The sequence below is a fragment of the Lynx canadensis genome, chromosome F1 (assembly GCF_007474595.2).
Source record: "Lynx canadensis isolate LIC74 chromosome F1, mLynCan4.pri.v2, whole genome shotgun sequence".
Lineage (NCBI taxonomy): Eukaryota > Metazoa > Chordata > Mammalia > Carnivora > Felidae > Lynx > Lynx canadensis.
The window spans coordinates 639,030-778,488 of record NC_044319.2 but is presented as its reverse complement, the minus strand read 5'-3'; the positions used below and the strand labels follow the sequence as shown (position 1 = coordinate 778,488).

Here is a 139,459-nt window from a genome sequence, read left to right as displayed (position 1 = left end):
CGAAGGGCCAGGCAAGTCCCCAACCCCAGGCAGCCAGAGAACTCAGCACTCACAACACTGTCTAGTGACCCTCCTTCGGGGGCGAATCAGCAATCTGAGAGCGCGTGGGGTGGGCGTAAGCTTGAAAGCCACTTGTCCCTGTGATTATACCTGGTTGGAGAGGGCATCGGACTGCAGAGAGGGGAGTGGGTTCTGCTGACCTAATTGGAGGGAGCTTCCAGAAGGTCGCGCTTCCTCCTACCTGACCGCGTGGGGGAAACACGGTGTGGTGATACGCAGTACTTTGCGATTACAGAGAACGCGGCCGAGGACACCAATGCATTCCTTCCCTTAAAATCCAACCAGAGACAATTTCGTTCTCGGGGGACAGCCAGGAGGCAGCTACGATTACCAATCCCCAGGCGACGCTCTTAGGAACTGATGGGGCAGGATTCCCGGCAGCTTCCCGCGTCCCACCGCTGGCCGTCAGCCTCCTGGCGAGGTCCCGTGGCAGCTCTCGGTGGTCTTTCTCTGTAGGGAAGTCATCGCGCTCGGGCGAGGGTCAGGACGCCGCGGGGAGAGTGATACTCGGGGCACGGCGAGCCTCCACCGCACGTCAGCGTCTGCTCGGGCAGGACGGGCGACCGCAGATGAAATGCTCTGTCGCCCACGGCCAGGCCACGGAGCCACGGGGCCGCCGCTGTTCAAGCAAATCGCTCGGTGACGAAGGACACGGAAGGGAACTGCTGACCGTGCTCCCTAGTAACCTTCTTATTCTCTTCACTCAGACTCGGTGTATTTTTAAGAAGATTCCTCCTTCGATCCAACCAAACAGGAGTCCTTTTCTTACGTTTTCTGGGAAGACTTGAACGTAATAACCTTACCCTGGGAGCCTCTCCTATTGTCTTTGGAGGCAGCAGGGAGCGGGGAAGCCCAAGAGAATTAAAAAACAAAAAACAAAAAAACAAAAAAACCCTAACAAAACACAACTGGAAAAACCTTTCAGAGGTTATTTAACTCCTGAGTAACAGCTTCACTTCGAGCCTATTTCGGGAACGGACTTCTTGTCTTGAAGAGTCCCCGGGGAAGAACGTCTCGTGACCGTGTTAAACCGTGTTAGACACTCAGACAAGGGCTTCGGGACCCCTCAGGGTCCAGGGTGAGGCCCAGTGGTGACCCGTGGAGCCCTTTCAGTCGGAGATGATCCACAGGGATGTTCATTCCTGGGGGGGCAGGGGCGGGCTGTGCCCCTCAAGCTCCACTCAAGTTCTCACTCGGATATGGTCGCAGTATATTCGCGGGACGCTTCCAAAACTGGCTCCAGGACATTCGCACCGCCCGGATGGCGGGTGCAGACGAGGCAGCCAAGGCACAGAGCACTCCGGCTCACCACCAAGGATGGGGGCCTCCCTGGGTGACCATTCGTCTAGGTCGTGGCTTTTGCAGGTGGAAAATGAGTTGAGGGAAGCCCTCAGCCGCCGTCTGTCCACATGGTCAGAAGGTAAGATGTGGGGCTGGTGGGGACTAGGGAGGCTGGGCGTGTGCCGTGGCCTGGAAAACATGTACATTGCAGGGAGTTTTTCAGGAGAAAGGTTTGTCACTGACTTTGAACAAATTAGGTAAAAAAAAAAAAAAAGGTGGGGGGGGGCTCAGTCTGTTAAGTGTCTGACTCTTGATTTCAGCTCAGGTCATGATCTCATGGTTCGTGAGATCAAACCCCACGTTGGGCTCTTTTGCTGACAGAGCAGAGCCTGCTTGGGATTCCCTCTCTCTCTCTCTCTCTCTCTCTCTCTCTCACCCTCTCTCTGCTCCTCCCCTGTTCACACACACTCTCTCTCTCTTAAAATAAATAAACGAATAAACATTTAAAATAAAATAAAATGAGGTACATATTATATTAAAAAATGATCAGGGGCACCTGGGTGGCGCAGTCGGTCAAGCGTCCGACTTCAGCCAGGTCACGATCTCGCGGTCCGGGAGTTCGAGCCCCGCGTCGGGCTCTGGGCTGATGGCTCGGAGCCTGGAGCCTGCTTCCGATTCTGTGTCTCCCTCTCTCTCTGCCCCTCCCCCGTTCATGCTCTGTCTCTCTCTGTCCCAAAAATAAATAAACGTTGGAAAAAAAAAATGATCAAATAGCGGGGCGTCTGGCTGGCTCAGTCAGTAGAGCGGACAGCTCTTGATCTCAGGTACGTGAGTTCGAGCCCACGTTGCGTAGAGAGTTTACTTAATAAACAAAGAAATTAAACAATTAAAAAAAAGGATCGAATAGCAGTGGAATTGTCCCATACCAACTGCCCGAGTTTGGGTGGTTTGGGAACTGCTTTGCCCATAACCTCCCGTTCCTCCGCCTACCTCTTCAATGCCCTCCTGAAAAGACGGCGGCGGGCTCTCTGGGGAGCGAGAACGTACCCGCTGTCTGTGTGGCAGCCTCTCACGGACGGCCCCCAGGTTCCCTTTCAGATCTGAAGTAGTCGCCACACGTTACCTTTTTATATCTTAGCCCGTGGGTCTCTGCTTGACCAGTATAATTTCGTACGAGTCAAAACCTTGAAAAGCAGATGTCCGGAAATGTCTCTCTCCTTCGTGTCTTAGTCCACATTCTGCATAGCACGTTATTGGAGATCAAAAAAAAAAAAATCATGATCAAAAAGTCTTGTCCTTGAAGTAAGAATAACAATACGAGGTTGACTTTCTAGTCGCTGTTCAAAGACACTGCTCAGAGCACATTTCAGACGGAAAGCCCCGGGAGCCGCTCTTGTTGTCTCGGTAGATTGACTATCAGACGCTCTGTGCTGGAATGAGGTTTAAACTCCAGGCCGCCTCACTCTGCGTCTCGTCCTTCCCAAGCCTCCTGCCTCCGAGCTTCCTGGAAAACAGAGCTGGCTTCGAAAGCCTCCAGGACTCTCTTCCCTTGGTACGAGCGTCCAAATGATTCCCTATAATTCTTCTGCAGAAACGAAATTGGATTAAAAAGCAAAACTGCCTTTTTCAAAAACAAAAGATTGAAATCCAGATGGCTCACAGTGGAGAAACCTATATGAGCTGTGGAAAAAATTACGTAACAGACCATGGAAGTTAGCGGACGTAAGCGCACTGACTAGATGCACTAGATTCCCGGGGAACGTCAGCGAATTTGTCTCTTGAGTCACGTACCTACCACCTTGGATTAGAGTGTTTGAAAAAAAGAAGGCCTCTGTCTACACAGCACAGAACGGCCCTCCCTGCTTTCCACCTTGGGCTGTGAGAGCCGGGTTCCCAGGAGGGACCCCCAGACCTGCCCCATGCCCTCCAAGGCAAACCGATGCCTTCTTTCTCAGAAGAGACGGGCCTCACCAGGTCCACGGACACAGATGATGGAACCCAGATGGTCGCACGACCATGGCTCACGCACGAGATGCAGGCGAACGTCCTCCTCTCTCACTCATGTGAAAACATAGAAGGGGGAGACCTGATTCTTTTTGTCTTTAGTGTTTATTTTTTAATGTTTATTTTTGAGAGAGAGAGAGAGAGAGAGAGAGAGAGAGAGAGAGAGTGTGAATGGGAAGAAAGAAGAGGGAGACACAGACTCCGAAGCAGGCTCCAGGCTCCGATCTGTCAGCACAGAGCCCGATGCAGGGCTCGAACTTAACAAACCTTGGGATCATGACCTGAGCCAAAGTTGGACGCTTAACCGGCTGAGCCTCCCTGACTCCCTTGTATTTAAAAATGACTTAGGGGTGCCTGGAGGACTCAGTCGGTTAAGTGTCTGACTCTCGATCTCAGCTCGGGTCATGATCTCGTGGTTTGCGGGTTCAAACCCCACGTCGGACTCTGTGCCGACAGCTCACAATCTGGAGCCTGCTTTGGATTCTGTGTCTCCCTCTCTCTCTGCCCCTCCCCCAGTTGTGCTCTGTTTCTCTCTCTCTCAAAACATTAAAAAATTTTTTTTTAAACTAGCAAAAATTGTCTGAGATTAAATTATGTGAATTGCCCCAACTGTCCCAAAGGATAACCAAGAGTTGACTGAATGATGGAATGAACAAGACATTTATGTGTTTTATTTTTTTAAAAAGCCAATAACTGTATTTATCTTTTTTTTTTTTGAGAGAGAGAGAGAAGAGGGAACCCCAAGCAGGCTCCGTGCTCAGTGAGGTGCCCAAGTTGGGGCTCAATCTCTTTGGGGCTCGATCCCATACCCTGGGATCACGATCTGAGCCAAAATCAAGAGTCAGATGCTCAACTGACTGAGCCCCCCAAGGAGCCCCTGAACAAGACGTTAAAAGAGAGAGACACTGAAACATAATGTGTATTTATCTTTGTAAATCAAGCACCACTTCGATTTTTGTTGTTTTGAGTGAAATACATGGCTGTGTTCCCGGACAAGAAGAGGGGTGTGCTAAGGCACAGCGATGGTCTTCCTCCCGGGAGGGGAGTGGGGACATACCCAGCACGTGGCATTCAGGGGAAAGACGGGGAAGAAGGACGTTCTCTTGACTGGGACCGAGAGAAGGCATGACCGAGAACCTCAGCGAAGACGGAGGGGAAGTCACAGGACGTGCAGGAACTGGTGATGACGAACCGGGAGCCCGTTAAGATGCTTCTGTGTGCGTGACCCATGGTGAGTGGTGGTCAGGGCGTGCACCTGACCCCCGGACTCAGGGCTGTGCTTCTCCAATGTAGCCACCAGGTGGCCTTCAACCCTCCTGCGTGTGGCACAAAGTCCCGGCCCTGGGCCGGCCGGCCGCCTGGGTGCGAAGGTGGGACACCGGTGGTCCTATCCTCTGCGTTCCTTCCTCGGCCAGGGCCGACCTGCTCCCGTGTCGTCAGCTCTGCCTCGTGCTGTCACAGCGCCTGCCGGACGGACAGGCTCGTTTCTGAGGACGGAAGCAGCCGTTCGCCCCAAACCTAGCGCACACCCCGTTAGCAGCCGTTTCCATATATTTTAGAAAAAGCAAAATGAAGTTTCAACCGATTTCTCCTGTTTCCATTTTTATGAATAGCATTGATACGAGCATGGAGGTTTTTGACGCCAAAGTACAAATAAAGGATTAAAGAAGAGTTTTAAATTCTCGTTATATTTTCCCAGGTAGTTTTACAGGGGGAAAAAAAACCCACATTTTTTTTTTTTCCAATTGCCACTTTCCCTAAAGCTCCAACTCCCAACAAGAAATAAATTGCTGGTGCTGGCTCCTGATGAGCTGCAAACGGTCCCTCCTCCCCCCTCTCCCCTCACCAGGTGCCCCTCGCTCCCTCCTTTTTTGGCAGCTGGCAGGCGACCTTCTCCTTCTGAAACGGCAGGTGGGGTGGGACCCTCGGTGCCTTTCAGCAGGTGCACACCGGTGATGTTTGCAGGAAAGGGCTCAGACAGCATCTGAACGCGTAGAACCATTTCATAAACTCCTGTTTTATCTGTTTTCATCTTTGGTGTTGCCTGAACCTGCATTTCTTCCGTTAGCGACGGGTCGGTCTCCCCTACAACCATCACCTGTCTGTGTTATGTGTCTCCGTCCGTCTTCACCAGCAACCGTGACCGCCCGTGGAGGGGGAAATGAGCGCCAACCTTATTCATTTTCAATGTTGTGTTGCTAGGTTATGTTTTTCACACTTACGTTCCCAATTTTTAATCTTCCCTTAAAAATTTTACGTTGCATTGTTCTTGGGAAGAAGCTGTTTTGAAATTAAATACTCTTAAATAGGTTAATAAAATCCAAAAAGCTCAACAGAACATAAGTAAGAAGTCTCCGCCTCCATCAAGTCTCCTAACTTCCTTTCCCAGAAGTAATTAGTTGTTTTTTATTATTCCCCAGATTTGTTCATCGTATAAACAACGTGTGCGTGTTTTTGTATTTATATATTTGCTTTAAAGCACTGAGAATAACTACATATACGCCATTGTAATACCTTGCCTGCTTTTTTTTTAATTAAAATTTTTTTTAATGTTTATTTTTGAGAGAGAGAGAGAGAGAGAGAGCGGGCAGGGGAGGGGCAGAGAGAGAGGGAGACACAGAATCTGAAGCAGGCTCCGGGCTCCGAGCTGTGAGCACAGAGCACGACACGGGACTCGAACCCACGAGCCGCGAGATCATGACCTGAGCGGAAACCAAGAGTTGGTGGCTTAACCGACTGAGCCCCCCAGGTGCCCCAGGAAAGTTTTTTTTTTTTTAAGTGTTCTGGGGCAAAACCATTTTTTACTCTGGTTTAGAGCTTAGGGCCTTCCTTGCTCACTTTTTGTTATTTGGTTTAGGCCACCAGAGGTGCCTCCTGACTGGTTCCGGGCCCGGCTTTACGGAATTCTGGCCTGGGTTTAACATCAGATCTCGTCTCCCCACCACCCACCCATCCCCCCCCCCCGCCGCCCCCACCAGGCCACAGGGATTCGCTTTTTCTGTTTATGGGTCCCGCGAAGGCCCTTAGGCCTAACATGCTACTTATAGCAATTCCAATCAAGCTGTCACATAAACAAAAAACGATGAATGATTTTCAACTAAAAGGATGCCTGTCACAAGCAGCCAGCACGTCGAGCAGAGGGAGGGACAGCCCAGCCATCCCTGGTCACCCCGGCACGGCTGCAAGACAGGCTCAGCCTGGGGCCTCTGGGCGGCCAGGCGGCTGGGAGATGCTGTTTGCCCGTCCATTCCTTGCCCTTTGCACACAAACCTTATTTTAGACATCAGCTGTAGTGGCTCTTTGCGGACCGGGGTGGAAACCCCTGAGACGGGCCCTCGGCCGCTGGCTCCTGAGTGCGTGTCTGTCCCGTGGGGTGTATAAAACGTGTGTATTTATGCGAACAACGCATTTCACGTGGGTCGTGTCTTGCTACTGACGACTGACACCTGTTAAAAGCGAGGGTCTGAATTACCATTCTGGTCGCAAAATCCCAAGCAAGACTGCTAACCGCGTTCTGATGTGCTCACCTCACAGAAATAGCCTTGTGTTTCGGGGGCGAAAATTGGAGCTGAGCAACTGGCCGAAAGCCTGAAAGGCTGGGACGCCGAGCTCTGACCGGCAAGAGTCGGCTCCAGAGCGAGAAGATCATTCCTCGATGGAACAAAAGACTTAGCATTTGTTGTGGCCGGTGTCCTAGGCTTCCGGGCTGGGAGGGAAACACAGATAAATTAAAAATAAAACCCAGGCTTATCAAACTTGGATTCTCCTCCCTAGAAAGGAGTTCAGCCAAGTCCCAGAAACGTGTAGAGTTACGGTGACGAGTGTCTCAGTGGGGGGATGAATGCGGTGTGCAGGGTCCCGATGGGGCGGCTTCTTCCCGCCCGAAGGACTCGGAAAGGACGCATGGAGGAAGTCCGGGCCGGCCCGGGAAGGCTGGGGAGGGCTCACACGCGCAGGATTGAGGGGATGGGGCTCCTGTCACGGCTCCTGGTTCCAGAGGCGGCTGAAAGGGTCTGTCGCCGAAAGGCAGAGGCGCCGAGGGGAAGGAAAACAACAGAGATGGCCCGAGCTGTGAGAATCGAAGCTTTCAGAAAGCGGTGTCGTGAGGGCTCATGGGTAGGAGCCCGGAGACAGTCGGTATGTGTGTCGAAGGGTGATGAGGTCACACTGGCCCCAGATGTGACCGCCTGCTGGACAACGGGGCTGTCGGGGCTTTTGTGACTGCGGTCCTCTGCTGCCCTTTGGTGCAGGCAGATTCTAGAAGGGGTTCAGGTGCAAAGGCTGTCTGACTGTTTGAGGGAGGGAACGTGTGAGCCAAGCAAGGGGTGAGATTCCTTTAAGGGCAGATCTGGGCCGTATAGGCGTGTACGTACGTGCAAACATGTGTCATGTACTCGGCCCCTTGTGGATGGAAGGGAAGCAATCAGATACTTTTGCGGGCAACCAAATACCTAAAAATTATTTCCTAGCAAGATGTTTACAAATGATTCCTCATTTTTTTTAATTAAAAAAAAAAAAAATCTTTTTTTTTTTTTTTTTTTTTTGAGAGAGGGTGTGTGTGTGCGTGCGTGCTAGCGGGGCAGGGCCAGAGGGAGAGAGAGAGAGAGAGAGAGAGAGAGAGAGAGAGAGACAGAGACAGACAGAGGATCTGAAGGCAGCTCCAAGCTGTCAGCACAGAGCCCGATGCGGGGCTCGAACTCATGAACTGCGAGATCATGAAATGAGCCAAAGTCAGACGCTTAACTGACTGGGCCACCCGGGCGCCCCACAAATGGTTCCTTATGACTCCGGTGTGACTTTTAAGCATCCTGACGAGTAAAGGGCGTTTTTTAGGGGAGGGCGAGGATTTCACCGATGGGAATTCAGTGGGGCCCAAGACGCACCTTGGAGGGGTCCCTGAGCTCAGGGCTCAGCTCAGTCCTTGGATTTTTAGGTCCAGCACCTGGATTTTCTTCGTCCACCCAGTGACAGGCTCATGATCATTATGATCCCAGCGAGAAGATTCGCAAGAGGGCTTTCCCCGTCCAGTGACCAGAACGCCTGGGTCTCTGATCCACGCCCGCAGGAGGAGAGCAGCCCTCACCTGTGGTAGAAGGGCTCCCAGTGGCTGCGTCGTGGGTCAGACGGTGGTTTCCGAAGCATGGAACGTAGACGAGAAAACACAGCTGTGGCGAGTGCCTGACCCACTCTCCTGGTGACAAGCCCCTTCTCATCGGAGGGTACTTCTCCACTGACGGGGGGACACGCAGGGTCTTGGACAGAGAGATGCCTCTGGCCTCTTTTGTCCCCCCGGACCCATGTTTTCTCCCGCACTCACCTCCTTTCTGACACTTTGGTCTTTCGAGGGCTTTGGTTTCGCTGACTCAGGCCACGATCAGGGTGTATTTCTGCTGGCAGATGACGTGGGTCGGACGTCCCAGAATTTGAGGAAAGGACTACGATCTCATCTAATAGGAGTTTGGGAAGGAGTTCAGCTTCTCTGAATTTTCCGCACGTTGACTAACGTGTTATTTGTGTCGGGAGATCAACACAAGCAATTGTTGTCGACGATTCCCGTCTGCAGCTCCGGTAAGAGGGGGTTAGCCGGACACATGGAACATTCTAGAAGCCGCACAAACTCCTACCACACACCTTGTACCCCCCGCACTGATGTGCAATCCCTTTGTGCACGGAGGGAGGAGGTAGCTCTGGTAGGAAGAGTGGGCCGGGACGCCGCTCTGGAGGCTGCTTCTGGCGCTCCGCCGTGTTGCGGGCTTGGGTATGTGTGACTGTCGCCCCCCAAGAGGACGTTAGACGATCACGCGGTGGGGATCCCATTTCTGTCCTGCTGGGGATGCCTCCTCGGCAGCGGTGGGTACTGAGGAGCCCCACCTCCAGGGGGAAACCCTGGAGGGTGGAGGGAGGCTCAGCTCAGAGAGAACCAGTGTCTTCAGGGTCGTTGGCCGGTCCACGTGTGGGCGAGGGCCACAGGGTGAGTCATCTCAGGAAACGTAACACCTCGAGCACTCATTTGGGGCTGACTTATCAGTATTGATCCGCAGGGCGTTAGCAAACCATTGGCCTCTATTCTTCTGGAAAATAAACATGGGAAACCCCATGTGATCACAAGGATGAGGTTAAGGGTTGTTGACCCAGAGGAAGTAGGGCCCGGCCTGTCCCATCCTGGGTGGCAGGTCACTCTTCAGCCACCCCCCCACCTCCCTCCCCCTCCCCCTGTGGGGCAGCCCTGCTTGGGATGCTCTCTCTCTCTCTCTCTCTGCCCCTCCTCCACTTGTGCTCTCTCTGCCTCTCTCAAAATAAATAAATGAACTTTTTTTTTTTTCAACGTTTATTTATTTTGGGGACAGAGAGAGACAGAGCATGAACGGGGGAGGGGCAGAGAGAGAGGGAGACACAGAATCGGAAACAGGCTCCAGGCTCCGAGCCATCAGCCCAGAGCCCGACGCGGGGCTCGAGCTCCCGGACCGCGAGATCGTGACCTGAGCTGAAGTCGGACGCTTAACCGACTGCGCCACCCAGGCGCCCCTAAATGAACTTTTTTAAAAAATGGGAGAAACCTACGGTTTTGCCGGAAGCTCAGAAAATACACACTTTTCTGTCGTTGTTTGCGGGTGAAAGGAAGACGAAATCGTGCATCTTTCCACCCAGGGAGGTAAGCTGTTCGTGGGTTCTAGAAGGCTGTGAACGGCCAGGTGCTGGGAACGTCAGTCGGGCAGGGTCCCACGGGGCCGGGGCCTGGGAGGTGACGTGACCGCCACAGGCAAAGCCACCAGCAGGCCCATGCGGGTGTTTGCCATTTTAAGGGCTGGTGGTACCATCGGGGGCTTGCGTCGGCCCCCCACCCCTTTACACAAATAACATTCAGCATTTCTGACTCAGCGGTTTACGCCAAAGGATGCAGAATGTGAAACCGACGAGGGTGCGTGCTGTTGACGTTGGTGTAAATGTCGGTTCCGGGACCTCACACCGCGTGCGTTTCCGCCCCAAGTGGGCCGTTTCCTGCCCGGAGCCACAGGTGTCAGGCCTCGGCCTGGTCTCTGGCTCCCCCGCATCCCAGAGGTGGGTCTCCAGCCCGCCTCGCCACGCGGTGTGCGTGTCTCCTTCTTGAGCAGCCTGGGCTGGACGCTCTTGGCCTGGCTGCCTCAGCGTGGACTGTCCCCCAGCAGAGCCTCATCTGAGGTGCAGGGAGGGGAGAGGGACAGGGAAGGAGGAAAATCATACCTGAGGGTCCACACTGCTTTGAGCAACAGAGATGGAACTCCAGGGGGACCTCCGAGGGAGCGGAAAGATGCCTCCAGAAGGCAGACATTTATCCAGTGCTTCTGTCCCCGTCACTGAGGGGACCCGGCACTTGCTGGGCCTGGCGGACCCAGAAGGACCACGGCCTGTCCCCCGCAATCTCAGGAGGGGGGGCTCGGGGCACAGGACGTGGTGCCATGGTGTCTGGTGAGCGGGGCGGTTGTGACAGGTTCCTAACAGTCCTCCCGCCTCTGCTTCCCGCCCACCGTCCACATAAAGGAACAGCTCTTCTCAGGGACTCCTGTGCCCGAAAGACTCCGGTATGTGGTCATGACATCCCGGAGAAGGGGCTAGCAGCTTGGGCTGATGTCAAACCCCTTGCAAGGAGCCTGCCCCGGCCAGGGCCCCGACGGCTCCCTGAGTGGCCCAGACCTTCCCACGCCCACGGGTGGCCACGCTCTCCCCCCTCTCTTCTCTCCACCCAAAGTCCTGCCCGTCCCTCAGGGCACAGCTCCCAGGGCACCCGTATTAGTCCTCCGTTGCTGCGTGCAAATCCATACACTTGGCCGCTCCCCCCCCACAGCCCTTTCCGACCTCACCGCACCGCAGTGAGCCCGCTGAGCAGGTGGGGGTCAGGGGGGCCTCTCGGGGCCTTTCCCGGCTTTTCCCCTGAGGCTCTGGGGTCCGCTCTGCTCCCCAGCTCGTCCAGGCTGCCGGCCGACCTCAGTTCCTTGCAGTCGTAGGAAGGAGGTCCCTGTTCTCAGTGGGGGAGCTGAGACAGAGAAACAGAAGGGCCCCTCGGCTGAGACGCCCCCACACCTCACGTCTCCTCCTTCTGCCACAGAAGACTCGGGGGTTCGACGGGGCCACACGGACAAGCTCCCTTGTGCAGGAAGGCCAGACCGTCCTGTTCCACCCACGCTCAAAGGACGTGAGGTTACGAAAGGTGGGGGGGCCACTGGGGTCACTCCTAGAAATCGGCCACCGCACCCGTCCTCCAGGAGTTCTTCTACGGCCTCTCTCAGCGAGAGCTGTCTCCTTCCTCTGAGCCTCGACGTCGCGATAGTGAAGCCACTGTGTCCCCCCCTGAGCCACCGTGATGCTGTCCTCGCCACGGAGAATAAGGGCACTGGTCTCACTGACCCACCGCTCCTCTTCCCCAGTGCTGGTTCCTCGTCGTCTCTGAGTACTTTTGTGCCACAATGTATTTTGGTTTTGTACTAGATTTAAATGCAGAAAGGCTCATAAAGGGCACATCTTAAAATGTTAAAGAAAAAGCACAGAGCCAGGACAGGAATGAAGTCCCGTGGGAGAGGAGGTGAGTGCCAACATTCCAGGACAGCGACCGAGGGGCACGCGCTATGCCCTAGGACACCGTCCTTGGGGGACTCGCACACACCCGGGCAGTTTCACGTGTGTTCCTAAAGTGGACATGAAGATTGGAACCTCTAGATCTGCATGATTTTGTGGGGGTTTCTGGGTCCGGGGGAAAGCGATCCATTTTCAGAGATCACTTCAGGCCCGTACAGGAAGGGACCAGTCACTTACTCTTAAGTGACAGTTTGGTTGAGCATATGACCTTTTTTCCGGGAAAGGATTCCCGTAGAAAGACCTTTTTTTAAAAAAAAACAGGGGCGGGGCACCTGGGTGTCTCAGTCGGTTGGGCCTCTGACTTCAGCTCAGGTTGTGATCTCATGGTCCGTGGGTTCGAGCCCTGCATCCGGCTCTGTGATGACAGCTCGGAGCCCGGAGCCTACTTCCGATTCTGTGTCTCCCTCTCTCTCTGCCTCTCCCCTGCTCATGCTCTGTCTCTGTCTCAGAAATTAAAAAAAAACAAAACACCACAAAAACCACACACCAGGGGGCACCTGGGTGGCTCAGTTGGTTGAGCGTCTGACTCTTGGTTTTGGCTCGGGTCATGATCTCACAGTTTGTGGGATCGAGCCCCGTGTCAGACTCTGTGCTGACAGAGTAGAGCCTGCTTGGGATTCTCTCTCTCCCTCCCTCTCTTCCCCCCCTGCTCGCACACTCTCTCTCTCAAAATAAATAAATAAACTTAAAAAAAACTTAAACACTCAGAAGACGGGAATATAGCCATAAGTTGCCCACGGGACACGTCTTGTACATACGGTGACTGTGAACGAGGCTCAGAGGAAGGTGTTTTGGCCCACGGTAGAAACTTTATTCAGACTCGCCCCAACAATAACGTTAAAATTTAAATCCAGCCACTGTACAGAGTTCACAATTACATGAGAATGTGTCATTTTTAATCCAAAGGGAGTTTATTTTTGCAAACGTTTTGAGTTATAACTTGTTAATTCCATTTCTTATAGTCTGAACTATTCGTACGATCAGACCGTTTGCAAAGTGTTTTTACAACTGCAAGTAGTTCCCTGGGCCCTTCAGCCCCTGGAGGCACCCGGACTGGGAGCATAAGTCCGCTAGTCCCTGGGGCCATCGTAGAAACCGCCAAGAGGCGCACCTGAACTGCCTCTTTGCTGCCGGGTCCCGGTGCGGTGCCCCATGGGCCCAGATTAGGTCCGTGTAGCGTCATGACCAGTACGTAACCTGAGAGCTAAGTGTCGTTTGCCATTTTACAGATGAGGACACTGAGGTTTCCAGAGACTGAAATCAAACGGTCCAACGCCACACGGTTATTTAAGTGGCCGATGCGGCTTCCCACCGGGTCCTGTGTGACACCAAGTCTGTGATTTTAGACACCCTGGTTTATAAGTTTTCAGAGACTGAAGTTCTTTTTTTTAATGTTTATTATTTGAGAGAGAGACAGAGAGAGACAGAGAGACAGAGAGCAAGCAGGGGAGGGGCAGAGAGAGAGGGAGACACAGAATCCGAAGCAGGCTCCAGGTTCCGAGCTGTCAGCGCAGAGCCAGACGCGGGGCTCGAACCCACGGACCATGAGATCGTGACCCGAGCTGAAGTCGGCCGCCCAACTGACTGAGGGCCACCCAGGCGCCTCTCAAAGACTGAAGTTCTTAAACACCAAATAGGCTTTATTTTAGAGGCAGGCTTTGGCCGGTGAACTCAGGCTTGTTGAAAATTCCCTCGATTTTTTAGTACCCTGTATCTTTTCAAAAAGACTTATTCTCAGACGGGCTGAAGATTCCTGACTTAGGTTGCTGGTGTTACCCGATCCCGTCCACCAGGATCTGTGCACGCCTCTCGCCGTCCTGAGGCCCGGCCGGTGTTGGGGGCACAGACTGACCGACCGCCCCATCTACTGGTCACATTCGGCCCACGTCCCCAGCATCACGGGCTGCTTCTCCAAAGACACACGTCCTGGAGGTGACGGTGTCACGGTGCATGTGGCTTCTGAGAGCAGCTGTGTGGCTCAGCTCTGGGTCCCCTGCGCCCCGGGGAACAGCCAGGCTGTCATGTGGTTCAGCGAGTCTGTTAGCCTCCCCAGAGAGGCTCCCCCCGGATGCGCATGTGTCCCTGCCGGGACTGTTGAGGCCCTGCCAAGGGACACTGTGGCTTGTAACCCTCTCGTGGGCGCCTGGGACTTCTGGTAGACCTCAACTGGGGTGGAGAATCTGCTCGTTAGTGGACACCCGTGCATTTGTGTCCACACAGAGAGCCAGATAAGTGGATTCCAGTCCTCACATGCTTCTAGGGGATGATGAAACCCTTCTTGAGGGTTTTTAGGGCATCAACCCTCTCCACCAAGGGTGCACTTGAGCAACCAGCAAAAGTGAGTGCGATCCTGTGGGGACCCACGGAGTTATCGCTGTTGCTGTCTCTGCTCAGGCGTTCCCCCCCCCCCCTCCCAGGCCTCCCCTCGCTCCAAGAGACCCACTCACTTCTGGCCAGAAGCATGAATTTCACTTCTTGTACTTCTGGCCGAGTGATTGGGACCCGAGCTGCCTTCCTGCCAGAAACAAGTATTTCTTTTTTTTTTTTTTTTTTCAATGTTTATTTATCTTTGGGACAGAGAGAGACAGAGCATGAACGGGGGAGGGGCAGAGAGAGAGGGAGACGCAGAATCGGAAACAGGCTCCAGGCTCTGAGCCATCAGCCCAGAGCCTGACGCGGGGCTCGAACTCACGGACCGCGAGATCGTGACCTGGCTGAAGTCGGACGCCTAACCAACCGCGCCACCCAGGCGCCCCAAGTATTTCTATTTCAGACACTTTAACAACGCACAGTCCAGGGCTGAGGTCCCCGAGGAAAAAGAAGCTCGTGAGGTCAGCCCCGTTTGCCCTGACTCTGTCTGGGGATTCCTTTTGGACTTGGTGTCATCAGGCTCTGAGCTGGGGAGGCAGAGGTCAGAGTTTTAGGCTGTTGGTGTGGCTTGAGTCCAAGGCTGAGCAGGGGACCGGAGAGGAGGCAGTGGGGGGCCATGGAGGTCAAGGGGACAGCATGGACGGCTCAAAAGTAACCCCACATGTATGTGGTTAATTGATTTTTGACAAAGGGGCAGAGATAATTAAACGGGGAGAGTATGGCCTACTTCACTAGAATAAACCGGAGATCCATACGGGAAAAAAAAAAAAAGCTTATGACCTTATTTCATAATACACACACAAAGTAACCCAAAATAGCCTGCAGGTTTAAATGTAAAAGGTAAAATCATAAAATTTACAGAAAAAATATGGAAGAAAAACTTTTGAAACCTTGCATTAAGCAAAAAGCACAGAAAGCACAAAACAAAGAAAAAAGTGATAAATTGAATTTTGAATTAGGATTTCACTTTTTGAAAGACACCATTAAGGTCCTCTGTCCCCCCCTCTCTGCACCGCCCCCTGCCCCCACTCACGCTCCCTCTTAATCCAATGTAATATGACAAGCAACACAATTAAAATGGGCTGAAGACTTGGTTCGATGCTTCACAAAAGAAAATATACAAATGGCCCAAAAGCACACGAAAAGAAGCTCCTCATTAGTCATGAGACGATGCAGGTGTTCCCAGGTATATGCAGCACCTGGTGCTCCCGTACGTGGCTGGCGGGAACGTGAAACGGTATAACCACTTTGGAGAATGGTTTGGCAATTTTTTAGAAAGGTAAACAGACATGAACCAAATGACCCAGCAGTTCTGTTTCTAGATATTTACCAAAGAGAATGAAAATCCATACTCGGAAAAAGACTCCACCACGTGAATGGTCACAGCGGGCCCGTTGGTAGGAGTGGGGCCAGGGAACAAGCCAGATGTCTGTGAGGGGAACGTTTGGACAATGAGTGGTGGTCGGCAGCAAGAAAGGGTCACCGATAGAAGCAGGAACGTGAATTTCAGCAACGTCACGCTGAGCAAAAGAAGTTTGCAGACATGGAAGACACAGCAGCGTTCATGCTGTTGGGTTTCATGTCTCTGACACTAGAGCCCGTTAGTATAGGAAGTGGATCGGTGGTTGGCAGATGCTGGGCTGACCGGTGTGCGGGGGTAGGATGTGGCTGTGGCGGACCTGCCGGTGTTTATTAGAGTTTATGCATTTGTCAAAACCCAAACAACTTCCTGCTTAAGATGTGCGACGCCCTGAATGGCGCTGATTAAACGGGTAAAGTGTGCATAGCGGGGACAGCTTCTCATCTGCACGAGATACTCACGTCTCTGAGTCCCCGTCTCTCTGTCTGCAAACTGGGACGATCACTGCATCGATTTCACAGGGGTGTTGGCACGGTTTAGTAAGATGCAACGTGCTGTCCTCTCAGGATCTGGCACGGAACTTATCATTAGTGGGGTTTTCCCAACGACATCATGCAGGGATGTGGTTCCTGGCTCATTCACTGACCAAGAGCTGCCTCTGCAGACCTGGGGGTGGACAGGCACGTCCGCCCACCAGCCATGGGTCACACACATCACACCCTGGACAAGCTCCTCCTTTTATGCCAGCTCTCAGCAGGGGAGTGACGTCACCTTCCTGCCCCAGCTGCGCTGTGACATCTGCATACCTCGATCCAGAGAAGGCACCCAGCCCTGTGGGAAGAAGCGAACTTTCTTTGGGATGGTGGCTGCCCCGGTGAGACCCAGGCTGATGTGATTGCAGTGGACTCATCGGACCCAGCGACGTATCGGCACAACACGTGTCTCCGGGATCTGTGTGTGCTGTCCTATGTCACAGAGCGTTGCTGCCCTCCTTGTCTGTGACTCCTGCCCGCCGTCTGCCCTGACACTCGCCTCAGGATTCCTACCCCATGACAACGCCCGTGTCACTGGCCCCCGCCTCCCCTGTGCACTCCCGCTACGTCACTCCTGAGCCATCTGCCCCGCCCCACTCTCCTGGAGTTGCCTCCAGACTCTAGTTCTCTGCCCACACCTGCGAGGAGCTGGACGGGTTTTGTTTTGTCTGTTTGTTTCTTTATTTTTGAGGGGGGAGGGGCAGAGAGAGTGAGACAGAGGATCCGAAGAGAGCTCTGCACTGACAGCGTCCCCCCCACCCCCACGCAGGACTCGAACTCACGAACCCGTGAGATCATGACCTGAGCGGAAGTCAGACGCTTAACTGGCTGAGCTCCCAGGCGGTCCTGGAGGGGCCGTTGACCTCAAGCCAAGCTGAACTCCTGACCTCAGGCATCCGAGCTGCCTCCCCTGCGGCCCACACGGGGTTTCGTCTAAGGTGAGCGTGGAGGGCGCGTCACAGGGTGAGGGTGAGGCCCAGGGCGGGGTGCAGGGGTGAATAACGGGGTGAGGGTGAGGCCCGGGGCGCGAAGCCGGGTCTGGCACTTCGTTTGTCTTTGTGTCTCCTGTCCGAGGGAAGCCCTTCCGCGTGTAGCTTTCCTCTATTTTGACTCTTAATTCCCCTCCTGGGGTTCTGCCCAAGTGAACTTAAAAACACAGCAGGCCATGACAGCAGACGGAATGCCGTGCTCGTTCCTTTGGGCAGTTTGCTGACGGGCAGAGTGTGGCCTCAGGCAGACGTGGATCTGACCTTCAGCTCTGCTGGATATCAGCTACACGACCTGGGGTGACATCTTCCACCAGCCGCCAGCCGCCAGCCGCCCTGGGCTTTCTGCACCCAGGGCACTGGGCTCACTTCTGCCCCAGGGTTTAGCATTTGCTGTTCCCTCTGCCCGGCCCGGCCCCGTTCATCCCAGTCTGCTGAGGGCGGTTCCTTATTCAGATCTCACTTTAAATGCCATGCCTTCAGATGGAACTTTCTGGACCTCCATTTCTAAAACACTTACCTCATCTGATCTCGACGGCGTCGTCTTAATTCCTTCCCAGCACATGTCCTACTTACTGGTTTATCATCTGTCACCCTCGGCGAGAGCGAGAACATCCAGAGGTCAGGGCAGGGTGGCATCCGCCTGTCTCACCGCGATTTCCCCAGGGCCTAGGGTTGTCCTGGCACGTGTGGTTCTTAGTAGTTACTGAGTGGATCAGAGAGTCTGTGCCTCAAAGCTTTAGCTTCTCTGTCTGTACGATGGACGTAATCGTACGTCCCTGTAAAGTTGGTGAAAATTATATGAGAAAACGTTGTGCACCTGAGTGCGGGTGCAGGAGGGGTGAAGGGCAGCAGGGCAGTGAAGGGTCAGCGGCGTAGTGATTAAGAACACAGACTCTAGGGGCGCCTGGGTGGCTCAGTGGGTTGAGTGTCCAACTTCGGCTCAGGTCACGATCTCGTGGTTCGTGGGTCCGAGCCCCGCATCGGGCTCTGTGCTGACAGCTCGGAGCCTCATCTGCCTGCTTCGGATTCTGTGTCCCCCTCTCTCTCCGTCCCACCCCTGCTTGTGCTCTGTCTCTCTCTGTCTTTCAAAAATGAATAAATGTAAAAAAAAATTAAAAAAAACAACACACACAGACTCTAGGCTCAAGTCCCAGCTTCTGCCACTCATCAGCTGGGACACCCCAGGCCAGTCACTTAACCTCTCTGGGCCTCAGCTTCCTCATTCATAAAATGAGGATAATAAAAGCACAGCCTCACGGCTACCGTGGCGATGAAAAGACTCCCAGCACACGGGGTTCTTAAAGTCACGCCTTCGCCTCAGTAAGCGGACCTCATTCCACACAGATGCGCCCCAGGAAGGTCTCGGCTCATATCAGACATTCGGCAGTGTCTACTGAGTTAACCCGAAAAGCTGTATGTAAATTTATTTCTTTTTTTGATAAATAAAAGCATATATTTTTTTAAGTTTTCTTTATTTACTTAAGTAATCTCTGCACCCAATGCGAGTCTCAAACTCACGACCCTGAGATTAAGCGTCGCATGGTTCCCTGATGGAGCTGGCCAGGGGCCCCAGCAGAAGCATATTTTAAAAAAAATTTTATTTATGTTTATTTATTTTTGAGAGAGAGAGAGAGAGAGAGAGAGAGAGAGAGAGAGAGAGACAGAGCATGAGCAGGGGAGGGGCAGAGAGAGAGGGAGACACAGAATCCGAAGCAGGCTCCAGGCTCTGAGCTGTCAGCACAGAGCCCGATGCAGGGCTCGAACTCTCGAACCACGAAATCATGACCTGAGCCGAAGTCGGACATTTAACCGATGGAGCCACCCTGGTGCCCCACCAGTATTCTAATATTTTAAGAGAGACCAGGAAGAAATGCATGTACGCTTCTCACTGTGGAATAAGGGCTCCTTTGCGCCGGGGCCACGGGGCCACGGCAGCCTCTGCAGATGGCCACGGGCTTCGTGGCGCCTTCTCAGTGGAAGCGTCTATTGTCTGCACGTTAGAGCTAGACGTCTCTTGCCCGTCCACAGTGAAGCCTCAACTTAACCTTCTGAAATGTATCTCATCAAGGAGATTTTCTTTATTTTCAAGCACTGTTAGAATTACAGATACGGTTCTTCACAGACGCCGCCCCACGGGCAAGTGGCGTTCCAGCAGCGGGCTCGGTTCCATGGATCTTCTGTCCCCTTCAACCCGAACCTCCTGTAGGCATTTATGAAATGGTACTTTGGGGTGGTAAATATAATCTGTGGCCAAGGGATTGGGAAAATGTACGAAACATTGGCTGCTTAGCGGACTGAGCCACCCAGGTGCCCCAGAACATTGGCTGCTATGGACTAGTTGTGTCCCCTCAAAACTCACGTGTTGAAGCCTTAACCCGCAGCGTGATGGTATTTGGAGGAGGGGCCTTTGGGAGATAATCACGCTCATGTGAGTCACGGGGGGTGGGGCCCTCGTACTGGGAACACCGTTGGCGGGCACCTTGGTCTTACACTTCCTGGCCTCCAGAACTGTGAAAAAATAAGTCCCTGTAGTTTCTGCCACCTGGTCCGTGGTTTTCCGTTACGGAAGCAAGCTGACTACTGCGGTGGCTCTGACCACACGAGCTACAGACAGACCAAATCATTCATCGTCCACTCTTTTGTTCGCACGCTAACCCTGCACTAGCGTGTCCCGGGCCCCGTGTTAGGTAGTGAAGAGTCAGTAGTAAACAGGGATGCGTCCCTGCTCTACCGTTGGCGGTCCTGTGGGAGAGACACATTAACTGAATGACACTGGTGATGCAAACCAGTCTGAAGAGGCAGGGGTGACAGGTGAGGTCCTCGGGGCTATGCTGCAGCCTGTACTGGGGGCACCAGGGGGGCAAAGACGCTGTAGCTGGGTCTCAGAGTGGGAGGGGTCTGGGGAGGGGGACAGACACTCAGGGCCTGGACGAGGCGTTAAGGAGGGGCTGGAAGCGGCCCGTCCCCCAGCCCACGTGGTAGCATGAAGGACGGAGGTGGTGGTGTCCCTGGGGACACGGTGAGTGGACAGAGCTCTCGGCCAGAACGCGTGTCGGAGGTGAGGACAAGAACGTCGAGGATGGTTCGGGCGTGTCTGGCCTGAGAAAACGGATGAACACTCGTGCAGATACCGTAGAAGCCCGGACTGCGGAGAGGGGCCATGGATTGGGTTTTAGACAAGTCGCACTTGCAATGCTTTGAGATGGCCAAGAGGACCGTCCAGCAGGAGCTGGACATGACTGGACAGGGTCCCCAGCCCGTTCAGTGCAACTTTCTGTGACGGTGGACGTGTTCCGTACCTACGCGGTCTACCATTGTAGCCACGACCCACACGGGGCCATGTGCATTAAACTAATTAAAATTAGCAGTTTGCGGGGCGCCTGGGTGGCGCAGTCGGTTAAGCGTCCGACTTCAGCCAGGTCACGATCTCGCGGTCCGGGAGTTCGAGCCCCGCGTCGGGCTCTGGGCTGATGGCTCAGAGCCTGGAGCCTGTTTCCGATTCTGTGTCTCCCTCTCTCTCTGCCCCTGCCCCGTTCATGCTCTGTCTCTCTCTGTCCCCAAAATAAATAAACGTTGAAAAAAAAATTTTTTTAAAAATAAAAAAATAAATAAAAAAAAAAAATAAAATTAGCAGTTTGCACCTAAAACTAACCTAATGCTGTATGTTAAGCACACTGGCATTAGAACGTAAAAAGTTAGGATCTTAGCTTCTTGGCTGCACCGGCACATTCCATGGCTGTACGCGGTTTGGGACGTCGCGCTCGGCAGTGCATTTCTGGAGCCCAGAGAAACCTTCCAGGAAGAACACACAAAACTTCATGCCTCCATGGGGAGGCAAGGTCAAGGCTGGTGACGAAGAACGCCCTTCAGAGACAAAGAGAAGGAGCGGTCAGAGGAGGAGGAAGAAACCACCGGAGCGCTGTCCCAAAGTCAAGTGTAAAGTGTGTATCGCGAGGAGGGGACAGGCAACATCTCCGTGCTTCTGGAAGGCCAAGGAAGACGGAGACTGAACGTGTTTACTGCACCCGTGAGATGAAGGTCCCTGGTGACCTTGGTTGTTTCAGGGGAGGCCTGGGGCCGACAGGCCAGCTGCATAAGGGGAGGCGAGGTGCTGGGGAGAGAACTGAACGGAGCGTAAGACGTCGCGAGCTCCTTGCTCCATAAGTCGTCAGTCAGGCAGGGAATTATTTAAACAAATCAAGGGACGGCCAATGGCACAGACAGAGGTCTTCGAAGCCCCGAGAGTGTCCTACAAAGTTACCAAGCTTGAGTCTTGTCAGGAACACAGGGAGGTACCCACCGCGGCTGGTCCTGCGGACCCTAACTCTCGGAGGCCAGGCACGAGCTAGCCCAGGCAGGGCCTCGGAGGCCGCGTCAACAGCATGCTGTCCCAACAGCACTGGACAGAAACTGAAGGCTTTCATTCTTCTGTTTTGAAAACATCGTATTATCTTGGGGCGCCGGGGTGGCTCAGTCGCTTGAGCGTCTGACTCTTGATTTCGGCTCAGGTCGTGATCTCACTGTTGGTGAGTTCGAGCCCCTCATAGGGCTCCATGCTGGGCCAGGAGCCTGTTTTGGATTCTCTCTCTCCCTCTCTCTCTGCCCCTCCCCCCTGAACGATAATAAAAACATTGTATTATCTAGAAGTTAGAGCAAACACAAGAAGACAGAAAAGTATAATAAACGTCTGAGCACGACCCCAGTGCCCTTCGACCCTCTATCCTGCCCATCACAGGCCCACCTGCCTCACTGAAGACTTTTAATCGTGGCAGTGACACCCTTCCACTTCTGCTAAAAAGGTCATTGTTGCTGCTAGAGCAGGGGTGGGGGGGGGGCTTCCTCTTTAAGGAGCCAGATGGTACATATTTTAGGTTTGCAGCCCACACAACCACCATCACGACTACTCAGTCCTGCCTGCCGCGGTAGATGATATGGAAACAAGAGCGGCTGTATTCCAATAAAACTTTACTTAAGGACCCTGAAGTTTGAACCTGATTTTCGCTTGTCACAAAATCTCCTTTCTTTGCTTCCTCCCCGCGACCCCAACCGTTGAAAAGTGTGGAAGCCATCTTTGCTCACAGGCAATACAAACACGGGCGGAGGGGCCGGATTTGGCCTAGAAGTTGCCAACCTAGGGTGAGACGACACACCCAGGAAGACCCTCCCCAGGCTCCTGCGGGAGCTGGGGACAAAACTGAACCAAATCCGCAGAGAGAAGCGAGAAGGTAAGCTTACGATGGTGCTATTTAGGTACCATCAATTCCACATTTATTGATGACCTACTATGCCCTAAGCGCAATGTTAGGGCTGAAGATAGACAAATAAATGAATAGCAAATGGTTTTTGCCATCGAGTCAATTTGGGGTGACAGGTGGCTTGTTTTCTATATCACGTGGTAAGTCCCATGATAAATAAAAAAGCAAACAGTATACACGTGTACATATTCACATATCCATGCATATATATATATATATAAATGGCCACTCCATAGGATGAGATCTGGATTAATTCTGCTTGAGAAACATCAAACATGACCTCCAGGGAAGGAAGGGCCTTCAGTTTAGGTAGGCACTCAAAGATGAGTCAAGGTACGGCAAGGGGGAAGGTATTTAAGGCAAGGGAAAAACATGGCTAGATGTCAGGAGGCTTCGGACGGAAGCCTGGGCCCCATCTCACTCTTGAATCATGGTCTCCTCGAGGGGACTTCAGGACTAAGTCTGGAGGCACCTGGAAAAACAGAGACTCTGACGCTTCAGGAGGGAGGGCATTTGGTGGAACCTGAAATGGTGTTACGTGGTCCAGGCCGGCTGCTTCCTCCACCTCCGATCTGACACCTTCCTCCCCTCCTTGTTCGCTCGGCTCCAGCCCCGCTGACCTTTTTGATGCTTAGGACGCCGCACACTCCTCCTCAGGCCCTTTGCCCTTGCTGTTCCCACCACCTGGAGTCTGAATCCCCCCTCCTTTGTCCTCAGATGCCCTCTCTGACCACCCTGTCTTAAACAGATAATGTTCTCTTAGGTTTACCGGTCGCTTTCCCCTCCCCTTCTTTTACCGTCTAGCTCCCCACCAGAACACGAGCTTCATGACGTCAGAGTGTGTGTGCCCTTTGCCGTTGTATCTCTAGAGTGCAGACCAGTGCCTCGCAAAATACACACATAAGAATGTCAGTGGGAAGAAAGTCTCGAAGGACACAGGAGGGTGGCCAGGAGTGCCAGGCCCGGGAGCTGGCCTTGCAGGGGCTAAGGAGGACCCTCACCTTCTGAGACAGGGCAGCAGTGCAAGGCTTGGACCCGCTGAGGGTGTTGGGCGCTCAGGCCCAGAAGGTAATTAATCGCACTGGGGGTGAGGTGAGCTTGTGCTACACCACTCAGCCTGGGCTGATCTCTGGAGGCTGCGGACGGAATCCCAGAGCAGGGAGAAGCGGGGAGAGGCCCCGGACTGAGCAGGCAGGCGCGGGCGGGAGTAAACAAAGTGAAACTTGGAAGGGACAAAGCAACCCATCCGAGAGCCAGACACGAACTGCATGGCATTCGAGAGAATGAAACCAAAGCGGAGACAAGATTTGTTTGGTTTCACGCTTCTATGATTAAAAAAAACAAAAAAAGGAAAACAAACAAACAAAACCAAACCCTCAACACAGGCAGCAGGGAGTTCTCATCGCTGGGAGTGAGTTTCGGGACGAGGTGCCAGCTGCTGGCCCCGCCCCTGTGTCCTTCCCTCTGAGCCCTTGGCAAGGGCTTTTGTGACAACAGACAGTAGTAGGACCGTGCCATCTTATTACAGATTTCCCTTCCTTGCTTCTATTTCCATTTTGGTCATTTAATTAATAAGTCAGGACTGTCCCTGCTCGTGCTAAATATAAGGTACTGTAGCATGTGACCTGCTGCCGGGGGATAGAGACAGCTTTTCCATTGTTGAGGACTTAGGGACCAACGCCCAGAATTCTTTTTCTAGAAGACTGTGGATCATGGCATGTTAGGCTGTTTCTGAGATTTCTTTGTGTGCAAGAAAATAACGAAAACCAGTGTAATAGGAGGTCGTTTTTTTTGTGTTTTATTTAGTGCTAAATGGTCCCTTTATGAGCTGCGGGCTGCCAGAAAAGACTCCCTGTGCGCAAACGTGGTGGCCCTCAGGGTGTGATGCCCCACTCATGGGCTTCATCCCCCAAGATGAACACTTTGGACTTCTCCCTGCCTTCTCTCTCTCATAGTCCGTGTCTAACCTGTCAGGAAATTCTATGGGGCTGGCCTTCAAAACACACCCCAAACCTGACCCCCTTCAGCACAGCCAGGGGTCCTGCCCCAGCCACTTCCCAAGAGCTTTGCGCAGGTTGGGAGACAGGAGTCGGGTCATCTGCTCCACACCTCCCCAGGGCTCCCCATTTGGGCAGGAGCGAGGCCAAAGCCCTCAGGCCGGCCCACAGGTGCGAGCGCCCGCGGCCCGTGGGTCACCCTGCTGTCCCCCTGCGGTCTCTGCAGCTGTCGCAGAACAGCCAGGTGGGCTCCCCGCGAGGCTTTCACGCTTGCCGGTCCCTCTTCCCAGAAGCCTTCCCTCCACTGCCAGGCTCAGGTGGCTCAGGTGGGGCTCAGGTGGGGCTCAGGTGGCTCAGGCGGCCTGCCTGGTCACCGTCTGCCGAACGGCAGCTGCTGGCTCCTCCCCTGACCCCCTTAATTCTGTCCTTATGATCGAACTGGTAATTCATGTAATCGTTGGCTATTGATCTACTTCGCTATTGGTTTTCCCGTCCATCCGAGTTCTGTTTGATGCGTCGGTGGCACTCGGGACATCTGCACTCAGAACACGTGGCCAAAGTTTCATAAATTCTTGCCGAAACGAACCACGCGGTGGAGCCCCTTTGCTGAACTCAGGACCATGAACCTCGGGTTTGGAGAAGTCTGCTTTCTAATGGGATTAGCACACTTCGCTACTGCCAGGTGTGGAGACCGGGTGTACGGCGTGGGGGAGGGGGTGTGTGTGTGGTCCTGGAGGCCAGGCGCCGGCAGGTGCTCTCCGCACCCCACTTCTCAGGCTCTTAGAAGAGGCCGGGCTCCGCGGGAGCGCCCCCCACCGGGGTTACGCCATCCCCCACTCCGGGCTGCGCCCCCCCCAGGAGGTGACCCCACCGGGACTGCACCACCCTTCCGGACATCGCGCCTCCCCCCGGGGCTGCCCCCACCTGAGCATCCGTGAGCCCTGCAGCCCCCCACGGCCCGCCATCGGGGGCTGGGGTAGCGAGCCGAGTCCCCGACCCGCGTGAGCGGCAAAGAAGCGGCCCCTCCGAAGTCGCTCCACACATTTAGTTTTGGAGGCTTGTTTATTGCGACTGCGATAAGAATACGCAGGCTCCACCCTGGGAGTCACTTTTAAGTGTATTCGTGTCTGACCTAAAGCCACGCAGACCTGAGTCCTACACCGGACGACGGGCGATGACCAGGGTGAAGGCGGGCAGCCGCGAGCCGCCGCGGCGGGACGCGGCACCCCGCCGCTCTTGCGCAGGCGCGTCCTCCGCGCCGGGTCCCGCCCCGCCCTCGCAAGACGTGCGGAGGTGGGTGGGGCGGGGGAGCGCGGGGGGCGGAGCGTGGAGGGCGCGCGGGGGGCGGGGCGGAGGGCGCGCGGGGTGGGGGGAGCGCGCGCGCTGGGCGCGGGGGGCGGAGCGCGGGCCGTCGTGGGCTCTGAGGAGACAAAGCCGCGTCGGGGCCGCGGGGGGTGGGCCCTGGGCTCGGTGGCGCCCCCGCCCGCGGGGAGGGCTGCGCCGACCGCCGACGCCGCGGCCGCCTCGCCTCGCAACAGGTCGGCCGCCTTCCGGGAGCCTCGCCCTGCGCCGCCGCCCCCCGCTCCCGAGACCCGGGCGCCCCGCTCGGCTCGGGCCGCGGCTCCCATGCGGTTCGGGTCCAACATGATGCCGGTAAGCGCGCGGGCCGGCGGCTAGTCCCCAGGCCGCGGCCCCCTCTCCCATCCCCCACCCGCCCCCTCCCCCCCAGCCCCCCGACCCCTGCGGGCAGGGAGCCGCCGCCGCGCAGCCGCCCAAACTTTCCTGGCGCGTCCGCCTGCGTCCTCACTCCGTGCGGGTCTCGCGCGTCGAGACTTGGGGCCCCGTGCTGTCGGGTGCTTTGTCTTTTTAAAAACTTTTTGTTGGGAGTGAAGCGGAGCCTGTTGAGGTCCGATTGCCTGTCGCTCCTGGTGTGCGAGGGCGCCCGCGCGGGGTTGGGGGGGTCGTCAGGTCGCTGGAGACCCGAGTGCCCGCGGCGCGTTCGGCCCCCCCCCCCCCAGCCCCCGGCTCCTCGAGCTTCTGAACCGCCCGAGCCCCAGGCCCCCCGCCCCCAGCCCCTTGCTCCCCCTCCTCTGAGCCTCGAACCGGCGGGTTCCCTGATCCCGACCCTCCCCCTCCTCCAGACCCTGGAGGCCCCCGGCGGCCGCAGGGCTGACGCAGGAGCGCCGAGGCGCTTCCCTTCGGCGCCCGCGGGTTGGGTGGGGGGGCTGGGCTGCGGGCTCGTGCACGCGCCCCCCGCCCCCACCCTCGCCCCCACCCCCACCCCCAGGAGGTTGTGCTCGCGCCTCTCCCCGGGCGCAGGGGTCTTTTTGCGGCCCGCGGTGTTTTCCTAGGGCTTCCCGTGTTCAGACAAAGGAGCGGGCAACTTTCCACCGTCTGCGGAACGGAGCGACGGCACGTTTCGGTCGTTCGCAGTTACGGGTGCAGAGCAGAAAATTCTGTGCCCCGGCTGCCCACCTGGGTCCTCGCTTTCACTGCCTCGGCCGACTTAGTTCTTTGCGCTTGGTAATTGACTTTCGACGGCTTTGGGATGCTGTTTTGGCCCGCGAGGATTCAAGGAATTAGAGTGTGCGCGGTGTCCTGCACCCAATTTAATTTAGTACCTGCTTACGAAGTCAGGTTTGTGATGTGAATGGACCATGGGGGAGGGTGAAGGAATTTGCAATTAAAATTTGTATCCTGGGATTTACGTTTTTCTTTCTTTGGAAGTGACTTCTGCAGTTGTCTCTGAATTTTCCTACAAATTAAGGAGCAAGACCAGTACTGGTTGTTGCAAGGTGATTTCTTAAGGATGGTTTCACGGTATCCTTTGGGCTTTCTTAAAACTTGGGGGAGTTTTGGGGCGTCTGGGGGGCCCAGTGGGGTACGCCTCCGACTCGATCTCAGCTCAGGTCTTGATCTAGGCTGGTGAGTTGGAGCCCCGTGCTGGGCATGACGCCTGCTTAAAAACAAAACAGGAGACTTTTCCTTGTCGCAGCCGGACACCGGCTGACCAGTTTGTAAAGAGCTGCTGGCCCTGGAGGCTGGTAGGTTCTTCCCATCCATGCACACCAGCCTGGAGCCAGAGCCTCGGTGTTTGCTCAGCCCCCTTTGTGACCAGAACTACCTTCTTGTTTTGAAAAGTGATGCACCTCCCGGTCTCACCATCTGTAAAATGGGGACGATGGTAACAGCAGCTCTCAGGGTGGTTGTGAGGAGCGGGGTCCCTGTTTCTGAAGCCCCAGCTTGGGGTAGGTGCTAGATAAGAGCTCGTGCAGGATTTGCAGGACTGGCCACCCAGACATTTGTAGCCTGTGTGTCACATAACCACGTGAAGCGGATGTTCATTCAGTAACACCACTCTCTGTGTGTCTTTATCCTGTAATAGTTGGGGTGCCTGAAAATGAGCCTATTTTCTTAAATATATTTCTCGTCTCTGGCTTTGAATATACAGCACTTGGATTTTAATTTTAGCATTGAGCGAAGTTTTGCATTTTATTACTTAACCAGTTATTAAAAATCTTAACCCAATTTATTAGGAAAAGCGTTGTGATTAATATGAACAGATGGATCGGCGCAGGATGTAGACCGTTGTCTTGATGTGCTTTTTTTTGTTGTGGTTAAATGTACGTAACAAAAATTGCCCTTTTAACCATCTTTAAGTGTGTAGCTCTGTGGCATTAAGAACACATTCCATGCATTGCCCTTAAAGACGTTCTGAAGATAACAGCTGGCTACTTAGACAGTGTTATATTAAAAGCGTACAGATAAATGTGTTTGTGTATTTTCTCACCAAATGGTAGAGAGTCAAGTGACTTTCATGTGGGACATGAAGTGATAATTGGACCCAAAACCAGAAGGGGACGGTGCATTTTAGTAGGCTAACTAAAAATAAGTAGGCAAACGCTGAGAGTCAGGGTAGAGGTAATGATAGGGTACAGCAGAGCAGGCGAGATCATTAACACTCGTTTCCAGATACCCACCACAGTGTCTCTGATTCTCTGATAATTTCTACAACTTGGTAAGAAGAAACGGATTAATGTTTCATCCTTGACACTTTATTTTCCCTCATTGAAGAACGAATTGTTTGCAGGTTGAGTGTCACTTTAAGTGAGCCATCCTCGTTGTATTTGGTTTTCAGATAAAGATAATTTGATTCAAAGCAAAATTTCTCAGCTATTTAAAATTATATGGGATATCTTGTTTCATACTTTCATTTTGGAAAGCATTATATTCAAAGAAAGCATATATTTAGAAATATTTCTATGAGAGAGGTTAGCTAACTCTGAAAGCGTTCAGATATGACTCGACAAACATTTGTACCTGCTACCAAAATGGTAGATTAAAAAGAGCAAAAACCGGGGTGCCTGGGTGGCTCAGTCGGTTAAGGGGCTGACTTCGGCTCAGGTCATGATCTCGCGGTCCGTGAGTTCGAGCCCCGCGTCGGGCTCTGTGCTGACAGCTCAGAGCCTGGAGCCTGTTTCAGATTCTGTGTCTCCCTCTCTCTGACCCTCCCCCATTCATGCTCTGTCTCTCTCTGTCTGAAAAATACATAGATATTTAAAAAAAAAATTAAAAAAAAAAAGAGCAAAAACCAAAACTACACACAGAACCGCACACAGTATTCTGCAGAACCACATGGAGGGCCAGAGGACTCGAATTTGTCTCTGGTAGATATCCTCTCTCGGGCATGGATGTCCTGTGTCCCTGTGGCCAGCATGGGGGCCACCAGCCACCTGCAGCTTCAGCACTTGGCATGTGACTAATGGGACTGAAATTTTAAAAAGATTATTTAGTTTAAATATATCTAGATAGCTGATGTGCCTGGTGGCCACTGTGTGGGCAGGGCAGTCTGACAAGGTAGCACAGAGAAGAACTTCACCCTTGAGTGATATATTTGCAGCTTCACGTTCCCGTTAATGCTTTAAAACCAAATAGTGATGGCCTGTTTACCACTAATGACTTGGAAAATGTGTTTTCCAACTATTTGGTGTTCTCTTTGAACAAATCTCATCATACAGCCCTGCTGCAGATAATGTTTTCAAGAAAATGATTGCTTATTTTAAAAAGCTCAATTGACCTGATCATGGTTTAAGTCTTTTTTTTTTTTTTTAAAGTTTATTTATTTATTTTGAGAGAGAGAGAGGGCGCACAGGTGTACGCGTGTGAGTCGGGGAGGGGCAGAGAGAGGGAGTGAAAATCCCGAGTAGGCTGCACGCTGTCAGCACAGAGCCCTATGCGGGACTCAAACTCCCGAACCGAGATCGTGACTTGAGCGGACATCAAGAGTCGGAGGCTTCACTGAAAGCTACCCAGGCGCCCTGATCATGATTTAAGTTTTAAATTTGTGACATTTTACCTTCCAGTGCTGCAGAGGTGTCCTAATTATTTCTAGTTATTCCGTGATGCTGCTGTAAGATAATATCTGATGGTCTGAGCTTCTAGTTTGGGGAGTCTAGCAAAAAAAAAAAAAAAAATGGGCATGGGGCACCTGGGCAGCTCAGTCGGTTAAGCGTCCAACTCATGATTTCAGTTCAGGTCATGATCACACGCGGTTCGTGGGATCCAGCTCTGCATGGGGCTCTATGCTGACATTGTGGAACCTGCTTGGGATTTTCTCTTTCTCTCTCTCAAGATAAAAAAAAAAAAAAGTGAGCCAACTTCAGAGTTAAAATGAAAATGGGTTCTTACAGTATCTCCTTTAGGAGTCTGATACCTGCTCAGTAGGATTTCTGTATTTCTATAGGAGACTGCACCTGGGGCACCTCACAGACCAAAGGCATGACTTCTGCTCAAATGCTTGTATTATTTTCATGTAAAAAAAAGTCTTATTTGCACATATTTCCAAACTGAAATTAGGTGTTGAGATTAGAAAGGTTTCAAGTTCTAGCTTTAGAACGTTGTATTTGTATGATTATACCTTGTGGTGAAAGAGTTTCTTGTTGTTGAGTAAGCAAGCTTAGGTTTTATTCCAGAGTAAAGTTTAAGGTAGGTTCTCTGTCTTTATAGGATTGTAATTCTCAAAGGCTCTTAAACACATCCTCTGTTTTAAAAAATGTGGCAAAAACCTCACATTTTATGTGCTATAGTGAGATTTGTTGCCTTATGACTTCTGCTGTATTAATTAAAAGCTGAAAAGCATTAAAATTTTTTTTTTTTTGTATTTTTATGTTTCAGGGGAACATTTTAGACTTTACAAAGAAACTGAGCACAAGCATACACCTGCTTGTATTTTAACAGCTGCATAGAATTTATTTATCTGGAAGGGACATTTATCTGCAGGACCCAAAAACAGAGGGTCATTTAGTCATGCACTGCTTCCAGGAAGAGCTGTTTTCTCTCCCTCTTTGTGTCACCGTCCCCCAAAGGTAGAAAGCAGCAGCAGTAAAACACGATCTCTCTCTTCTGAAGCCTGTAAGGAATGCCGAGACTTTTATCGTCCGGTGACCTGTCAGGGTGTGTGGCAGGCATTCCCTGAGTCTGTCCAAAGCCGACCTCACGCATCCTCGGCCCTGCCGGTGGGGGGTGCCATCCTGGGCTGTGAACCTCTCACCAACTCCCACTACGTTATCAAAGGAGAAGGAGAGTGGGAGAGAGAGTTTAGGAATCCAGAGTGTTCTTTTCAGCTCATGCCACTTAATCAAGTCAAACATTATTTAAATACTTTTTGATGGTGTGCTATGGACTGAAGAGAGCATTTTTCTTTAATGAGTTGTAATTGAGAAAAGAAAACACAGGTGATAGACTCTGAAATATTTACTTACTTTGGAGTGCCGAGCGAGACATTAAAATTTTACATTCTGTTGGGGAGAGCCAAGGAGAGGTTGTGGTCAGGAGGGGATCCCCGCAGAAGTACTGAGCCACATGGAGGCATAACTCCAAAAACTTTCTGTGTAAGGTCTCAGCAAAAGAAAGTTATTTCAGCGGAGAAACGCAAATTGTAAACATAGATCATCTGTAGGAAAAGTAGCTTCCCACAACTTGTGGTCATTTTGATTTTTTTCTACATAAAATATATCCAAAATCAAGTGATTTATTGGGATGCTAATAGGACTAGACATTCATTGAAAATATTTATTGAGCCAGTAAATACTGAACTTTTACTTCTGAAATGCCTACCTCCCTGGTGTCTCTAGAAACCGGTTTTTAACTTAGTACTACTTTTAAGTTTCCAACATTTCAAATAAAAGCGTGTAAGATGCAAGTTGAGAAAAGCAGTAGAAAACCATAATGCATGAACTGTTGCAGGATTCCAGTTTAAAGTGCTCTCCAGTCGGAGCTGGGTGGGACAGCTGGCTCGTCCCCGCAGCGGAGAGGACACTTCCTGAGTGACGTGTGTCCTGGGCTCCCGCTTTTTCCCCCGGGACGGGAAGCAGCCTCTCCTGAGACCGCACCGTGCCCGCTGGTGTAGGCTGGCCATCCTGTCTGGTTTCTGTGCGACCATGGGGGGGTCACTTTCTCTTCAGGGTTCTTTAGACAGGGCTCCAAGGCGATGATGCCGATGATGCGGGGAAGGAAGGAAGGGTCGGGAGCGGCAGGCGGAGGGACGGGGACCTCCCAGCGCCTGCGAGAGAAGGGTCCCGGGTGGCACAGCAGTGGCATGCCCGGCACGGTGTCGGCAGGAGGCCGAGATGGGCGCCGAGTGAGCAAGGAAGAGCGATTCAGCCCGGTGATGTGAGTTTATCGGAAGTAAACAAGGGACTGAATTTAGATGGAATCCCCTTAAATCATGGTGCCTCATTCTTCCCCATTTACCTATTGGTTGTATTTGGATGGCCACTCTGGGCTAGCTTCTGGTGAGAAAATACTTAGTAACCGTCTGCTGTGTGTGGGGGGCACTGGTGGGTGCAGGAAAGGGTACCCCACTTGTTGGGAGCTCCCCTTCCCTGAGCTAGTTTCGGGGTGGAAAATACGGAAGAGAAGGTGAGGCTGGGATTTCAGCAGGATAAGGTGGCCGGGATGGTCACTCTAGACTGGATGCGGGTTGGGCCGGGCCTGCTGAGACGGAGTGGAACCTGTCACCTAGTCAGAACTGTGGGCCGCGTGCATAGGCCGAGTGGCCTGCAGGGAATGCAGTGCCCCTGAGGGGGGACAGCAGGGAGGGGCCGGCATCTCCTCGATGAGCACAGACCCCTGCGCTGCTGTGTGGAGAGTAGGTTGTGGAGGTGCGGGGAGGGGGGAAGGGGAGGAGTGGGGGTGGAAGGTCCATGGACAGCTACCTGGAATGGGGAAGAGCCACACCTTGTCACCCCAAGGGCCCAGCACATAGTGTGAACTGGGCGTGAACTTGTCAACCTTAGGTAAAACTGGCAGGAATGTGTTTATTTGGAAATAACAACAGAGAATTGCAGGTTGGGGACAGGCTGGCTTTGGGACAACCATAGGCAAGTCCAACAAAGAGGAGAGGAACGTTATTTTATGGACAAAAAGGAAGTTGGGAGGGGTTGTTTTGAACCAAAGTCCACTGGAGAAGCAGTGGGGTTGAGGTGGTTTCTCAGTGGCTGAGCTGTGGGGGGGGCGGGCGGGGTGTCTCTTCTCGGAGGAGATGCCCACACATCTTCCCCATGGGGCCTGGAATTCAGGATGCTTTCCTGTTGGGTCTGTAATTGACAGTTCTTCCTGTGATTGACCTTGAGCGGTACAGCTCCCCCTTCCAGCCTCCCCTTCTGCATCCAGGATCCGCTTTAGGGATGTTTCTCTGTATTAATCTTCACAACACTCAATTGACACATCTTGTCACCTGCTTGAATAACTTGCTCGGGTGGTACAGATGCGGAGAAGTGTCAGGGTGAGATTGGAGACAGGACGGCCTGCCTGGGGTTGGGAACAGGGCCGGATGTAGTAAGGGGAGACCTCTCCGAACCCACAGGCTCCTCCCTGCGGGACTGAGGGGAAACCAGACTTCGTAGAAGAAGAAAGTTCTAAAGAGCTCAAGACGAGCCTACGTCTCTGTGGTTCTGTGAAACCGAGCGGGGCCAATCTGGTTTCCTGAGGAAGCCCTAACCTTGAAAACGTTTGACCACGGGACCACACCACCTGGACGGCTTCTGATGGTTTCACCTAAAAGTTCCTTTACCAGTTGTTTTTAATTCCAAGATGCTTCGTTTTATTGCCAGAGATACGTGTAGCCTGACATCTGGGAGATTACAGTCCGAGTTGCCGTAGTTCTACAGGGTGTCCTGCCATTGCTTCTCTGAACCACAGCAAGATGTGGAGGGTTTGTGATACGTGGGTAATTGTTAGTAACTTGCTGATTTCCAGAAAAGGGGCACTATTTTGGGTCACTTTCATTTTAAAGGCAGAAAAGTCTTTTCCCGGTACCTGTGGCTTGCTGCTCTCAGCAGCTGGAGACCTGGGTGTTGTGGCCATTTCTTTCTGCTTTTCCTGTTTTTTAATGTTTATTTTTGAGAGAGAGGGAGAGGCAGCGTGAGCAGGGGAGGGGCAGAGAGAGGGAGAGACAGAATCCGAAGCAGGCTCCAGGGTCAGAGCTGTCAGCACAGAGTGCAATGCGGGGCTCGAACTCCTCAACTCGCTGAAGTTGGATGCCTAACTGACTGAGCCACCCAGGCGCCCCTTCTGCTTTTCCATCCCCCGCGCCACCTGTGTCATGGGCCCTCTCCTGCGCTGTCACTCCACTGCCTAGGCCCTCTCTTTGCCATCTTCGTCCCTGCCCTGCTCTCTGCCCCTTTAGTCTGTTCCACGCACTTCCTCCGTGTGGTTTTTCCCGAACCGAAGTCTGTGTCTTCCTTCTCCAGCATGCTCCAAGACCAATTTCTGTTATGGCATATGGGAGAAGCTCCCTCCGCAGAGACAGTGTCCGTCCTCCAGCCCAGTGGGTTTCGGCCCTTTGGTGTCATGCGGACACTTCGTTCCAGGGTGTCAGGCCTCGCAGAGGAAGTGGTAGAGTCAGAACACTGAACAAGGCCGTGTCGGTCGTGCCGCCACTCGCTGGCCTGCCTTCGGAATTGTGTTGTCCTCCTGAGATCCGCTCACACCTGGGGTGTGCTCCCTGGGGGGGTCTGCGTGAGGACCGTGGGCAGGGCTGAGGCCAGCGTTCCTCTTGTCACAGCAGGCATATGCCGTCGTACGTTTCTGCCCACGACGCTCTGCTCCCCGTGACCGTGACCGTGCTGTAGCTGTGTGCGTGTGTGAGATGAGGCCCGTGCGCTGGGGCGTCCAAAGCATGCCTGTGCCTCACGGGCCGAGCGGTGACCTGTCCCTGCCTGTCCGTCCAGTCTCACTGCGCCTGCATGGCCCAGCAGCCCCGGAGTGCAGTCGTCACCGCACGCCGCTGTGCTTGTGTGCTGTGTCTCGGCCCGGATGTTCCTCTTACTGCTCGGCTCACTCCTGTCGGTTCCAGTTCAGCGGCACGGTGACAGGGTGGCCCGTCTCCGTCCCAGGACGCTGTGCGCACCCCGTGGGCGGTTCTCCCGTGCGTCCGCCTGTCGGCCCTGCGTACACCTGTGCGTTTTGGCACCTGGAGCGTGCTGGACTCTCGTGGGGACTTGATGCACATCGTTCCGGCGATTGTCCTTGGGGACGCTAGTTCTCGCCCGCTTCGTTTATGTCCGTCGTTGGCTTTGAGCTTCCTCAGAGTTCCCAGAGCTGACGTCTCGGAGGACGCAGTCGGAGGCGCTGGGGGGAGAACCGGAAGCGGTGGCTTGCTCGTGCTCCCGGCGTCCTGGTGGATCAGGAAGATCGTGTGCTCGGTGAGGAAGAGCAGAGAACAGGACGAGGAAGTGCCTTTACGTGAAGTGGCTGCGGTGCCCAGTTTAGAGGAGAGCATTGGCAGCGGTAGGGAAGGAGGGGTTGCAGGTGCGGAATGACGCAGTTCAGATTTTAGTCCTCTTTATTTGTCGTTTATGACGGATGGTGAGTACAGAGCGGCCTGGAGCGAGTGCACTTGGGGTTTGAAGTCTAAGTCTGGCGTCGGGCACGGTTGAAAAGGAGGGAACGGATTTACCTTCTTTATCATTTTTGTTTTTAACTTTAGAGACCACAAATGGGGGAGGGGTAGAGGGGGAGGGAGAGAGAGACTCTTAGGCAGGCTCCATGCTCAATGTGGAGCCCGACGCGGGCCTTGAACTCGTGAACGGTGAGATCATGACCTGAGCCGAAGTCAAGAATTTCAACACTCAACAGACTGAGCCACCTAGGCGCCCCTGGAACAGATTTCTCAAGTTACCCTCAAATAAGCAGAGTGCTCTGTTTTCTTCTTTAGAGACGGCGTCTGGCTTTGAGAAAGCTCACAGAAGTTGCACCGTGTGTTCATGTAGTAGCTCACTTTTTTTTTTTTTTTTTTAAATGTTTCTTTCTTTATTTTGACAGAGAACCCCAAGCAGGCTCTGCTCTCTCAGTGCACAGCCCAAAGCGGGTCTGCATCTCATGACCATGAGGTCATGACCTGAGCTGAAATCGAGAGTCGGATACTTGACCGGCTGAGCCCCCCCAGGCGCCCCGGAGCTCACTCTGGGTCGTGTTTTGCTCTCCTGCTGACTCCCGTGTGCCGTGGAGCTTCGCATCTCTGACCCACAGTGTCCGTGCAGCTCAGCGAGCATGTTTGTGGTTTATGATACTAAGATAGCAAGGTAGTTCGGGGGTGGAGGAAACCTTAGGGCCAAAGCCTCCGGTCCTAAAGGAATGTGTAGACCAGTGAGGCAGATAAGACAGGATACAAACAACTGCAGTGTGAGTAGATGTTGGGCAAAGAAAGTTTTCTTCTGGCTGGAGGGTGTGTGTGTGCGTGCGTGCGTGTGTGTGTGTGTGCGCGTGGAGGAGGAGGAGGAGCTGGAGGCACTTTTAAGGTCTCTGAATTATCCTAGAAGGATGGGGTGGCTTAGACGGTAGGGAACAGGGTGTAGGGAACAGCTGAGCTAATCTAGGGAGGTGAGTGAGGAAAATTGTGGGTGTTTAGATTTCTCATTTGGTGATTTGAGGCTGTCACTTAAACTACGTTCCGTGAAATTTGGACTGTGCAGAGGTAAATGCCAGGGCACATGGAGGTGGTGTTTCCATAGTGTTATCAGGTTAGCTCCTGGCGCCGTGATCGTTCCCGACTCAGCCCTCGTGTGCGGCGTCTTCCCCTGGAGCGTCCTCGCCCCTGCTGGCTGTGACAGAGGTCATTCAGCAGTTGGGACTGGGAGGGCTCAGAACCAGGAGCTTCTCCAGAGGGACTCACGTTGGGAGGAGGACCAAGTCCCGGAGGTGACTGCTCTGTCGCTGCGGGTACGAAGTGGGGGTGTGATCTAACATCCGAGACCAGCGTGCAGCGTTCTGAGACCCTCTTTCTGTATGTAGAGAACATTTCTCCACAATAAAGTAGCCACTTCTACTTGTTTTACCCTTTTTTTCTGGCAGGGTGATCATCTCAGACAGTGACGGCGCTCTGGATGACACTCAGTGGGTCCTGAGTGTTCAGTGATTGGTATCGAGACTTCATGTGTTGTTGATTTCTAGATTCTATTCACTGGCTGTAGTGACCAAAAGAGTAAAAAAAAGACACCCAGTGATGATTTTATGATTTTGCTTTAAATAAGTCAGATTTGGCCTTAGAAACTGATGGACTGATTTTGAAACGCCATAAGAAAAAGCAGTGCGCCTAGCGTAGGTCTCAGTGTCGCCGGCCCTTGGTGGAGCCTGGGACATGTAGCTCCTGGAAATTGGGGGGGTTTTAAAAAGCAGCTTTAGGGCCTTGAGAGTAAACTGCAGGCGGGAGTCCTCGCGGCTTTCACGGCAGCGGTGCTGACTCTGAACACGCAGGATGGCGGCCGGTCCGGGGTGGCCAGCCTGGGAGGGGGCGGGGCGGAAAACCCCAGGAGCCGGGGAGGCCCTGAGTCTCATTTCTGCCTGGGCCCGGTGTCTGGGTGCGTTTGAGAGGTTGAAGTAGCTTTGGCTGATGTTCCTTGTCTTAATCGAGTCCCCTCTCTAAGTGATCCTGTGGAGGGAGGTGTTTGTCTTGAGCAGGTTACGGGAGGCCTGGTGGCAGTCTCTTCTGGAAGGTACTCGGGGGCCCTCCTCCAGGAGGGGTAGCGCACAGTGTAGAAGTGAGGTGACAGTTTCCGTTTCTCTCTGCACAGCCGAATATTAAAGCCCAAGCCATGCAGACCCTTCCCTGATCTTCCAGCCGGGAAGTCCTTAGCTGGCTGTCCTTCTGGCGAGTTTCCTGTGCGTTGTAAGGTCTGGGGAGGATTCACATCACCCCTTTCATAGGTCGTTCATTTTTCTCGAAAGGACATTTTTTTCCCGCTCGTATTCTTTTTTCTCTTTGGTAGACCTGAGGGATTTCAGTTTTGAGAAGTCAACACTCGAAGGTGTTGTTGCAAAGCTTTGTTGCCTTTCGGTGACCAGGAGCATCTTCCGCTGCTGGTTCCTTTTTCTTTCTGTGGAACTTGACGTGGCTCTTTAAATCCCAGGAATAAAGTTTAGCCTCTGGCACAAAGTTAATTTCTTGTAAATGCCGTAGCCAGTTTTTTTTGTATTTCCTCTTGGAAAAGTCTTCCAAATTTTAATCGGAGATAATGCCTCCTTGAAGATGAATCATTCTTATGTAAATAGCAGAACATTATAGTCACAGCGAATACAAGTCCTCTAAAAGGGAGCTCTTAAAAATAAGTCTGTGACCCATTCTTTTTAAATGAAAATTGTCTGGGACTTTGAATTTTTGGAAGGGCAAGTCTCCTTCAGACGTGACTTGGGCACGAATGGCTGTGCAGAGTGTGGAGGGCTGGGCGCCACTTAGTGTGAGGAGCGCGTGTCTTCTCCGGAACCTTCTTTCCTTTCAGATGGAGCACCTGACGAAGTAGATGCAAATAATGATCACAGTTGCATTTTTAATGAAGTGTTTTCACATTCTTTCATCACAGTGTATGTTAAGGGTACTTTTCAACTGAAATTACCGTGAAAATATATTAACGTTGAGATTGTAAAAATATTAAAGTGACATCTATCCCTTTTCTCCTAATCAGTGATTTTGTTTATTCCATACAAGCCAGTTTGTGTGTATGTATAATTTAAGTGCTTATAATCCACAACTTGACGTGATTCTATTTGGTAACTTTATTTTCACCGCTGACCCCGTATTCGTAGTAGTTGGTCGCTGGATCATAATCCTTCCAGCAAAGGTATTTAAACTTACTTTCTATGTCGCTGGATATTTAGTTTTCCAAATTACTGTTCATGGATCTAACACTGTAGGGAAAATCTTCAGGCATTTAGAACTTTTCTTCGTTTCAGTTATTTCTTTGGGATGCATTACCGGATGTAAGGTCGTGAGGTATACGTAATTCTATGGCTTTTGACACATGAGCATTTTACTTTCCAAAAGGGTTTTGACAGTTTATGTACAGTGCCATCATCATGTCAGGGGTGAACCACTGTCCTACAGTCTCATCTCTGTTGGGTCTTTTAATCAAATTATGAATTTAATAGTTGTAAGTGGTACTTCATTGTTGTAATTTATTTAAAACCATTATGTTCTCCCAGGGATTGCCATTCGTGTTACCTCATGTCCTCGTCTGTTCTGTCCTCTGCTCTGATAGAGTTTATTGTTCATTGAATAATCTCTTTGTGGCTCATCTGATGAAAAGTGAAGTTCCTGATTGACAGGTTGGGCAGGTTGGGCAGGTTAGAAAGAAGTCAGCATGTCTCTGCCCCTGAGAGGGGCTGGTCTGGGGTTGGCTTCTCCCGTCTCCCATGTTGTCCACCGCAGCGGTTCACGGTCCTGGTGCTGTCAGGTGCATCTGCGAGGGCTCACGGGCCTCCTTGACCTGGTTGGTGCCGCACACTTCGTGATGAACGTGGGTCACCTCCGAGGCTCCAGGAGGTGCGGCTCCGCCTGTAGCTGGGGTTGGCCAGAGCGGTCAGGATGGGGGAGCGGCTTCTGACGGCCCCATTTCTCTTGCTTCCCTGTGGGGAAGGATGTGAAGTCATTTCCGTGTTCTTGAAAATACAGTGTTTTACCAACGTGTCGGGAAAAGATGGCATATTTGGAAGTAAGCTTACTATAGATTACTTTTTATTCTTATAATCTCCATTAATTTGTGCATCTGCTGAAACGTCAGTGGGTCTCCAGTCATGTTCGGTTTTTTCATTTCTGAATTTACATGTTACCTTCAGTTTCCTGCATCTAGCTTAGTAGTAAATTGTTGTCTCCTGTTTCCATGGGCAAATTTCGTCTCCCTTAGATTTTATATCTTACATAGTGTGAGAAATGAGCCCACCGACCCATTCAAGGGGGGGAAGCGGAGCCTCGGAGCACAGTGAAACGAGGCTTTAACGAAAGCTCTTGCAAGAGCAGGTGTCTGCCCGACAGGCACACCCAGGGCCGTTACAGCAGACAGTTTATCCCCGAGCGGGACGCTGCACCTCTGGCTCCTCATTGGCCGATACTGCAGAGGTTACAGCCTTCCCCGGAAGTCGCCTGTGCCCACGGAAGGCGAAAAGTAGTCTGATTGGGACAAGCGTACATTCCTTGAGGTGACACAGAGACTTCAGTTCTTTGGCGCATGCTCATTGCAAAGCCCGTGAAAATAAGCCCAGGAAACGGAGGGGAAGAGCCAGGAAGTGAAGTTTCCAGGGGTTTGGGACTCCATTGTGGGGAGGGGGAGGGTGTCACACACATTTCCCATGGGTTGTAAACCTATTGTTTACTGGACAGCATAGCTTTTATTCAGTATTTCCGAAAATGAATCATCTCATTTCTCACAATCCTCTTTGCTAAGTTGATTCCCTTTTCATTTATAGGTTATTTTGGGCACAAGACACAGACATTTGTTTCTTTTTTTTTTTTTTTTTCAACGTTTATTTATTTATTTATTTATTTTAATTTTTTTTTAATTTTTTTTTTCAACGTTTATTTATTTTTGTGACAGAGAGAGACAGAGCACGAACGGGGGAGGGGCAGAGAGAGAGGGAGACACAGAATCAGAAACAGGCTCCAGGCTCCGAGCCATCAGCCCAGAGCCCGACGCGGGGCTCGAACTCACGGACCGCGAGATCGTGACCTGGCTGAAGTCGGACGCTTAACCGACTGCGCCACCCAGGCGCCCTGTCGTTTATTTATTTTTGGGACAGAGAGAGACAGAGCATGAACGGGGGAGGGGCAGAGAGAGAGGGAGACACAGAATCGGAAACAGGCTCCAGGCTCCGAGCCATCAGCCCAGAGCCTGACGCGGGGCTCGAACTCACGGAGCGCGAGATCGTGACCTGGCTGAAGTCGGACGCTTAACCGACTGCGCCACCCAGGCGCCCCCAGACATTTATTTCTTAAGAGGAATCTTACGCCCGAGGGGTTTGCTGTGGTCAGAAGCTCCCACCCAGCGTTGTTCTAGAATATGTGTGCTTTGTTTTTTTTTTTCCCCCACTCAGGGACTTCAGGGCCTAACCTTTTCCCTCTCTGCCTACTGAACTCCATCTTTTCTGTCATATTCCCCCCTTGGAACACGTGACTCCTAACTGCCATTAGGAATTGGGACAACCCACCTTAACTGCTTTCTGCTAGAAGGGGGGCGGTGACAGGGGTACGGCAGTCAGGGCAGGTTCAGAGGTCGATCCAGAAGTTCAAAATAACGGGAGGGCATCAGGAATGTCTGGGCTAGTAGAACTTTCTTATTTTTCTGGCATATGCAGTGGCTTCTACAAATGACATGAAAAAAGAATATTAGACCAGCAAGCGTTAATGTTCCAAATGCAATGCCTCCTAGGGAGGAGGTCACACCACGGGAAGTAGCCATCCAGAGAGTCCTTGACGTGTGTGGTCAGGTTTTTTTTTTTTTTTTTTTTAATTTAACTAGCTTTTCCTCCCTCTTCCACATTTATTTGGATCTTTTGATATTATTGCTTAGAATAATTAAGCATTTGAACTAGTTTTTGGTTCTCGATCCTCAATCTTCCTTTGGCCATCCGGTTTCCATAGGAATAACTCCACAAGGAGTATTTAACTTTACCTCGAGGAAAGATTGATCTTCGATATCCAGATTACTCTAAGTTCAGGCAGTTGTTTATCCGTCCTGGAGCTAGCAGCACTGTCGTCCCTAATTCAGTCAAGTGTCCCTTTCTAGCAAGGGAGTGGGGCTCTCTGACATTATCAAAAAAGAACGTGGAAAAAAAAAAACTCTCCACATGCACCCTGGGGGCTGAGAGAAAAATTTAGTCATACGTTTTCCAGAAACGCCTCTGTTAACGCTGTGTTTGGATGGTTGGCCTGGAGTGGAAAGGAGGACAGAAAAGGCGGCTCCAGAGTCAAGAAGCAACTCAATTCCTTCTATTTCCAGAGTTACCTGAGGCTCTGGGTTTCCAGTGGACAGTTGGTTCGGGGGAGCCATCATGATGAGCCCCCCAGGACCCATCCATTCCCTTCAGGGACACGGGTTATCTGAGCCCTGGCAGATTGAGATCCCCGAGGGCATGCAGATCTCCAGTGACTGTCTCCACACAAGGGGCACAGCTTACGGGGTTTCCACTTCTGTTGTCCCCTCTGAGAACATTCTCGTTTCCAGTGCCCTGAATGGCCACGTAAATGGCACTTGGTGCCAGGACCTCGGTCGGGAAGTCCGATCTGATATAGTACGCAAGGTCGCGATGAAGGCCTTAGATTTTTCTTTTTAGGCCTCCTTTCCTGTTCCTGATTCTCCTCTTGATCTCGGTTGTAATATATCCACTTGTTAGCTCATAAGAGCTCCTCCAGGGTCCCTTCCGGGCCAACAGCCAATTTTTGCAGCTTCCTTCGAATATCTGGGGCTGGTTGAGTGACAGATCTGTCCATTAAAATCATCTCAGCTTCAGGGGGTCTCCGCTAAATATAGCCGTATTTTAACCTTGAACCTTTCCAGGAAGGCTCTCGTCCTGTGTCTGTAAAATAGTGACCGACTTAGCATAATTTAAGGGTTTTACCTCAGACCTCCTTTAGTTTCTCCAACATACAAGCTTGGAAATGGTAGTGATACAGTTCCCCAGTGGGATTATCATAGTTCCAAATTAGGATGTTGGGGCAGAACTGCCTGAACCCCAGTAGGGAACTGGGAGTTCTTGAAGGACCTCCAGCCCCATGGTAATTAAGGAGCTCCTCGTCCCCATATCTCTCGGCGGCTGCCAGAACACCACACTTCCCTGTCTCATTAAGAGTCTGATTCAACAAGGGGCGCCTGGGTGGCGCAGTCGGTTAAGCGTCCGACTTCAGCCAGGTCACGATCTCGCGGTCCGTGAGTTCGAGCCCCGCGTCAGGCTCTGGGCTGATGGCTCAGAGCCTGGAGCCTGTTTCCGATTCTGTGTCTCCCTCTCTCTCTGCCCCTCCCCCGTTCATGCTCTGTCTCTCTCTGTCCCAAAAATAAATAAACGTTGAAAAAAAAAAAAAAAGAGTCTGATTCAACAAAAGCATTGTATCTTTCCGGGTCAACTCAGGAACGTAACTCATATTCTGAAAAGTCTCTGTATACCCATGAGGGTCATCAGAAAACGAACCTATTCTTTTATCTGTCTTAAATCCTGCAATGAAGAAGGTACTTGTAATCTTATGGTGGTCCCTCCCTGTGTCCCCCACCTCCTGCACCCTAGCTTCTTGTAGGGGAAACACACCTGTTACACTACGGGGAGGGCCTGGGTAAGGTGGACAGCAGGGAGCAAAAGTGCACGGTTTTTAAGTCTGGATATGTAGATTGAGGACCTGAGCAGGAGGAGGTGGAGGTGGAAGTCTTCCCCTCCCCTGTCTCTGGTCTGCTGTGGGTGCAGCAAGGCGCCCTTAGTTCCCTCCTTTCATTGTTGTGGGCCCTTGGAAAGGGTTGCCAGCAGGCCGGGATCGACCTTGTACGTCCCTCGATTTTCTCTAAAGAGCACTGAACCTAGGGACCTTCTCCCTGTTTCCCTTCACATTTGCAAAACAGGTCAAACTGTAGGATAGCATTATAAGTGATAACTTCCCCCTGGCGGCCAGGTTTCTTCCTCCAGTTTGTATCAGGGCCAGGCCTCGGTGCAAAAGAAAAGGAGTCCCTTTTTCTGTAGGGTTTGTGGATCAAAACCATGCCAGGTTTTCAGAATGCATCCTAAAGGGGTATTGGCCTTGGTTGGGGAATTGCCCATCTATAGGAAGGAGGAGGAAAAGGTGGCCTTCATCTCAGTTTCCTATAGCTGGCCAGGAGAGGCCTCATCTTTTGACCCTGTTGGCCAGGAGAAGCCTCATCTCCTGGCCCCGTGTTTTGGCTGTTTGACTGGTAACAGAAAGCCCTACTTTCTGTCAGTCTTGTGAGGTGCAGAGAGCAGTGGCTCCTACCCAGGCTTGACTCTGCCTCCGAGAGCTGATCTGTCTTCCCCAGTTTCTCCTCCATGCTGTATCCCGCCTACAGGACGTTGGGGGGTGGGGGGTATGGACTGTGACCAAGCAAGACTCCCCTTGGTTGTAGGATGCACTGATTTTCTTTTGGCCCAACAGTAATTTACATATCGATAGTTGGCTGTTGAGGAGGGGTTAAAAGGGCCAAGGTCTTTAAAAGGGCCAAGGTCTGTTCCCCTGCCTTTTTCAGCAGTGCCCTCGTAAACGTGTTCCAGCCATGTGGATATGCATTTTCGGCATACACTGGGCTAAGTGTAGCAAAATGGCCCCATGAATCCCAGTAAAAGCCCTTTGTCTGTCCCCCATGTCGTTCTAGTATGCTGGAGGAAAGGGATTATGCTCTCTGAGACTGAGGACATGTGGGATCTTCTTTAGTCCCCAAGGACTCTCCCTTGGGACTGGAGTCCATTCAGATTGCAAGATCTAAAAACAAAACAAGATGAAACTGATCTTTTTTTGTAATACTGGCCTCAGTACTCCTTAGGAGATGAGGAAAAATGGCCCATTAACGGGACACTGCATTTTAATACAGATCTCTTCTGTAAGAAGTAGGGCAAGTGGACTGAGGTACCTCGTGTCCAGGCTTTCTGGCCTTCAGTCAGGACCCAGAACTGAGGGCCTTTTGCAGACTTTGTTTGCCTAAATGTGCTGGCCGGTAAACTCCTTCCTGATACTGGATGATTGTCTGAAAAGGCCTCCGAATAAACCCAGGTTGTCTCTGGAGGCCTCGCGGTGCTGTGTCTGCGTCCTCCGCTCGGGGTCTGTGGTCCGGTCCCTCTCTGCTTGTCCTCCCAGAGGCTCCATAGTGCCACATGGGGGGGCTGCGGGGTCAGTTCTCAGCTCTGAGTTCGTTGGGCTTCGTTTGAAACACTCTCTTGACTTGGTTGCTGGGCCTCACACTCCTTGGGGTAGTTTCTGTTTCCTTGGTGGTGCCTCAGTCCTTGGCGGAGTGCTTGCTCTCTGGGGGGGGGGGGGGGTCTGCAGGTCACAGGGCCAGCTCCAGGCACAGCCCTCGGTGCTCCTCAGTGTCTGGCCCCTCAGGCCTTGTGTCCTCTCGCCCCAGGCAGATGGTCGTGTGTGTGTGTGTGTGTGTGTGTGTGTGTGTGTGTGTGTGTGTTGCAGCCTCCTTGGCCAGTCCCTGTGTCTGGTAGGCAGCTCCCCTTTGACCCCGATGGTCCGGTCCGTGGGCGCTCCCCTGCCGGTCCCCTCCTCCCCTCCTTGAGGCTCTCCAGGTGCTGAGACCTCACATCCAGGCTCCCGCCCCTGCCCCGCGTTCACATCCTGCCCCTGCCCCGTGCCTCCTGTTGAGCACATCTCCTGGCCCAGCCTTCAGATCTGTCCACGTCTAGCCGTTTTCACCACCCTTGCTGTTCCCTGCCGCTCGGGTCACCGTCCATTGCAGGTGCTGCGTGTCCCCTGTGTCTGTTCACGTAGTAGCCAGAATGATTTAAGTGACGTCACTTCACCTCCCTGTTTGGAATCCTCCAATGACCTCTTGTTAAAAAAGAGAAATGGAGATACAATTCACATACCACCACTCTGAGTGTGCCCTGCAGGGGTTTCTTTCCACCTGTTGTGCAACCGGCACACCAATTCCAGAGCATTTTCATCACGCCTAGAGAGGCCCTGTAGCTGTCAGTGGTCCCTCACCGCGACCCTGGCCACCACTGGCGCCTCTGCCTCCAGTGGGCTCTCCACTGGAGTCCACATTCCTTGCTCTGGCCTTTGAATGGTGGTTTCCAGTCACGCTCAGACCCTCGGCCCCCTTCCCGGTTCCACGCAGGCGCTGGGGGTGCAGCCCTGCAGCCCGTGGCGGACAGCCCTCTGTCCACACCCTGGCATGAGGACCAGCGGCCTCATTGGTTCCTCTGTCCCTTGTTCTCTCTACGCTGACCCTGCTCTGCCCCGGGTGTGACCCAGCCCTTCCTCCAGGCCCTTGGGCTCCCTTTCCCCTTAGATGGCTGCAGACTGGGACCCCGCACATGCGTGTGGACTGGAGGACTGTGGTCCTGAGCCCCTCCAGGTTCACTCTGCATCCTCCTTCCTGCCCTGTGCTCCTAGACGTGGGGGTCCCTCTCCGCACGGCCCCCTCTGTTTTGAATTTTGTGCTATGTGCTGTGTTCGCTGTTTATTATTTTTTTTAATTTTTTATTTTTTAAAATTTACATCCAAATTAGCATATAGTGAAACAGTGATTTCAGGAGTAGATTCCTTAGTGCCCCTTACTCATTTAGCTCATCCCCCCTCCCAAAACCCCTCCAGCAACCCTCAGTTTGTTCTCCATATTTAAGAGTCTCTTCTGTTTTGTTCCCCTTCCTGTTTTTATATTATTTTTGTTTCCCTTCCCTTATGTTCATCTGTTTTCTCTCTTAAAGTCCTCCTGTGAGTGAAGTCATATGATTTTTGTCTTTCTCTGACTAATTTCACTTAGCATAATACCCTCCAATTCCATCCCCGTAGTTGCAAGTGGCAAGGTTCCATTCTTTTTGATTGTCGAGTAATACTCCATTGTGTGTGTGTATATACACACATATACACACATATGTGTATACGTATATGCATGTGTATACACACATGTGTATACATATATACATATATGTGTATACACATATATATATATATGTGTATACGTGTGTGTGTATATATATATGTATATACCACATCTTCTTTATCCATTCATCCATCAATGGACATTTGGGCTCTTTCCATACTTTGGCTATTGTTGATAGTGCTGCTATAAAATGGGGGTGCCTTCAAAACGTGTCCCTTCGAAACAGCACACCTGTATCCCGTGGATAAATGCCTAGTAGTGCAATTGCTGGGTCGTAGGGTAGTTCTCTTTTTAGTTTTTTGAGGAACCTCCATACTGTTTTCCAGAGTGGCTGCACCAGCTTGCATTCCCACCAACAATGCAAAAGAGACCCTCTTTCTCCACATCCTCGCCAACATCTGTTGTTGCCTGAGTTGTTCATGTGAGCCATTCTGACAGGTGTCAGGTGGTATCTCATTGTGGTTTTGATCTGTATTTCCCTGATGGTGAGTAATGTTGAGCATTTTTTCATGTGTCGGTTGGCCATCAGGATGTGTTTGGAGAAGTGTCTATTCATGGCTTTTGCCCATTTCTTCACTGGGTTATTTGTTTTTGGGGTGTTGAGTTTGATAAGTTCTTTATAAATTTTGGATACTAACCCTTTATCTGATATGTCATTTGTAAATATCTTCTCCCATTCTGTCGGTTGCCTTTTAGTTTTGCTGATTGTTTCCTTCACTGTGCAGAAGCTTTTTATTTTGATGAGGTCCCAGTAGTTCCTTTTTGTTTTTGTTTCCCTTGCCTCCGAGTGTTCGCTGTTTATTAAAGGTGGTTTCCACCTGAGGACTTAGTTTGTTCACTTGACGGTCTGTAAGTACTGAACGAACGGGAAGGATGTTGAAGACGTAAGCTGGCTGGCGTGGTGTATGCTGTGGAGGTGATGGCGGATGGACACTCCCTCGTCTCCGTCCGGCATCGTGTCCAGCTGTGCTGTCCGAGGCGGCTCTGCGACATGCAGGACCAGCTCCAGGGTTCATCCGTTCATACGCCGCCGCTGTGTGCTTGGTGCGCACCAGGCCCCGTGCAGGGTGCTGAGGGTGCAGCATTGACCGTCAGAATGCCGGCCCGTGTGGAGCTGACCCTCTGGAAGGGAAGATGGAGAGAGCAAAGTTAAGTAAATATAATGTGCGCTACGTTAGTGACTATGCCAAGGAGAGCACAAAGCAGGGAGTATGTGCGCGGGTGTGGGTGGTATTGGGATTTTCTGGAAGGGTGGCCAGGGAAGGCCTCACTGGGAAAAGCAACATTTGAGTGCAGACCTGAGGGGGGCGGAGGGGGGGCAGCTTGGTGGGCTGCAGACGGAAGGGCAGGTGCACAGGCCCCCAGGACCCGGCATGCGTGCTGCGTGGGAGGGTCACGGACACGGGGCACTGGGGGGTGCTGGAAAGGTAACGGGGGCAGCTGCTGGTGTGCGCAGGTCACAAGTCAGCTCATCCACACAAACTTCCCACCTGATGCAGCCACAGCCGCAAAGCCCTGCTTCCTCCTCCCGAATTTACTCTGCATCCACAGAGTTGGGGGGTTCACACGCAGCACTACACCCCCCCCCCCACCCCTCCATTTTGTCACCAGATCTGGTCCTGTCTACGGAATATCTCCTTATGCACTGCCCTCATTCAGGCCCTCACTTGGTGCCTGAACTGCTACCTGCGGCTTGCAGGCTGCTGTAGAGAGCTGTCCTGAGCCGTTTGGGTGCCGAAGACTCTTACTTTGAAGGGGAGGACCGGGATTCAGTGATGTGATTTCCCTAAGGCGGTCTAACTAATTATTAACAGAGCTGGGGGTAGAGCCCAGATCTCCTGCCCAGGAGTCTGGAGCAGTGCCACCCGGCTCTCGGCCGAGGACTTCGGGACCCCTGCTGCAGTCCGTACCCCAGAGGACCTCTTTGCACGCGGTAGGTAGACGTGGGGTTGGCCTCTGCACTCGCCCCTCACGCCAGGGCTGTGGCTCTTCGGGGTTGGTAACCTGCAACAGCCTCTCGTCATTCTTACTTGTGATCCTGCTTAAAGTAAACAAAGCTGTTTCCCAGATAGTAAAGTTTGGGTGACTGGCGCATAGAGCATTTCCCAGTTTTCCTGGTATTTTCCTGCCGTAGGCCGCAGCCTTAAGGGTAAGGCTGGATCGGAAGAGCAGAGTTGACTGTCATTTTAGTGGCCAGGCGGGTCCTTTCCGTGAGTCCTCTTTGTTTATGAAGAGAAAACAGTGCCTGCTCCAGCTCTCAGGGTTGACGTGAGTCTCTGAGGTCCCACAGGGGGACGCGGGCCGGGCCAGGCGCTGGGACCTGTCGCAGCCCCCGGTGTGCTTAGGGCACAGACTGCGCACAGAATGTTCCTGCAGCTTAACGGACACCTTAAGCCCGTTGTTTACGGTAAAAGCGTTCCTGTTTTTGAGGCGCTCAGGTTCAGGGAGAGCACTGGTGTGGGGAACGCTGCCGAGTTCCAGCTCCGTTACTGTCATCTGCCCTGGTGATTCTGTCTAGGCTGCGTGGGTGTGCGTTCACGGGCTGCCTTTCTGGCCGGGTGAGGCCTGGAACCATGTGTCTTTATTAATAGAGCTCGTCGGGGTGTGAAAACCGGATAGAGTTAGCTTGGAAGCTTCTCAGCTCATCCTGGGAGAGGGTGCAGGATTTTTCACGTCCTACGTATTGTTGCAACGGTGCCCACTGTTGTAACGTTTCTGGGTTACCTGCTCGTGCGCTCCGGTCTTCCGGGTTACTTTGCACGTGCACGTGCTCCTGTGCGTTGAGAGCTTGGACTGTCCGAAGGGGGGGACTGTGCCCTGCAGAGGACACGGGCGGGGCGAAGGAGGGGCTGCAGGGTGCCCGGGGAGTGCGTCCTGCCGTGCGTGTGCCCTGTTCCGACCCAGCCCTTGTGGCGTCCTGAGCTGCCTTCTTGCAGGGAAACGTGTGCTGCGGCTGTCGCATCCAGCCTGGGGGGCGAGGGTGTCCAGGCAGGGGCAGCCGGGTGCTGTGGGTGCCGGGACTGCCCCGTGATCTCGCGTGTCCTCGTGCACGCAGTGCGCGTCCTGCTGCTGCTGGGTGGCCTTACAACTCGAACTTCTCGCGGTGCTTAGTGGTGGTTAATTATGTTTACAGAAGGCGTGCTGGTCCACAGGTTGACGTGCCAACGACTCTGCCTTTCTCTTTGGGGAAGTATTTCCACAGGATGGATGCCCGCAGTTGGGCCCCTTTGAGGTGGTTCTTTATCCTGATGCCTGTCGACTGGCATGGAGGAGGCACCCCCGGAGTTGAGGGTGCCAGGGTCGCTTGCCTGCGTGGCTGGGCTGGGAACGGACGACATTTTGGGGGGTAATTGAATGGGTGTGAGAGTTTGCACTCTTTGCTCTATCAGTGTTAAGATACAGCATCTGCTCTTAGAAGGAGAGGCTTTGCTAACGGGGTTAGATTCCAGCCTCTGCTGCCCGAGTGTTTACGAGGTCAGCCAAGTGTTACCCTAAGAGTCGTTCTGCTCGTACCTCGTCGATGGAGACATAGGCATTTGATTTAAAACGTTTTCGCCCCAAAAACACAATGGTTTGAGTAGGTGATACACGCGTGTGGCGTAAATACTAGATTTCCCTCCGTGTTCTGCCTCCTGCTTCCCTTCCCCACCTCTAGAGCGATACGTGTCACGTTCTAGGTCTCCCTCCAAAGAGCCTGCGCACGTGTGGTGGCCCGGCTGCCCTCGGGATTGGTGGGCAGCTCTGTTTCCAGGACGGGTGGGGCACACACCACGAACCGTATGAGTCTATGATAAACAGATGACAGACAGCGTCACGGAAAGACTCGGTTTGGCCTTTTGTGTGAGCTGGTTTGACCGAACGCCAGGGACCCCAGGGGCTCTGCAGGCTGTGTGCCGCGGGGGGCGTGGGGGGGCGATGGCTGCCAGCACACACGCACTTGGACGGGGGCTCTGGGGACAGGAATGGACGCTGACAGCTGCTGTCTCTCTCTTGGCAGATGTTCCTCACCGTGTTCCTCAGCGACAACGAGCAGCACTTCACCGAGGTCCCCGTGACCCCCGAAACCACGTGCCGAGATGTGGTGGATCTGTGCAAAGAACCTGGAGAGAGCGAGTGCCACCTGGCTGAAGTGCGCTGCGGCTCCGGTACGAGGCGGGCACCCCGCGCGCCCCTTAGGCCGCGTTGTGTGGTTGCTGGATTGTAGACGTGGCGGCACACGTGCGTCGGGAGCGCGTCCGTCCAGCTGTGGTGTGACACATAAAGCCTTTCTGCTCTTTCTTTCCCTGCGATACACTGAAGCCGCCATGGTGTGCGCGGTCAGAGGACAGGCAGTGATGCACCGGTGGAAGCTTCCGGTAAACCGTATGGTGCTCACGAGGTGCTTTCTGGGTGCTTGGACTTGACTGAGTTAGAGACGTGAGGCGTCCTGAGTGCATCGCCCTCTGCACGTGTTTGCAGGTTTTTAAGGAAGGCGGTCGGTGTGGCGTCACCGTGGTGGGGGGGGGGGCGGATTGAGGTCTTGGGTATTGTTTTAAGCTTTGAGATCAATCCCTCACTCTAGTTCTTTGTATCTTTGTAGCTCTGAAGCGGGACAGCCTGCTCTTGCCCCTGAGGAGTTTGTAGATGGAGTAATTTTCCGTCATTTGTGCCTCAGTCCTGTGCAGCCTGCATGAGCGCCCCCTGCCCCCCGGTGTCCCGGCGCCGGCCGCACACCGTGGGGATGGGTCCACGCCGTTCCCGATGCTCCGGTGGCCCAGGCGAGACCTCCTGGTCACCTTTGGTCGACTCGCTTACCGGTGGGCGTCCTAGAGGTCTCGTGCCCTCTCCCTGGGTCACTTCCTCCCTTCCCCCCGGCAGGGGAGCTAGAGTAGACCATTTGCTAGAGGGGCCCGAACGGTAGTCTGACTTTCCTCTTCTCAGTGACTTGCTTTCTGCTTAGAATCAAATCCACACTCTGATCTTGGACTGTGGCTGCCGGATACTGGCTCCTCCCCGTCCTCCTGCAGCTCTCTGGTGTTCCTGAATGATCCCCGCTCCTTCCCTCCTTAGGGCCACAGGCGCCGGCTCCTTGACTGCCTGTGTCGCTCTCCCTCCAGGTTTTGCCGCCTGGACTTCAGCTGAAACGTTACCTCCTGCTGAAGTAGCCGTGATGTCACCCTGATCTGCCCCTCTGCTAAGACACGTCACGCTGGTTCTTGAGCGTTCACGTCTCTTGCCGCTTTAATCCCCGTGGCCCCACACACGTGCACTTGAACGTCGCTCCCTAAGAGGAGAGGCCTCGTGTGTCCCTGTCATTGGTGTGCCCGGCTCAGGGGAGGGCCTGGGGTCTGGCGGTGCTCAGGGAGCACTTCCTGAGTGAATCCGCGCGCTGCTGGATGCTTCTGGCAGCCTCCTTGCACCAGAAGTGACCTTGTGTATGGTTTACTGAGGTGATCGGAAGCACCCATGGTGCGCCCCTCACCTTCTCTCCAGACCCGCCTGCCCTTCCTCCCTTTTCCTAGAGGAAGAGGCGTCCCTCTCCTTGCCGAGGCTCAGTGTCTCCCGGAAACTCTGATTCTACCTGTTCTTTCTTCTCTCGTGTCTTGCTCGCTTGAGTTCCCTTTACTATGTGATGATGATGTTTAGAAGATTTTCTGTCTTCTAACTTATGTTTTAGTTTTTTAAAGTTATTTGGAGAAAGATAGAGCAGGTGGGGGAGGGGCAGAAAGGAGGAGACGAGTCCCAAGCGGGCTCCACACTGTCAGCGCAGAGCCTGACGTGGGGCTCGAATTCACAAACCTCGAGATCGTGACCTGAGCCAAGATCAGTCAGCGGCTGAACCACCCGGGCGCCCCTCCTCTTCTAGTTTTTAAAATAAATGACAGCACCTGAACGTATTCTCTTTTGTAAAAGAGGAAATAATATAGACAGAATAGAAGCGCGTCCCTACTCCCATCCCTCGGTACTCCATGTAATTGCTCCTTTTTTAAAATTATTACTATTTTTAATGTTTTGTTTTACTTTTTGAGAGAGCGTGAGCTAGTGGGGGTGGTGCAGAGAGAGAGAGGGAGACACAGAATCCGAAGCAGCTCCAGGCTCCGCTCTGTCAGTGTAGAGCCCGAGGTGGGGCTCGAGCCCATGAGCTGAGAGGTCGTGAGCTGAGATCCAGGGTAAATGCTGGGCCACCCGGCACCCCCCTGGGTTTCCATTTTCAGAGAATTGTTTCCCTGTAGCCATTGCTCAGGTTTCCCTTGGCTTTTTTGCCTCTTGATCTGTAGGCGTTAAAACCAAAACCAACTACTCTGCAGCCTGGGTCTCTCTGTGTGATTTACAAGGCTTCTTCTTTACTTCGAGGCTGTGAACCCGCTCTCCTGGTCCGTAAAGCTGGTTTTAGTGGTTTCTGTCCCTCCCCCATCAGTCTGTGACTCGTGAGAGTTAGGGGGCCGGTTCTTGTCTCCAGACAGAGAGTGAGTTGTTCTGAGTGCCCCTCCGATCGGTGCTCTCTTCCTTCCCGATGTGAGCCGTCTCTGTGTACGTGGTAGATCTCGTGCCAGGTTCACTCCTGCCAGCTTCCGTCAGTCACTTGTGTCTTTTGTTCACAACAGAACCAAACTGTTCTAAGTACTGTGTGGTTTTAGTGCGTGTTAGGGATCGGTGAGCCAGGTGTGCATTTCATTGTTCTGCTTTTTTTTGTGTTTTCGAATATTTGTTTATTTCTGAGAGAGCGAATATGTGTAGGCGTGAGAGAGGGGCAGAGAGAGAGACAGAATCCCAAGCAGGCTCTGCACTGTCATGGGGCTCAAACTCACGAACCGTGAGATCAGGGCCTGTGCCGAAATCAAGAGTCAGAGGCTTGACCGACTGAGCCTACCCCCCACCCCACCCCCAGGCACCCCTGTTTTTTCAAAGAATACCTGAGCTGTTCTTCTATATATTTTCTTTTTTTCAGATACAATGTAGAAGGACCTTAAAAGGTTCCAGGAAAAATCCTATTGGGATTTGGATGGGTTGTAGTGAATTCATAATTCATTTGAGGGTTGCTGGTGTGGTGCTGTGGTTAGGAGCAAGATCTTGGGTATCAAGTCCTGTCTCTGCCCTTTACTAGCCTTCTAACCTCACCGTCCTCCCCGGAATCCCTCCCTGGAATCCATGGCAGACCCCGCTCACCTGGGGCAGGGGGTGTGGGCAGGGGGTCTGCAGAAGCCGAAGTGTGCTCCTGCACTTGCGGTCAGTCCTCCCGGCCAGCGGGACCCCGGCTCCCAGACCTGCTGAGCAGTCCCCCCATGGGGACTGGGGTTTCTTCACTTCCTTGACTTGTCTCTTGGCTCCTGGAGCCTGGGGGTTTCACCTCATTTTTCTGAAAGCGCGCGCGCGTGTGTGTGTGCGCGTGCGTGTGTGCCTGTGTTGGGTGAGGAGGTAGAAGGTCTGCTCAGAAGTGCTTTTGGGGGTGTCTTTCTTGTCAGGGGTGTTCCTTTTGGGGGGGTCTTAGAATTTCTGTGGCTTGTGGAAGAGACGGGACCTCTGAACTCCGCGTGTTGTTTTACCGTGACTGGAAGCACGACTGTACTTTGTTGGAGCTGACGGGACTGAGTTCAGGGTCAGTCCACAAAACGGGCTGCCTGTTCTCCGCCCTGTGGTCGCTGCAGGTGCTGGCGTCGTGGTCTCAGTTACTGGCAGGCGCGTCGAGTTCTCGCCGGCCGCTTCAACGTCCTCACGTTGAGTAAGTAGCACACTGACGTCACTGGAGCTGCTCCGATTGGGAGCAGTTGTGTCCGCGAGCAGTAGGTTTGGTGTTTATATCCAGATCCTGGAGATGACAAGGTATTTTGAGGGGAGCTTACAACCATGGTTTCTCCTGAATTTCACATTTATTAGAGTGTTTAGCTGTGTCCTTTTGTCTCTAGAAAAGTTTGACAGCTGTCGGTCTCACCGGAAGAGGGGCCGAATAGACATGCAGCGAACGACGTGGGGGGTTGGGGTACCGGCCCCCTGGGGCACAGTCGAAAACCCACATGTGACTTTCAGCTACCCCCAGACTGCTTACGGCCTGCTGTCGCCCGGGAAGTCCGGTAGCCCATGTTGTGTATGTTGTATTACACACTGTTCTTCAGTCAAGGAAGCTAGAGAGAAGATGCTAGTAAGGAAATCATAAGGAACGTGGAGTGCCTTGGGGGCTCAGTAAGTTAAGTGTTGTCTTCGGCTCAGGTCATGATCTCCCGGTTCCTGAGTTCGAGCCCCCGCATCAGGCTCTGCACTGACCGTGCAGACCCTGCTTGGGATTCTGTTTCTCCCTCTCTCTGCCCTCCCTGGCTCACATTCTCTATCTCTCTCTCAAAGTAAAGAAACAGTAAAAAAACAAAAAACCATAAGGAATATTTACAGGACTGCCCTGTATTTATCAAAAAAAATTCCCGCGTAAGTGGACGTGGGCAGGTCATAGCTGTTACTCAAGGGTCTATTGTGTTTTCAGTGCAGTAAGCAGCCTTTTGTTAGGAAACGGGTATGTCTGATTTTTTTTTTAACATAGTTTATAGAATTATAACTTAAAAATAGCCTAATAGGAAGACTAGGCTGTTTGGAAAGTTGTTTTTAATTTCTTGTTTGTATGCTTAGCCCTAGAACATCCGAGTTAGAAAGGACCTCAGAGACCATCCTGTGTCACAGTTGACAGACTTCAGAGACCCCTCGAGGTCACCGGCGGCTAGTCCATCAGGCACTGAGCTAGAGTCCCGTGCTCCTGGCAGCCGGCCCTGACCGGTTCCTCGTTCCTGTGCCCCCTGGTTGGACACGGACTGTGTGGAGCATCTGTGACACTGTATTTCTAAGGGCTCTTTTATTTTACTTTTTAAAAATTTTTCTGACGTTTATTCATTTTGGGGGGGGGGGGTGAGGGACAGAGAGAGAGGGAGACACAGGATCCGAAGCAACTCCAGGCTCCGAGCCATCAGCACAGAGCCCGACGCGGGGCTCGAATTCACAAACCACGAGATCGTGACCTGAACCCAAGTCTGACACTTAACCGACCGAGCCACCCAGGTGCCCCATCTAAGGGCTCTTTTAATGGGAAAAAAGTTATCTAAGACGCTAAGTATTCCCATCAGCAGAATCTGCACGAAGGATGGGAGCAAATGCCCTTCGTTGGACCTGCAGGTCACATGATGTGTTTGTTTCCATAGAGCGTCCGGTTGCTGATAACGAGCGCATGTTTGAGGCTCTGCAGCGGTCTGGAAGTCAGAGGAACGAAGTTCGTTTCTTCCTTCGTCACGAACGGCCCCCCGGCAGGGACACAGGTGGGTAGCGTCGTGTGAATCCGAACAGGGCTGTGGACATTGCTTGCTTTGGAAGGGGTGGGGGGTGTCGGGAGCCTGGTGACTTGAGTGAGGGTGCAGGAGAGGGAGGGAGTGGAGGCCTGAGGACGGCCCAGCTGCCAAGACCTGACCGCCAGGGAGCCAAGGGTGTGGTTTGCTTTGATTTGTGGTGTTTGAAGAGGGGAGAATCGGGCGGAAAGGAGCCCCTAGAGCAGGAGGTGGAAATTTGGGGGCGGCGATGTGTGCTGGCGGGTCCCTGAGGAGCGGCGCCCTCAGCCCGCGAGACCTTCTCCTGGGTGCAGAGGGAGAGAGGACAGATGCGGTTGGCGGTGGTGTGGGGTCTGGAGGAAGGGCTTCTGGTCGTCTTCTCTGAGGTTGGGGGGGGCACAGAGGCCCACGTGAGCCGTCACAGGGAACAGAAGAGCGTCAGCCACGGACTCGGGACACCGCGGATCCCAGACCCTGGGCTTTCCTTCTAGCCGGGCTCTGCAGTCTGGATGTTGGAAGAAGACGGTTAGATTGCCCCAGAGTTGGGGTTTTGCCGGCCCAATCGGGAGGAGGACACGGACGGCGTCTCAGCTGGTGGGAAGGGGTGGAGGGGAGCTGCAGGGAGAGGCTAGGCAGGGGAGGAGACTGCGGTCCCGGGTTCCTGAACAGGTGCAGGGTTCGAACCCAGACCGTCTAAATTCAGGATCCCAGAGGGAGAGCACTTGTAGGGGATTGGGCCAGGAGATGAGCCAGGGTTAGGGGCTGAGAGGCGGGCTTTGGACGGAGGCTGTGGGGGTCAGGTGGTCGCAGCTGTGGGGATGAGGGTTCTCACCGGGGCGTGCAGATGAGGTAAGGAGGGAGAAGACGCCAGTGGAGGGACGCCGGGCTGACCATGGCTGACCCTGAGGGTGGAGCCGTCCTGGGGACCCTGAGGGGCTCTGTTCCTGGGGGAAGCCCCCCGATAAGTGGGAGTACTAGGTATTTCTAAAAGTGTGAGAACCTTTAAAATGGGAACTTGAGGGTTTGTGATCTCAGGACATTACTCTCGTGAGTAGGAATGTAGGAAACAGGTGTTCGCTATCATGTAACAACATCTCGAGTTTACTGCCTTAATCCAAGCGCCCGCGTGGTGCCCAGCCATTAGAAATGCTTCCGTGTGGCGTGTGACGTAGTGTGGCCTCGTCCCCACTGCAGGAGAGTGCGGGCACGCAGGTGACCTGCCCTGCCCGAGGTCACACGTCTGGGGCGGAACCTGGAGCACAGCCGAGACCCCTCAGTCAGGCTGGCCACACGCTCTCCATCCTCACTGCTGTCTGTAGGTGTCCTTTAAACCCTCACTTATTTTGTTCCCGAGCCGCCTTTCTTGTAGTTGTAAATTGGCGTCTGCAATCGCATTTTTGTTTTGTCCTTTACTTACATTATCGCACACATCCTCTGGTAATAAGTTGAATTTTACCTTTTCACCCAACAGTTCCCATGTCTTCCGGGTAGGTCGTGGGTAAATTATTAAATAGGAGTGCAGTACACAGCCTCAGTGTGTCTGTAAGGTGAGAAGCCCAGTCCAAAGATCGAGGAGCCGTTTACATTGTCGCACACACCAGGGCCCCGCAGCGTTCGAACTGGGCCGCAGCGGCATCCGCCAGTGAGGTGCGAGTCTGGGTTAGGGGACGCCCGCCCTCTTCCCTGTGCCCTTGGCCCAGGACCTGGGCCTCTGACTCTGATTGAGTCCTGAACATGCTAACGAGACACTGGTTGCATGCCCTCTCTTTGAAGTGGTGAAGAAAACAATTACTCTTAAGTGGCAGGTTTTTTTTCTTGTGGAAATATTGTGACAGGTGACTTGAGCCGCGTTGTCAGAACTGAACAGTGTTTTAAAAATAAAGCTAGTGCGTTCGCGTTAGGTGTCCGCGTGATACCTGGCTCTGAGGACAGACGTTTACTTATGGGCGCAGGAATCTGTGCTGAGCTTCAAGTAGGTATAATAGACATTTAATTGAAAAGAAATTTTAAATTAAAATTTCTTGGGAGATCTGTGTTTTCTAATATACAGGAAGTACAGATATAAGCTTAATTTTCTATATTTAAAAAGCTGTTGATATTTCAAATTACAAATTTCTTACACTGTATCGGTTTAAATTTTTTTTTAATTTTTATTTTGCAAGAGAGACTGAGCACCAGCGGGGGAGGGTCAGAGAGAGAGGGAGACACAGAATCCAAAGCAGGCTTCAGGCCCCAGAAAAATTCTTTTTAGCCAGTAAAGCAGAATATACAGTGTTCTCTAGTTAGTATTTTCCCAAGTTAAGAAAATGGAAATTTTTTTACTGAAATAAATGGGGAAGTACTTCATAGTACTTATGAACTACCATAAAATGTCCCCAGTAAACCAAAAATATTCAAGACGGCTCTTAACTCTGTTTTCAGTTGCTTCTTTTCAGTGGAAGTTACAAACACACCTGATGAGCACGGGGAAGGATGGATTTAATTTTCACTTATTTCTTTCGGTGAAAGTTGTTGATCTCACAACCGACTAGCTAAGTGGAGAGCCAGGAGCAGCAGTGTGAACAAATGATGGGAGGTGTTTTGTTTACGGCGTCCTTTCTGCTTCCGGTATCCAGGAGCGATAGTGACGACCCCAAGGTGTCCTGCTCCTTATGGCACCTGTCCGTTCTAGTATTAATGCCTGGTTTTTGAATTTTGTGCTTAGTGAGTGGACCAAGGTCTCAGGATCCAAGTTTAAGAAGAAACGGTGTAAAAGTTCCTGGTGAACATCGAAGGAAGGAGAATGGCGTAAGTGATCGTTTTTTTGTTTCTATCCGCGCCGCACGTGTGCCAGTGATCTGCCGTTTTGACCTTCAGCTCGCATTCATTATTACTTTGTTCTCCAATGGGTCGTGAAGGATGGCCCTCTTCTGTAAAGGTTATTGTAAATTTATTTCATACAAAGGATTGATTTTAACGATCTCGGCACGGGTGACTGTCGAGAGCAGTTTTAGATGCTGGAAGTGCCTCGCATTCAGAACAAAACAAATGTTGAGCAAGTAATGAGTTTTAGTAAGTATCTTTGGGGGCACCTGGTAGACATTTTCTTTTCAGAGCTCAGAATTTGTGATACGGTTAGGGATTCGCCTCGTTCTCTCTCCCCAGTCTATGGTGAATGTACGTGAGAACCCAGACCATCCGCTCCTCTTTCCCCGAGTTCTCCTTGCTTCTCTTAGATCTCACGCTTCTCTTACGGGGCCGGAAGGCTCACATAAAGATGATGAAAAACGGTCTCAGCCATTACCAGGATTTGAGTGCATCTTGACGCAGCGTGTCTTCCCCCCTCACTGGGTTCTTCTTGAACAGCTTTGTCGAACCATAGTTGACCCACATACAGTAAATGGCACGTATTTCGAGTGCACAGTTTGGTAAGTTTTGACACGCGTACACACCTGTGAAACCGTCACCACGGTCAAGATAGCGGCAGTGTCCGTCGCGCTGGGTTGCCGCATGTCCTTCTATAACCTTCCCTTCCTGCCTCCCTCCCCATCCTCAAGGACCCCCTGTCTGCTCTCTGTCGCTACAAATTACTTGTGTTTCCCAGAACTTTACATGGGTGGAATCCTCCAGTATCTAGTCTTTTTGTCTGAACGTGCTCAGCATAGCTGTTTTCGTCCCTTCCGTCCTGGAGGTCCGTGGTTGGTTCCTTCTCATTGCTGGGACGCACTCCATCCGCACAACATGCTGATTCACCTGGAGACGGATGTTGGGCTTATTGCCGGTTCTGGTTAGTCTGTATCCAGCTGTCACATTTGGGTCCTAGTCTGTGTACGGGCACGTCCTTTTAGTTCCCTTCAGCTACTAGGAGTGGGGTGCTGGGTCACGCGGCAGGGGCGTGTTCACTTTTTCAGAAGCTGCCAGACTGGTTGCCAAGGTGATTGTTTTATTTTCCGTTCCCATCCAAGAGTTCCAGTTGTTCTGTGTCCTCGCCCGCATCTGGTGTGGTCAGTCCCGGTAATTGTGGCCGACCGGGGCCCTGCGGTCCCCCGAGGCTTCACCTTGTGTTTCTCTGACGGCCTGTGGTGCACACGCTTATTTGCCACCCGTGTGTCTTACTTGGTGACATATCTGTTCGCCTAACTTTTGTTTATACTTTTCCTTGTTGGTTTGTTTGCTTTCTTTTTTTTTTTTTTTTTTTTTTTTTTTTTTTATTTATTTTTTTTTCAACGTTTATTTATTTTTGGGACAGAGAGAGACAGAGCATGAACGGGGGAGGGGCAGAGAGAGAGGGAGACACAGAATCGGAAACAGGCTCCAGGCTCCGAGCCATCAGCCCAGAGCCCGACGCGGGGCTCGAACTCACGGACCGCGAGATCGTGACCTGGCTGAAGTCGGACGCTTAGCCGACTGCGCCACCCAGGCGCCCCTTGTTTGCTTTCTTAGTACTGAGTTCGAGCGCTCTATTCTGGATCCGAGTCTTTTATGAGGTATATGCTTTGCAGATACTCTCCCTGGTCTGTGACGTGTTCCTAATTTTAATAAAAGATAGTCGCTCGATTGAGAAGTTTTGTCGTGTTCTTTTACACTTAATTTTATGACCCACTTTGAACACTTGGCTGTGGTATGAGGACTCGAGCTCGTGCTGTTGTGTACGCGGACGTCCAGGTGACCAAGCTGGATGCCTGTTGGAAGGGCCGTGCTTTCTCGCTCCAGGGCCTTGCACCTTCGTCTCAAGGCCGTTGCCCCGTACACGTGGGGGTCTGTCCGTGCTCTCCGTTCCTCTGTCTTGGCCGTGCTGTGTCGGTCACCAGAGCATGGGGAAGTCTTCTGGTCAGGCCGTGTGACTTTTCTAAATTTATTCCTTTTCAGGTTGTTGTGGCTGTTCTAGATCCTGTGCCCTCCCTTATGGGAGTTTGGAATCTGCTTGTTCATTCACACACACACACAAGCCTACCGGAAGATGCCTGCGTGGCTTAGTTGACTGGGTGTCTGACTCCCGATTTGGCTCAGGTCATGATCCCAGGCTAGTGGGATTGAGCCCCGCGTCGGGCTCTGCACTGAGCATGAAGCCCGCTTAGTATTCTCTCTCACTCTTGCTCTCTCACCCCCCCCCCCCCCTCTTCCCCACTCGTGCGCTCTCTCTTTCTCTAAAATAAAAAACAACCTTTAATCCCTTTTTAAGAATTAAAAAAAGCCTGCTGGGAGTTCACTTTGCCGAGTGTACAGGTCAGTTCGGGAAGCGTGGTCATCTTGCGGGCGTGAGCTTCTGATTCACGAGCGTGTCACTTACCCCAGCTTCATTCAGGCCTTTCTCTCAGCAGTTTGTGAGTTTTCAGGGTGCAGGTCTTGTGCATCGTGTTAAATTTATTTCTAAGTACTAAATGGTTTCTGTGCTACTGGAAACGGCTTTAAAGATGCTTTTCTAGGGGACCTGGGTGGCGTCTGTTAAGCATCCGACTCTTTGTTTGGGTTCAGGTCGTGATCTCACGGTTTGCGAGATTGAGGCCCGAGTTTGGATTCTCTCTCCCTCTCTGCCCCTCCCCATGCATGCGCTTGTGCACATGTGCCTTCTTTCTCAAAATAAGTAAACGTGAAATTTTTCCTCAATTTCTGGTTGTCGATATATAGAAATACAGTTGGTTTTTGCCTCCTGATCGTTTATCCTGCAATGTTGCAAACACCTCACTAGTTCTGGCGGCTCTTTTGTAGGCTCCGTAGCATTTTCCTCACGGATCACGTTTTCTGTGAGTCAAGACAGTTTACTTTCTTCCTTTCCAAACCGGATACAACTTCCGGCCTTTTCTTTTCTGTTACCGTGGCTTGGAACTTCTAGGAGCGTGTTGAGCAGATGCTTTGAGAGTAGACCTCTTGTTTGTCCCTCATAACTCAGTGTATCTTGAATATTTCTGATGCTAGTGTCATATTAAAAAAAACCTTTTTTTAAGTTTATTTATTTTGAGAGAGAGAGGGAGGGAGCATGGAAGGCAGAGAGAGAGGGAAAGAGGGAATCCCAAGCAGACTCACACTCTGACAGCGTGGAGTCCGATGTGGGGCTCAAACTCCCGAACCATGAGATCTTGACCTGAGCAGAAATCACGTCACGTCACTGACTGACTGAGCCACCCAGGCGCGCCTCGCTAGTGTCATGTTTTTAAAGGTCGTTGTGATGACTGTGTTCTAGGTTAGCCGCTGGTGCCCCAGCGTCATGTTTAGTGTGATCAAATGTTATTTTTCTAGTATAAGTTAACTACAGAACAAGGTAATTCTAAGTAGTTCCATTTCGGCCACCGACTACTGAAACTGTTTACTTTTACATTTGTAACTTGAAGAGCGCTGGTCTATTGGTACATTTTACGTCTAAACGTAGTAAGTCACTGTGGGGATGTTAACATGAAACTTAATGGTCTCGTTAATATTACGGGAGAAAAACGGCCGATTTTGGCGTGATGGGTTCAGGTGCGGCTTAAGCAGACCTTCGCGGAGGGTCTCTGTGGTCATTTCGTGGTAGCCGGAGCGCTTGTGGTTTCGTTTGCAGGCTGGCAGCCCCGGGATGGATCTGACTCTGGCCGAGCTTCAGGAGATGGCGTCCCGCCAGCAGCAGCAGATTGAGGCCCAGCAGCAGATGCTGGCCACTAAGGTAACGTCTCGTTGGAGGACGGGCGGGCCCGCCGTTGATGCGTGAGTGAGGCCGCTCACGCTGTGCGCCGTCGCCTCCCAGACACACGAGGAGACTGCAGCCCACGAGGTTCCTGCTTCCCGGAGCCTGCTTCTCTTTGCTGCAGCGTTTTCTGGAAAGCCTTAGATCATCCCCCGCGTTCAGGATCGCTGGACCCCCGATCCTGAGCAAAATTATTCCGGTCGTGTATCGGTAACAGAGGAAGAGCGTAAGGAACGCTTCCACTTGGCTGGTGGGAACCGCTCCGGACTGGCCTTGTCCTGACTGGGGCCTTGTCCTGACTGGGTTGCTAAAGCGAGAGGGGCTTTATAGTCGAGTCCTGCTGACTCTGTCCCCTTCTGCGTCGTGACACTGATAACCGGCTGTTTGCCCTCTTCTGAGACATCCTGCCCCCACAGACTAATGCTCATCCTGGCCTCGAACAGGTGAAAAAACAAAAGAAGCCTCCATTACCTTCCAGACCAGTCTCCCTGTTCCCTCTCCTGCCGGCCACAGGTTTCTGGTCTAAGTCATCAGACTTCCTCCAGAGAGGCTGGGAATCGGTATCTTGGGGTTTGCAGGCTAACGGTCTCAGCTCTATGGTCGTAGCACTAAAATGGCCGTGGACGCAAACGAATGGATGGCTGTGTCCCCCAAAAACTGGACTTCTAAAAACAGCAGGCTGGATTTCACCTGCCGTCCCTGGTCTGAACACTCAGTGTCTGCACCTGACCGGTCTTTTAGTGACTGTAAGTTCACTGGAGCTAGGGTACCAGTGGTGGTCTGGCGTGTGAGGTCCCCAGCGACACGCCCTGTGGCCCTCCTTGTCATAGTGCCAGGGCTCCCGTGTATCCGTTTCTGTCTCTGATGCCAGGCACCAGCACCTTCAAAATCCGGTGTAGCATTGCTTCTCAAACTTCAGTGTGCATATGAATCACCTAGGGGTCTTGCTAAAAATGCATGTTCTGGGGGCGCCTGGGTGGCTCTGTCGGTTAAGTGTCTGACTCTTGATTTTGTCTCAGGTCATGATCTCACGGTTCGTGGGATCGAGCCCCATGTCGGGCTGTGCTCTGACAGAGTGGAACCTGCTTGGGATCTTCTCCCTCTCTCCTTGCCCCCTTCTGCTCATGCGCTCTCTCGCTCTCAAAATAAACATTTAAAAAAATGCATGTTCTGGGGCACCTGGTTGGCTCAGTTGATTAAGCATCCGACTCCTGATTTCAGCTCAGGTCATGATCTCACAGTTCGTGAGATCAAGCTTTGAGTCAGGTCCTGTGCTGATAGATAAAAATAAGGTTGAGTAATAGAACAAATCTTCAATTTTGGGGACTTATTTCGAAACTATTTTGTGTTACTTCTGTTTCAGGCATATTAACTTGAGGTTACTCTTGATGATAAGTTGTGTGACTCTGTTACTCGATTTTAGTTAAAAATTTTAGTATGATAGAATGTTACGCTCTGGTTTTTTAGAGCGTTAAGTGGTTCTTCACCTCTTTCCTAAGTGTGTGTTGAGTGTGCACTAGCTGTGCAAGGTGCTGTGTGAAGAGAGTCACATTTCACGGTTCGCTCCTTGCCGGTCGCCCCGCTTTAGTGCTGAGGAAGGCGGTGACGTTATGCGGTTTGCCCAGTCTTAGAGCCAGTAAGTGGCAGCACGCGGGTTGGGAGTCCAAATCTGGCTCCAAAGCCGCCTTTGTAGCGAGCGTGTCTCTGTGTGAGCTTCTCCTACACTCGTAGCCACGGCCCATGAGAACCGCTTCCGGATCGCTGTTCGCTCGCGGCATGAGAACCGCGGGGAATAAATGTGCTCGTTCCTGGGTCTTGTCCCCGTGACAGTGGAGGGCTGGGCCAGGAGCGGGTGCCTCGCGGGCTGGCCCGGGTTCGTTCCGGGAAGGCGCGCTGACCGTGGCCTGTGTCTTCAGGAACAGCGCTTGAAGTTTTTGAAGCAGCAGGACGAGCGCCAGCAGCAGCAGGCTGCGGAGCAGGAGAAGCTGAAGAGGCTGAAGGAGATCGCGGAGAGCCAGGAGGCGAAGCTGAAGAAAGTGAGGGCGCTCAGGGGCCACGTGGAGCAGAAGAGGCTGAGAACGGCCGGTCGGTGAGCGGAGCCCGGGGGCGGCCGGTGCGGGGGCGGGGGCGGGGCGGGGGGCGGGGGCGGGGGCGGGGCGGGGCGGGCGGGGGCGGGGGGCGGGCGGGGCGGGGGGGGGGCGGGGCGGGGCGGGGGCTGGCGACCGGCGTTGCCAGGGGTGAGAGCGGGACGGGACCGTGCGCGCAGGGCCTCAGAGTTGTTTGCAAAGCAGAATCCCTGCAGCTGTGGACACACGCGAATAGGAGTTAGCTGCTGGGCGCTGTCGACAAGGTTCCTGACTCACCTTTGGAAGACGTCCTAGTGGTTTATTTGGGCTTTTTCCCCTCTAAATACTTTTGACTGGAAGTCTGACGAAGATTTTTATTCTAGAGTAGGTCTATTACAATACCCACTTAATTAAATTTTAGTGACTTAACGACGCCCTCTACCGCTTTTATAAAGCGCAGATTCAGAGTCCTAAATAAATTTTGTTGTGTGCCCAGTTTGCAGTTTAATACTCGAGAGCCAGGTCCTGCAGAGTCCCCTCCAGAGGGAGGCTCATTCAGAACGCGTCTGCCGATTCCAGCCGCCTGTGGAAAGAGAAGGCTTCGGGGCCTTTCTGAAATGTCTGCGCTGTGTTCCGAGGCTCGTCGGAAGGCCGGGTTGCCTGGGAGCGCTCGTTCGTAGTTTTCTTTTCAGCCCTGGTTTGCCTTTCTTCTTGTCCCTCCAGTGGAGGAGATCGAGCAGATGAACAGCCTGTTCCAGCAGAAGCAGAGGGAGCTGGTTTCTGGCCGTGTCCAAGGTGGAGGAGCTGGGGCCGGCAGCTGGAGGTGCTCAAGAACGGCCGGCTGGACGGGCGGCACGACGGCAGGTGCGCCGCGGCCGAGCTCGACCGCCTTCTACAAGGAGCTGCAGGTGAGCCGGGGGCGCTTCACCCCGAGGTCCGGGACGCACGTCCGAGTGCCCCACGTGGGGAAGTCGGGGGCCTCCCTACAGCCGCAAGCCGTGGCCGAAGTTCACTTTACACCAGAGGTGGAGGGTGGGGGGTGGCGGGGGCTTGCGGTTGGGAAAGTATGGAAGAGGGAAGCATGCGACTGTCTGGGAAATTTTCTTCCTGCTCCCTGCCGCGCCCCCCCCCCCCCCCCCCATGCAGTTACGAAACAAACTGAATCAGGAGCAGAATTGCCACGCTTGCAGCAGCAGCGGGAGTGTCTGAACAAGCGCAATCCGAGGTGGCAGTCATGGAAAGCGCGTGAACGAGCTGCGAGGACCGGCTGGTGGAAGAGAAGGCGGCGCTGCAGCACAAGGAGGGCCCCCCGGTAGGTGGGGTAGGTTGGGGTAGGCGGGGCGCCGGCCGCCTGCAGGGTTCCGGGGCCGGGGGGGGGGGGGGGGGGGGGGGGGGGTTGGAGCGGGGCCACAGCTCCCCTGCCGGGCGGACGGAAGCACGGGCCTGCAGACGTAGGGAGGTTGTCCCGGCCTGCTCTGCGTTCAGTGCCGTCTGGGGTCGTCACGCTGAAGGACCTGTGCCTCTTCCCAAGGTTGACGGAACCCCGCCCCCGCAGGGGGCTGCCGGCACCCAGCCGCGTGGCCGCGGTGGGCCCCTACATCCAGTCGTCCACGATGCCCCGCGTCCCCTCGAGGCCGAACTGGTGGTGAAGCCCGCTCTGCCTGACGGCCCCGGGGCCCCGCAGGCTTCGGAGGGGGCGCTCAGAGTACACACGCTGCCCAGCACGCGGTCTGCGGCTGCCGCCAGGCCAGAGGTGACTCGGTCCCCCGGCCCTCCGCGGCTCGCCCTCCTGGCCTCATTGTCCTTCCCCTGGGTGGGGGTTTTACAAAAGGTCTTCCTGTCCCTCGTTCGGGTGCAAATTTTAAGAACCTCCCTGTGGTTTTTGCTAGTGCAGTGATAAGTTTCTTAACCCTAAATGATACGGTTCTGTCTGGGAAATAAAATGCAGTATTATTTTGGAGTGAAAATTGTTCTCGATTCCTTCTTGTTAATAGGAGATTCTGATCTGATCTCTGTAACTGACAGCTTTTCTTTTTGTGTAAAACCCCGTATGTGGGCAGTGGTGCCGTGTTTTCAGAGGGCAGGGTGGTGAGTGCGTTCTGCTGAGAGGTGTGTGCGCTGTTCACACGTGCTTGTGCGTGAGAATCTGCTTGCTAGCAGTTTGTGCGATAAAAGTAAACATACTGGAAGCTTACGGGTGAACCGACAGAGGCTCCTTGTGTCCGTGACCTTGGCGTTCGGTGCAGTCCTCGGGTGCGTGTGGAGGTGCAGGCCGGAGTCTCGTGGCAGGAGGAGCAGACGGGGGGAGGGCTGTAGGAACAGCAGGGTAAAGACGACCTTTACAGGCCTCGTTCAGACCCCTGCAGGCAGGGAGCAGCGGGCCCCGTGTGACCGCTGTCACGTGCGGGACACAGCCAGCTTCACGGTCACTATTGTTTGCCCGCGTGAAACATTAGAGCTGCCCTAGAGCTGCCCGGTCCGGGTGTTACTGTGGAAAGAACTGCTTTAGTTTTGCCTCTGAGGACAGAGCTGTGGCCTTGATGCTTCCTTGTCTGTGGGGAGAGAACCTGAGGGCGCCGATCTGTGAAAGGACTGATCGATGTCCCCAGTTTTTGCCTGTTTTGTTGTGTGTGCGTCATTGGTGCGTGAGCTACACCCGGAGTCCTGGGGCCGCCAAGTTGGAAAGTGTTTTCTCAGTGCCATGGTGAGCGAGGAGTAGTGTGTCCTCGCTGTTTCCAGCAGATTTCTGTTTACTGTGATTAATTTAAAGAGTTCGAGTACATTTAATTTAGAAATATAAAGTCCAGTATTTTTCTAAGGAAGTTTAGTGGGATTGTTGTAAGTCTGAAATATGAAGTTGGTTTTGTATTTTATTGTTCCATCTTAAGTTTTTTGTAATGTTTGTTTATTTGAGAGAGAGAGAGGAGAGAGAGAGAGCGACAGCCTGAGCAGGGGAGGGGCAGAGAGAGAGGGAGACACAGTATCTGAAGCAGGCTCCAGGCTCCGAGCTGGCAGCACAGAGCCCGATGTGGAGCTCGAACTTACGGACCTGTGAGATCCTGACCTGAGCCAAAGTCAGACGCCCAACTGACTGAGCCACCCAGGTGCCCCTTGAAGCTGTTTTTAGAGATTAAACCCTGTGGCAAAAGGAGCCTTGCAAGTGCCTTCCAGCGCCGGCTTACCCGTCTTGCTTTTCTGCATCCTAGGCTCTAAAATCCATCCACTCAGCCCTGACTGGAGCCCCCCAAGTGCAGACGTCACCGTGAGCCAGCCCTCCGGGCCTGCACCCACCGGCTCTGGGCGGGCCCTGGACCAAGGTGGGGACCGAGTGGGGTTCGCATGTGCTGTCCGCAGCGCTCTAGTCTCTAGCTTGTTTTCTCGTGTGTTGGCACTGGGGACGGTGGTTTATTTCCAGACCACCTTCTTTTGTTTGGGGATTAAAGTACCAGCACGGCAGCATCTAGGTTATTCTGTAGTCGACTTAATTTAAAATAAGAGAGCATTTAGGGCTACAGAGTTTCAAAGACTTTGAGAGAGAGAAACTTCTGTGTGAGAAAGAAAATTGTACTACAAACAGCTTGAAATATCCATGTGATTTTTTTTTCTGTCTCCAGTTGACGATGGAGAGGTTCCCCTGAGAGAGAAGGAGAAGAAAGTTCGCCCCTTTTCAATGTTGGACTCGGTGGACCAGTCGGCTGGCCCTGCCCCCTGTGGGGGTCTGAGGAAAAACCAGAGCAGTGAGGAATCTTGCGGGACGCTCAGGTGCGTTGGGATAGCTCAGTGTTAACACCCGCCCCGTAGTTGCCCTCAGAAGAGAGAATGTTGTATGAGGGAGAGCAGGAAACAAACCAAAACATATCTGCAAGATGAGAAAACAGAAAACAGAATTGGTGATTTTAAATTCTGCGGCTTAAAGTGTCTTTGTGGGTCTCACCCCGTGTTGGAGAGCGGCTGCTTTGGCCTGCTGCTGGTTCATGTTCGCGTGATTCTCTAAAAAACTGAGGGTGCGTTGAAGAACAATCGTATTCGTGTCCTTCAGTTACCTTGGTTCTTCAGAACTGGGAGCTGAGTTTATGTCTGTGACGGTTTTGTGTGTGAGAACCAGCGGCCTTGGACGGCCTGTTGCCCGAGGCGGCGGCCTGGTTGTGTCCATCCTGATGAGTGCAGAGGATGTTCGGTTTTGGGGGCCGCTGAGCACGTAAGGTGGCAGTTAAGGTTTCCGAGCGGGCACCCAAGGGTTCCTACGTAGGAAGTGGCAGCGAGGAGTCATTCGGGGCAGGGATGGTGTTGCATTACTGAGCTTCCTTATTTAATGTGGTTAAGTTCAGAGATTTAAAACTTTTTAGTGATTTAAAAACGTAGAGCTAGTGTTTTTAGCGTGACTTATATTGGCGAAATGAGGTTGTCTAGACATCCCGTGGACCCATTGAGGCAGTGTTTGACTGGCTTTGTACGTGTGTGTGTTTACAGGCTGCAAATAAAAATGTGTCTAAAGTACCAGGCCTCCCGTTCCGTCAAAACCAAAACAGATTAATTTGCCTTATTTTGGGCAAACGAGTCCGTCACCCTCAGACGTTAAGCTGGACGGAAACCCTCAGCAGTTATCAAACAGCGGCCTGCATCTGTGGGAAATAAACCCAAACAGCAGGGCAGGCAGCGGGTCTGCTGTCCCCCGGGCACACCTTCCGTCGGCCAGGGCCGGCCCTCGCTCCAGCTTGTAAGCAAGAAGTCCCCTGCGGCCGCCGTCCGGCCCTTCACTCCGCAGCCTTCCAAAGACGCCCCTCCTCCGCCCTTCAGAAAGCCCCAGACGTGGCCACGAGCTCCATATACTCCTGTACACGCAGCACCAGGCGCCCGGGAAGAACTTCCAGCAGGCCGTGCAGAGCGCGTTGACCAAGACGCATTCCAGAGGCCCGCACTTCTCAAGCGGTGAGCTTCTGGGCCCGGTTTTCCCCGGCGCGGGTGGCCGCGGGTGACGTCCTGTCCTCCCAGAGCTGTCCTCTCTCGGTACACAGCGAGATGGCTTTGTTCTCGGGGTTTTGTTTAATTTGCCTTCTGTTCTCAGGAACCTTAAACAGGTGAAACGTCCGTTAAACGCCAGCCCACTGCAGTAGGCGCTGGGGAGCGTAGGTGATAGATGACTGGAACCCATGGCAGACATGGCCGTTTGCACGGTGGTGACCCCGTGCACTTGTTCCCTGCTCCCTGTGGGCGAGGCGCACACAGGCGGTCCCCGCGCACCGGGCCACGTCTTCGCTGCGGGTCAGACCGCACACATGCCCTTGGTGCGAGGAGGCCTGGACAGCTGCCCCTGCGTGCTTTTCAGAAGAGCGCTCTTCCTCTGTTTCGAGCCGTTCTGATGAGCGCAGAGCTGCTAGTTAAACATAAAAGCATAAAAAGATACACAGTCTGTTAATTTGTTGGGTTCTGAGAGTCATTAGTTTATAAAACTAGAATAGAGTTCACTCTCTTTTACTGAATGAAATTGGCTTTCTAGTCATGAAATCAGCGTGCAGTTGTGGCCTGAAGTGTCCCGAAAGTGATCAGACGACAGACACGTCCCGCACGTGCCACAGCGGACTCGTCCTTAGTGAGGCCTGCTGACACAGTGATTTGGGAATTGGATAGCTCTGACCTAATCAGAACGATAAGGGGAAGGGTTTGGGCAAATAGAAGTGGTTCTTGAGAACTCAGGAAGCCAAATATGATTTTCCACGTGGGTTTGCTTTTGAAAAGTGGGAAAGAGAGGGTGGTGCGTGATTCCTTTTAATCTGGACGCAGGAGAGGATTACCAGCCCCCGTTGCTTTTATGCTGTTTTCGTGGTTTGGCATTTTAAGTTTGTGTGCAACAGCCAGTGATTGCTTAACAGTTACAAGGGCAGCATTTTCTTATTGGCGCATAAAATAATGGCGTGTTACAGTCAACGAGAGTTTTCATTCTGTCAGAATTTCACTGTGCCGTGATGGAAGCCTTGCTTTGTCCTTCGTTGGGTGTAAAAATTGGTTGTGGTGCAGGGTGCTGGGTAATGACTGGAAAATTAAAAGACGTTTTAATTATCGTCAGCTGGGTCTGTGACCTGCCGGCTTTATTGAATACTGATCGGGGCTTTGTTTCCATTTTCCAATCAGTCTACGGCAAGCCTGTGCTCGCTGCTTCCCAGACCCAGCAGCAGCATCCGGAGAACGTCTATTCCAGCGGCCAGGGCGAGCCCGGCAGTCCCGAACCTGACCCGGAGCCCGTGGCGCCCGCTCAGGAGAACCACGAGAACGAAAGAATTCCTCGACCGCTCAGCCCGACCAAATTGCTGCCTTTCTTGTCCAATCCCTACCGGAACCAGTGATGCGGACTTAGAAGCCCTGCGGAAGAAACTGTCCAATGCCCCACGGCCGCTGAAAAACGGAGCTCCATTACAGAGCCAGAGGGGCCCAATGGGCCAAATATCCAGAAACTCTTGTACCAGAGGACCACCATCGCTGCCATGGAGACCATCTCTGTCCCCTCGTATCCATCCAAGCCGACTCCAGGCACGGCCGACTCAGAAGGCCCAGGAGAAATCCAGAATCCGTACTCACATGTGGAGCCAGAGAAGGAGACGGTCTCTCTGGTTCCCGAATCGGTGTCCCCGGAGGAAGTGGGGAGCACCGGTGTGGAGAACGGCGACATTCCAGCTCCTTCACCAGGCCTCGACTGTGTGCCCGAAGGAGTCCCAGACGGCAGCCCACGTTTCCAGAATAGTGTGGAGGAACCGAGAGCAGAGACTCCGCACCTGCTCGAGGTGTACCTGGAGGAGTACCCCCCGTACCCGCCCCCGCCGTACCCGACCGGGGAGCCAGAAGGGCCAGGAGAGGACTCTGGGAGCCTGCGTCCCCCCGAGATCACGGGCAGGTCTCTCTGCCTCCTGTAAGTAATGTGGCGTGTCACCTGGTCCCTTCAGGAGCCCTCCCCCCCCCCCCCCCCCCCCCGCCTTGTCACGGTGTCCCAGGTGGTCGACTGGCAGAGCTCCGGGAACCACCTGAGTTCGCAGGGTCGTTTGCCCAGGGCGACAAACGTGTCTGCAGCCCCCTTTTGTTTCACAGCCCCCTCAGCGTGCAGTGCGTCTCATAAGTGTCCTAAAAATCCATTACATTCAGAATACCTTTACTTTTTCATTACTTCTTTTAATATTTTTTTTTGAGAGAGCGTGAGTGGGAGAGAGGCAGAGAGAGAGAGACACACACACACACACACACACACAGAATGTGAAGGAGGCTCCAGGCTGTCAGCACAGAGCCTGACACGGGACTCGAACCCGTGAACCGTGAGATCATGCCCCGAGTCGAAGTCGGACGCTCAACCGACTGAGCCCCCCAGGCGCCCCAAGAACAACCTTAGTTTTTAGGGAAGAGCCCTTTTCTCTGTGAAGAATCAGAGTTCGGTTCTCTGCGATACAAACCATGCTTGTTCTTCGACTGCGGTCGGAGGTTAACCTTGAGCCCACACTGTACCCAGCCTGGTGTGCGGTTCCCTGCAGCTGGTGTTAAACAGCGGAAAGGAAAGACGTCTCACACCTGGTTTGGCCGTTCCCCCCCCACCCCGCCGCCGCCATCCAGTCAAAATGATGTGCCTCTCAGGGACGGAGAGACCGCAGTTAGTGACCGCGTCATGCTTTCTGCCTCAGGAGTCTGTGGACCGTTATCCCGGGAGAGCCATCCCCTTCTTGCTTGGGTTCGAGTGACCCAGGGCAGCTTGTGTCTGCTTGTTCGCGAGCGGGCGCGGGGCCCCTGCCCCACACGGCCCCTGCGCTGCGCGTCACGGTCACGTAACGTTCACACTTCCCTTTTCCCAAGAGACGACATTTTAGTCCTCAGCGCGTCAGTGGAGCGATGGCCGCACGTTTTCCGCAAGCGCCGTGGTTGTCCACCCCGAAACCGTGCCGCGGTGTGTGCAGCACGGCGCACCTCCGCGAAGTTGCCGGTTTTGCGGGCCTGTGTGAGAGGCGCTTACCGTATGCGGTGTTAGGGCTGGTCTTTGCGAACGTCAGCCGTATGTTTTTTAAGTCTGGCTTATTAACGGTCGAAGTGCTTGAGTAGCTTACTCGTGTATCTCGGAGCGTAGTTTAGACTTTGAGTAGACGGCAGTGATGGCGTTTTAAGACCGAAGGTTTCTTCACAGTGTATCTAAGGCAGAGGATCATATTTCTATTTCCTTAATTCTGTCCACTCTCCCCCGAGCAGGCGTTTGTTGTTACGAATGGTTGAAGGGGAGGAGTTGAAGAAGGCCACATCACTTGGATTTAAAATTCCAGCCCTGATGTTACTGGCCGTGTGCCTTGTTTCCTGATCTGTAAAAGGGGGTAATGGGGTTTTCTCGTGAGGAGTTCACGAATGATGTTCGTAAATGTCCGTCCAGAGAACTTGTGTGCCCGTCTGTGTGGGTCTGTCGCACTAAATAGAGGGGAACACAAAGACAAGTTCTCGCCCCCACGGCAAAAGCAGCCTTCTCGCCCATCGACACGTCACCACCCTTACTCCTCCCGCCGTGGTGTCTTGGTCACCCGAACGGGACACGGTTCAGTTCTTCCCTCTCGTTCATTAAGCTGTATGTTACGATACACGTCCGCGTCTGGATGATGTTACATGTCTACAAAATGTGCCAGTGTGTGTTTGTGAAGCCCCTTTCGCTCCCCCCTTCCCTCGTCTCTGCGCTGAGACCAGGCCCTGACTTCACCAACCTTTCTTCTGCAGGCAAAAGGACAAACATTACGTAAAACTGGCTCTGACAGGATCGCCCATAGGCATGAGGGTGAATTCAACCCCCTGGCCCTGCTCCTGGACTCCTCTCTGGAGGGGGATTTGACCTCGTGCGAGAATTAATCTATGAGGGTACTGTCTGATGAGACTACCTTCTGTCCCATTCGGACCTCTGATCTGAAGAGAGGAAATTGCATCTTTAAATCGTGGGGTCGGGGCGAGGTGTCGAAGGGGGGCGCGAGCACGCCCCGGGACGGCTGTGCCGTGGGAAGGTGTGACATAAAGTTGGGGGCCCTCTGGGGTCTGGTCTTTCTCCGGAGATCGTCCACCCTCTTTTCCAGTTGTGCCCGCATGGTTCGGACCGCACAGGGTTCATGGCGTGCCTGTGTGGGTCAGGACCTTGCAGTGTTAAACTGCAGGTGTGGGCCTTATTTCAGAAGCCTGCTATTTGAAATATTTTTAGTTGGCCTGTTTGTCCTTTCCATGGCAAGTGCATCACTTGTCCTTAGACACTAATTTGTGGTGGGAGTCGGAGGGTAAGGGAAACATCAGTGACTCTGAGGGGAGAGTTTTCCGGCCCCTCTTCGCGGGCAAGAGCCTTTTTATAGTGAGCGCCTACTTACTCTGGCTTCCCCGCCGCCCTCGTTTCTAGACTTGCTCTTGGTAGAATTTTCCTGGCTCCTGAGGTTTAATTATGGACGGAAAAATAACCCCAAGAGCCTGCGTCTGTTCTCATTGATCCTGGACAGCTGTGGATTGTGATCTGAACGGTGACAGAAGTGTGAGTGACAGGTCACCCTTCTCTCGATGTCCACAGGTTGATGACCCAAGCCTGCCGAATTGATGAGGGCATCAACCGCCCTTCACAATGCCGTGTGCGCGGGCCATACAGAAATCGGAAGTTCCTGGTGCAGTTGTGTGACGTTATGCGCAGACAGTGACGGATGGTAAGGTCCTCGCGGACCCCTGCCCGGCTTCAGGATGTCACCGTGAGGGCCTGCCGGGCGGTGAGAGCATCCGCGTGCACTGCCACGGCTCGTGTCCAGCTCCCTCTCGCTCCCGTTCTTGGGGCACGTGGAGTGTTGGAGTTTAGTAATTAAGTAATAAAAACAGGAAAGCCACAGCCGCACACAGTTAGTAGACTCGAGCGAGTTTGAGAAATGCTGATTTAAGCAAGGTCCCGTCAACCCATGAAACCTCTGGTTTTTTTTTGTTTTTTTTTTTGTTTTTTTTATTTATTTTATTTTATTTTTATTTTATTTATTTTATTTTTTTAACAGTTAACCATTAGTTCTTTTTTTTTTTTTTTCAACGTTTATTTATTTGGGGGACAGAGAGAGACAGAGCATGAACGGGGGAGGGGCAGTAGAGAGAGGAGACACAGAATCGAAACAGGCTCCAGGCTCCGAGCCATCAGCCCAGAGCCTGACTCGGGGCTCGAACTCACGGACCGCGAGATCATGACCTGGCTGAAGTCGGACGCTTAACCGACTGCGCACCCAGGCGCCCAGAAACCTCTGTTGTTTAATATACTGCTGTCCATTGCACGTCTGCACGAGGGAGTCAGGTCTGTAGACTTTCCCATACACGTGACTGTGGAAATCCATTTTTGTGGGAGCATTTTGTGAAATGGTTTTATGTGCATAAAGCATAGGAGGGACTGTTATAAGTGATGAGTGTTCCGCATGCGAGTATGGATTTGTTACATAACGAGTTAAAGTCTTGATAAGAGATTGTCAGCCCGGTAACAGTAATAGAATGGAGAGTAAATTTTGTAATTTTTCTTTCTTTCTTTTTGGAAAAAAGAAATTTTAAAATTATGATAGGCTCTTTTTGGAAGAAGGCTTGTTTTTTTTTCCGTATAGGATTTTAAAACCTGGAAATCACGTGAAGATATTTATGCAGGTATTTTTATAAGCTTATTTTTCTGATAACGTGGTAAGCGGCTGTACGATGACGTCGGCTTTACCTCGCGCACAGGTGTATGTCACGTGCGTGCACACAGGTGCAGAATAGCCCTACATTGCGAGGAGTGACCTCCTCTCCCTCGTATCGACACTTAGATCATCCCCCAGGTGTTTGTTCCAAAACATTTTGGTTACAGTTTTTATAAAATTACATTTATAAAAGTAACGTGTATGCGCTGTGGAAAATGTGTGTAAAAAAGGGAAATGAGATGGAGATCAGCCATTCGTACCCCACAACGTAGAGAGATCAGCATCAGTGTTCTTAGTTATATTCTTTAAAGCTTACGTAACGCGTATGTATTTTAGCCTAATTTTTGGTTTAACTTTACACCGTAAGCAAAACAAATTTTTTAAGTGATCTCTGTGCTCACCGTGGGGCTTGAACCTCACGACCTGAGAACAGAGTCTCACATTCCTCTGAGCCAGCTGGCCCCCGCCCCAAACAAGTTATTAATGTGTCATAACGTCTTCGGTTTCCCTTTTATTAGGAATTTATGTATAGTTTTTCATTCTCTAAAACCAAGCCCTTAACAAATCTGCAGTAATACCAAAGTGAGCGGTGGGGGGAATACGTGATCTAGAGACTGTGCCCTCGAGAGGAATAAAAAGAGGGGAGAGAGGAAACAGGTTGAAAGCATGAAACCTGGTAATTCGGGGCCTGGTCCACATCCTCCAGTTCACGCTTGAGCTGGGCCGCGGCGCCAGGTCCTCTTCCTCTTCCGTGGGTCTGGATCACTTAGCGCTCGCTGCAGACATCTGAGGTGCTGGAGGGGACTCTCCGTATGGTGTCCGCGAGTTCCCTGCCGGCCAGCTGCCGAACAGACTGAAACGTGTGCGGTTGAACAGTCCCTGTTCTCGTCTGCATTGAACTAACCAGGTTTTTTTTTTTTTTTTTTTTTTAAACCAATTAAAATTCAACTCGGATTTTAACAGCCGTTAAGGAAAGGTAGTAGTTTCTGTGTGCACTTAATTTCTTCAGAAGCGGTAACGACAAGGGACACGTAAAGGCCCATGTTTCAAGTGCAGGCCTATACCGCAAAGACGGTCGTGCCCTCCAGTCTGGCACGGCCGGAGCGCTAAGGCTGGCACTACTAGGCAGGTGCTCCAGAACACATCCGACCCTTTCTGAGGACGATTGCACGGATTTCCTGTCCTTCAACTCATTTCCTTGATTCCCCTGGCCCTCCGCGCTGCCCTGCTGGGCGCCCGGTGTGGCCTGTATTCAACATGTCCCTTTGTGGCTGTCGGTCATTCGGCGGGTTCATGTGTCCATGTGTAACTGATACTGTTTTTAGTTATTTGAGAGAGAGAGAGAGAGTGCACAAGAGGAGAGGGGCAGAGGGAGACAGGATCCCAAGCAGGCTCCACGCTGACAGCACAGAGCCCAACACAGGGCCCAAAGCCTCGAACTGTGAGATCGTGACCTGAGCCGAAATCAAGAGTCGGACGCTTGACCAAATGACTCCCCCCCACCCCCCCCCGCCACACACACGCGCACGCGTGCACACACACACACCACACACACACACACACACACTGAGGCGTCCCCGTGTGTAACTGATTTCTAAAACCGTGTGTAAGAGGTTTAGGAGAAAGGCCCAGACCGTGGAGTCCGGAACGCTGTGGGCAGACAGCCCAGCCCGTGGGCGTGGTGCGCACGGGAAGGTCCTCCAGCCCTGTTTGCCTCGTGTCCCCCCAGGACCCCGCTGCACTGCGCGGCCTCTTGCAACAACGTGCAGGTGTGTAAGTTCCTGGTGGAGTCCGGAGCCGCCGTGTTCGCCACCACCTACAGCGACACGCAGACCGCCGCCGCCAAGTGCGAGGAGGTGGAGGAGGGCTACGCCCAGTGCTCACAGTTCCTTTACGGTTCGTGACAGCTGGCTCGAGTGTGGGGTTACTGCCTCCCTTTGCCCGGAGTTTCTAGGGTGCAGTTTTCAAGTAGCTTTAGCATCCGGGGAAACGTTTGTGTGTCGTGCGCGGTCCTGGCCATTGAGCACAGGGCGGCCTCGGAGGCAGGGACGGATGCGGCTTCTGTGCTTGCTCCGGTGGGGACGGCGTGAGCCGACCCCACGATGGGGCGGTTTGACCCCGCGGGGGCCTCTCCCGAGACTCCGGGTGTGGGCCCGGTGGCCCACGCTGTCTGCACAGTCAGACGCGGGGGCTCCGTGCCTGGGGCACCGGGGACGGGAGGTGTCGGGGGGGTGGGGGGCGCGTCGGGCCCTGATTCGCTGGCTCCCCCGTGGTTTCAGGAGTGCAGGAGAAGATGGGCATCATGAACAAAGGGGTCCTGTACGCGCTGTGGGACTACGAGCCTCAGCACGGCGACGAGCTGCCCCTGCGAGAGGGGGACTGCCTGGCCGTGCTGCGGCGGGAGGACGAGGAGGAGACCGAGTGGTGGTGGGCGCGCCTGCAGGACCAGGAGGGCTACGTGCCCCGCAACTTGCTGGGGGTAAGTGTGTCTTCTGTCCGCGCGACGGTGAATCCTCACGTTTGGACGGTGGCGGGTTCACGCGTCCAGCCACATTTTCCGTGTTGGCGAGCCACCGGGCACGGTCAGGGTCCCGTGCTCTCGGAGGTCCTGCGCTCCTCACGGGACCCGGGGCTGGACCGGGGAGGGCACTGCGGGCAGGAGTCACCTTCTGTCCTGGATTTAGGTGGAGGGGGCTCTTGGGAGCGTTTGCAGGGAGGAGGCCGGGAGAGCGGGCAAGAGGAGGGAGGGAGCGTAGCTCTTTTCAGACGCTGCATTGCCGACCTGAGTGCCGTGGGCGCCAGGGCGGGACAGATAACGGAGAGCGAGGAGAGGACCTACGTGGGAAGGTGGAAGAGCCCGGCCGGGGTGACGACGGTCAGCGGCGCGGCTCCGCGCAGTCCCCTGCACCTGGGCGTGGCGGGAGGGACCAGAGGGCACCACCTCCTGAGATTGTTGAGGCGTCTGATGGACAGCGAGGGGGAGAGGTTTTTAGTTTTCATCAGGTCGGACCCACGCGGGCTGAGCGGCACGGAGCCGCTCCGGTGTCTGGGTCTCTAGCCAGGGCTCTGGGTGCGAGCGCTCCGCTGCCCCGTGTTACTCCGCCGAGTGACCGTGGTGTCGGAACCTGGCTGCCTGGATTCCGACCCGCGCCCCCTCCTGACCCTTCTTGTCGGCTCCCGTGTCTCGTGTGCCTGTGGGTGACCTCGGTGTCCCGACTGCTGCCCCTGCTCACAACGTTTATCATTAAGTAAACCTTTGAGCCTGGATCATATTCACACATGTGATTCTGACGTAAATTACAAAGAGTTGATGAAAGTTAAATTTGGTCATGGAGCCCTTTATTTTAATTTTTTTTTGAGACAGAGACTGAGCGTGAGTGGGGGAGGGGCAGAGAGAGGGGGACCCAGAATCCGAAGCCGGCTCCAGGCTCCGAGCTGTTAGCACCGAGCCTTATGCGGGGCTCAAACTCCCAGACCGTGAGATCATGACCTGAGTCTAAGTCAGATGCTCACCTGAGGTGCCCGGGCCATGGAGCCCTTTAAACGAGCTTTCCGGTGACCCGACCAGTTCTGTCCAGCCCGACGGAGTCTCTGCAGCCGCCTCCCTGCCGAACATGAGCAGCAAATACTAGTTCTACCTTTGACGTTTCCTGCCTCTGAAAACCTCTCGGAACTAGTTGCTTATTGGAACCTTTTTTGTGATTTTCCAAGCGGTCCTGTGACTCCTGAACAGAGGAGGCCGCGTGGCCCAGGTGCTCGGCCCTCGGGAGGCCCGCGTCAGGCTGGGTCGGAGACGTTCGTGTTCACCCCAGCCTTTTGGAGGTCTCCCGGGGTAGAAGTTGCCTCTAAGTAACGTTTTTTTGGTTTCCTTTGAGTTTAAAAGAAAAAAGGAACTCACGTAAATGTTGAGTTTTTAATCAGCGGTTCAAATTTGAGTCTAGAAAATTGTATTGACCAGTTGTTTTCTCGGAAAAATCATCCTTTGTGTGGTGTTGATCACCCGTTTTTCAGTTTGGGCTGGAGTCAACTCCACTTTCTTTCAGCAAACCCTTTTTCCCGTTGTGTAGGCGGAGGAGGGGGTTGTTACTGCGCCAGCTGGATGACTCGTTGGACTCACCCGTGGCTTCAGGACCTTCCATTCTTCTCTCCGGCTCTTGTTCTAGAAAACACAAAACCCCAAAAATCCCACACAAAAACCTCCACTTATCCTCCCGGAAATCGGCAGACTTTTAGTCTGTGGCATCCTGTCGCTCAGTCTCCTGTCACGGAGTCGGGTCTGTTGTCAGGTTACAGGAGACCCTGATCTGTCCCGTCCGCTCGGGAAGCTGCAGGCCGCGCGGTGGGGCCGGCGCTCAGCGCCACCTGCATTTTTACGTGGGACCCCCTGTGACTTCGCAGGGGAGGTGCCGAGTGTGAATCTTGTGTCCTGGGGCGGCGCTGGGTGCCTCACGTGCAGAAAGAGTCCTTTTCTTCGTTTCTTTCCGGTGACACCAGACCCCCATACTCGAGGTTTTGTCTCTGCAGCATGTAAATCATTTCTACGTTCTCTTGCAGCTGTACCCCAGAATTAAACCCAGACAAAGGAGCTTGGCCTGAACTACGGAGTTTTAGTTTCTGAAGAACTCATCTGTTATCAGTAAGGAGAAGTGACGTGATTGTTTGTGGCACATTTCACAAGACTGCTGACGACGTCACTGGAAGGCATCTGGAATGGGCTCTGGAGGGAGGTGAAGGATTTGGGGAGTTGGCTCTCCGAGGGGGACCTCGGCGTGATAAACTGGCCGTGCTGTGCTGGGGAAGCATGTTTCGCGGAGCAGAGGACAGACAGTGACGTCCTGTTTGAGAGAGAAGTGGGGCCGCTCCGTGGGCTCCGTGTCCCACCTGCTTGCTGTTGGTCGGCGCGTCCCCTGCAGCCGCCCCACCGGGAAGGACCAGAGCCGTGGAGGCGGCCCCGGGACCTTGGGACACAGGCCACACGCTCAGAACCACGTGTTGGCGGTGTGGGAGGCCCTTCGTGTAGGAGTTTGTAGCGTCTTCGGAGTCGCTTGTGGAAGGAATCCTGGGACCGAGCCACAGCACAGCTACCTGAATGTGGAATCTGGTTTTTAGGGGGATTTGAATCTATATTTATTGTCTTTTGTATCCTGGAAATTGGAGACATCGCTATATAGACTTAACCGTGAAATTTTATCAAGATCGTTGCTGACTTTAAAAACAATTGTAATAAAATTAAAACTTTTGGACTCTAAGCTTTTTACTGGCTTCTGTTCTTTGGGTCATGAAAAGCCTTGTTGAAGCTCCCCACGCTGTCGGGGAGAGTAGCGGTTTCTTCCCCGGCCGTGTGGATGCAGTGAGGAGTGAGTTCTTACAGACGGCTGGGTTTTTGAAATTGGTGAGCTCGGGGCGCCTGGGTGGCGCAGTCGGTTAAGCGTCCGGCTTCAGCCAGGTCACGATCTCGCGGTCCGTGAGTTCGAGCCCCGCGTCGGGCTCTGGGCTGATGGCTCGGAGCCTGGAGCCTGTTTCCGATTCTGTGTCTCCCTTTCTCTCCGCCCCTCCCCCGTTCATGCTCTGTCTCTCTCTGTCCCAAAAATAAATAAACGTTGAAAAAAAAAAAAATTAAAAAAAAAAAAGAAATTGGTGAGCTCTGCGGTGGCCCTGATCGGGAGCCACGGGGACAGCCGGTGGCCCCGTCCCCATGCCTCTGCGAAGGGAAAGGGTCTGGTGTTTCGTGGTGCTGTCTGCAGGGATTCATTGGACAAGAACTCAGACTGAGTCTGCATTGTTTGTGATCCGTTACCCGGTTTGTGAGTCGTTTCGGAGCCCATGGCTCCGTGTGGCGGGGTCACCGAGTAGGAGCCACGCGGGAAGGGACCGGCCGTGCGAAATCCCGGCATGTTTGCGGGCAGCTCAATTCCAGCAAGAAGGCGGGGGAAGAGCCAACAGGCCACGCTCTGCGGGTAGCAGAGAAGGCGGTGACCCCGAGGCTGGACACCAGAGGACCACCCTGCTGCTGCCCCCCGCCTGGCAGGGTTTGGGAGGTGGGGCTCACGTGAGGTCACCAGGTAAGTTCCCCCTCCCTGAGGCATTTGCGTCTTGGAGGAGGAAGGAAGGGACCACCTCCCCTCCCCACGTGAGGTCACCACGAGGGGGCGGCCACATGCATGCCACGAAGGGTCCTGCACCCCGGCCTCGGGCTCCCCAGAACAGTGAGGGGGTGTGGGGGTGGTACCCGGTGGGCGCTGTGGTAACGGGAACGACATGGATCGCTGACCTTGGACAGAGTGGCTTCCCCAGGGGCTGCCGCTGGGTCTGGCTGCAAGGAGGGGGGGGGGGTTGCTGGTCCTGGAGCCGCGGGGGGGATCCCGCTAGGAGGACAGTTTTAAGTGATCTCCACGACCCCAAGATCAACCTGCTGCGCCGGGCCCCCAGGGGGATGGGTGATTTTAAGCGCATAAGCGACATGAAGTGAGCGCGACACCTGGGTTGGTGGTTCCTGGCCACCAAGCAACCGTGACCCGGCCGTGCCCTCCACAGCGGCCTCTGCGTGCACCTGCTGTGAACCGTGATCATCCATTGTCCCCTCAGCCCTATACCCACGACGTGTTTTTGGTTTTTACTTGTTTACACGTCTTACCCAGGTCTGCATGGGAAGGTTTGCAGGTACAGAGAAGGGTCTGGGGTCGGGGGGGGGACAGACGCTCTTCTGTCTGGCTGTGGTGTCTGTCGTGCTGTGGGCGCGGGACCGCCACGGGAAGGACCCTGGGGTCGGACGCGGTGGCCCCGTGAGGCATCTTCAAGGCCGCAGTTTTAGGTTTTTGTAGAAGGAACAGGGCAGCTGGCGGCGGGCCCCGCGGAAGTGGGCTTTTAAAGGGGGCGGGGGCACGTCTACCTTCTCCCCGTGAGGGAGGCGATGACCAGCGCTCCCCTGTTTGGGGGACCCAGGTGCTTGGTCATGTCTCCAGTCCTTTTCTAAATGGGATGAGCTAAGCGGAGCGTAGCCCTTGGCTGTTTCGTGTCTCTGTTTCCTCTGCTGTGACAACGAACCAGGGAGCAGGGCAGGTGGTGGCGAGCCGGGGGCCTTGCGGGCGGCCCCCGGCACAGAAGCGGTTTGTGGGCCTCTGCGACCTGGGAAGGCGCCTCCCTCCCCTTCCTGTGTGCCCGGCCCCCACTGGACGAGGCTGGAGATGCGCTTGCTGGCCCGGCCCGGCCCGGCCCGTCGCACACCTCTCCTGGGTCGTAGGGCTCCCCGCAGGGGCACCACCGGCAGGCCCGTGACTGACGCGCCTGTCCTGCCTCTCTCGTCCCCACACCCGAGGGACCTGCCTGGGCCTCCTCGGGGGAGGCCAGGGGCAGCAGAGGAGAGCCGCACCTACTTGTGGACACTTGAGAGCCTCTGAATTGGATTAGAAACTGCGTAGTTCCAAGCTGCCTTTAACTCTCAAGAGGGGAAACGAGAGGTGACCTTGTCGGAGCGGGAACAGGCCGAGACCCGGGGCGCACCGCCCGCCGCGGGGCCCCCCCGAAGGACAGCACGGCACGCCGGAACCGCTTGGGTCACTCTTTATTAACAGCACGTTCAGCAGGAAGTAAGGCAACAAGGCGGTAGGTGTGTAAGGCGGCTCGCGTCTTCCAGGGTGAAGCAGGGCTCAAGCTCTCCCACCCGTGTCCCTCCCGGCTCCACGCACAAGCGCGGGGGTGCCGACGTCCCGGCCACGAACGGCTCGTCTGTCCTTTCCCGTAATCGGCTTCGGACACCAGGCACCTGCTTTCGCGCACAGCTCGGTTAGCGGCCGAGGGCCGCGTGGCTTCGGCATCTTCTGCGACACACGGGTCACCGGGCCGTTCTACATAAAACCTGGCTCTCTCTGCAACCACGTGACGGAGGTGTGCGTGCTGGCCCGGCCTGTCACTCTTCGATGCTTCCTGTTTTCCGTTCACTCCAGGGACGCGCACTGCTGTTTGGCAAATGCCGCAGCTGCATTGTTAATCGGGAATTTACTTCAATGTTCCCAGCAAGGACCTCGTGTCCTTGGAGACTGACTTCGTGTTTGGTCAGCGGTTAAAAATACCTCCCTGTGTTTTTCTGCAATTGGATATTGCCATAAACGGGCAAGTGGGTAAAAGTAAACCGTGGACCTGTTTATAGATGGAAGGTTTTCTCTGAGCTAACCCAGGATGGAGTGAGTCACCTGCACGTGATACCAGGATACGCAGATCTTTTTTACTGTGAAACGTGAGACCTGTCTCAAAAAGTATCTTTATTTTCAGCTCTAGCCATTCATCGGTTAGGTAAATGTTCCCGTCATTTTGGGGTCCAGATAAAAAGTTTCTCTGTGGGGGCTTCGTCCTCGGCTGGCTGTCTTCAGGCAGATCAGTTAGGACTTCAGAGGACCGAAAAGCAGAGCCACTGTGAGGAGGAAGACAGCCGGTCAGCTCAGACACCTTGTGCAGAACTAACGTCATTCTGGAAGAACGACTTGGAGCAGACAGGATCGGGGCACAGACTCGCGGTTCTCCTCCCCACTTCTACAGCCTGGCCCGGCCCAGGTCAGGGGCACGACCCGGCTCACGGGCCGACGGCCACGAGACAGACCGGACCACGCGGCATTTCCTGCCGCCCCCTCCAGGTCGGGTGAACATTATTAGTTCGGCTGTCCCCGAAACCAGTGCTTTCGACCTCGGTCAAGTGGGGTCGAGTGGGGGCTCTGGGTCACACTCTGCTCCAGTCGGTCCGGGACCCGGGCCCGGGGCCCCGGCTTCTGCAAAGCTGCCCTTGGTGCGTCGTGCAGCCGGGACCGAGACTGAGACTGCAGCCTCGTTCTAGAAGTTACCTAGTGTCATTGTAGCCAGCTAAAATGTATTCTCAGTTGGCTGAAGGTCCTTTATAATGCATCATAGCAGGTGCAAAGCTAAAGCTACTTCATTCTGGCTTCCCCCAGGTCAAAGTTCAAGGACAGGAGTCCCTAGTCCCTTACACCTGTCCCCTTGTCACTTTGCTCCTGGCTGGAGCATGGGACCGTGTCATTCCCCTGGGCACCGGCCCCTGACCGGCCCTCGCCAGCCTGTGCTGCTCCGAGCTCAGCTCCCCTGACAGCAAACGTGAGGCCACGACCGGGAGGGCGTGCCCTTCCTCCTGGAGGGGAGAACGTTCTGGCACCAGGGTGACAGGACATTTTGCACTTTGCTTTTCACGGGACCTGTCAGCCCGCTGCATTGGGACTGACGGTCCCCTGGGCCTTGCTGGGGCTCCGGACCAGGAGCTCGGTAACTCTCTACGGCAAGTTTATGTATTTTCGATGGAATTTTTAACCGGGGCGGGGGGTGGGGGAATAAGGTAATCTGCCCAGGAAGTATTTTAAGTAGATCTGGTCTAAGAAGGACACATCTTCCCCAAACCCACTTGAATTTCATGCAGGAGAATTTTCTTACGTGACCACCATCTCTCGTTCATGTGAACAAGCACTTCGTTTTCCCCTCGTCCTTTTCCCGCGTGTGCACTTGGCAAATTGTGTGGGAGGAGGAACCGGGAGTGTCTCCCGGGCCCGAGGGTCGGAGGGGGGGTGCGGGGAAGGGTGTGCACGTTTGTGGTGGGACCTCACACCCGTTCACAGGCCCGCCTCCCACGGCCACAACACTTGCAGGGTGGAGCTTTTTAAGCCAACGGCCACGGGTCCCTGTCCCGCCCCCCACCCCCCACCCGTGACAGCTCCCGGTGCCTTGTGAGCGGCTGACTTACAGAGATGAGGTCGAGCTCGATGGTCCCAGTGTTCTCGGGATCCAGCTGCTTAAATATCCCTGAGGGAGGGGGGTGGGGGGTGGGAGGAGGGCCGCCCGTGAGCACTCCTCCTCCTCCTCACTTCTCCTCCCCCTCCTCCCTCCCTCCTCCCCCCTCCTCCTTCCTCCTCCTCCTCCCTCCTCCTCCCTCCTCCTCCTCCTCTCCTCCCTCCTCCTCCTCACTCCTCATCCTCCTCCTCCTCACTCCACCTCCTCCTCCTCCTTGCTCAGCCACCAGCTCCTCCCTCCGCCCACAAGGGTCTGCACGGCCAACCGTGCACGCACGCCCCTTTCCAGGCGGCCTCCCCTGCACCAAGCACAGAACTGGGACGGGCCCTTTCCCCAAGCGGCCACTCACTGAACAGCGTCTCCAGCCGGACCAGACACCGAACGAAGTTATCGAAGTCAATGATGAGGTCATCGTCCGCAAAGCGCGCAACGACGACCTGGTGGAGCTGACACGGCAGCTTGAAGCCTGAAGTCGGAGGAAGAGGGCGCGGCCTCAGGGTGTGCGTCACACGGCGCCCGTGCCACCGACGCGGCCCTCACGTCGCCGCCGCCCCATCCCCTGGTGCTCACTTGGGGACCCGCCGCTCCCACCCTTGCTCCCGACTCTGACCGCTCACCTGGCTCTGCCTGTCCCCGCAGGCTGCCATGAGGCTTCCTGTCCCCGACCCTGTCCCTGTGGCCCACCCCCACCCCCGTGGCCCGTCCCCGTGGCCACCTCCCCCTGTGCTTCCTCTCCCGGCTGTTTAGCTCTGAATCCCCTGGAGACTAACTTCCCGGATGCACATGGCAGAGACTGTCTGTCCTAGATTAGCGATAATTTCTGTTCCCGTGGCAGGATTTCCACTGGGCCACGGCTGCCTGAAATCAGGACCATGTTTCCTGCCTCCCCTGCAGCACACTGAGGGCTCGTGACTCAGTCCTGCCAGGGGGTCGTGTGCCTGACGGCGGGGGGAGCCCGTCTCTCCCTCCTTTTGTCCACCCGTTGCCGGAACACGGCCGTGGTGCCTTGCCGTCCTAGTCCTAGTCCGGAAGGCCCGGCGGCGGGGGGCACCTCCCCTCGCACTGGGACCGCGTGGCGGGAGGTGGATCTCGCTGAATCCAGGTATCTGGGGTCTCAGTGTCGGGATTTTATGTTGCCCGTGGGGGACTCACCCCAGAGGGGAACAGAGACCCTCGTGTCAGCCCTGCACCTGGCAAGGGCCGGGGGCCCGCTCGCCCCGCCAGCCTCTCGGAGGAGATGTAGATTCAGGAAGGTATGGCGGGCAGAGCGTTTTACCAGGGAGCTTTTAAAAGGGGAACGGAAAGGACGTGTTTGTACCAAACCAGCACCCGCTTTGTCTCACGGTCGCCGACCTCCCCAGGGTGCGGAGCACAGTCTCCCGTACCCCACAGCCGGGACGGAGCCAGCGCTCGCGTACCCCGCAGCCGGACGGAAGGGAGAAAACAGCCACGAGGCGTTACCTGCTTCCTCCAGTGCTTTCCGCATCTCGTAGGAGTTCATGGTGCCAGACCTGTCCACGTCGATTTCCCGGTAAATTTTCTGGAACGAGAAATAATTCCAAGAACCATGACCCAAAGCGAGGCAGGCGGCGAGTTGGCCCGCGCCGAGTGCCGCGCACGGACGCAGATTTCCCAGCTTTGCCTCCGGTGGCCTTGGAAGAGTCGCCCACCTTTCTGCCTTAATTAGCTAATAGCGTTGGCCTCTCTCGTGAGCCGGTTTGTCAATACGCCCGTCAGCCAACCAGCCAGCCACCACGGCTCACGTTATCTTATCCGACCGTCGTGCTTGAGCTGCTAAAAACCCATGTTACAAAAGGCGACGTGGCTTCTCCAGGACGCTTTCGGGAACAGCTGTTAGGGGACCCCATTTCCGGTCGGCGCCACTCTGCGTGTGGCCAGCCTGTCTCTGTGGCTCCAGTCGCCGCCCTGGGGATGTCCCTCCCACCTGGCAAAGGGTTGTACGGGCACCGCACGACCCCGACACAGCCCCCCGCCCCCCGGCGGCCCCCGGGCGCTCACCTGGTACTTCTGAATCTTTGTCCAAAGAACGTAGAACTCCTTCAGCCCCAGCTTGCCACTGCCATCTGACTGCCCGCGGTTAAGGAGAGCCCGGCCGTGGGTGCGTCCCCTCCACCGGATGGCGCTGACGCCCACAGCATATCCGCAGGCGGCTCCTGCTGTAGGACCCGGCCTGCCTCTGAGGCTGGCGGAGGGCCCAGAAGGAGGCCTCTGGCGACCCTGACCTTTGCTGCTTGGTCTGGGGATGCGGGGGGCCCCGGCCCCGGTGAGAACGAGCTGTCACATGACCTGCAGAGGCCCCCCCCCCCCCCCCCCCCGCTAAGTTCTGCAGTGCTTCTAAGGCCTCTTGTGAGGCAACCACTGTGAGCCCACGAGAGGAAACTTCGAGCAGCACAGAGCATCCGTGCCCAGGACTTGTCCCTGAGCCACGAGTCGAGGCTGCGGGCGGCCGGGGAAGGAGCTGCCCACGGCGGGCGGGCCCCGCGCCCGCAGATCGGGAAAACCCACAACCAGAGGAGACTGGTCTGCGGGGTATTTTCCACGGCCGCTCGGGCACAGCTGAGCGGCCGCCTCCCGTGCGGGGACCTGGGACACGGCCCTCGGCTTCCCCTCATCTGCAGCTCCTCAAGTCCCCTTCAGGGGCCCCTGGACGGGCGGGGCGCGGTGTCAGAGCCCCCAGGGCGGGGGTCTCAAACGCCGTGTCTGGGCTCTGCCGCCTGGAAGGATACGTCCAGCATGTCCACCATGATCTTACAGGTCTCGATGCTGAAGCCATCCGACTTGATGTCCTGGCCTGTAAGACAAAGTACCGGTGATGGTTACGTCCCACAGAGACGCGCCGTCCCCGGGAGCCCCCTCGAGGAAGTGCTCATCCGTCCCTCCAGGGCCACGGCAGGCCGGTGGCTGTCGGAGGGGCCGGGGGAGGGGGGCGTCCGCCTGTGATTCGCCCCGAGGACCAGAACCCGGCCGGAGTGGCCGCGGCGGGTGGCTGGCGGCCTGCAGGAGACCCTCATCACAAGTAGGAGCCTGGTCCCTCCCGGACTCCACGAGGGGTCCCCCTCTTGTCCTGTCCTTGTAAAGGCTGCCACTTAACTCGCAGCTGCCCTCGTGGGCACAGACCCCTCCCCGGCCGGGGCAGAGGCAGGGGTCAGCGGGCAGCCGGGGGCAGGGAGGCTGAGCCCCGGCGCGGCCTGGCTCCTTCCGCCTCCGTCTGCGCGGGAACAAGGAGGCTTCGACGGCCACACGCCTCAGCAGCCCTGTGACCTCACTCGTGCCTGGCGGCCTCCGGGACGCGCACCATCTTCTTGTCCGCGCCTGGCCTGCCCGGGGAGGAACCGGTTACGAGCGGATGCCTCCCCACAACCTCCGCGGTGGATGGGCGGCCGGCCAGGCTCTTCTCTGGCCGTGAGGGAGCTTGCCATGGGTTAGGCCGGCTGCTGGTGGCGCCCAGGGCTGCTGCTCAGGACACGCAACGTCCAGGCTCGCGGGGTCTGACCTCACACAGACCCGCGCGGGGACGGCGGTCTCTTTGAGGGCCGTGCGGCTCTTGTGATAATTTGGGGGGGAGGAAATGTGTCCCCGGGGACGGCCGGTCCCGTTTCTGACTCGGACGCAGTTCCAGGTGTCCCGGGCCCTCCTCAGGTCCCTCCGGGCCTCACCCCTTCTTCCAGGAGCCTGCCAGCCGCCTCTGGGCCCTCAGGTCCCTGGCCTGGCTCATCAGTTCAAGGGAAACCATGTCTCTCCGAGTAAAGAGCCAGTCAGACGAGGCTCCTGACACGCACGCTGGGGAGATGCTTTGCACACCGTTCCGTGGTTCCAGACGGCCCGTCTACCCTTCCACCCTGGCTACTGAGTGAGGTGGTATCACTCCATCCACGGCTCCGCCCCCCTGCCAGCTGACCGTCCGAGGGGCCGCCACACGGAGCTCCGGCTCTGCGTCAGGCAGCTTCGCAGGGCACCCGTTGGAGGCTCCCCAATCTCTGGGGTCAGGTAGTGACGCTCCTGCTTTCCAGGTGCAGCAAGAGAGCCCGACGCTCTCCGCGCACGGGCTTCCAGCAAGAGCCAGCCAGTGGTGGTCTCGACCCGGGGCCCTCTGATCCCGAGTGGCCAGGGCACACAGAGCCTCCTCTGCCCGGTTCCTCAGGGGGCCGGGGGCTGGCGGGTGTTTACGTGCGGGCGGGAGGGGACCGGCGGCCGGGAGGGGACCGGGGCCCCACCAGGAGGGCACTTACGCTTGGCCAGCACCCTCCTCAGGATGGTCTGCAGCTCGAAGGCCGAGATCTCCGCGTCCTGTGGACACGAAGCAGAGCGTGGTCACCGCCCGGCGGCCGCGCGACGCGGGAGGCTCCGCCCACGTCAGGTGCACTGGGCGGGGCTGGGCGGGGCCTGTGATGGGCGGGTCCAGCGCCCCCTGCAGGCCGCACGTCTGGGCGGACTGCAGGCCCCGTGGACACAGTTGAGAACCCTCCGCTCCACTCACACGTGCGGTCCCACTCGACGCCCTTCCGATCCCAGTCCTCCGCCCGTCGCCCCTTCCTCCCCTTTGAAACCCGGGTCTGGCTCCTTGCAAAGCTGGTGAGGGCCCAGCTGTCTCCCCGCCGCTCTGCCTCTGAGGCCCCAGCTCCCGGGGCGGGTCTGGTGCCCTACACACGCCCTCGTGTTGGGGGACAGGGGAGGAGGGACCGGGGGACGAGCCCAAGTCGCAAGACCACCATGGGCCACAGCCCCTTCTCCTAGGGGTGGGGGCGGGGCCCACGTGCCGCGGACCAGCGGGAACAGGTGTCTGTGACATGAGGCCAGAGACCTGGTGGCCCCAGAGCTCTGTTTGGACTGGCTGGGCAGACAGGGCCGGACGGTGGGCGGGGGGTGCCGGGGGGAAGCGCCTGAATGAACTGTGCCCTGAGCCGTGCTCTTGAGATGTGCTACCCTTCTGTCCCTTGAGCGTCTCTGTGGACATCAGGGACATCCCAGCTGGACGCAGAGGACAGGAAGCAGCCGGAACCCTAAGGCCAGAGGGAGTCGGAGCCAGAGCAGACGCCAAGCGGCAGCCCCACCGTGTGGGCAGGAGCCCCAGTCCCCCCGCGACGCCTCTTGCTTCTACTCTTGCCTCTGCCCCTTTGGAGTCGCGTCGGGGACGAGACTGTCCCTTCGAGTGGACCACAGCGCAGGGCAGAGGCCGCGTGTGCAGACACCCACCTCGCCTGCCAGCTGTGCAAACAGCCTTCTGAAGCCGTCGTCAATGTCGTCCTCGCCGGCATCGTTCTGGAAGGGGGGATACGGGAGCAGGTCAGAGCCGAGGAGGCGCCTCCCGCGGGCTTGAGACCAAGGGCGGTGTGAGGAATTAAGGGCGGATGAGAGAGGGATGGAAAGCCTGAGGGGGGGGTTAACAAGTCCTCACGGAGGCGTCTCCTCTAGCCCTCAACCAGGACGCCCTTCCTGATCTACACTAGTGGGGATCCAGAAGCAGAGCCCAGCCGGAATGTTCTAGAAGGTCTTCGACAGTGGCCCCCTGGACTATTCACTCTCTCCCTGGGGACAGGGGACAGAGCAAGGGCCTTCCGTCATGTTGGCTGTGGTCTCCTTCCTGGACTTGGGATTTGTGGTGGTCAGGCCTCCCCTGGGACCCCCAAACCCTCGGGATTCACCACTATTTGAACAGCGACCCTTGGTGTTACCCTCGGGAGCCTCAGAAATCTCGTCACCCAGCGTTTTCATTTTACAGATGAGGAAACTGAGGCCCAGGAAAGGTGGTGACGAGAAGCCCGTGGTCCCGTGCGTGGGGGTGGGGTGGTCAAGGGCCACGCACTGGACGGTGCAGGTGCAGGGGGCGACCCTAGTTTCAAGCTGTGGGCACGAGGTCCTGGGGCCCCCTAGCGATTAGGGGGGCCCCTCTGGGTCCTGGGCAGTGGGGGGCAGAGCGGGCGAGTCCGGAGGTCACACACACCTCATCAAGGTCAGCCTCAATCTCGTCGTCAACCACCCTGGAAACAGAGGGAGACTGTGTTACCGGAAGGGAGGTGGGGGTGGGACGCACGTGGTGCCAAAATCAAGGCCGACGGCACGTGTGACTGTTAGGGCAGCGCAGGGCGGGGTGGGCAGGGTCACTGGACCACAGCCCTTCACGGAGGAGGCGGAGGCGGGCAGGGACTTTCTTGCTCCTCGAGAAGCATGTGTGGGGACAGCAGACCCCGGCACCCGCTCTCCGATTCTGCGGGAATCTCTGTCACATAAACCTTCCACACCCGGGATCCTGCGAAGTCCCTGCTGCCTACGTGTCCTGCTCGGAGGCCGGGGTGTGGTCTCAGCTGAATCTCGGGCAGCTCGGGCGGTGCCCTGTGCTGTGTGCGGCGCTGGGCCCTTCTTGGGCCCCGGGACCCTCCACTGGTCCACCGAGGGCCCCGGCCGCTGTGCCCGCGGCTGGCCCGAGCCGGCCCATCGGACACACTGTCCTGGGTCTGATGGGAGCCCGTGGCACGAGGTAGAGGCAACACAGCACGTGCCGTGTGCCCTGCTTCCCATCTGTTCAAAGCCCCCGTGTTTCCCCGTAAATCTCCTTTTGCTTAAGCCGCCGAGGAGGATTACGTCTCCTGCAATCAGGTGCCCAACCGAATAGATGCGGCTGAGGCGGCGGCCAACGGGGCAAGAGCCATCGGGAACCGAGCCATCCTGACAAGGGGCCCTGGACCGCTGGGCCCAGTGACCACCGAGGCCGTCACTCGAGGGCCGCTGGACGGAAAGGATTATACGGTGCGGCCTGGCTTCTCCCTGCGAGGTGCCTGGGTTCAGCCGTCCAACCCGTGTCGTTACGGCGAATGTGACAGCTCGATCTTTCGGAGACGCAGCTGCCACAGCAGATTCTGCGCTCGGCTCCACAGCCGCCCTTTCTAACCGCGAATACCCCGCGTGGCTCGTTTCTTTGCTCGCTGGAATGTAATGCTGGGGTCCTTCCAGCTGCTCCCTGGAAGTGGGCGGGTGTCGCAGAGCAGAAACTCGGAGGGAGGGCGCCGCGCTCCAGGGGACGGGGATGGGGACGGGGGGCGGGGAGGAGGGCAGGAGCACCTACTGGTAGTCGGCCTTCTTCTCGGAAAAGACCCGGACGCAGAAGTCCCCGTCCTTGTTGGGCTCGAAGGTGGACGGCACCAGGATGTACTCCCCAGGCGGCAGCTTGAACCGGTTCAGCACCTCCCGCAGGTTGATGAAGGTGTCGGACCGCTCCCTCGCCCGGTGCGTCAGGAAGAAGTTTCTGCTGAGGTGGATGTTAGTCTGTCCAGTCATCTGAGGGACAAACAGAAACAGAAGGGAGTAGATGGCAGAGAGAGCCCCAAATCCGCATTGTTTTCGCTCACGGAGAAGGCGACGGTGCCCGTCGTTCCAGATCAACGCAAACTTCCCGCCCACGAGAACAAATGTCCACGGAGGGGCTCAGGGCACGTGCGGCGGGGGTCCCGCGTGCACCCAGCTCTGCAGAGACCCCATCTGCACACGGAGGGGCTCGGCCGTGAGGCCCCCCGCAGGAGTCGGATCAGTGCTGTGTGGTGTGTGACACGTGAACAAAAGTCGGGACGGGGCCGGGCCAGGAAGGCAGGTGTGGTCGGGCTGGCCGCCGCGAGGCCGGAACTCACCCGAGGGATCCGGAGAAGCCCGGCTTGCCCCCGACGGCACTGCCCGGCCCGACAGTGTGTACCACCGGGGTGGAGGGGGGCACCCCGCGTGGCCACTGGATCAGCCAAGGCCTTTATGGACCCACACGGCTGCCGTACTTCCCACCAGTCCTGCTAATGCCAGCTGTGAGCCTACTACGCGCTCTCACGCCATTCACCTCATCGCTATGGTCCCTCCAGGTGGGTGGTGGACCCAGTTTTATTGAAAAAGAAACGGAGAGGGACGCCTGGGGGGCTCAGTCGGTTAAGCGTCCGACTTCGGCTCAGGTCGTGATCTCGCTGTGCATGAATTCGAGCCCCGCGTCGGGCTCTGTGCCGACAGCTCAGAGCCTGGAGCCTGCTTGGGACTCTGTGCCTCCCTCTCTCTCTGCTTCCCCTGCTCATGCTCTCTTTTTCGGAAATAAATAATAAACATTTAAAACATTAAAAAAAAAAAGAAAAAGAAACTGAGGTTCAGAGAGGACCCATAACTTGTCTGAGGTCACACGGCCTGCAAATGGCAGGGCTGGGGCGTGGATCCAGGCCCCTGGGCTCCCACATCATCTTAGGCACAGTCCTGGGGCTCACCTTTCCCTTCAGGCTTGTTTTAGGGGGAACTGCAGGACTCCGCGGAGAGCCTCCTGCGTCCCAGACCACACGTCGTCCACCCAGAGCTGACCGTGCCCCGCAGGGACTCCCCAGAGACCCGGCCCTGAGCTCGGCCCAGCAGGCCCTGGGACCTGAGCAACCTCCCCAGGGTGCCCCCAGCCACCAGCCCTGCCCAGGCCTCCCGGGACCCCCCGAGCCAGCAGTCGGGGCCTTGTGCCTGGTGGTGAACACGAGCCAGCGTCTCCCAGACGTACCTCCTCCGGCACCTGCAGGCACAAAGGAGAGCACGCTTCAGATTCCCGGAAGCTGTACGAGGTCACCCCCGTGATGGGCTGCGGCCCCCCGTCCCCTGCAGCTCTAGCAACGTGAAGTGACTCAGCACGGTAATTATTTTCCAAGGGGCCCCAACCGTTCCCACACGGAGGACAAACCTCGTGACCCGGCAACAATGTGACTGAGCCCTTAGCGCCATTGCTAATTTATGGAGCATAAAACCGGGGCACGGAGCCGTGAAACGCCCGGCTGAGGTCTCGGAGCCGTGAAACGCCCGGCTGAGGTCTCCCCGCCCCCGACTCGAGGGTGCCCGCCGGGCCGGGAGCCAGCAGGCGTCACACCCAGCCCGTGTGTCCTTGGGCAAGTCAGCTCCCTCTGTTGCCAAAGTTTCCTTGTCTCTGAAGGGGACCAAGTGACCCCCCGTGCTCCCCAGCTCCAGAGCCCAGGACCGGCTTTGCACCCCCTGAGGCGGGGGGTGGGCTCCGCGTCACGTCCCGTTGGCATTTTCCCTGGGGTCGCTTTGTCCCAGAGCGGAAGTCCTCAGCTCCCGTTTCAGAGGCCGAGGGGCTCAGAGTTCACGTGCACGCCTGCTGCAACGATGGCAGGTGACCCCCTCTACAGGCAGGGTCCCGTGACGGGCGCCACGTTGCCAGTGATGAGTGAGCGTCTGACCTCTGACCTCTACCAGCGGCATGCTGCCCTCCCCACCACGGCGGTTTCCCTGAATGTGGGGACCGCCCCTCCTCATCCGAGCGGCTCTGGGCCGTGCTGCAGGGAGGAGTGGGGCGGGCATGGTGGGGGGCAGAGCCCGGCCTTGCTTTGACTTGGTTGGAAATGAAGCCCCTGCGGGCGGCACAGAGCTCGCGTTCCCGGCCCCGAGCCGGTCCCGGCGGGACGCTGGAGCGGTACCTGCCCGAAGCGTCCCCTGTGGGGGCTCTGTTCTAGGCCTGGAGGTCGGCGGGCCAAGCAGAGCACCAGGCCTGGTTGGGGGGGGGGTGTCTCAGAAGAGGTGGGAGGCCTCTAAAAAGAGTAGACTGTCCCCAAAGCGGCTGTGGGGCCTAGGCAAGCCCTAGGCACCTCCGGGGACACGGACCAGCTGCAGGGCCCTCGGGGTGTCTCCTCGCGCCGACCCGGCCCGGCCGCCACATCTCGCACACAGAGTTTTGCCGTAAAAGCCCTGCTTTCCCTGGCCTGGCCTCCCGACAGGGCCCTGGGGCCCACCGTGCCCGTGGGGAGGGCAGTCCCCCGGGGCTGAGAGCAGGGAAGGAGGCGGCCCATGCTGCCCCCACCTCATAGATGCCGAAGCCGATGGTGTGCATGTCCTCCCCCATCTTCCTCTGTCGCCGCCGGTGCTTCTGGATGAGGCCCACCAGGAAGGTGCACCCGCTCTCTCCGTCCTCCTGGTCCTCGTCCTCCTCCTCCAGCTTGATCAGGTACTGAGGGTTCATCCAGAACGTGTCTGCGGCCAGAGAGGGGCCGGGTCACTGAGGACTCGGGGCCGCCCCTGCCCCTGCAGGTGCGCACGGGGAGGGGGAGGGAGCCCCATAAAGACGGGGGGGGGGGGGACAGGTGGGCGGGCGCTGGGGGGCCGTGGACAGAGCCGGCCGGCACTTGCCTGGGGACCACGGGGACCCATGTCAGAAACTCCCTCGCACGGTTCTCTCGCCCGCCCTCAGGCTGGCTCATCTTTGTCAGTCGGGAACGGGGTGTTAGGGCTGAGCCCCTGCGGCCCCTGTCCCACCCCAGGCCCAGCTGGCCGGGCTGGGGCACTGTGGGGGCACACGCTCCCGCACGCCCTCTGTGAACCCCGAGGCAGGAACATCCTGTGCAAATTCCCGCCTCTTCTTCTGTGTCCCGTTGTCCACCCCAGGGTGTGTCTGCCCCCCTCCCCCCAGTTCCAAAGCCCATTTATGGAAGGACCAGAGACTCGTTCACGTCTGAGAACAACTCCCCTCGCCCACCTAACGGGATAAACTCTTTGTTGGGGAAATAAAGGCATCATCTGGTGCAGGGGTCAGCAAACTACAGCTCGGAGGGCCCCTGGCCGCCTGTTTTCGTAAATAAAGCTTTATGACAACACGGCCATGTTGTTGAAGGCCTGGCGGCCTTCGGGTGACGGCGGCGGAGCTGACAGAAAAGCGGTAGAAACTGACGCTCACCAAGCCCCAGATGTTTCCCATCTGGCCCCTGAGAGATTTGCCGGCCCCGCATCCAGCGAGCGGCTTGTCGGGGGCAGACGGCCTCCCCAGCACCTCTGGAACCGCCACTTGGTGGCTGGAGGGGAAGGACTGAAAGCACCAGAACTCGAGGTCCCACCACCTGTCCGCGGCCCGGGATGCCACGGGAGCCCCAGTCTCCCCATCAGTGGAGGATCGGCACACGACCATCACGTGGCCTCCACGGTTCAGACTGCCTGCGTCACGTCCCTGTGAGGGGTACCGTGAGGTCACTTAACCTCTCCAAGCGGTGGTCCCCTCGCCTTGAAGATGAAGAGGACAGCAGTGTGCCCGCCGTGGAGGCTCGTGAGGACGGACGGGGACAAACGCACATAAACCACTTGGGACGGTCCCCAGGCCCGATGTGTCATATCACACCGACTCAATTTCTGCAGCTCGGGGGGAGGGGAGCCCTGGGCCACAAGGCAGAAGGTCGGGGGTCAACGAGGGAGGGACCGGGGACCCCGTCTGAGCCGGGCCCGAGTGCGCAAGAGCGCTGCGGGCGACGGTTGGGGCCCGGGTGTGCAGCGGCCCCGTGGGCGAGGTCCCTGCAGGGCGGGGCTGCCTGGGCTTCACGTGGACGGAGTGGCCCGTGGGCCTGAGCTGGGACCACGCTCGGCCTCACGGGGTGTGGCGGGAGCCACGGCACAGGGGAACCTAGGGCTGGGGAGGCCGCGTGTGGGGTGTGGCCGGGCAGGGGACAGGCAAGCGCGGACGAGGGCCCGGCGGGCGGCCTTACTCGGGTAGTTCCTGCAGCCTCCCGCGGTGGAGCCCCGCCTCCAGGTCCCGTCCACCTTGGTGAGCTTCCACTTCTTGTAGGACTCACTGGTGAGGGTGTCGGGGGTCAGGTTGCAAATCTCCAGGCGGGAATAGTGCCTCAGAAAGTCACCGAACGACATCCTGGCGGAGGCAGGGCGAGGGCGCCCCGGTCACGGGAGGGCACGCTGCCGAACCCTGACCTTCCGCCCAAGGCCAGCCCAGGAGCCGGTGAGGGCCGGCAGAGCGGCCAGCAGGTGCGGATTCCAGCTCTTTCCCGCTGGGCCGCGTTGGGCACTGCCCACCGGTGAACCTGCGGGCCCAGCCCTGCTCTCAAAAGGCCTGGTTCTCGAGTGTGGGGACGACTCGGAACTGGTTGGGAGAACGGCCCCGTCCTTCCGGGTTTCTGTCGGGATCTGGACACGCCTGCACGACTCCCTCCTGCTTTTTGAGGGGTTGTGCCACCCCCTTGTTGAGAGGGACGAATGGTTCCATTCACGGTCTTACGGTGAATTTGAAACGATGGGGGCAGATCCCACGGCCCCGTCTCCCTAATGTCCCGCTACAGCCCACCGGCAGACCCCTCCAGCAAGCTTACCAGAACTCTCCGTCTTCGTGCCGTCTGGTCAGCCTCTCCCTCACCTCTGGGTCGACGCTGTTCCAGTTGGGGCAGCTGGAAAACCCCATGACGGGAGGGCGTTAGCACCAGTGCCGGCGAGGATGTGTCCCCAGGACCCCAGCGGAGGCCCTGGGGACACACTCGAGGGCCGGGAGCCGCAGGAACAGAGGGGGTGAGGCCAGATGTCGCCCTGGACGGTGGCGGGAAGAAGACAGCCAATCCGGGGGGAGACGGGGCGGCATTGGCGGCCAGGACCAGACAGCCCCGTTTTAATGGGAACAGAAAATCCAAGGTGTCGCTGACCTGCAGGCACCTGGCCTGACCTGGCCGCAGCCCCGCTGTGGCGCCTGCCCGGGAGCCTGTGTTCTCCCCCGGGGCCCGCCAGCGGGGACGCTGAGCCAGGCAGGCGTGGACCTCGAGCTCACGGCAGGAGCGCCGGCTTGGACGAGGGCGCCAGACCGCTGGGATGTGCTGGTGGCCCCTAGAGGGGCACCTGCCTGAGGGCGCCCGGCCCTGTGACCCCGGGGCCCTGCTCCTGCACAGCCGCCTGCCTCCGGCCTCCCCCGCCCGCAGCCTCCTCTCCTCACTTGTCATTCCACCGGCCCGTCCACTCCACCTCTCCCCAGGGGTTTCGGATGCGGATCAGCTTCTGCAGGCTCCCCCCACTCTCCACCTGCAGACGGGGCACAGGGAGGGGCAGGGGGGACGCTGAGCTCCAGCCGGGCCTGGACGCGCTCGGGCCCAAGGCCCCTTCTCCACGAGCCAGGAGGGGTGGGGTCCATGTTACAAGGGGGTCAGAAAAGGGAGAAGGGCTGGACCCCAGACCCCTCCAGGGGCCGGCTGTGGGAGGACCCGGGTCTTTGACCCCGAACCTCAGCTTCACTGTGCTGTGGTCTCGGGAGCCCCCGGCGCCTCCCGACCTGTCGCAGAAACAAGGTGCTGAGAAGCAGGTGCGCCGCCTGGATCTCCAGTGAATCCCGGGGTGGGGGGTGGGGGGTGTTTCTACAAAGGGTGTTTTGTAGCAGCTGGGAACACGTAACATGAACCCTGTGTCAGATGCCGCTGCCGGGTGGATGTTTATTTTCGTTGGCGTGGGAACGGAGATGGCATTACGTGACAGAGTGTCCTCACTCGTGGGAGGTGGCTGTGGAAGTATTCGGGGGCAAAGCGTGATGGCGTCCGACACTTCCTTCCATGCGGCTCGGAAAGCAGCACAGGGAGGGAGGACGTGTGCAGAACCCTAGGTGTCGAGTCTGGGGAAACCGCACTGGGGCGGGCATCACACTGTTCTTGCAACTTTTCCACAGACTTGAACTTTTTCAAAATAAAACAACGGATGCGTGGGGGGTGGTGGATGGAGAACAGAATAAAAGTCCCGGGTTTAAAAGAAACGGAGCCCCGGACAAGTCAGACGACATGGGGTTTGTACGTGGCAGTGGGGCTGTCCTGTTTCTAGTGACGCTGCGTGGGCAGATGGGGACTGCGGGCAGACGGGGACCCGGGCAGTGGGGGCCCGTGGGCAGACGGGGGGCCACGGGCAGCGGGCGTCGGTGGGCAGACGGGGACCGCAGGCAGGGGAACAGCCCTATGGTATGTGTCATCACGGCCTCCAGCTTGGGGGTACGGAGGGGTGGGGGTTTAGGAGAAGTTGCCCAGGCAGCTGGCCAGAGGCCGTCCGATCTGAACAGGAATTTGGGCGCTAACATTGTTGTGAGGTCAGACGCAAAAGCACTCTGAAGGGTCGGTCTACACCACTCTGTGCACGCAGTAGCCGGTCCCGGGGGCAAAGTGAGTCTAAACAAGCACAGTGGGAGGGTGGGACCCGGCCGAGAGGGGACACCAGCCGGCTGCCCCACCCAGGCTCCCTCGGCTTCAGGGATCTGAGGCCTGGCGGCCGGGCCGCGGGAATGAGGCCGCCCCCCTCCTCCTGGTGACCACCCGCCCAGCCAAGCCGACCGCCGCGTCAGGGACACGACGCCGCCCCCCACGAAAACCCCGGCCGCCTCACCTCCTCCGCCCCGGTGACTGAGTATGCGTGCCCCTTCACCAGCTTCTGGAAGGTGATGGCCTCCGAGTCCGCCATGCTGGTGATCTGGAGACAGGGGAGGAATCAGGTGGACGCAGCGGCCTCGCCCTCACCCCTGCTCCCTCCAGTCCCTCCACCAAACCCCCGGACCCCGGGCCTGGGGGAGGACAACCTCCCGGCTGCCCGTGGACGGAGCGGGCCTGGGGAGCCCAGCGGACGGGCGCTCACGGCCCTCTGCAGGGGGCACGGGAGAGGGCACGCCCTCAGGGTGCTGGAGGCCCTGGTGGCCCAGCCCGCTGCTCCCAGGAGGACAGCTGTTTGCCGTGGCTGCTGACGTGCCCCTGTTGCGTTAGAACCTCTTCAGCCCCCCCCACCCCAACCACTGGGCGGAAGGGGGGCCGCTGTGTTGGTGACCAGGCAGAGGGGCCGAGAGGAGGGTCTTCTGCCCCAACACGGTGTGCGGGCGAAGTCAGGGTCCCTTCCACTTGGTGCAGCTCCGCGGACGCCTCCCCTCCCCCCACCCCCCGGCCGATTGGGGAGACGCCTGACTCACGAACCGCTTAGTGAGGCCACTTAGGTCTTCAAATTTGCTGGGTAGGAGTTTGTTTTCTAGCAAGTTGCCCAGCGACTTGGGCCCCGAGAGTGGGGGCTTCTCACGTCTGTCCCCGCGGGGAACAAGCCCGCAGCAGCACCGGGCTCCAGAGGGGGCTCGGCCTGGAAGAGGCCTGGGGACGGGACGCAGGGCGACCCTGCCTTCCTCTGGGGGGCCGTGCGGCAAGGCCGCCGTGAGATGTCCCTCCCGATGCCTCCTGCAGCCCCCCCCGCCCCCAGGCCCCTGGGCCCCGAGGCAGCGCAGGGGAGGCTGCGGGGGGGCAGGAGTCTGGACACGGTCCGGCCCCCGGGACCTGCCGAGGGGTGGGGGCCTCGGGGAACCTGTGGTCCAGGCTGGCCGCGCCCTCGCCCACCAGCGGCCCGCAGACAGCCTGGCGGTGGCCCCCCATCCAGGTGATGCGCACGCCGTGCTGAAGGGGCTGGGCTCCCAACGGCCAGAGCAGGCAGGGAGGGGCCCCGACTCACGTCGATAGAGCAGCCCAGGAGGGAGCCTTTCTGCAGAGCCTTCTGGATGATCTTGAACAGGTTGGGAGGGGCCTTCCTCAGCTCGTACCACTCGGCGATGCCCCCGGTGAAGTCCTCGAAGCCCTCCGTGGTGGCGCCGCCCGAGAGCGCCTCATAGCAGCCGTTGACCCTGCGGGGAGACGGAAGCCGCTGCCCCTGCGTCCCCCCCGCTGCCCCCGGCCTCCCTCGCGGGCGGCTCCGGGGACCCTCCGCTCGGATTCCCCCCCACGTGGCCGCCCGAAAATCTCCTAGAACCTCGGGGGTGGAAGGTCCGACCTCCCACACGGACTGTCTGTCTGTCCTGACGGCGAGGACAGCCTGCTCAGGGGCTGTTGGGCATCTGCAGCTCGACACAGGCCACAGGGCAGTGACGAGAGCACCTCTACGCGCAGTGCGCCCCACGCTGCACCCGACCGCCCTGTGGTGGCCCGCGGCTTCCGGCTGCGCCGTCTGGACCCACGACTGAGAAGCGGTTCTCCCAGCCGGCCGTGGGGACCCCGGCCCTCCTCCCCACAGGGGCCGCAGGGGACGGGTCCCTCGTCTGTGGACTCCGCACCCTTGTGTCCTGCCTGCGGCGGGTACACACCGGCAGAAACCGTGCTGCCCCACGCTGATGAAAATGTGACATGACCCGGCAGTGACCTGCGAGGGAAGCGGGTCCTTCCCGAGCCAGCCCTGGGCGCCACAGCCCGTCCCAGCGCACAGCGTCGGGAAGGGCCATCGCCGTCGGGTATCGGGGCGCGGTGCGGCCGGCAGCCCACGAGCCCAGTTCTGGCCAAAGCGGTCCTTGTGTAGAACGGGACTCCTGCTCGAGGTGGTCCTTGAACACCACCTGCTCTCCCCAGAAGCCGGGGCGGTCGGGGGGCAGGGTCGCTCACTTGGCGTAGGCCTTCTCCAGCAGGGCGCTCCAGAACTCGCTGCCTTCTGCCGAGTGCACGAACAGCAGCTCCCCGTCCTTGGTGGGCAGCCTGTCGTCCACGACCACGTCCACCCACTCGCCGTACTGCCAGAACTGTGGGCGCACAGACACGGGGGTGCTGGAGGGGGTGCTGGGGGGGCCAGCACGGGGACCCCGGGCCTCGGCGGCCCCTCGGCACAGGCTCCGCCAGCCCATCCCGGGAGGCGGGTCCTCGCTGAGGGACAGAGGGCACGGCCCACGTCCTTCCCTCTGAGCCCACCCCCCCCATTCTTCCCCACCTCGTGCTCTCCTTCACCAGCATCGAAGGAGCACGGCAAGCAGCACCTCGCCATTGTGTCCCTTTTCTAGAACTTGGGGATTCCTTCCTGAGCACCCTGCTCTACCTCCCTCCGCAGAAGTCCCTAGAGGTTCCCCGCTGCTATCCTCCCTGGGTCCCCGTCAGGGGCAGGCCAGGGAGTTCCTGCAGTCTCTCAAAGTCCTTTGTAGAACAGCGTGTCCTAGGAGTCGCCAAACACTGGGGTCTGATAAACTTGACCAAGCCAGGGGATCTGTTCCAGCGTCCAGGACCTGTTCCTAGCCCCCAGCACTTGTCCTTAGACACCAGGACCCATTCCTGGCCCCCAGCACCTGCCCTTAGCCCCCAGGACCTGTCCTTAGTCCCTAGGATCCACTCCTGTCCCCCAGCACCTGTCCTTAGCCCCCAGGACCTGTCCTTAGCCCCCAGCATCTGCCCTTAGCCCCCAGGACCTGCCATTAGTCCTTAGGACCCATTCCTGGCCCCCAGGACCTGTCCTTAGCCCCCAGGACCCATTCCTGGCCCCCAGCACTGTCCTTAGCCCCCAGCACCTGCTGAGAGGACCTTGAGCCACCTGCTACGTCACCTGGAAGTGGAAGATCCCAGCATAGTTTTCCTGGAAACTCTGGTTTAGGGGGACAACTCGGGCCAGGATCTCTTCGTTCAAGGTGAGGGAAGCGATGGCCGCCAGCAGCCAGCAGTCACCTGTGAACACAGCACAGAGCTCCAAGCAGGGGTCTCAGTACCAGGAGGACATCAGACACCACGTGCCCCCTCTGGGATCTTGAAGCCAAGGACGGGCCGGTGTGGACAGTCCCCACTGAGGGGCAGTTTGGAGGGGGGAGGCCCTCCCAGCCCGGCCCCCGCCCCGGCCCCCTCTGGTGTGAGGACGCAGACGCTTGTGGGAGCGCGGGACTCACCGCTGGGCTTGGGCAGCAGAGGACAGGGCAGCGGGGGGAGACAGAGGGATGGGGTCGGGTGGGGAGGCGGGGCTGGCAGGTCGTGAGTGGGGCAGGTGTGGGTGCCTGGCTGGAGCGGGCGCGGGGGCCGAGGGCACATGGCAGTCACTTCTGGGGCGCGGGAGGGCACCGTGCGGGACACAAGAGTGGGGACGGTGGGACGGGCCCCTCCTGCGGCCCACGGGTGACCGAGGCGTCACGGGAGCACGTGCGCGAGCCGCCACACACCCGGCACCCGTGGCAGGTGCTCGGCACACAAGCACTGCGACCGTCCTACGTGGTCGGCTGTGACAGTGCGTGGTGGGGGCTCACATTCTCCCCCCAAAGGCCGCGGCCGGCCGACCCTCCTCCTACAGGCGTGGGCGCGCTCCTGCCCCCTCCCAGGACAGTGACAGGAGCAGCTCGTGGAGAATGCGCCCTGACGGTTCTTCGACGAGACTCTCCCGCTGGCGCGCGGAAGTGACGGCGTGCCAGCGGCTCTGCAGGGAGTGTCCGCCACCAACGGGAGGCAAATGCATCCTCTTGCTCCTTCGGGTGGCGGTGTGGGGGTGCTGGGGACCTCGTGGCCACCGCTCTCCTCCTGGGAGCCCGCGTCCCTCTGAGACCCCGGCTGCCCTGCACGCTCAGTCTGCGAGGTGTTGGCAGTGCGGACCCTGCCCCGATTCCAGGAGGCGGCCCGGCTGAGGGGGTCGGCTCGGGAAACGTGCCTTGACCTTCACTGGTGCGTCGGCGAGAGTGGACAGGTGCCTTGTGAGTCTGCTCAGTGACCTACAGTCCGCTGCTGCTGTGGGACGGGCAGTCTGAGAACCAGGCCAACTCGGAGGAAGAGGGGCCGGGGATGGAAAGTCCTGCCAGCAGCCCTGCAGACCCTGGATCAAGCCGTACCTGCAGCCCAACCTGCCTTGGACTTTCCTGGCACATGAGTTGATCACCCCCGTTTCCCTGAGCACCAGGGCAGCTGAGACCCTCCTATGTGCCGGCCACTCCCCAGGAGCCGCAGGGCCATTGCCACATCTGTGGAAGCCTGGACGTGCCTGTGACTCTCACTCTTCTTGAGCGAGCGTGAGATTTTCTGGGACTCTCCGCGGTGCTTGAATTGGGTCTGTCGACACGTGGAGGCCAGACGGGCTCGTGGACAGCAGGGGCCCACGTGTGGGGAGTCCAGGGACTGAAGCCAGAGCTCCCACATTTCCTGCACAGCCCCCTCGAGTCCCTGAGCCCCCTTAGATGAGCCGCCGGGTCTGTGGGACTGGGGACTCAGGGTGGCCACCGGTCCCCGAGGGGCAGGGCCACTCAGAGGTCCCGGCTGACGGCGCTCTGTTCTGGGACGTGACTGGGTGCAGGGAGGACTGGCTCCAGGTGACCGTGCTGCCTTTTGGTGTCTGTAGTCTGACATCTAGGTCAGTGCCGACCACATACCCAGCTCAGATTACCGCTCGCCACCAGATCCGGAGGCTCTTGCCACATCCCGGGAATCAGTGGCCGTGTTCCGTGGCTTCTGGTTTTCTTCCTCCAGGTCTCCCCTGGCCACCCTGCGGGGGGAGCAAGGCCCCAGTGCCCCCTGCCCTCTGGAGACAGCGCTCTTATGCCGGGCTATTCCGATCTAGCTGGTCTCCTCCGGAAGGGCGTGTCAACCCAGAGTGTTTTCTGGACGGCAGACCTGCGGCTTTAAGAGGCCGACTTCCTTGCTTCAGGTCATACGTCTGGAAGGTCCCAGAAGATCCCGCAGGGGGCAGAGAGGCTCCCCTTCCAGCTCAGGCTCTTAACAGCAGTGAGCAGCGAGCGCAGTCAGCATTCTGGATCAGTGCAGTTTACGGAGAACTCGCTGCACCGTTTCTGTGTAAGTCTTACGGGGCGATTACCCATGTTAGCGTCACCTTTTGGGGATGAAGAAACCGAAGCTCGGGGGCCTGTATACCAGACGGCCAGCCAGTCTCGAAAGCAAATCCTCTAAATCAAATCCCAGGTTTTGTTTAAAACCCGAGCCTTGCCAGAGATTTCTTTTGGTTAAGAGGGTCTGATTCCTTTAACGCAGGAGAGACCACAATAGAAATACCCAACCGCAGCCTAAACTTAAAACTATGGGGTAACAAGCCAGCAGCTCCCTGAAATCCTACATCGTATCTTAACACCTGACACCATGCGCCTGTGAGATCCTGAAATGCGTCGCCTGCCCGCTGCAGCGTAAGTCACGAAGGCCACGGGACGGTGGCCTGTCATGGCACCTTCCAGACAACAGCACCAGGAGCACAGCAAACAGGAGGAAACAGGTCAGAGCATTTCACAGCTGAAGACCCGAAACGCCTCTCATCAGGGGACCCACTACCGGGACAGCGGAGTGGCCATCCAAAACATAAAAATCAAGTTCTAGCTCATCTTGTCACAGGAATACATTCTAAATGGAATAATGTTCACATTGTAAGTATGTATTTTAATACGTTATTGACGTAGTTGATGTGTCAATAAGGTAAATCGAGCCATTTGTTTTAAGGTTTATTTATTTTTGAGAGAGAGACAGAGAGAGACAGAGCGTGAGAGGCGGAGGGGGAGAGAGAGGAGTCACAGAATCCGAAGCAGGCTCCAGGCTCCGCGCTGTCAGCACAGAGCCCGACGCGGGGCTCGAACTCACGAACTGTGAATCATGACCTGAGGTGAAGTCGATGCTCAACCGACTGAGCCACCCAGGCACCCCAACGAGCCATTGGTTTTATTTACATATTTATTGCCTATGTATTTATACCATATATTTAAAAAAAAAATTTAACGTTTGTTCGTTTTTGAGTGAGACAGAGCGTAAGCGGGGAGGGGCAGAGAGAGAGGGGGACACAGAATCTGAAGCAGGCTCCGGGCTCTGACTGCCAGCACAGAGCCCGACATGGGGCTCGAACTCACGAACCTCGAGATCATGACCTGAGCTGAAGTAAGACGCTCAACCGACTGAACCACCCAGGCGCCCCTACAAACACAATATTTTTATAAATCCATCGACATTCTGGAAAAAACAGGAGAATTCCAGTGAAGACATGTTATCGACTTGTAACCTGGAAGCCATAAGCTTTTTTCTTTAAAGAGTTTTTTATTGTTTTAAGTAATCTCCACCTCCAACGTGGGGCTTGGACTCATGAACAAGAGCCATGCGCTCCAACAGAGCCAGCAGGCGCCCCTGAAGCCATAAACTTTTTATATGACACATTTAACGACGCTAAAGTAAAAAGAAAAAAGTCTACATGGTAAAAATATCATGACCAAGTGAAACTAAGAAAGTAACAAGGAAAAATATCTATTATTCAGATCCCAGACGAGACGTCATATAGAAAGATTTCTAGTAAATGACGACATGAGAGCTCCATAGAAAAATGGACAAAGATATAAGCAGTTGACGGAGCAAGGAAAAACCAGTGTCTCTGCCATATTCAGGGCGCCTGGCCGGCTCAGTTGGTGGAGCAGTGGCTGTTGATTTTGGGGTCGTGAGTTCGAGCCCCACACTGGGCACAGAGATCATTTAAAAAAATTTAAAAACCCCGAATGTTGAAGGGTGCTCCCGTCACTCGTCATGAAAGAAATATAAAGGGAAGTTCCCCTGAACCATTTCCACCTCTCAGATCGCACAGTAAGGTTGTGTGGTCCCGGAGGGGCCGGGGGAGACCCACTCGCGCCTGTCCATGAGCAGTCATACCACGTGGAGTGCGTGCCCCCAAAATCCCAGGCGCAGGAGTCGTCCACGGACACGCTCACGTGAACCAAGGACGGTGATAAGTCATTTCCTAGAGCCCTGGTCATCCGTCCACAGAGCGGAGCAACGATGTTCTCTGGGGACACAGACCAGCCTCCGAGAAGTCGCATAAACCAGAGCAGGGCACAGAACATGCGTAGGACACGCCAGGAAAGGGAAAAAGGCAGGTGGGAGAGAAGGTGGGGAGCGCCGTGGGTCCCTCTGTAAGTCCTGTCTTCACAAACTGAAGGTATTTCTGGATGACTGTTGTATGTGTCCTTTGACATAAACGCTAGGGACGTTTTGACGCCCTCAACGGATTAGCTGGTCATGTCATTCCTTAGAGTAAGGAGAAAAATAGCTTACTATCATTCTTCTAAATGAAAATTATTTCCGGTCGAGGCCTCCCGTGAGAACTGGTCAACCGTCGGCAAGAACAGCTAATCAGTTCGCCTCCTCCTGGGCCCCCAACGTGTATTCTGTTGAGAAGTTACCAGGTATTCCTTGAGAAAGGGTTCCTGCGGTCAAGTGCATTTCCACAGGACGGGCAAAGCTAACCAGGTCAAGAGTGGAGGCTGCTTAGAGCTTTCCGGGAATTCTACGGGGTCAGGGGAGAGGGGTGCAATGCACTTCCCACGTCTCCGACCCCGGAACCTTCTGGCTTGCTTGGGGAGGGCGCGTCGGCTGCCGGCCCACCCGGGCAGGGTCCCTGGACCGGGCCCCTCAGAACCAGCTCCTCCTGGGGGTCCGGCGAGGCTCCCTCGTGGCAGTCTGGCATCGGCCCGAAAGGCAGGGGCCTCCTCCGGCAGCTAAGGTCCTTCTGACACCACCTGCGTCTTCTCTCTGGATGGTGACACCAACTTCCTTCTGGATCGTCTTTTCTTCACTGTTTTTCTCTACGGGGTTTACCGCGTGCACTACGGGGAGGGGTTGGGCCCCACTGAGGCGAGGCTTGTGCAAATGCTGGCACATTCCGTCCACTTGGTCTAAAGCTGTGACTCACCCTCTCATCCTGGGAGTCCGATGCCTGCCCCGGTCTGTGCGGCGCCCCGGCCGTGGGCAGGGACAAGTGTCAGAGCCGGGTCACTACGGGTCCTTGAACACGCTGGCTGCCGGCCACATCCATCATTAATGGAGCAGACAAGGCCGTGCCCGGAGGGCTAGACAGACTAGCCCTTCCCACATCCAGGTTCCCGCCCCCCGACACCCAGCTGAGCCCCTGCCCGGCCTGTTCTGTCCTGGGAGACACTCGACTGGTACAGGCCTGAGAGGCCTCTCTGGCCCGCTTCCTGCCCTAGAAGCCCGCCCAGGTGCCCCAACAGCCCGGGCTCAGTCAGGCGGGAGCTGCCCACAGGCGCCGGCACCCTCTTCCCGAACACAGCATAAGAGAGTCCTCGCCCTGCTCGGAGACCGGACCTGAGTAGCGCCCTGGAGAGCTTCCGGGGGTCCGAGGCCGGGCCGGGGGCAGCTGGAAGGCCAGCATTCTAGAAATCACCGGGGCAGGGTGCGGGGCCTCAAGGCTGACTTGTCCTTCACTTAGGTGGACAGAGACCCTCCCCTCCCCAGCAGGGACCTCTGGGTCCCCGCACAGGTGTGTGTGCTCCAGGCTGTGTGCGCACCTGTTCCCTCAAGCATCTGACCTCACCGGAACCTTCTGTCACCTTCCGTCGCCTGCCTTCACCGGAACCTTCCGTCACCTTCCATCACCTTCCGTCACTGGGACTTCCCTCACCTGCCCTCTCCGGAACCTTCCCTCACCTCTGTCACCCCTGGAGGCACCTGTGCAGACTCCACCCTCCCTGGTTCCCATCTGGTTCTGGTTCTGGCTCTCGGCTGCCCTGTCTGCCCACTCTGCCTGGGTGTGTCCTTCCAGCGAGGCCCCCACACACCCTGTTCCACGCTGGGCCTTCAGGAACCCCCGACGGCCGGGGGGGGGGGGGCGGGGCCCCAGGTGGGACGAGCGCAGGATGCGGGCTAAGAAGACCTGGGTCTGAAGCCCGCCCCGCTCATGGTGTATGAACCCGGGGACATGTCTCCCTTTCTCTGACCCCAGGTTTTCTCGGCCGTGCAGGTGGATAGGGAAGCTGGGGTCCGCGGGGGGGCTTCAGAGATGAACCCCAAATGCTCTGCGTGAAGGTGAAATGTGAGCACGCGCTTTCTTCTGGCGGAAGGACTGCAAATGGGAGATGTCTCTGAGGCCGGGGTCTGTGGCCCCGGAAGGGGTGACAGCTGACAATGGGGGTGGGGTTGGGGGGGCCCCTTACAGAACACAACCGCCCCTGCCCCTGCGGGTGGATGAGCACGTTCTCCCCGTGTGACTTGCCGTGGGTTTTCAGAGGGATTTTTACCCACGAATTTTGTGCCTAAGGCAGAGAGACTTCCTGTACTCATTTATTCACGTGTCCGAGGACTATTTGGTGACCGTCTCTCGGGCCCACCCTCAGGCACCTGCTCCTGGGCCCCAGGGAACCCCCTCCCTCCTAACTTGCTTGGGAAAAGTGGGACTGGTTGTGTCTCTGGGTCCTTGGGCACAGCCGCCTCGCCCTCTGGACCCCGACAAAGGCTTGACTGTGTCCAGGGGGGCTCACCCGCCTCCAGGCACCCCCCATTCCCCACACAGGCCGCGCCCAGGACACGGCCTCCCCGGCCGCCTTATGAATGGCTCCTTCAAGGCCCTTCTGAAAAGGTGAATTCAGACACAGCCGTGTCAGTACATTTCCAGGGCTGTGCTCCCTGGGCCTTTGCCCTTGCCCTGAAGGGCAGCTTGGTGCACGACCCAGGTCACCTGGGGCCCCCTGCGGGGCGCGGACAGAGGTTACTAACACCTGCGGCTGCCGGGAGTTTCTCCCAGAGGGGAGCACGGTGATACTTCTGGGTGCTCCCTCTCTGCCCCTACCATCAGCCCTTCCCTCCGCAAGCAGGAAACTGAGGCACAGAGTCCAGGAGACGCTGGGCTTTTGTCCCCCGTCCCAGCTGTGGGTCCTCACGTCCCAGCACGGCTGCTGTGGCCTGTCCCCAGAGAACGGGAGATTCGTGAGGGCAGGCCCCGTGTCACTGTGAGCACATATGTGTCCGTGTCTGTGATGCACACATGCGGCACGCACACACACACACACACACGCACACACACACGCACACACCAAAAACGAAGACCGAGGAAGCTCTTCATCTCCGACAGAGCAGACAGCCCAAGGCCAGCCCGCTGCCTCCAGGAAGCCCTCCCGGCCTCAGCACGCCCCACGCTTGCTTCTCTCAGGGCCTGTGGGACCTGCCTATGTGGTTCACCCCCAGGGGCGTGGTCACCAACTCCCCTCCCCCACCCCAGGGAATCCGTCTGGATGCATTTCTGACTGTCAGCTTTGGGTGGGGGGCTGGCGCATCTAGTGGGCGGTGGCACAGCCCCCACGAGCACCCGGCCCCCACCGTCCACGGCCCTGAGGCCGGGGAGCCCTGCCCTGCCTCCCGTCCTGCTTGACCCGGGGCTCACTGCCTCGGTGTTTTTCCTTTGCTTTCCGTGGTGACGGCGACGTAAACACCAAACAGACCAAGATGCCGAGGCTGCTTCCGCCCACACTTGACCCTGCAGACACACCTGTGGTTAACAGTGTCCAGCAGCTGGGAGGCCCCGCCCCCAGGTCACCCCGGAGCTTCTCCACAGGACGTGCACACCCTGCCAGGGGCCCAGGCCTTGAGATGGTGGCTGATGAGTCACTGGGGGCGTCCCTTCCGTGACGGTTTCATGCCGAGAGCGGCCCAGAAGAGGGTAGCCGCAAACCGGAATTCCCCCCACCCCAGACGGCGCTCAATCACTTCTCATTTACGTCCACGGCTGTGGGGAGGGGACACCCCTCGGGTCCCCTCTTACTCCCACCTGTCAGCCCTGGTTAACCAGCTGGCAGCCAGCGGCCAGTGACCACTCCCTTCCCCTGCTGGAGGAGGGCCCTAAAAGGAGGGGGTGGGGAGCTGAAGACACAGCCCTGAAGTTCCCAGCCTCACTCTGCACTTGCCTGGATCGGGGACGCTCGCAAGGGAGGCCCTGCCGCCCAGACCAGGAGGAGGAAGCCACCAGGTGCCGGTTTCCTCTGCGGTCCCAGCTCGGGGACCCACGCCCCTCCTCCCCCGTCCCTGCTGCCCCCACGGCCCACAGCGGGGAGCACCTCACCTCCGGAGCCCCTGCGGGCCCTCGCAGCACAGAACGGGGACAGAGCCTCCGGTGGGGGGGCGGCCAGGTCACATGACAAAGCGGCCCACGAAGCACGGGTCCTTCCCTCTGATGCGGCCCCCCGGCCAGATGGAGAAACCGAGTCGCACGGCTACACGCGCCGCCCCCAGCCTCACCTGAGCTGCTCGTCCCCGAAGACAACCTCCAACCTGCAGCTTCTAAGGCCCATGCGCCCGTCGGCATTGCCTAGAGTCACCTCAGCCCCGTGGCGTTCGCGGATGAGGGCAACGGAGGCCTGAAGACCCCGGGATTCGCCCAAAGCGAGAGCCGAGCGGCCGAGCCGAGGCCACGCTCTGCCTGACGCACACGCACGTGCTCACTCCTGACCCCGCTAGTCACACCTGTTGCGTGGCTCTGGGGGGGACGCACAGGCCTGTGGGGACCGTCCTGCCCGAGGGCAAGGGACGGGAGGCTGGACCCCGACACGGCCCGCTGCGCCACCCCCTGGGTAGCCGTGACGCACACGAGGCTCCTGGCAGTTACACTTGGAAAATTAAACCCAGCTCCTCGCCTGCATTAGTCCCTCCTCAGGGGCTCCCATGTGGCTCACGGCACAGAGTGCAGACACGGACCCCGTCCTTCAGCGTTGGCGTGCACCCGCTGGCCAGGCGCCGGACGCCGTGTGGACCACCCTCAGCCCGGGGCTCCCTCGCCCGCACTGCCGCTGCGTGGACACTGGTGGGGTGATCCGAGCCAGGCTCCTGGGACCGTGGAGCAGGGACGTTACTGTCACGGACACGGGCTGAGCCCCGTGGCGGGTGTGGGAGGGACTGGGGTCCGCCAGCAGAGGGTAGCATCCTCTCAGTGTCACAAGTAGCGGGACCTCAGGAAAACGGATCCCAGGGAGCACCCCACAAAGGCCCAGGGACTGTGCCGGCAGGGGGCAGGGGAACCCCGTAAAGTCCTCTTGGGCACTCTGGGGCCTCCGCTGCAAGCGTGTGCAGCGAGGGGGAGGGAGGCCAGGAGCCCTGCTGCGTGGTGGGCCCGGCTGGGCAGCCAGGGCAGGACAGGGACCCCCCCCCCACCGGTCCTGCCAAACAGCAGGCCTAGTGCTCCAGACTTCCCGGCAGCAGGAAGGGATCTGGGAGCACACGGGGAGCAAGGCCCGGACGGAGCGTTTACAGCTGGCAGGGGGGCGGTGGGAGGAAATGACTCACGGGCGCCTCACATCTGCTCCGAGAGCGAGAGCGGAGGGGCCCCGTGGGGCGGGGGACGCACCAGCCGAGAAGCACAAGGGAAGGCACTTACTTTCTCCATCAAAGCAGCTGACGCTTGGTTCTCAGTCCTTTTTTGTTTTTTTTGAGAGAGAGAGAGAGCTCGAGCGTGGGGGAGAGGCAGAGAGAGAGGGAGAGAGAGAGAGAGGAAGGGAGGGAGACAGACAGAGGGAATCCCAAGCAGGTTCCATGCTGTCAGCATGGAGCCCGACTTGGGGCTCGAACCCATGAACCCTGAGATCACGACCTGAGCCAAAATCAAGACTCGGACACTCAACCGACTGAGCCCCCCCAGGAGCCCCAGTCCCAGTCCTTTTTGTTTTTAAACTACATGCATTAGTTTTTAAAAAGGCACCTGCAAATTCAATACAGGGCGTCCTGCGACACCCTACAGCACCCTACAACGTCCTACAACATCCCTGCAAAGCAAGGAGAATCTGAACCTGCCACCTGGGAGAGCCAAGCTGACATGAGTCGACACGTCACGTGGTCGCTGAATGGGATCCCGGCACAGAGTCAGGACGTGAATCTAAAGAAAGTATAGACTTTGCTTAACGATGACGGATATTAACGTAACAAGCGCAGGGACCGTGAGGTGGGGGTGGGGGGAATGGAATTCTCTACTATCTTCCCAATTCTTCTGTGAATCTAAAACTGCACTGAAAAATAAAGCCTGTTACGTTTCTTAAAAGGCACCTATCATACGAATGACTTTTGAAAACTATCATTTAAATCATCTAGGGGCGCCTGGGTGGCTCAGTCGGTTAAGCGTCCGACTTCGGCTCAGGTCATGATCTCGCGGTTCGTGGGTTCGAGCCACGCGTCGGGCTCTGTGCTGACAGCTCGGGGCCTGGAGCCTGCTTCCGATTCTGTGTCCCCTTCTCTCTCTGTTCTTCCCCTGCTTGTGCTCTGTCCCTCTCTCTCTCTCTCTCAAAAATAAACATTAACAAAATTTATCTAAAACTGCTTTCCGATACTTACTAGTAGTCAGGTTTTGGGGGGGGTTGCATGTGTGTCTTCATCTCAGGGCATCTCTGAGGCCACACCATTTGCCCCGTTTCCCCCCATTTTTAGAAGAGACGGAGGTTCCGAGTGACGACGCGCCTACGATCTAAGAGGGGAGCCCTGGCTGCCACCTCTGTTCGTGTGACCAGATGCCGCTGCCGCGGCGGCCCCTTCCAGATGCTTCCGAGCCTGCTGGCACTTGGCGACCGTGACCACCCCGTGCCCAGAGTCAGGGCGAGAGCTCCGTCAACCACATGTCACAGATGGTCATCGAACCAGGAGCCTCCGAGAGGAAGGCTAAGACAGCCAGACGGCGACACGGCGTGAGACAGCTTAGGAAGGACGCACCAGCAGGGGCGTTCTAAGCGGGCTTATCACACGCAGTTTTGTTTCCGTTCGATCCACTCCAGGGGCTTCACCCCAGGAACGTGAGCTCCGCCGGCTCCTTTCCAGAAGCCCGGTGCTGTTTAAACAAGGCTTAAATCCTGCAACTGTTAGGTGCAATTTGGCCCTTAAGGTGTCCTAACACTCCGCGGGCCAGTGTGGGGTGCGGGCCGGCGTGGGGTGGGGGCCGGTGTGGAGCGAGGGCCAGCTGCGTGTGACAGGCCAGGTGTGACAGCTGCCGTGTGTGTGTCCTGATCTCCCAAACCGCAGGGTTGGCCAAGGCTTCTGCCAACTTGCAGGCCTGTTACGACGTCCCATCGCTCGAGGAGAGGCTTCTATCTTCTGGCGGGGGGGGGGGGGGGTTGGAAAGGAACGAGGGGGGAGGATGGGGGAGGATTCCCGCAGGTAAGAATGTGCTCCGGCATCTCAGGCATCTGCACACACGCACAGGCCAGGCTCGGACCAGCTGGCCGGGTTCTCGAAGAGGCATTTCCCGTGGGGCTCCTGGGGCGCCCAGCCTAACGATTCACACAGCTGCCCTGACCCCCGGCAGGGCCCGGAACTTTCCAGGCCCTCTTGTACAAGTCTAGCCCAGGGTCTAACGCGACGGCCCCGGGGTCAGACCGTCTGCGCCTGTGGGCCAGACCCCCAGCTCCCCGGGCCTCAACGCCCTCGCCTATACACCGGGAATAATCACAGGGCCGTGGGGACTTTGCTGTCACAGCTCAGCGTCTGGCACACGGTACTCACTCGGGACACATGGCTGCTCCTGCTTTGGGCACCAGGGCCTGTGCCAAGCGGGCCAGGAGAGGAGGTGCAGTTCAGGTCAGTTTTGCTCCCGACGGAGCCGCGTAGGGGGCAGGCTGAAGCTGGAAGGGGCACAGGTCTACGGGAGCGGACACCCGCCATTTACCACGAGCGGATTCCGTGAGCATCTTAGACAACTGTCCAGACCCCTCCACAGACTCGGGAGTCTCCCACCGACGCGGGACGCGGCGAGCCCTCCGCCTCAGACCCGCGCCCACCTGCCTGCTGTACGTGCACGTCACACCCACCGAGGCCGCCTCCCGCTGTCGTGATGCCACAGCGAGCGGAGGACGCCCTGGGGCCTGAACTTCCTCCAGCAGACAGCGTCCTCTTCCCTCGCACTGAGTCCCCGTCCAGGTCCCTGAGCCCCGGAGACCAGAGTCGTCCCCTGGCCCTCAGCCCGCAGCCCGCCATGTCACAGGCCGCGAGCAAGGCTGTCCCCAGCGGGTGGAGGCAGCAGCCCAGAGCAGGGGGCACAGGGGGCCTCGGGGCACACTGGCGCATCTGTGAGCCTCGGCGTGGACCCCTGGGCGGGGGGAGGGGGAGACATTCCAGGAAGCTTCGGAAATGGAAATCACCGGGCTTCCTGAGAGGGGAGGGAAGGTGGGGCCTCGCAGACAGGACCCCGCAGCCCCTTCAGATGCCTCACTTACCCAGGGCTCCTTGGCAGATGTCTGTGCGGGTGGCTCCTCCAACAATAAACTCGGGGTCGTCGCAGATCTCCTGGGAACGAGACCCACAAGGTGCCATCAAGCCACCAGCACACGCTTTCGCGGTCAGGACACCTCGGTTCCCGGTGGGCGCGGCAGGCGCCTTCCCCCCTTCCGCTCCCCCCTCGGAGAAGTTCTGCGGTTATAGACAGACCGCCCTGGGTCCTTATCATTCCCCTGCTCCGGGGAACCCCAGCGCTCGTGTCGCCACGCCCGGGGCCACGATGCCACCTCTCTGCCACGTGTGGAGTCCCTTCAGCCTCCGGAGCTGCCCCGCCAGCCACGCCAGCCCCCCTCCTCTGTCCCTGCACCTCTCCCCGCCCAACTCTCTCCTGTTTCGCCTCAGACCACGTTTCATGACTCACTGCCGCCTCCTCCAGGAAGCCCTCCTTCACTGCCCAGCCCTCGCTCATCTCCGGGATTCTGGGCCCCAGCGCACTTGTACTCTGCGGTTTGGTGTTTAGTTGTGCCCTGTCTGGTGGTGCTGCTGGGTATGCGCAGGGGAACTTTCTAGCCTTCTGAATTCGTTCACGGGGCCAGGACACTTGCAGGATCCGCGTCCCGTGAACCTGCCGTAGAGCAGGGCCGCGTGTGGCGCTTTATCTCACGGAGCCCCTCCAGGAGCACAGACGGGCGCGTCCCCACTCTGCGGGTGAGGACGCAGGCGAAGGCGATAAAGCCACGGAGCGCAATGTGTGGGGAGTTACAGCGAGCGCTCTGTGACAGAGGGCACCGGGATTTGAACTCACGGGCACACAGCCAGCTCTTTCTGCTCCGGAGCTCCTCTAACTGATTAGCAGCAAGTCTCTGAGGGCGTTCAGGCCTCGGGATTGTCCCGCAAGTGGCCCGGTGGGAGCCACTGTTGAACCGTTCTGGCCCCTCCCGCCGCCCTCCCTCGGTGTTTCCGGACTCCGAAGCGCTCACCCCACCCCAGAGCCACAGAGGAAGCCGGGGCATAAATCAGGGTTCTCGTCAGCTCCGGCAAACCCGGTTTGCAAGGGCTCCACCCCACGGCCCCCCCCCCCCGAGCGCCCCTCTGGTCAAGCAGGAGCCTTTCCCGGGTGTGCCCCGGTCCGGCCCCTGCCCCGCAGCCGAAATCCGCAACAAAGCACATTCCTTTCGTGCCCAGGTCGGTCTGTTTCGGGGGACGGACAGTGAGAACGAGCTCCTGCCAAGGCGAGCTCCCCGCCAGCCGAGCACCCCTGCAGCAGACTAACCTGCACACGGGGCTCCCCGCCGCTGTTCCTCCGTGTGCCGGGTGCCTAACCCCGATGGATTTTTCCAGGGGGCTGCGGGGGCAGCCCTGTCAAAGAAGGCTCCAGGGGTGCTTAGAAGACCGACCCTTGTGCCCAGCATGGGGGCACTGGATTCAACACGGCTGTGACAGTCCCAGGGGGGCGGCCGAGGGTGTGGGCTCTGGATTTACACCACCGGGGTCGGAACCCAGGCCCTGCCACTTTCGCGGGTTCTAGGACCCTGGCAAGTTCCTTCCCCTCCTTCGGCCTCAGCTTCCTCATCTGTAAAATGGGGACGGTGTGACAAGTATGCTGAGACGCCTCTGTAAGCGCTCCACAGACATCACCTGTTATTATGATCCGGGGAGGACAAGTTGCTGACCCTCCCGGAGCCCAGAGGCAGGAGAAGCAGGTTTGAGGCGGTGTAAGCGAGTCCTGAACCTCTCGGGGAGGTTTGTGCTCAGGGAACAATGGGACTCACGCCTGTCCTAGCTGTGGTTTCCTGCCTGTGTAACTGCGGCCCCCTCCCCAGCCCGTGAGCTCCAGGCCTGGGAAGGAGCACGCCCTCTGCCCTCCTGCGCCGACCCCTCCCTGCGCTCCCTTCCTGGGGACCCCGTCCCCCCACCTCCTCCTCTCTGCCTGTCTCCCACCCCTTCCTCCTCGGTGACTCAGCACGCAGGTCGGTCTCACCTGCCACAGCCTCTCAACCCCCAAATCCGGCCCTGCCCACCACTAACCTGTCCCCTTCCACAGACACCCCCAGAATGTAGCTGGGACACTCCCCCCTTGGAGGCCACAGCAGCCAGGCGCTGCACCCCTTCCCACGGCACTTGCCCTGTTAAAGTCACCAATGACCTTGCTCGTGTCCAAATCCGGCGGGCGGAGGCAGAGGGCAGCTGCAAGCCTAGGGCTCCGCACACCCACAGCCTGGACAGCCTCCTGGTTCCACCCCGGACACCCGTGAGAGCACATGTTAACTTTTGCAGGCCCCCATTTCTTCAACCGCCGAAGGGGACCGTAACAGCCTCCCCTAAGCAGGGGTCCTGAAATGGCTCCAGGCCTCTTTCCTGCCTGGAAGCCCTACAGGCATTTCCACCTGCCCCTAAGGTCGAAAGAGGCAGAAACTATATGCACTGTGTCTGGTACATAGTAGGTACTCAGTTAATGCTTACGGAATGAACGCAGGAGTTAAGTGAAGGAGTGTGTAAACGCACTTTGTAAACTGTGAGTGAAGTGCTATGCTAATGCCAGGGGAATGCGCTCTCTTCTCGACCACTTCCACAGCTATAATTTCAGAGGAAGCTCGTTACACTCCTGCATTCATTCACTCACTCATTCCGCGAAGAATCGCCATCTCTCTGTTCGCGGACATATTCCAAGCACTGGAGACAGAGCCCGGCATCGAATATGTGCTCCGTAAATATTGCTGGATGGGTGAATGGATGTTGCAAAGAGCATTAGCCCTGCTGGGCTCTGGGGTGAATGATACACATGCTGGCCCCTGGTCCCCCCAGTTCAGTAGGAAGGACCATAATATGCAACTGTTTCTCTACATTGTGAAAATACCTGAGGGAAGTCCACAGGGCTCAGTGATGAATAACAAAAGATAAAGAGAGATAAATAAAGAGAAAAACATTTAGGCAACATGTTTCCTTTTAGATGAAGAAATGGAGGCGGAGAGGTTAAACGGTTCAGGCAGGGTCACCCCTCAGGTGACAGAGAATGAACTCAGGGTCCGGGGCATTCCTACAGCACTTGCGGCCTATGGGGGGCGGGGGTTTGGGGTACCAGGAGGTGACCTGGGAGGTACAGAGGAGTGGTCGCAGGGCAGCAACCTTACTCTCCCGTCAGGAATCTAGAGGCTGGATCCTTGTTTAGGTCTGGTGGGGGAAGCCCATGAAGTCTGCGGAGGTGCAGGTGGCAGGGGATCCAAGGCCAGCTGGGGTTGGGGGGGCGGGGGGGCGCGACCAGATCAGAGGGCAAGCTGTCCCAAGGCCTGCCAGGGCAGGAGGTACAGGACAAGGGAGCTTAGAGGGGCCCCGAGCTTCCCCAGGAACGATTGTGGGCCAGGCAACGAGGAGGAACATTTGGCCCTTGCTGCACCACCCCAGCCCTTCCTTAATCATCAGGGTAAATACTTGGCCGAGGTCTGGCCAGCTGCCATCTGGAAAACTAAACAGGGAACTCTGATTGGACACATGTAACCACCACGCATGAGACAGTCCTCACTCACAAAGGCCCCAGGCTGTGGATCCCGCCCTCCCCGAAGCAGACCGAAGCAGAGTTGGAGCCCCCCTTTTCCTGGTCACATACTGCCTGCCTCCCAGCTCCCTCCTTTCCCCGCAGCCCCTCCTCCCGCCATCTCCCCACGGGACTCCGATTAGTTTCCTCGGGACCCCCTGACGTCACCGCGACTTTCCGTGGAGTCCGAAGGCGGCTCCCCGGCCTGCGCTGGAGGGCAGGGCGCGCCGGACCGGCCGGGGCAGCGCCGGGGAGGGGAAGGGCCGGGCCGCGGGGCGGACGAGCGGGCGCCGAGTAACGGGGAGGGGCGCGCTCCCGGCGGCCGGCGCAGGCCCTCGGCCAGAGGCCTGGACCCCGCACCCCGGACCCCCTGTCCCCCCCCGGACCCCCTGCCCCCCCCCCCGGACTCCTCCCCGGACCCGCGCACCCCTCCCATGCCTCCGGGTTCCCCCCACCGCGCACCCCGCCGCGCCGCCTACCGTGGGCCGCTTCCACACGATGCCCTGCGTCTTGCTGGAGTAGGGTCCCAGCTCCTTGAAGCCCAGGGAAGAAGGGATGGCCGGGAAGGAGGGGTCCTGGAAGAGCGTCCCGGCCTCCAGGCACTCGTCCCGCAGCGCCTCGTAGTCCTGGTTGAGGTACTTGATGGCCTTTTCGTGCGAGCCCAGCCCGTCGGCCGCCTCTCGGTCCTTCGCCAGCTTGGCCGCGATGCCGGCCATGGTGGGGGTCTGGGCAGGGGCGCGGCGAGCGAGGGCCGGTTCTGCAGGGGCGCGGCGAGCGAGGGCGAGCCTGTGTCTGCAGGGGCGCGGCCGGGCCCGGTGCGCTGCGGCTGGACTGCGGTCTGCAGCTCTGCAGGCTGTGATTCCCCCAGCGGGAGGCGCCCCCTCCCGGCGGGGTGTGGCCTCGGCGCCGCGGGGTGTGGCCTCCGGGAGGGGTGTGGCCTCGGCGCCGCGGGGTGGGGCCTCCGGGCGGGAGTGTGGCCTGGGCGCTGGCGCCGTGGGCGGAGGTGTGGCCTCCAGGAGGGAGGTGGCCTCGGCGCCGCGGGGCGTGGCCTCCCGGTGGGGGTGTGGCCTCCCGGCGCGGAGCACGGTTGGGGCGGGGGTGCCTCCCCGCGGGGGTGACCTCGGCGCCGTGGGCGGGGTCCGCCACCTGCTGCCGGACCTATAACTCACTCCGCACCCCCAGGGCAGTAAGGAGGTGGGGGGGGGGACTAGATTCGCTGCCATCAGCTAGTCCCCGACTTTGCGCCAGACACTGTCCCAGCGGCTCTGCCGAGGTCACCTCGTGGGAGCCTCGCAGCGACGCCCTGGTCTCACAGGTGCGAGCGCCCGGCCCACCCACTACCACTGTCGCGCACCTGGCCACCGGCAGCACCGGGTTCCAAGGCCTCCAGGCCTGTGATGATCACGGGCAGGGCTGCCGGGCTGGCAAATACAGACATCTTCGCAGGTGAATTCGAATTTCAGGTTAACACCAGTATTTTTTTAGTGTAAGTGTGCCCCAGATACTGCAGGGACGTACTTACACTAAAAGGCTCAGTCGGTGGAGCGTGGGGCTCTTGATCTTGGGGTCATGAGTTCGAGCTCCACGTGGAGAGTTGGTGATACAGATTACTAAAAAAACAGGTAATGGTTGTTTGCTGAAACTCACACTGAATGGGGGGCTTGTGTCAATACTGGCAGAGTGTTCGGAGAACAGTGTAGGGTGACCGATCAGGGACAGAGCGTGGATTGGCAGCTCCTGGGGGGGGGGGGAACTGGGTGGCCCAGGCCTGCATGTCCTGCATTTCCCTGGCACTGATAGGCAGGTGTCTGTGTGTCGGTGGGAAAAGGGGTGGATTAGCCCTCAGTGACCCTCTCCACCCTATCCTACGGGCCATGTGACCTTGTCCGGAAGACTTTTTATTTATTTATTTGTTTGTTTTAATTTCATTATTTTTTAAAAGCTTATTTATTTATTTTGACAGAGACTGAGTGAGCCTGAGAACAGGGGAGGGCAGAGAGAGAGAGAGGGAGAGAGAGAATCTCAAGCAGGTCAGCACAGAGCCCGACGCGGGGCTCGAACTCACAAATCGTAAGACCATGACCTGAGCTGAAATCAAGAGTCGGACGCTTAAGCGACTGAGCCACCAGGCACCCCTCAATCCTGCATTCCTAACTGGCTTCTTTTTTAGTTTCTCCTTTGAACTATTAAAAAACAAAAAACAAAAAACACCTACTAGTTCCCTCCTTCTTTAATGAGTTAAATAAAATCTTGGACATATGTTCATCTTATATTTTCATGGGAGTCATTATTTTATTCTTTTAAGAAAGTATCTTTTAACACACTTGTGCGCAGGCCTCGGTGTTAACTTCCTGTTTACAGGTGTGATGGGGAGTAGGGGGCGTCTTCATTCCGTGTCCTCCACAGAGGGAACAGGGACCAGCAGGGCTTAATGGGGTGCAGGTTTTAATTTAACATAAAAAAGCCTGCACACTGGCCCGCACCGGGGAACGGACTGCCTTGTGACCCCGGGTACAGCCGCACTGGGGTGCTCCCAGGGTGGGGGGGGGGGTCCCCGACTTCGCGGCACATCAGAACCACATGGAAGCATGTGGTTACAAATGCAGACTCCAGGCCTGCCACACTCAGATGCTGATTCCATAGGAAGTGCTAAGGCTTTGATGGTTGAGGACCAGCAAGGTGGGGCTGTGGGGTCAAGGACAGGCCACCCCAGAATGTGCCCCTGTGGCAGAGTGATTATTCCAGAGAAACACCGGGCCTAAAGGCCTTCAGACCCTCCTCCTGTGGAGTCAAACAGTGGAAACAAACCCCCCACGTGAAAAATACCCTTCCTGCTGTAACAAGTGAAAAGACACACCCTCATCACCAGAGATGGGGCCTTGAGCGCCGAGAAAGCGGTGGAAACAAACCTGCTGACTTTCTTACTCGTCCACGACCTCAGCCCAAACTGCAGAGAATTCCATACTGGTTAAAGCTCACAAACCCCTGTTTCCCTTAACCTGTCAATTCCTCACAAACTTCTCGTCTCTTCGTCTACACCGTATAAAAGCTGCCTGACCTGGTCATCTCTTGGGTCCCAGTTTCATTACTGGGCCTCTGTGCGTGTGTTCTGTGCGTGTGTGAAGCAGCTTTGGGCCTTTCCCCTGTTGATCCGTTCCGTGTAAATTGAATTCCTTTTTTTTTAATGTTTAATTTTTTAGAGAGAAAGAGAGACAGAGTGTGAGAGGGGGGAGAGGCGGAGAGAGAGGGAGTCACAGAATCCGAAGCAGGCTCCAGGCTCCGAGCTGTCAGCACAGAGCCTGACGCTGGGCAGGCTCGAACTCACAGACTGTGAGATCATGGGCTGAAGTCAGATATTTAATGGACTGAGCAACAACCCCAGTGCCCCCATGTAAATTGATTTCTTAGTCCAGCCGACGACTTGGAAGGAGGAGGAAGAACTCCCCCTCCCCAAAAGGGCCCTGCCGCTGGGGGAGGGGGGTGCTGCCACTGGGTGGGGGCTCTGCTGCTGGGGGGCAGGTGACCTCTGAAACCCTTTCTACCCAAACACCACATGGCCTGAGGGCTCGCTGGCAGGTGGCCTGACCCAGCCTGGAGGTTTATTTCCAACATCATCAGGTGCTGGTTTCTTCTTGGCGTCAAAGTCAGCACTGGCTTGTTCTTGAGGCTGTTTCCATAAGGAGTGGCTGCATTCTGAAGGAACTCTCTCTGCCCCTCAACATCTTTTGGAGACTGCCTGTTGCTTTCCACTCCCTAAATTTCCCGGATTTGGGAATTGCATTTTGCCACCTAGAGTATTTATTCAGATTCAAGAACTGAGCCCTTGGGGCGCCCGGCAGGTGGGCTCAGTCAGGGGAGCTAACTCTTGATCTCAGGGTGGGGAGTTCGAGCCTCACACTGGGTGTAGAGGTGACTTTAAAAATAAGGCCTTAAAAAAAAAAAGGAAAGAAAAGAAAAAGAACTTAGCCCTTTGCACCAAACGCTTTAGGAGCGGAGTCACCGGGCACCCCTTTCTATGGAGTGACCCTACATTTGAGGGTTTGGGTTTGTATTCGCCAGTATCGTCCCTGTCCCCCATCGATGGCCAGGTGCCGCTGCCTGCCTTGGATGACACGGGGCCACCGGTGTTGGCTTCCAGCTCATAGGTTTAAGGAGAACACAGGAAGCTGTTAACTTGCTTACCGTCTGACTTCTGATTTCCCCTGGGCTCCCCGGATTTCCTCCTGGCCCCGGGCTCTTGGGAGAAGACCTGTCCACCTGGCCAGTGTGACAGAGCAACCAGGGGCACTCACGCTCCTGCCAGACTCCTGGAGGCCAGCTGAGCCCCAGGGGATGCGGTTCCTCCCGGCCTGGCCTGCGCTGCTCGTCCTCTACCCGACCCAGGACCCGGACCCAGGACCCAGGACCCGGACCCAGGACCTAGGACCCAGGACCCAGACCCAGGACCCAGACCCAGGACCCAGGACCCAGGACCCAGGACCCAGACCCAGGACCCAGGACCCAGGACCCGGGACCCAGGACCCGGACCCAGGACCCAGGACCCAGGACCCAGGACCCGGACCCAGGACCCAGGACCCAGGACCCAGGACCCGGACCCAGGACTCAGGACCTGGACCCAGGACCCAGGACCACCAGCTGGCCGCCCACCAGCCTCCAGGCCTCTGCACACAGGGCTGTCCTCACAGAAGAACTTCGCTGTCCTGAGAGACTCAGATTTATTTCAGACGCGCACAACGATTACTGCCCCCACCACTGGACAAGCGACAGTTTTTAAAACCTGAATAAACAGCGTTCTTTATATTTTCGGAGGCTCTCGCACGACGCTGTCTCACCGGATCCGGCAAAATCCCATCTCTTTCGGACCATACAATCCCTCGCACAGGAACACACACACCCTAGGGCCTCGCCCTGGAGAACCTTCCTGCCGTGACTCACCCAGGCCTGGGCAGTGGGTGAGTCACAGAGGCTGGGATCACCCCAAGCGGGAGGGGCCCCAGCTTTGAGGGCCAGCCGTGTGTGTGTGTGTGTGTGTGTGTGTGTGTGTGTGTGAGTGTGAGAGAGAGACACACACAGAGACACGGAGAGAAATGGAGACCGTGTGTGTGTATCAGAGACAGAGACAGGGAGAGACGTGTATTTGGAAGAGAACACATTCTTCCCCACAATCACGGGCAGGGAAGGGGTCGGTGGGGTGTGGTCTTCTAGGCCAGCCTATCGGGGCCTCTCTGCTCCAGCGACTGGAATGTTCTGGTCCTTGCGAAACATCATCACCGATGCCTCAGGAAGACGTGATAAGAAGGAAGTGCGCTGGGTTTCAGTTAGCGCGGGGGAAGGGGTCTTGTGTATTTGTGGCTTTGTCTGCTGGGGTCTGTGGTTGAGCAGAGGGCTGGCTCACACACACACACACAGACACACACACACACACACACACACACACACACCCCACCTGCCATCCACTCACCTGCTGGCGGACCCTGGGGCTGCCTCCACATCCTGATTGATGTAAAGAATGTGGCCGAGAGCATGGGGGAGCAGGTGTCTTTCCGGGTTAGCGTTTTCCTTTTCCTTCCCCGGGCAAACCCTCACAACAACCCTATGGCACAGGTCTTGTTACGTTTTCCACATTTGCAGATGAGGAAACTGAGGCACCCAGCGGTTCAGTGCCTTCCCCGGGGGCACCGGGCGGGTGCTGAGTGTCGCCTTCGGGAACCTCGGCCCTGAACGCGGGCGTGTGGTGTTCTGGGCCAGTGGGGGGTGGGGGTGGGGGGGAGGACGAACCCTCTTGGCTGCCACCCTCCGCACCGTGCAAGCCGCAGTGGCCACGGTCAGCCATGGGATCCCCGACCCTACGTCCAACCCCGGCTTCTCACTGTCCCTCTCCAGCCCGGCTCAGCCTGCGTCCTGTGTACATGATCGGGCGCTTCCTGCCTCGCAGCCCGCCCGGCCTGCACCTCCTGCTCCCAGCCTCCCACCTCCCATCACCGCCGAGTGTAAACGCAGTCAGTGCTCGCCCAGAATAGCCGGGTACTTCCCCTGGCCCTGGCCCCGGCCGAGGCCTCTGTGTCCTCTGGAGGCTGGTCCCCCCCTCCCTCTGTCTCTCCCACCCCCCCGCCCCTTACACACACAGATTTATTGTTTAGAATACTAATGTGAGTTTCCAGGCACAGCTAGTGGTGCCCAAGTCAGTCTCCACACGATTTATGATTTAATCTCGGTGGGGTTTGAAGCCTGGAAAGCCGTTTCTTTGCGTCGGTCCCTCGTACCGATTGGGTCAGCACCAGAGCCCAGCCCAGGCGGTCACTGCCTGAGTGTCGGGCTCTTCCTCGGCCCCGAGAGAGGCTCTGCCCAGCAGTTCCCGGGAGAGAACACGAGACCCTGCCCGGGGCCAAATAAGGGAATATTACAAAAGGGGCCTCCCCGCCGAGTCTCTCGTGTGAGTCACTTCTGAGCCATGTGGCCACACAGTGTCTGACTCAGAGATTCTCCAGCTCTTAGCAGAGGTGGAGGAGGAGGGCTGGACCATCTCCTTGTCCAACCCCCGCGGATGGGGAGCCGAGGCCAGAGCAGAAGGTCCGGCAGCCGCAGGGGAGCGCGCGGGCCTGGGTCCGGACACACAGAGCGGCTACGCCCAGCCTCTGTCCCTGTGCCTCTGACCCGGCTGGGGACACCTCTGCTTCCTGACTCACACTCAGAGGGGAGTGTCTGGGAGGGATTTCCTTCCGCCCCAGCAGTCCAGAAACTGCTCCAAAATGCAAGTCACGGCAAGACGGGGGTGCTCCCTAAGCAAGACGGGGGGGGGGGCTCCCTAAGCAAGACGGGGGTGCTCCTAAGCAAGAGGGGGGTGCTCCCTAAGCAAGACGGGGGTGCTCCCTAAGCAAGACGGGGATGCTCCCTAAGCAAGACGGGGGTGCTCCCTAATGCAAATTCTGTGGTGCGGATTCACTATAAATCCAAAAGCACAATAAGGAACAATTAGAACTATCGCCTCGGCACTTTCTGTGACTTCTCTGCTCCCGCCTGCCACAAGTGTCTGTGAGTCCGATTCCCTGCTGGCCTGAAAGTGCCCCAACTGGACGGACTTTCTTTGTGGCCTCATGGTCCTGGCGTAGCACCTGACCGTGGGCCCCAGGATCCCCAAGGCAGAGCCCGCTGGTGTGTTCCGGGTTCGTGTCCTTGGCCCGGGGTGGGGGAGGTGCAGCCTGGGGCCCCGCGTCCCGTGGAAGGGTCTCCCAGTTGACAGCCTTGAGGAGCTCTGATTGAATGTCCAGGATTGTTCCCGCCTCTGTGTTTAGGGTGGGGTGTGCACCCTCTGCCTCAGAGAACCGGAAGATCTGTCCCCTAGGGTGGGGCGACCTGTGCTCGGGACAAAGGTGAGACCAGGCCCTGCTAGCATTTCCTGCCGCCTTCCTCCTCCTCCTCTGTCAGCGTCAGCGGCTGGGCTGGCCGGCCCTTCCTTCAGGCGCTGGTACAGGGCTGGGGAATCTGCTCAGGACGCACAGCCCCCTCCCCCCGCCCACTTCTACCCCAGGAGCATTTCCAAGCCAACTGAGTAACTCAGGGAGTCCCTGGCCTGTTGGGAATTCATGAGTGGGGTTGGGGAGGGGGTGGGGATCGTGCTGGTGTGAGGGGCCAGGGGAGGACAGACGTGAAGCCTGGAGGTAGGGACAGACTGCGTCCCCTAGGGCTCGTAAAGGCAGTGAGGGAGTCAAAGGAGGGCTGGCGGGGGAGGGTCCTCGTCGGAGGGGTGGGGGCGGCCCCTGGCTGCAGGGGGCAGGGGTCTGGGCGGAGATGCGCCCCCGCCCTGCAGGAATGCTGCACCGAAGGCCCCTTCCTGGAAGCGGAGCTCTGGGCAGGGATGGTGGCCCCCCAGCCCTCCTTCCCGGGTCCTGCTGGAATAGGACTGATGGGCTGGAAGACAGCTGTCCCCACGGATCCCCCCCCCCCTCCCCCGGCTGTCCTCACAACGGATCCCAGGCTACGGGCTCCCTGGTGAGGAGACGCCCCCTCCCCACCCTTTTGGGCAGCCGGATGGTTGGTTGGAGCCTCAGAGTCCTAACAGCCCCGGAGATTTCCCGAACGACAAACCTGAGCCTGGGGTGACCCTTCACACCCAGGAGCTGCTCTCCTTCGTGGCCTGCGGGGCGTAACCATCTGGCCGGCGTCCTCGGCGCCTCGTCGGCTCCACCGTGCGGCCGAGCGCAGCATTGTGGCTTCAGAGCAGGAGAAACCCCAGTTGAGCAGCGAAAGGCTTTGGATACGTTTCAGTATAAACAGCTGAAATGGAGAAAGTGTGTTGGCGGGGTGGGGGGGGGGTGGTCTAAGGCAGCCACAGAGGCAGATTGTAAAGCCCTCTGGTGGGATCCCGCCCCGCCCCTTTGTCTCCTCTCTAATCTGTCTGTGTCTATCTCGTCTGTCTCTGTCTGCCTATCTATCCAGATATCTGTTATCTATCTATCTATCTATCTGCTATCTATCGATCTATCATCTATCTAGATATCCTTCTATCTACCCGACCACCTGTTTACCGATCCGTTGATCTGACCATCCATCCACCTGTCTGTGTAATGTGTGGTCACGTGCAGCTCTGGGCTTCAGCCGTGAACAGGACTCAGGCCTGGGCTCACAGAGGATCTAGGTGGCCGTGGTTAGCCCTGATCATTGCTGTGGTGGGAAGTGCCTACTGAGGACCCTCACTCAGACTTGGGGAGACTTGGAAGGTTCCAGCGAGGAAGTCATAAGCAAGCAGAGGCCCAGAGCTGGCTCAGCTCCTGTGAGGTGGGCGGGCGACGGGAGAGGCCGCCGAGGAGAGCGGAGATGTCTGGGCAAGTCCAGACCGCGAGAACAGGGCTTCAGCCAACACTTTTAACTTGAGTGTGGCAATCGGCTTTTGGGGCAGGAGGGCTGGGTGCCCACCAGCCCAGTGGTGGACACATCTGTGTGCTCCCCAGCTAACAGGCCCACCCGAGGATTTCTGTTTTTGTTTTTATTTTTATTTATTTATTTTAACATTTTATTTATTTTTGAGACAGAGAGAGACAGAGCATGAACAGGGGACGGTGAGAGAGAGAGGGAGACACAGAATCCGAAACAGGCTCCAGGCTCTGAGCTGTCAGCACAGAGCCCGATGCAGGGCTCGAACTCAAGGACTGCGAGATCATGATCTGAGCCGAAGTCGGACGCTTAACCAACTGAGCCACCCAGGCGCCCCAGGATTTCTGTTTTTATTTATTTTTTTTATTTATTTATTTTTTTCAACGTTTATTTATTTTTGGGACAGAGAGAGACAGAGCATGAACGGGGGAGGGGCAGAGAGAGAGGGAGACACAGAATCGGAAACAGGCTCCAGGCTCTGAGTCATCAGCCCAGAGCCTGACGCGGGGCTCGAACTCACGGACCGCGAGATCGTGACCTGGCTGAAGTCGGACGCTTAACCGACTGCGCCACCCAGGCGCCCCAGGATTTCTGTTTTTAAATGATAGTTTTATTCATTCATTTATTCACTCATAAGTAATCTCTATGCCCAACGTGGGGTTCGAACTCACAACCCCAAGATCCAGAGTCGCATGCTCTACTGACTGAGCCAGCCAGGCGCCCCGGATTTTCTTATCCTTTAGGAAAATGTAATTTTGTTTGACTTGTTATACACCATTGAATAGGGCCCCGACTCTATAAGGTTATACGTTAGCATGTAGGTTTCTGTCTGGTGCTGATGCAAATAATTCCTTTCAGGTAAAAAATACGAGAACAAAGTCTCCCAACCAAGGTTGTCCCTTCCTTGTCCTGTATGACATTAGCCAGTTTTGTGTATATCCTGGAAGTCCTGTTTTAACATTCTTTATTCCGAGCTAGGATATTTAGCCTAATATTAATATTTAATTTAAGCAGCTTTATCATCCTGCTGGCTCTCTGTTAATTAGGTAAATAAATTGTAGAAACCTTAGGTAAATAAATGCAGGCTGACTTTATATTTACGAAAGTGAATTCAGCTTCTAAAAAGTTATCCTGGGGGCGCCTGGGTGGCGCAGTCGGTTAAGCGTCCGACTTCAGCCAGGTCACGATCTCGCGGTCCGTGAGTTCGAGCCCCGCGTCAGGCTCTGGGCTGATGGCTCAGAGCCTGGAGCCTGTTTCCGATTCTGTGTCTCCCTCTCTCTCTGCCCCTCCCCCGTTCATGCTCTGTCTCTCTCTGTCCCAAAAATACATAAACGTTGAAAAAAAAAAATTTATAAAAAGTTATCCTGTTGTCACGTGAGTTCACGGTGACCCTTGATTCCAAATGAAGACCATGTGCCTTGTTTTAAAGTTCCCTCTCTCCTGGGTGCCTGGCTGGTTCAGGTGGTTGGGTGTCCGACCTCAGCTCAGGTCACGATCTCGCGGTCTGTGAGTTCGAGCCCCGCGTCGGGCTCTGTGCTGACAGCTCAGAGCCTGGAGCCTGCTTCGGATTCTGTGTCTCCCTCTCTCTCTGCCCCTCCCCCATTCGCACTCTGTCTCTCTCTCTCTCTCAAAAATAAATAAACATTACAAAAAATAAAGTTCCGTCTCTCTGCATCTGTAACGCTCTTCTCCAGCAATGAGAACGTGACTTCCATCAGTCTTAATGAATTTCCCCATTTTCTTTCTCCAGGGACGCCCAGAAAGGAGTTTGCAATTGCTGGCCCATGCTACTGTGCAAATCAAAACTAGTAGCCAGTGTTCAACATTTGTTCACAGTTCTTGTGGGTTTACTGAGGACACAAGGTCAGAATGCTGCAGGCAAAGCCTCTTGGATTAGTTCTTTCCCCGCTGTCTGTAGAGCCCGTGTCTGAAGCTTGCGGGTATTAGGACAGACAGCAAAATGGACGGCAGGATGGATGGCAGGACAGACAGCAGGACAGACCACAGGGTGGACGTCAGGACAGATGGCAGGATGGACAGCAGGACGGACAGCAGGACGGCTGTCACAATGGATGCCAGGACGGATGTACGATGGATGTAGGACGGATGTCAGGATGGACGGCAGGACGGATGGCAGGAAGGATGTCAGGACCGAAGGCAGGATGGATGACACGATGGACGTCAGGACAGATCTAGGATGCACGGCAGGACAGACGTCAGCACGGATGGCGGGATGGATGGCAGGACGGACGTCAGCACGGACGTCAGCACGGATGGCAGGACCGATGGCAGGACAGATGTAGGACTGATGCAGGACAGATGTCAGGACAGCGTGGGGCGCCCGTCACCCGCAGCAGTGTCGTGAACTGTGGGGCTCCGTCCGCAGGACAACAGAGCGTTACTCTGCACAAGGGGTCCTGTAAACAGAAACATCAAATAGACACGCGGCAGAGTGTAAAATCAGGGTGCGACTTCTATTTTTACCAGCCTTTGCCTGATATCTTACCCCTTAGTCCTTCCCAGCCCACATGGAAAGTGACGGTATTGGCCCATTTTAATTAACTACAGATATTTTTCTGTTTATTGCTCTGAGAACTTGATGTCCCCAAGAGGGCCCCCGATCTTGAGAAGCAGCCCCAGTCCCCAGGGCCGGGCCGTTCCGAGCCGGTTTTAGACAAGGACACTCCTGATTGTTCAGTTGCGTAGGCAGTGTTAGCGTCCTGGCGGTGAGGGAGTTTTTTAATGACTTATCTAAATGACATCTTCATGTTTAGTTTTTAATCGCTGGGCTGTGTCTTACGCTCACGTTGGCGTCAGGAACAAGGCTCTGACAAAGACAAACTCCGGGCAAAATCCGGAGTTTCTCTGCAGGCCCCCGGCCCTCTCCCCTCCCCTGTATCCCGTGCGTACAGGGCCCCTACGATCTCTTCATCGTACGCACGAAGTGTGAATAGCAGATAACAGCTCACAGTACGCCCTCTGGTGCACCCCTCCGGGGTGGCCACTCGTGGGGCGGGAGGCGGCCCTCGCGGCCAGCTCGCCACGTGCGGGGCTCAGTGCAAATGTGGCCACGTTTTTTAAACCCAGGGAAAAAGTGCTGTTAAAATACAGTGGAACCTTGGTTTGCGAGCACGATTCATTCCGGAAACATGCTTGTAATCCAAAGCACTCGTATGTCAAAGCGAATTTCAATTGGCTCACTCGTGATCATGTGACGTTTGGTGTCACAGACGACTCGTATCGCAAGACATCGCTCGCTCCTCAGGTTAAAGTTTATTAGAAATGTTTGCTTGTCTTGTGGCCTCACAGAACGAGTTCCTCGCAATCCAGGGTTTTACCTTATAAGGCTTTTTCCTTTAAAAATATACTTTACATATAAGAGGTAGTAATAGTGACATGTGGGGAGGAACGTAAACTTACAAACTGCAAAAAGAGGCCATTTTTGGTGTCATAATTTTCTATAATACAATGGATGATTGTGATTTATTAATTTGGTATCTTTATGTAATGTGTATTTATTTTTGAGAGAGAGAGAAAGTGTGGGGAGGGGCAGAGAGAGAGGGAGACCCAGAATCCGAAGCAGACTCCGGGCTCCGAGCTGTCAGCACAGAGCCCGACCCGGGGCTCGAACTCATGAGCTGTGAGATCACGACCTGAGCCGAAGTCGGACGCTTGGCGGACTGAGCCACCTAGACGCCCTTTAATTTGGTATCTTGACTGATGAAAAGATTTCTCTGGCTCACTTTGCTGAAAGTTCACTTACGGAATTTTCCATAGAACCAAAATCACCACGGGGATTTATATTTTCAAGATGGTGAGCAAAGAGCACGAAGCCGCGTGCGTCCCTCCAAGCGCACGCCCGCGTGGCTGGCCTGCTCTGTTGCCGGCTGTGCTCTCCGGGAGTCGACGCTGAGCAGGGGTTCCGCATGCCCGGTGTTTACCGGGATTAGCATCTGTGGAAGGGGAACAGGGAGTCCCGGTCGGAGGGAGGAGTCAAAATGCGACACCGTCGTGACAGAGATTTGACCAGTCCCTTGGATGCCCCGGACCCCCCGTGGCCCAGAAGAGACGCGAGGTTGGGCCGGAATGTCTTTGTGGGCTCGTCCCTACCAGGCGCTGGGTGCGGGCTGCCCCCGCTGCCCCCTGTGATTAGCACCAGGTTTGCCCCCTGTAGAGTCACCGCGGGAGGACACAACCTTCCCAGGTGACCCGCATCCTTCCGAAGAGAGTGTGAGCAAACCGAGTCCGGCTGTATACACGTGACAATAATCACAGCCCAAAACACAAGCTGGGGGGCAGCCGGCTGGCTCAGTGGGTGGGGCGTGTGCCTCTCGCTCTCCTCGTTTTATCGTCTGTCGGTGACGGCTGCTGAGACCCAGCATCTCACCAAGGCTGGCAGACTGTTGTCTCTTCCAGTTGTCTCTCACCCCTGCTCTTATTAGCCAAAATTCTTCTGTGAAGAAAAGCGTTGCTGGGGCGCCCGGGGGGCTCAGCCGGTTGAGCGTCAGACTTCGGCTCAGGTCGTGATCTCACGGTTTGTGGGTTCAAGCCCCACATCGGGATCTATGCTGACAGTTCGGAGCCCGGAGCCTCTTCGGATTCTGTGTCTCCCTCTCTCTCTGCCCCTCCCCTGCTATCTCTCTCTCTCAAATAAATAAACATTAAAAAAATAAAAAATAAAGTGTTGCCCAACCAACCACTTCCCCTGAAACACGGCGCATACAGGAGAGTCAGGTAAATGCACGTCCTTTCCCTTACTGATTTTCAGAATGCTCTAGTCATTTAAAGATAAAGACGGGTGTAAATATTCTTTATCAGCAGAAACAGCTAGCGGCCACCCTCTGGAGCAAACAGGAAAGCGCGAGCAGATCACTGCAGAGACAATGCTGTAGGGAGCGCTGGTTTAAGGAGTCCCCGAGGCTGTGGGGTGACCCAGGGCTCTGGGGGGCAGCAGAGACCAGCAGCCGCGGCCCCTTTACCGATGCCTTACTGCAGAGCATCGTCACTCATGGCGCTTGTCTCAGCTGGAACGTCAGGAGGCGTGAGGCCATGTGCCGGTCACGGGTGCAGGAGGAGCAGGGGCTGTTCCCGGTGTCCCAGTGTCCCCAGTGTCCCCCGTGTCTCTGTTGTCCCCGGTGTCCCTGTTGTCCCCAGTGTCCCCCGTGTCTCTGTTGTCCCCAGTGTCCCCGATGTCCCTGGTGTCCCCGGTGTCCCCAGTGTCCCCGACGTCCCTGTTGTCCCTGGTGTCCCCATTGTCCCTAGTGTCTCTGTTATCCCCGGTGTCCCCGTTATCCCCAGTGTCCCCAATGTCCCTGTTGTCCCCAGTGTCCCTGACATCCCTGTTGTCCCTGATGTCCCTGTTATCCTTGGTGTCCCCATTGTCCCCAGTGTCCCTGTTGTCCCCAGTGTCTCTGTTGTCCCTGGTGTCCCTGTTATCCCCAGTGCCCCCAATGTCCCTGTTGTCCCTGGTGTCCCCATTGTCCCCGGTGTCCCTGTTGTCCCCAGTGTCTCCGTTGTCCCCAATGTCCCTGTTGTCCCCAGTGTCCCCGTCGTCCCTATTGTCCCTGGTGTCCCCGGTGTCCCTGTTGTCCCCAGTGTTCCCATGTCCCAATTGTCCCCGGTGTTTCCATTGTCCCCAGTGCTCCCGGTGTCCCTGGTGTCCCCGGCCCTGCTCCCTGCAGCTGGAAGAGAAGGGTCCCGCCTCTGACAAACAGCAGGAGCCCAGCAGCTGTGTGGGGACTTGAGCACGAGAGAGCAGCCCCCCCAGTTCAACCCCCGTTTTCCATCGATTTTTTGTCTCTTTCAACAGTGCCAATATAGTGTCTTGGGAAAACACGTGGGCTTTTAGGGGAGACGAGCCTGGGTTCAAATCCTCCTGCTGCTTAGCTTGGTGCCGCTGTGCTCTCATCTGTGACGCCCCGTCGGCGACAGCGGCTGTGGCCCAGACGGGACGATGCGAGCGCAGGGCCGGGCCGGGGGCTCCGCGTGTGGCACGCGCATGCGTGTGTGCATAACCGCGGGGTGGACCCCTGACCTGGGCCCGGGGGGCTTGGCCGCCCTCCAGGGCTGACGGCTGCATTCAGCTCACCAGGCGCTGTCTCCCCTGGACGCGGGTGGCCCGGTCCAGCTCACAGCACGGCCGTGTCCTCTGGGTCAGGTGAGCAAAGACCCGCGAGGAAAGTGACGTCTCCAGGTGACCGCGAGGATGGGACAGAGTGAGGCTGAAATCCGGGTCCGCCGTCCGTCCGGGGCTCCTACTGGCTGCATCTAAACTACTATTTCTAGATACTCGTAGCCTTCTCCCAGCACTTCCTACTTTGTCTCGGTTTCAGTCATACGTGCAACCCTTTTCAGACTATCACACACGAAATAAGAGCCCTCAGGGCACACGTGTACTTGAATTCCATACTTTTATCCCCCCGGGGCTCGATTCTGTCGTGTCTTGCTAATCCAAGGACGCAAGACACAAAGCTCGCATGGAATTGCACGTTTAGTGAGTTATTCCTTCATTAGGCACGTGCCGAACACCTGTTCTGTGTCCAGCACTGGGCCACAGCGAGGGGTGTGTGTATCGGGGGAGAGACTCAGGGACGAACACGCAGTTTCCGCGTGCCAGGAGGGTCTGGGCACAGGAGGCGTGGCAGGAAAATTGCACACGGTGGGCGGGGAGTGGGGGGCGGGGGGCTCTCACCGTCCGTTCTGCCCGAGGAGCACCCGATGGGCTGCGTGGGCATCAGGTGGTGAGAGTCCGGGTGCTGGGCCCGGGACACAGGATGTCACCCTCAAGGCAAGCTGAGGGGCCCCGAAGCTCCTCATGTAACAGAATCATCTGGAGGTTGGAGGGATTTGGGAAGTCGGGGACACTGTTGCCGTGATCCGGGCCTGAAGGGATACAGAATTGTGCGGAGGCCGTGGCTTGGGGTGCGGCGAAGGGAAGGGACCCCAGCAATGATATCGAGGGATACTTGGGGGAAAGACTGTCGCTTCTCTGCCATCCGAGGGTCCTGGCGGGGTCCCCAGCCCACGCACACCACCCCTCTGCCTGCTGCACGGTTGTGTGTTTAACGGTCAGTGTTCAAAGCTGGATTAATTACAATCCTTGATTCATGGCACGTTCTCATCGTTAGTCCACGCGTGGCTTGCTTTAACAAACTTACTACTAATAGTGTGATAAAGCCCTGTAAACGCATCCGCCACCCTGCCCGAGAACATCGCCTAAACCTTGCATGTCTCCGTATTCCCGTCCCATCTCCCTCCTCGAGGCGGAAAAGACCACGCTCCTGATCCTTGTGCTCAGCTTTCCTTCTGGGTGCGTTTTATCAGTCATTTATTTATTTTTAAGCATTTTATTGTTAACGAGTCTCTACACCCTACACAACTCCGAGATCGAGTCGCAGGCTCCACCGTGGGCCCCTGGTGTGTGTTAATTCATATCCTTGCGTGTGTGTGTTTTCCCCCCACATTTGAAGTTGCCCCACTCCTCAAAAAGTGGAAGATAGAACGACCCTACGGCCCAGCAACTGCACTGCTAGGTATTTATCCAAGGGATACGGGTGTGCTGTTTCGAAGGGCCGCATGCACCCCCATGTTTATAGCAGCGCTATCGACAAGAGCCAGAGTACGGAAAGAGCCCGAATGTCCATCGATGGATGAATGGAGAAAGAAATGGGGGTATATATGTATAATGGAGTATTATTCAGCAATCAAAAAAAAGGAAATCTTGCCATTTGCAACTACGTGGATGGAACTGGAGGGTATTATGCTAAGTGAAATTAGTCAGAGAAAGACAAAAATCCTATGACTTCACTCATAGGAGGACTTTAAGAGACAAAACAGATGAACACAAGGGAAGGGAAACAAGAATAATATAAAAACCGGGAGGGGGACAAAAACGTAAGTATGGAGAACATATTAAATATGGAGAACAAACAGGGTGGCTGGAGGGGTTGTGGGAGGGGGGATGGGCTAAACGGGTAAGGAGCGTTAGGGAGGGCACTTGTTGGGGGCACTTGGGGGGCTCAGTCATTTAAGCATCCGACTTCGGTTCAGGTCATGATCTCAGAGTCTGTGAGTTCAAGCCCCGGGTCAGGCTCTGTGCCGACAGCTCAGAGCCTGGAGCCCGCTTCGGATTCTGTGTCTCCCTCTCTCTCTGCTCCTTCCTGACTCACACTCTCTCTCTCTGTCTCTCAAAAATAAATAAATGGTAAGAAAAAAAATTGGGGGGCACCTGGGTGGCTCAGCTGGTTACGCATCTGACTTCGGCTCAGGTCATGATCTTGCGGTTTGTGGGTTCGAGCCCCGCGTCGGGCTCTGTGCCGACAGGTGTGAGCCTGGAGTCTGTTTCAGATTCGGTGTCTCCCTCTCTCTGCCCCTCTCCTGCTTGTGCTCTCTCTCTCAAAAATAAACACTAAAAAACAACCTTAAAAATTAAAAGGTAAGAGCTTCCCTGAACTTGGGGGTCGAGCCTGGCAGCCTCCTGAGTTTACTTTGTGTTCAACACTTAAAACGTTCCTTTTACAGAAAAATCTTTGAGGGCCGCCTGGGATGGCTCAGTCGGTGAAGAGTCTGATTCTTGATTTCGGCTCAGGTCTTGATCCCAGGGTCGTGGGATCGAGCCCTATGTCAGGCTCCGTGCTGAATACGGACCCTGCTTGGCATCCTCTCTCCCTCTCTCTCTGCCCCTCCCCCCGTTCTCTCTCTCTCTCTCTCTCTCTCTCTCTCAGCTGATAGTTCAAGAGAGCAGATTGTGTTTCTGCCTCTGCACGTCAGCAGATACCCGAGGGCGCAGGTCCCCGGTGAGGGCATCGCTCTGACAGCCTGGAACAGCGGGGATGCAGAGGGGCGGCGGCCGTGTGCGTGGAGGTGGTGAGGGGCCCCGGGGGGGACAGGGCAGAGCGCGGACATCACGCCGCACGCAGCCGGACCCTCAGCCTGGTCAGCGACCCAGGACCCGTGGGCCCGGCGGGTTCTCTCGCCCGCTAGTTAGCGGTGGGCTTGTCCTCGACACGCCGGAGCCAGAGCTGGAGCTGGGGAGGCGGTGGTGGCCCGCGGGGCAGTCCCGGCCCTGTTGGCAGAGACGACGAGGGCTCCGAGGAGGCCAGCAGGTAGCAGGGCAGAGCTAGGTGACTGCCCGGCGCGAGGGGTCGTCTATGAGGGCAGGGCAGCTGGGCTCGTCCGCCGCCTGGCGACCACACAGAAGCCCCCTGCCCTTTCGCTCTCCTGTGCGCGCAGTCGCTATTTCATACCTTCGGTGTCTCAGTCGCCTCCGCCCCCTGGGCTCTCTCAGCCAATGTCCTCCACCCCTACGTCCACGAGGAAACGTCACAGCCACCGGAAGAGAACTTCCCAGGGCCCCACTGTCCCGCCGCCCCTCACGTGCACACCTGCCTTCTCGCCTGTGACAGGGACGGACTGCGCGTGCTCCCAGGAAGACCCGCCCCACCCCCCGCCTCCCCTTGGGCTCTAGGTCTGAACTCAGGGACACCCTCGTGCGATTTCCCTCCGTTTCTAGAAGGAGAGAGCGTGGACTGTGTCCAGTGAGATGGGGGTGGGGAGCAGCCACTGGTTTGGGCCACCTGAAGGTCACGATGGCCTCTGCGGAGCATGTGACTGAGTGACGGGAAGAGAGGACGGGTGGGGCGTGGGGTGCAGAGAACTCGGCTCCGTGAGGGTCTCCCCTCCCTGGTGGAACCGCGTTCTGTGTTGTAACGAGAGAGGGAGGGGCGGGGCAGGGGTGCAGGGGCGGGAGAGGTTAGAAACAGAAGACGCTGAGGGACAAGGTCCAGCAGAGAAGCCGACGGACGACGCAGGGCGCCCCGCGGCCACTGGCAGCGGGGCCCGAGTGCCGGGAGCGTGTGACACGGTGACACAGTGACAACACGAGCCGCCTCAGAGACCCCGCAAGCAGCGTCCAGGTCACAGGTGGCGCTCTGTGCGGCCAGCGTCACGAACTTTACACGTACCCGACTCCTGTCTCCCGCGGCCCCGTCTCTGAACAGGCCGGGTCGGGGGGTCGCCATCAGCTCTCGTCCGGCTTCCAGCAGCTGCCTCCCGACTCCGCCTTCCTCCGGGTCCCCCGCTGCTGCGGCCACTCCGGAGACTGTCTGTGCTGCCCTCAGGTCTGGGACGTCCCCTCTCACGGCCTCTGTCGGGACCCTCAGCGCCGTCCAAGTCTCCTGTTCTCCAGCAGCATCACGTTCCTCGTGGGCAGGAAAGGCGTTTATCTGTCCTTTCCTCCTTCTACCCGGTGTCCACCTCTGCCCGCCCCGTCTGTGGGGCGTTGCCCGGGTCAGGGCTCCCCTCCAGCAGGCAGGGCAGGTCCTGTGTCATGGCAAGAACGTGGAACTGAGAGACCTGGGGTCACGTCTGCCACGGAGCGACCGTGGGCTGGCCTGACCATACCGTCTACTGTAGACCTTCCGTGGGTCTCCGACCGGCCCTGGATCTATAGGGGCCACGTCGACCTGACCTAATCACCTGCTCATGCTGGGTCAGCAGGATCTGGGTTGGCCGCTGGGGGGCGGTGCGGCGGGGTGGGCGTCTGGGGTGGCGAGTGATCCCACAGGGCAGGAGAGGAACGAGCCCGCGCTCCGGGTCCCCCCTTCTGCCTCGTCGGGGCTGGTCGGACGGGCTTATCTCCCCCCGGCACCCTTGGTGTCCTGGCAGATGGGGCCAGTCTTTCCGCAGAGACCAGTAACGAACGCGTGGGTTATAGCGGGTCTCCTCTGCCCTCCTGTTTTCTTTTAAATTCTCTATCGAATCAAGTTCTCCCGATACGAAGCTCGCCGTTTGAAAGGTTCTTGGTGCACTCTCTGTGCTGGGCGCCCATCACCGACGGCTGGTCCCAGAAGATTCCCACCACCCCGAAAAGAAGCCCCGTCCCTGTGTCAATCCCTCTCCCGCGTGCGTCCAGTAATCTTCGCTCCATTTCTGTGGATTTGCCCATTCTGGGCATTTCTCATAACTGGAGCCATCGGTTATGTGGCCCGTAGGGACGAGCCTCCCTCGCGTGACCCTGTTGTAGCATGTGTCGGACCTCCTCCCCTCTTACGGCTTCTCATCACTTGCCCGGGGACCACGTTGCTTACGGAGTCCTCCGCCGACGGACGCGGGGGCCGAGTCCACTTCGTGTCCCCGTGGGCCGCCGCGAAGGGTGCTGTACGAGCACCCGGGCACAGGTCTCCCTGTTCCTCGGTTCCCTGCGGAGGAGGGAACGCGGAGTTACCGTGTGGCAGTGGGAGGGCCCTCCAGACTGCTTTCCCGACGGTCTGCAACACCTCGCGTTCCCTCCAGCACCGCGGACACTGGGTCCGTGCGTCGTCGGTCTTCGAATCCGGCGGTGGGAGGGCCCGGGAGAGAGGACGCTGCCGGCTCTCGCCGCCCCTTCCCTGATGCTGGTCACGCGGGACAACGTGCTCTGCCGGCCGTAATTGTGTGAGACGCACGCCCGGCCTTTGGGCGATTTCTCGTCCTTGCCGGGGGGACGACGCAGCCTTGGTCCTTCTGCGGATCCGTGTGCACGCACCAAGGGGACCCGTGTGACTCAGGTGCTGCGCGACCACCCTGCCTGGCATCCCCAGTCTCCGAAAGGGGCCAGGGCTTCGTGGAACGGAGTTGGCGGGGTCTTGCGGGGTCTGGGGCGCGAGGCTTTGGGGACGTCTGTCCCGGGTGACGGGCTGCTTCCTCCGGAGCATCGGCCGGGTCACGCTGAGCAGGAGGCCGGTGAGGGTGCTGCGTCTGGGGCTTTCTGGGCTCCAGCGGCACAGCGGCCAGCACGGTAGGAGGGGGCGGGTGGGTGGCATCCAGAAAGCCTGTCCTGGGACACTGGGCGTCTGAAGGATGAGCACAGCAGGGCACCGCCCTGGAGCCCGCATTCCCGCGCCCGAAGGACAGCCAGGAGGCGGGGAGTGGAGGGAAAAGGGCCGGGGTCCCGGCTCAGGGGTCCCGTGGGGCCCCTCCGGCCTCGTTCCCCTGAGAGTGGCCGGCAGGGTCTGGGCTTCAGGCCAGGTCTGTGTTTGCAGTGACCGCTCAGGTCAGTCTTGGCTTTGGACACTTGGCCGTAGATTCCAACTGAAAATACGTATTTCCTTTCCTTTCCCACAGACCGGCTAGATTTCTCCTGGAGGCCAGTGCATCTGGAAGATTCCGTGTTGACTGAATGGAGCCGTGGTCCTGCTTCTCCGGGAGGAGAGGCCACCGGCTGAGAGCAGGGTCACCTTTGGGGGCCGGCGGCGGATCCAGGGCAAGTGGGAGCCCAGCAGGGAGGGTGGGGCCCCCGAGCAGCCGCGGCCCCGTCTCCCCGCTGAGGCCGGACAAACTCAGCTTTACGGTGGGTGCCTGTCGGCTGGCCCAGACCTGCCCACCTGCCTTCGCTCCCAGACCGTCCCCCTCAGAAGGTCAGAACCGGGTGCCGTGGAGGTCAGCTGGTCGGCTGGCCCGGAGCGCCCCGTGTCTGCAGATCCGGGTCCCGCCTCGGACCCTGTGACTCAGACCTGTTTTTGGAGGGCGGGATGGCGGCAGGGCCTCAGGGAAGCAGCGTTTTGGGCAAGCACTCCGGGGGATCCTCGCCCACCCCGTGTGGCTTCCGGGCTGCTGTTCGCAAGTGACTACAGGCCTGGTGGCTCTAGAAGCGCAGAAACCCTTCGGCCACGGTTCCGGAGGCCGGAAGTCCACACTCTGTTTCCCTGTGGCCGCAGCCAAGGCCACGTGCCTGCAGAGGCTCCGGGGCTGTGTTCCCGGCCTCCCCCAGGTCCGGGGCTGGTGGCATCCGTGGCCTGTGGCTGCAACGCTCCAGCTGCTGTCCCGTGGGCACATCGCCTCCTCCTTTTTGTGCTTGACACGTCCGGCCCCTCCTGGG

At 56.6% G+C, this 139,459-nt stretch overlaps 2 protein-coding genes and 1 long non-coding RNA gene across 3 annotated transcripts; 1 reads left to right on the top strand and 2 right to left on the bottom strand.

Annotated features, from left to right (window-relative positions):
- Window positions 1-6,028: 6,028 nt before the first annotated feature.
- LOC115505556 lies at window positions 6,029-7,421 on the bottom strand. Its single transcript, XR_003966056.1, has 4 exons — window positions 7,294-7,421; window positions 6,873-7,051; window positions 6,616-6,791; window positions 6,029-6,047 (listed from the first exon to the last, which is right to left on the bottom strand). It is a non-coding gene; the product is annotated as an uncharacterized LOC115505556 (long non-coding RNA).
- Window positions 7,422-25,943: 18,522 nt separating this feature from the next.
- TP53BP2 (tumor protein p53 binding protein 2) lies at window positions 25,944-80,226 on the top strand. Its single transcript, XM_030302220.1, is given in 36 exon segments — window positions 25,944-26,112; window positions 50,326-50,473; window positions 55,484-55,597; window positions 58,308-58,390; window positions 62,118-62,219; window positions 64,157-64,325; window positions 65,030-65,085; window positions 65,087-65,113; window positions 65,115-65,198; window positions 65,200-65,214; window positions 65,453-65,485; window positions 65,488-65,524; window positions 65,527-65,618; window positions 65,838-65,861; window positions 65,863-65,941; window positions 65,944-66,059; window position 66,391; window positions 67,513-67,623; window positions 67,921-68,046; window positions 68,049-68,068; window positions 68,777-68,806; window positions 68,809-68,922; window positions 68,925-69,114; window positions 69,117-69,137; window positions 69,140-69,235; window positions 70,436-70,643; window positions 70,645-70,697; window positions 70,700-71,182; window positions 71,185-71,207; window positions 73,031-73,133; window positions 73,136-73,173; window positions 73,854-73,886; window positions 73,889-73,983; window positions 76,703-76,869; window positions 77,253-77,452; window positions 79,528-80,226. Coding segments are annotated over 36 exon segments (3,360 nt in total). The 5' UTR covers window positions 25,944-26,085; the 3' UTR covers window positions 79,570-80,226.
- A 2,291-nt stretch (window positions 80,227-82,517) lies between these two features.
- On the bottom strand, window positions 82,518-118,567 carry CAPN2 (calpain 2). Its single transcript, XM_030302028.2, has 21 exons — window positions 118,212-118,567; window positions 114,200-114,269; window positions 101,830-101,948; window positions 100,908-101,041; window positions 99,991-100,159; window positions 98,896-98,979; window positions 97,475-97,560; window positions 96,867-96,941; window positions 96,252-96,412; window positions 94,586-94,755; window positions 93,278-93,289; window positions 91,838-92,049; window positions 90,719-90,755; window positions 89,971-90,036; window positions 89,007-89,064; window positions 87,504-87,568; window positions 86,776-86,844; window positions 86,218-86,296; window positions 85,106-85,222; window positions 84,710-84,768; window positions 82,518-83,380 (listed from the first exon to the last, which is right to left on the bottom strand). Exons 1-21 carry the CDS (start codon window positions 118,446-118,448, stop codon window positions 83,357-83,359), a joined length of 2,103 nt encoding a protein of 700 aa, XP_030157888.1. The 5' UTR covers window positions 118,449-118,567; the 3' UTR covers window positions 82,518-83,356.
- Window positions 118,568-139,459: the final 20,892 nt, after the last annotated feature.

Coding starts and splice junctions, on each gene's coding strand:
- CAPN2 (XM_030302028.2), bottom strand. CDS start 118,448: ATGGCCGGCATCGCGGCCAAGCTGGCGAAGGACCGAGAGGCGGCCGAC. Junction 98,980..99,990: donor TCCTGGGCTGCTCTATCGAC/GTGAGTCGGGGC, acceptor CCCTGTCTCCAG/ATCACCAGCATGGCGGACTC. Junction 85,223..86,217: donor GAAAGCACTGGAGGAAGCAG/GTAACGCCTCGT, acceptor CTCCGACTTCAG/GCTTCAAGCTGCCGTGTCAG.